The following is a 121,109-nucleotide window of genomic DNA, read 5'->3' as shown; positions in this document are numbered from 1 at the left end:
TAAGGTCCAAACGCTTGACAAAGCCCGACTGGATGCTAAGAGGCGGAATCCCCAGGAAAGTGAAGAGAGGGAAGGGGGGGGTGTTGTGGTGACTGACAGTAAAACACACGAAACACCCCATGCCATAGGACCCCTATGCAGAAGAAAACAAAAACCAGGTGATGACCATCCCAGCCAGCAGGGCAGCCCCCATTCAGGAAACGTTCACGATGAGAGAATAAACGTCCACTGAGATTAGTGATACAGCTGCCGAATTCCAGCAAAAGGCCAGGGAAAGTATCCAAGCATGGTTAGTATGGCTCTGGAACTGGGGGGTGTGGGGATGATTTCCCTGGCTGGGCAGGAGGCAGAGAAAATGAGCAACGTCACCACACAGCCGGCCCTCCTGAAGCATCTGCATAGGACTTGGCGGCTCGAGGTCCTCACTCCCTTATAGATTGGATTATTCTAACCTGCAGGGAGGCTTGTCCCAATATGAGGGGTTTCCCTGGGCATGTGGGACCCTGGAAATCTATAGAGGAGGTGCAACAACTGCTTAGGGAGTTGGGAGTGAGACAGGCCATCTGTGCTCCTATCTTTGAAGGGCCTGATCAGGCCACATTCACTGCAGGAATGAAAGCCAAGATACTCCAGACTGCCCCCATCACCTGGTATGGGACAGTAATATCCACGCTGAGCCCAGTTGTGGGACAAGACATTTGTGATGTTGGGCAATCCATTGCTGATCTAGAGGAAACCAACAAATCCCAGGAACGGTTACATACTGGCCTGCAGGAAAGACCCAAGACAGAGAGGGAGCTCAAAAAGCCAACAGGCTATCCTGAAGGGCTGTAAAGGGTTTGGTAAAAGTAACCCGGAAACAAACGTGGTTTGACTTCATTGCTGCTGGGAACGCAACTGAAAAGATACATCGGCCATCCAGTGCTGTGTTGGTTGGCCTGTGGGAAGCCTTAAAACCTGCATAACATTTCAGAACTGCCCACTCGGCCCTACCATCCCTGACGCCCTGCCCGCTCCAGCAGAGGCCTCAGGGATTCTCCTGTTTGAGGTGGGTGCCTCCCACGTGCCCAGGTTATAGGATGCAGGCCAAGACTGCTTCCAGGTGAGGCCCACTGGAGGCAATCGGAGGCCTCCTGTGGAGCTCACTACTGCTTGATCTTCCAGAAATAAACAGAAGGTGACAGCTCTGGCGACTTCCCTGTGGTCCAGTGATTAAGACTCCACGCTCCCAATGCAGGGGGCCCAGGTTCGATCCCTGGTCAGGGAGCTAGACCCCGCATACCACAACTAAGACCCGGTGCAGCCAAATAAATAAATATTTATTTATTTTTTTAAAAAAGTACAGCTCTGGTGGATACTGGAGCCGGATGTACTCTAATATCTTTTTCTTCCTTCCTTTTTTTTTTTGGCTGTGCCGCACAGCTTGCCGGATATTAGTTCCACGACCAGGGATTGAACCCGGGCCACAGCAGTGAAAGCACCGAGTCCTAACCACTGGACTGCCAGGGAATTTCCCCGGATGTACTGTAATACACGGTCACCCTCAGAAGTTTTCTGGCCCCCTCAGCGCCACTGAATTATAGAGCGCAAATGGTTATAGTCAGGAAAGTCCTTTTCACACAGCAAATTGGGCGTTCTCCTTGCCCCTCCACACCCCTAGAATATGAGATTTGTTTTTTGAATTTTATTTTATTTTTTATACAGCAGGTTCTTACTAGTTATCCATTTTATATATATTAGTGTATATATGTCAATCCTAATCTCCCAATTCATCCCACCACCACCACACCCCCGCCACTTTCCCCCCTTGGTGTCCATATGTTTGTGCTCTACATCTGTGTCTCTATTTCTGCCCTGAAGACCGGTTCATCTGTACCATTTTTCTAGAGAGAATATGAGAGTTTTTATCACTAATACCAGAGAACATAGTGGGCATTGATATCCTACAAGGTCAAGCTCTGCAAACCTATGTCTGCGAATCTGCCTCTGGGTTAGAGCAATCAGACCAGTGATGAGGGGAACACCAACTGGGAACGGTAAGCCTGCCACCCCCCGGGAAGAGTGGAAACTGTCAAACAATATAAATTGCCTGGGTGGGTGGGGCTTAAGGGAATAGAAGAAACTATCCCAGAACTGCATTGAGTGGGAATGGTACGTTCTGCCCATAATACGTTCAACAGCCTGGTATGGCTGGTGAAAAAGCCAGATGGCTCATGGCGGATAACCGTGGACTACGGAGAGCTGAACAAGCCCCATCCATGTGTCTGTGCCCAACAGTGCCACCGCCTTCAGTACCTTGGCCGCCATCCTAGGAACGTACCATGCGCTACCTGACTTAGCGAATGCTTTCTTCAGTCTACACCTGGCCACCGAGTCACAACATCAATTTGCCTTCATGCGAGAGGAGCAACAATGGACCTTTCAAGTGCTTCCTCAAGGCCACCTGCACAGCCCCACCACATGTCATGGGATGGTAGCCCAAGACCTGTCCCTATTCTCCTTCCCCACATCAGTAAAATGGGCTTGTTACATTGATGAGATGATGTTAACATGTGAAGACTTGCCTCTGCTGCAGGACCTCCTGCAGACTTTGCTGGAATATCTGTGAGGACGAGAATGGGTGGTGAGCCCTCAGAAAATTCAAGGCACAGGCACCCCCGTAAAGTTTTTGGGGAGTTGTTTGGTGGGGTAAGACGTGCATTGTCCCAGAAGCTGTGATTGATTAGGTACAAGCCTATCCAACCCCTAAGAATATGAAAGAGGTGCAAGCGGGACTTCCCTGGTGGCGCTGTGGTTAAGAGTCCGCCTGCCAATGCAGGGGACACGGGTTCGAGCCCTGGTCCGGGAAGATCCCACATGCCGCGGAACAACTAAGCCCGTGTGCCACTACTACTGAGCCTGCACTCTAGAGCCCGCGAGCCACAACTGCTGAGCCCACGTGCCACAACTACTGAAGCCTGCGTGCCTAGAGCTCATGCTCCACAACAGGAGAAGCCACCACAATGAGAAGCCCACGCACCACAACGAAGAGTAGCCCCCGCTCACCACAACTAGAGAAAGCCTGCGTGCAGCCACGAAGGCCCAACGCAGCCACAAATAAGTAAATAAATAAATAAATATATATATAAAAGAAAGAGGTGCAAGCCTTTGCAGGGATTTTGGGGTTTGGGGGGACTTTTACTCCCCACCTGGCACAGTGCCTCCATCCCTTATGCCGCCTGATGAAGAGAAGGCGCCCGTGGAACTGGGGATCAGGGCAGCAAGCTGCCTTTGAGATGGAAAAAGTACTAGTGAAGCTGATCGCAGCTCTGGGCACCTCCCCAGCAGGGCAACCGTTTGTTAGATGTGTCTGTGACTTCCGAACACACTGTGGCAGAGACAACAGGAGAAGAGAGCACCCTTAGGATTTTGGTCCCAGCTCTGGGGGGGGCGGGGACAGAAACCCCAATGTACCCCTCATAGAGCAACAGCTCCTTGCAATGTACACAGAACACCCCACCAGCTACAGCCTCTCACGAAAGAACAGCATATCATGGTGAGAACGTCCCTTCCTATCAAGGGCGGGGTTGAGACTATGTTCTATGGACCCACCTCTGCCATGGCTCAACCCCCACGTTGTCTAAGTGGCCCATTTGCAACAGAGGGGCACCCTGCCTGCCAGCCCATTGTCTCTAGAAATTCAAGTGCTACTAGGCCCTGAAGAGTATGTAATCCTCCAAATTCCCCTGCCTCTATACCTGGGGTGTCCCCTGCAGCCTGTAGAGAGGCGGGGCATACAGTTGGTATACAGTTGGGTCTAGTCGGGGCAACCCACCTACATGGACTGCAGTTGCTATTCTGCCCAACACTGACACCATCTGGCTGGAAACAGGAACGAACTGCAGCAGCCAATGGGCTGAACTCAGAACAGTTGGGCTGTTCTAAAGGGATTAACCCTATGGCTTGGACAAAGGGAAGCTGAGAGATGGCTGATCAGAAAACAGCCCTCGGGCTTCCCTGGTGGCGCAGTGGTTAAGAATCCGCCCACCAATGCAAGGGACACAGGTTCAAGCCCTGGTCCGGGAAGATTCCACAGGCTGCGGAGCAACTAAGCCCCGTGCGCCACAACTACTGAGTCTGCGCTCTAGAGCCCGCAAGCCACAACTACTGAGCATGCATGCCACAACTTCCGAAGCCCACGTGCCTAGAGCCTGTGCTCCACAACAAGAGAAGCCACCACGATGAGGAGCCCGTGCACCGCAACGAAGAGTAGCCCCCGCTCACCACAACTAGAGAAAGCCCACGCGCAGCAATGAAGACCCAGTGCAGCCAAAAATAAATAAAATAAATTAAAAAAAAAAAAAGAAATCAGCCCTTGTACAAGATGTGTGAAAAGACATTTGAGTTCATCCGCGAGTCTGAGGCAGTCCTCACTGTCCTCCACATCCTGGCTCATAAGGCACTGACATCCCCTGGCAATCAGAAGCTGATGCCCTAGCCAGGATACAAGCCCTAGCAACTGACCCTTCAGTAGATACAGCAGATTGGGTGCATTGAAAAAACAGCCAATGCAAAGCCTGTATGGGATGGCATATTGCCAAGGATACCTGATTGCCCTTGAAATATGGTGACTTGGTTAATGCAGTAACATCATGACCTATGTGTTCTAAACAATGCCCAGAGCAACTGCCAAAGGAGTCTGGGCCGTGCATCGGAGCTCCCAACCAGTGACGGGTTGGTTGCTGAAACACGCTACACTTGGAATGGAAAAAGAGGGGAGAAGGTGGGAATTCCCTGGTGGTCCAGTGGTTAGGACTGCTGAGGGCATGGGTTCCATCCCTGGTTGAGGAATTACGGTTCCGCAAGCCACGTGGCCAAAAAAAAGAGGGGAGAAGGTGAAGGTCTGGTCTGGCACATCCCGCCACGCGGCCCCCGCCCCCGCCCCCATCCTCACAACTGACAGTGTTGCCTCCCCAGCCAACGTGTATGGTATGCACAACCAGGTCCAGTGCCTAAAGCTGCCACCTCCCTCTCCTCAAGGCCAGGTGGGCACGTTCTGTTTTCCACTGTTGCAGTCATTTGGCCGCTGTCTTGTTTCCCTCCATCGGCCTGGGGGAATGTTACAGCACACACAGGTGCCCTTCCTAACTAACTGCATCCAGCCTTAAATGATAACCAACAAAGCCCATCCTTAGGCCTCTAAGGAGAAAGCTGTCCTCCAAAATAGGATGGCTTCGGACATTATCACTGCCACGCAAGGAGGCACCTGTGCCATTACCCAGAGTGTTGTGAACCTGATGAGTCTGCTATGTTCTTTACTAAGCCCCTCCTGCGGCACCCCTACTGCTTTCCTCTGCCTGCAACCTCCTCCCCTAGTCTCTATCTCCACCCCTCCTCCGGCACCCAACCTCAGAGGAGGTTAGAGGGAGATTGGCTCTGCAACCCTGCAGGCCCTTTAAGTGGCTGCTGCCACGCCAGCTCCTTTTGCTGGCTTCCGGAAGGAGGACGTGGACCACAGGGCAGACCTGGAGCTTCGGCTTGACCTCCTGGTGAGAGGCAGCTTCTGGGCGAGGGGGGATCTCTCCTGCTGAGTGTTGTCTTCTGGGCGAGGGGGGATCTCTCCTGCTGAGTGTTGTCTTCTGGGCGACGGGGGATCTCTCCTGCTGAGTGTTGTCTTAACGGCAGGGGGCAAGGAGAGGGGTAAGTGGGGCTGTCTCCTTTGGGCTCATTTAGCCTTGTTTCTTCCTTACATATCTGGCTTCCACATGGGAACACAATCACAATAGTAATACCACTAGTAGTAATAATAATAGGGCCTGCTATTAAGACTTCTATACCAGCACTTTTGGGCATTATCTCAATTAATTCTTATCACAATCCACGACATAGGTATTATACCCGTTTTGCGGGTACAAGAATGGACTCGGAGAGGGTAGGTCCCAGGACTCGTGGGAGCCAAGTCACAAGCCGACTGTCCCCGCACCCAAGCCCACCTAACTCCTACTGCTGCAGACACCCCTCGGGAATCCAGGGACCACTCTCCCTGCCCTGAGGCGCACTTGAGGCGTGACCTTGGACTAGCTCCTTCCCTTTCTGGACCTCGGTTTCCGTAGGTATAACCTGGGCTAACACCTTCTTTCCGGATCATCCACCCGTCGCGCGCGCCAGTGATCACACAGGTGCGGTGCAGTGAAAAGCCCCTTTTCATCCCCAGACCGCACAACCCGGGGCCGCAAAGGAGAGCGCGGGAGACAGCGGCGAACCAGGCCTTTATTTCGGGGCGGCAAGAGGAGCTCCGAGCTCAGGTGCCCCCGGTTCTCCGGCTCCGGCCTCCGCCCCGGCGCCGTCTGAGCCCTCGGCGGCCTGGTCGCCGAACACTGCTTGGTGCGCAGCAGCGACATAACTGCAGCCGCTGGGGTCGGAGAAGCGCAGCTGTATCAGGGGCAGGAAGCGCTCGGTGGTGAAGTAGCGCAGGGCCGGGCGCGGGGCGCGCAGCGCCTGGAGGAAGACCTGCAGCGGCGGGAGGAGGCGCGCTGGCCGGGGCTGGGCTGGGGAACCGGAGCGCTGCCCCCGCTCCCGCAGTCCGGCCCGGCGCTCACCTCGGTCACGTCCTCCGGGTCCTGCCCCGCCTCAAGAAAGATCTGCTCGGAGTGGCTCAGGTAGCGGGAGAAGAGGTCGCGGGTCTCGGCGTCCGCGCGGTCCAGCACCCCGCCCAGGCCGCCCTCCAGCTTCTCGGGGAAGGCGGTGCGCACCGGGCCGCACTCGATGAGACTCAAGCTGCCGGCGGGAGAGCGGCGGGTGGGCGGGGGCGAATGCGAGTCCGGAAGGGAGGGCCGGAGGGGGGCTGCGCCCGGCTGGCGGGCGCTTAGGGTAACCCGAGCATTTGAAAGAGGTTTACTGCCGGAAAAGAGCCCCCACGTCCCTTGGAGAGTGTGTGAGAGAGGCTCTGGCGTCATTATGCCACCCTGGCTGGGTCCCTTAACAGCTGTGTGACCTTGGGCCAGTCACCGAACCTCTCTGGGCCTGAGCTTCCCACTAACAATACCGACGCCTCACCAGCTACGTCGGCAGGTGGCGTGAGAGGGCAGGTGCCAAACGCCCAGTACTGTGCCTGGCACACAACAAACGGGCGCCGCACTAAGGAGGGGCCAGGGAGAACGCCTGAGAGAGGTTCCAACAAAACAGGGTGCTGGGGTTCCCAAAGTCAGTGTTCAGAGGGTCCCGGGGGCGGGGCGGTGACTCACTGGACCCCGAAGGGCTGCAGCAGAATCGCCAGACTCTCGCACAAACCCTCGATTGCAAACTTGCTGGCGCAGTAAACGGCGTTGAAGGGAAGAGCTTGGAGGCGAGAGGAGGCTGCTGAGGTGCGTCGAGGAGGGGAGCCGCGGGGAGCGGGAGGGGCCCGGGGCAGGTTCACCAGGTCCCACCCCTTTTATTAGACCCCCGACTCTCCCGTTGAGCCCCGCCTCCTGCGCGCCTCTGCTTCTTCCCCGGCTTCCACTCACCCATCAAGCCTCCCACGCTCCCGGTCACCAATATGCGTCCCGAGCGTCGCCGCTTCATGTCCGGCAGGAAGGCCTGCAGCATCCGCACGGTACCGGTCAGGTTCACATCCAGCACGGAGCCCACGGCGCCCTCCTCGTGTGCCTCCAGCGGCCCCACCAGGCCCCGGCCTGCGTTACATACTGCGGGAAGAGAGCCCGAACTCCGCTCGCCTCACGCACGGCCCTCCTCCCCGCCTGTCCCCTCGTGCTCCCTGGGCCTCGGGACGTCTTGGTTTGGACACAGGGTGAGGAAGGCTCCTGCACTAGTTTTGCAGGGAGACTCACCCAGCACGTCCACGCGGCCCTCGGTCACGCGTGCCCGGGCAGCGGCTATGGAATCTGCGTCCGTCACATCCAGCTGCAACATCTCCAGGGAGCCGGGAGGGCACCCTCGGGACCGGGCGGCCTCCCAAAGTGGGCCCTGTGCCATCAGGTCCCTCAGCGTGGCGTACACTGGAGGTTCAGGGAGAGGACGAGGCTCTGAATTTCGGGCTTACAACCCTACCTAGGCCCCCTTGGACCAGGAAGGAGCTGGTCTCTCCACCCCAGTCCCCTCATGTACCTTTGAAGCCCTGGGATGGGTCGGACGCCAGGCGCAGGGCCAGGTGTAGGCCAATGCCGGAGGAACAGCCGGTGATGAGCACCACGGTGCGGTCCATGGCGCTGTGCTGTGTAGGGAGAGGCCCCGGGAATGCTGGGCGCTGGTCTCTGGGATGGATATCACCTGCTTCGCCCCGCCCCTGCCTGCGTGGGTCCCCACCCCTTGTTATGTCTGCAGCACAATCTCAAGGCTGAGACCTACTGTGGATCCCTGGCCTTCTCTCCCCAACCTACTCTAGGTCAAGGCAGAGATGAGGCTACCACTTAGAACACCCCTTCTTTAAGTTGCTAGTCAGAGGGAGGGTGAAGCTTTGCAAACAGGAGGTGTGGGCTCCCATGTGGGCACTGAGCGCCCCAGGCAGATCTTTGCCTGGCAAGCCTCTGTCCCACAGGGACAATTATAGTTGCCAAAGTTTGTTGCTGAGGGTGTGAAAGTAAATGTTTTGGAAGGGCGTTCTCAGTTCAAAGGTCAGGGGTTAGTTTAAAACTGAGGGGGGCTTCCCTGGTAGCGCAGTGGTTAAGAATCCGCCTGCCAATGCAGGGGACACAGGTTCGAGCCCTGGTCCGGGAAGATCCCACGTACCGCGGAGCAACTAAGGCCGTGAGCCACAGCTACTGAGCCTGCGTTCTAGAGCTCGCGTGCCACAACGACTGAGCCCAAGCGCCACAACTACTGAAGCCCGTGCGCCTAGAACCCATGCTCCGCAACAAGGGAAGCCACCGCAATGAGAAGCCCGTGCACTGCAACAAGGAGTAGCCTCCACTTGTGGCGTGCCGCAAACAAATTAATTAATTAATTTAAAAAAAGAATATTGGATAATTGGAGCTGAGCACTCAGGAACTCGACGGCTGCCAGGCTCTTGGTTTTAATGCATGCTACCTGCAAAGTAAGACAAGCTTTTGCTAACTGGACATACTTCTCAGTAACTGAAGGAATGGAGCGAATACTAAATGTTTCCCCTGGGGAGGTGTCCTGTCTCTTCAGGGAAACATGGTCAATATTCTGTAAAGTTACCCTGGCCTAAATGATTACTTGTTCTGACCAAGGTATTTATTAGGCTATTTTAAAGTCACAGCATCCAAAGAATGTCAAATAGTTCAGCTAGCCACAGAGTCTAAGATCCTGTATCTCCTGGCACTGTGGAAACACCACACCACTGAGCTAAGTGATTCCTTTTTTCAGTTTTTCAATATTTTATCAATATAAAACTACTGCCACATCCTTATACTTTCTTTTATGTCTTCTTCAACCTAGGAGAGACCTCAAATCTGAAAGTATTCTCTACTTCTCATCATTAGCAAATGTTTTAGCTTTCTAAGTATTTGTATTTAACTCTTGTTTCTAGGGTTTTGTTTTTGCAGTTTAGAAACGTTTAGGAATATTAGGACTTTATCCCTTCTGCTTGATACAGCAGGGGTGGACTACTAGCCAGTCTAGCCTAAGAGAAAAGTGAAAAGATGCTTCACCGAGCACAGCGATTAACCCAATACAAGTTAGATTTAGAAGGAATGTTGTTTAAATTACCTCTTCTAGCCTGAATACATGAATTCTTTCAGATCAGGAAAGATTAGAAGAAGAAGCCTAAAAACTCTTAACAATGTGACTCTCAGTGGTAAATGACAATGAGAAGCAGCAGCAGATTATAGTTTGGTTTATGGGATGTGATGGACGTGCTATGATAGGAAACCTGAAATGATGGTTGAATTGGTAAAAAACACTGCATAAAATTTGCTGTAAGATATATAGAGACTTATTTTCTGTGCTAAAGTATTCTTTTTAAAAAACTTTTAATTTTATATTGGAGCATAGCTGATTAACAATGTTGTGATAGTTTCAGATGCACAGCAAAGCTACTCAGCCATATATATGCATGTATCCATTCTCCCTCAAACTTCCCTCCCATCCAGGCGGCCACAAAACATTGAGCACAGTTCCCTGTGCTATATGGTAGGTCCTTGTTGGTTATTCATTTTAAATATAGCAGTGTTGTACTAAAGTATTCTTTTTTGTTGTTTTTTTCTTTTTTTGCAGTACGCAGGCCTCTCACTGTTGTGGCCTCTCCCGCTGCGGAGCGCAGGCTCCGGACGCGCAGGCTCAGTGGCCATGACTCACGGGCCCAGCCGCTCCGCAGCATGCGGGATCTTCCCAGACCGGGGCACGAACCCGCGTCCCCTGCATCGGCAGGCGGACTCTCAACCACTGCGCCACCAGGGAAGCCCTAAAGTATTCTTATAAGAAAAATAATTATTTGTAAAAAAGGTTTCCTGTGTCAAGTATTTGCACAATCAGAGCTGAATTGTAGATATTCTTGTAATATCTAGTTATTTTGAAAGATTTATATAATGAATTCTGGATATATGACCAACAAAACTGATGAAATGAAACAAACAAACAAAACACCCGAGGAAGCTGAGGTAAGGGGACAGGGAGGCCTGACCTGACCAGTGTCCATGCTATAGCCCTGAGTCCTCCCCGGCATCATGGCAGTGACATTCTGACACACAGGTCCAGGTGATTCATCAGTTTATTAAGTTGTATTAAAACAGTACTTTGATCCCACATTTGGGATAGTGGAGGAAGGCGGCTCGGCTCCCTCCAAACCTTCCATGCTTGATGCCATCAGCATGAATTCCTTCACCCAGGCCTGGGGAACTCCTGTGCTGCTTGCCTAGCCCCAGGCCCTGGGAACCTGCCCAGGCCTGGAATTTGGGGAAAACATGGCCCAAGGGTGCTTGATCTGTCACAAGGCGCCAGCCACCCACCGGGGGTAATATTTGAGGAAGAGCTTCTTGGCCAGGTCCACTGTGTCTCCTTGGGGCTGGCTAGGATACCTCTTTGTGCTGAGGACGAAGGTCTGTTCCAGCTGGAAGGCATTCTTGTCAAACTGGTGCTGTTGGAAGGGGATGCCTTGGACCAGGCTCTTAGCCAGGGTCTCCGTGAAGAGCCGCCAGCGGGGGGCGTAGTAGTCGGCCACCAGTCCCGCCAGCTGCTTGTTGGCGTAGTCTAGGATGTTGCCCTCTGGCCCCCACAGGGTCAGCTGGTAGCGGCTGTTCTGCTCATAGAAGCGGGCCTCAGTCTCACTGACGGCAGCCACCCGGGCCTGCTCCAGCCAGCTGCCCAGCAGGAAGTGGCTGTCACTAGCCAGCACCTTGTCCAGCGCGGGCAGGAGCTCATAGGCCAGGACGCCTCCTGCCCTCATCAGGGGAACCAGCTCCTTGTTCAGATAGGCGGTCCTCACCTTTTCGTAGTACAAGCTGACCAGCTCCTGGACTGCCTGGCGAGTGACATCCACCAGGTCGTAGCAGAAGGCCGGGCTGGAGGCCAGGGCGGGGGTGGCTGTCAGCAGCAGCCGCCACGCCTCCAGTACATCCGATCGGTTGTACCAGACGTCGGTAACCATCTGTAGGGACGGCCGCCTGACCAGCGGGCTGCGATTGTGTCCACTGCAGCCCTCGCCAGAGCAGTTGTAGACACTCCTGAGAAGCAGCCTCCACGCTGCCTCTGCGTCCCCATGGGAGACGCCGTACCGCCGGGCTGCAAAGCCCGTCACCCAGGCCCCCAGATCTGCCACTGGGCCCTTCCGCCAGCCCAGCTCAGCCATGAGGGCGTAGACCACCTCGTTCTGGCCGATGCCCTCAGGGGTCATGCCCGTGCCTACCATGGTGGAGTTGGGGAAGAGGCGGGCGGCTGCGGGGCCTCGGTTCACAGACTCCAGGGCCCCGAACAAGCCGTGGCTGCCCCCGAAGTTATGCAGCATGCACCAGATAAAGGGCTGGCCCTGGAAGGAGGCTGTGCGGACGTACACGGGCCGGCTCTCAGCAAACAGGTCCAGAACCAGGAGGCGGCCACGCGGCACGGCCCCCAGCACGGCCCCCACCTGGGCGGGCCCCCAGAACTCGGGCTGGTGCTGGAAGAGCCAGCCTTGGAGCAGCCATACGGCGTCAGGGTCCACTGTGGTGGGGCAGTGGGGACAGAAAAGAGGGTGGTAAGAGGAGAGGGGGCAGGAGAGCATTCACCCCATTGTACAGATGAGGAAACAGAGGTCCAGAGAAGTTAAATGACTCTATCACAGGACACTCCTTCCCCTGAAACCCACACCGCCCCGCCCCACCGCGGCCAGAAGGGCAGTCCACAGCACGAGTCCTTCCCATCTCCTCCTCCTCCCACTGGGAGTGCCAGGGTATGCTGTAAAGCTTTACAAAGCATCAGAATTACCCAGAGGGCTGGGCCCCAGCCCCAGGCATTCTGATTCAGGAGGTAGGGGAGGTGCTGAGAATTTGCACATCTGACAGGCCCCAGGGTGATTCTGATGCTGCCGTCCCGGGTCACACCTGGAGCATTGCTGCGCAAAGCCTGAGCCAATATGCTCCTTCCTGGCTGACACAGAGGCCTCCCCAAGCCATTCCTGACCTGGCCCCTCTCTGCCCTTCCCCTGTAAGTGGCAGGAAGGAGAGCTGGGTTCACATTTGTGCATCTAGAAGGGCACCTACCAGCTTGGGGCGCATCCCCTAACCTCTGGCCTGTGTTACCTACTTCAGCATGGAGGTAGAGACCAAATAAAATATGTTCAATAGCTGGCACTTAACGACACTTTACTCTGGGCCAGGCGTTACTCTACTTATGAGGTAGCCCATTTTGCAGATGAAGCAGCTGAGGCACCGGGAGGCACTGGCGGGGAGGTGATTCATTGCAAGTCTCACAGGCAGGAAGAGTGGCAGTGCCTGCGTTGGAGCAGGATATCGGCTCCAGAGCTCACCTCTCAACCACAGTGTCATTAAATAAGATGATGTGTATGTGTAGAAGTGCTTGGTAAACTGTAAAGTGCTGTGTGTCACAGTCAGGTGTTATTATTCCCAGTCCTGCCTCCCACCCCCCACTGACCTCTGCCACCCCCATCTCCCTGAGGGTCTCGGGTGGGGGGGTCTTCCCTTTCTGACCTCCCCTGGCACCGAACCTGCAATCATGGCCTGGTAGACAGCGGCGGTGGCTGCAGCCAGGTAGGAGGGCTCCGAGGACGGTGGCTGCATCTCGTTGAAAGTATCGGCCCCATAGATGTGATCCGTGCCAAACTCTTTGGTCAGCGCCCGCAGGAAGAGGCTCCCCACCATGGGGAATAGGGGGTCTTCCGGAGCCAGGAGGAAGGAGCAGGAGTACGAGCAGTTGAAATGTCCCCACCTGCCCATCTGGGTGATATTGGCCTGAGGGAACACCCTAGTTGGGGGGGGGTGTGTGTGTGTGTGTGTGGCAGTTCAGACATTTACTGGAGGCTGACCAGTCGTCATCTCCAGCCTCACTAACTTCTGCAGTTCCTGGGTCGTTCTTGCCTCTGTGCCTTTGCACATACTGTGCCCTGTGCCTGGAGCCCTTTCCTCCTCCCTCCCCGCTTATGCATCTGGTTTCTCCTCGACATCCTTTAAGTTTCACCTGTCTGGAAAGCTTTTGCTGTCTCTCCCCCTCCCACTGGCTGAAACAAATGACATCACCTCTGCTCTGAGCCCTTGCTGCACCCTCCCTTCCCCAAGCAGAAGTGACCTTGACAGAGAATTGGGCCCACATATATCCCTGCCCTTATCACTGTATTGTATCCCCCTGGCAACGTATCTCCCGCTGGGGGCGGGGCCTCTGTGCACCTTTGTGGCTGCATCCCCAGGCCCCAGCACAGGGCCTGGTTGGGCAGCCTGGATAGCCTGACAAATGCTGGCTGAACGTACGAATGAGGTTCCTACTGTCCAGTTGGGGAGGCCAAGGAGTGGCCAGTGAGGCCGGCCACGCGTGCTGAGCGCTGACAGTGGTGGGAACCAGGTGCTCATGTGCATGAGGGAGGTGGTAACCAATGCTGGGGGCCCCCCCTGCAAGGCTTCCTGAAGGAGGGGAGGTCTCAGCTGGGCCCTGAAGAATTTTGCGAGCCGCAGCAGAGGATGGGTGGGTAGCACAGAGGAACAGAGGGGCAGGAAGGACAGAGGAGACCAGTGCACCCCTACCATCACTAAGAGCTGCCGTTTGCTAAGACTCCATGCCAAGTCATATATACATTTTATAAGTGAGGAAACTAAGGCACAGAGCAGTCACGGCATCCGTCCGAGGTCACGTGGCTAGTCAGTAACAGAGCCAGGAATCAAGCGCAGGCCTACATCTAGAGCTTATTTTTCTTTGACTCGTGCCTGGCAGGGGAATATAAATTCTCTCTCTGAGCTGAATGGAGGGTGAGGGGGGACCTCACCTTGTGAGAGCCTTGGGGACATGCCCTGCGAACGCTGGCAACACGGGGATCATGCCAAACGAGCGCATCCGGTCAAGGATCCGATGCTGCGAGGAACGGGAGGGGCGGCAGTGAGCACGGTCCCCCGAGGCGGGAGGCCCTCACTCTCTCGGGGCACACGGAGTCCCCACCATTCAGTTAAGGGCCCCGGGGTGGGCCAAACACCACCCCCAACCCCAGGCCTGTACCTGTCCAGCACCAATTCTGCTCCTTCCCTTCCCCATCCTTTTACCTGCAGGTAAACCTGTTTGAGGTGCCAGGAGGGGGGCAGGGGGCCACTCCAGGTGTGCAGGTTGCCCATGCGCCCCCAGGCCAGGAAGGCAGGACCAGTGAAGTACTCATCGATCTCTGTCTGGGTCAGGCCCAAGGCCAGATACACCTGAGGAGGAGGGAGAGCCCCACACTTGTAAATCATTTATCTCTATTCATTGATCCATTCACTCAACATACGCACGTTCATCTCTTCTCTGGGCTGCACCCTACGGTTACTAAGACAAAACCCGATCCCTGCCTGCGAGGAGCCCAAAGTCTGGGAGAAACAGATCCGTGACCAGGTGAGTTTGGGAATGTCACCCTTGTTGCATGGGTGAGGTGAGGCACAAAGGGGTTCTCCCCAAGATGTGGAAGGGGCCTTAGAAGGCTTCATGGAGCAAGGAGGGCTAGAAGGATGGGTGAGGGCAGCTCTGCAGGGAGCTTAAGCAGCCCCAGGTGTAGCCAGAGCGCTCAGGGCTCAGGTATGGAAGCTCCCAGGCCGGGCAAAGCCTGAAGGCAATGGGGAGCTCTTGAGTGCGTTAATAGTGGAAGGTCTCCACCAGATTTGCAATTCGGAAAGGACACTCTGGTGGAACTTGGAGAGTGAGGAGTCTTGCTTTGAAAGGAAAATGTTGCTTAGAGAGCTCTCTAAGCTCTCATGGCCGGGAGGCCATTAAGGCAGTGTAACTTTTCACGTCTCAGACTGGATGGAATCTGACCTTTTGATCTGATCAAGTTATCCAAAGAGCCTGCGAGAAATTCAAGATACTTATTGGACTCTTACCCTAAAATAACTCTCAATGCCTTATGAACAAATATTTTCCAGCTTACGTCAGAGTCAGTCACAATTCTCACGAGGCAATTTTTAACAATCTCATGGCTTAAAAAAAAAAAAATTAGCCCCTCTTTTTCTTCCTCAGGACACTCTTTCAGGATTACCCGAGCCCGTGTCTCCCAAATTGCAGTCAGTAAAGACCCCAAATAAACTCTTCTTATTTGCAGCCTCCTGCATTATTTTTTGGTTGATGCTGTTCAGAGGCTCTGGCAGACTGGGGTCCAGGCAGAGGGGATGAGAGCCTGAACTGGGGTCATGGATAAGGATGGAGAAGACAAGGCAGATCAAGAGCTGCTAATGAGACAGAATCCACAGAGGCAGCTGACTGACCCACGTGAGGGTGGTGAGAGAGGGGAGGCCGGCTTCTTAGAGTGTTTACAGTAGGGTGCTGGGGTCCAGCCCTGGGTAAGTGCTCCTGTGTGTTTGTCTCAACCATGGAAGCTGGGAGGCTGGAGCCATCACTCCTGCTACCAACAGTCCTGGAGCCCTATTCTCTGTGTGCCAGATACAGGGGGGGGGGAGGCGGGATGACTGGGGTATGGTGGGCACGCACCTGCTGCCAGATGGCCTCCTGGCCGCTCCAGGCCAGCGCCAGGTTGATGCCGTTCAGCGCCATCCAGTCAATCTCCTGCTCCCAACGGGCCCAGTCCCACCACACGAAGGAGTAGCTTTGTGTGCACACGTTCTGGTAATAGCGGTACCTGCAGGCAGGGGCGTGAGCTGGGGCATGGCCCTGGAGGCAAAGATAATGTCCCTCACCGCTGAGGGTCCACAGCCTGGGGAAGAACTTGGAGGGCATCCCGGGCCTGGAACAGCTCTCCACACCACCCAGATCTAACCCAGAAAGACGTGGCTCCAGACGTGAGCTCTACTGCTTCACTCCAGGATCCACTCCAGGTGGAGTCTGAGCTTCCGAAGGTGCCCACCTACCTGCGCCCAGCACTCAGCTCCCTAGCCTCGCAGATATTTGGGAGAGCATATTCCGTTTTCATTCCTACTCTGTGTACAGCGTTTAAGTGCCATATGGCAAAGTTGGCCCCTGTCCTGAAGAGGGGGGAAATCCCTCTCCCCACAGTCTAATGGGGAGGCAGCTGTGTGAATGCATCGCCTCGGTGTAGTGGGGCAAACGCTAGAACAGAGGCCTGTGACAGGGCTGGGGGTCATTCCTCAGTAAGCATCTTCGAAGAGAGAGGTGGGGGAGGAAAGTAATGGCATTTACCGATCACCGATTATGCACCACAAATTCTACACCCCGCACCGTGCAAATCCTCACAATCAAAGCGGCACCACTGCACGGTAGATGACATAATTTCCATTTTTCAGATGAGCCAGCCGAGGCTCAGAGAGGCTAAGTGACTTGCTCAAAGATACAAGGCTTTTAGAATCAGACCTGGGGTCTGAAGCCAGGTCGTGCGACCCTAAGGCCAGTGCTTCCTAGCAGCCCGGCGCTGAGGGTGGGGAGGGGCGGGGACTTCAGCTTGGGCTGGCGCCCGGGTGGGTGGAAGCGGCGGGGAGCTGCAAGGGAGCCGAGGGGCGCGGTCCGGCCGCGGTACCTGTTGGGCGTGGCCTCGGTCAGTTCCTCCGGCACCACGGGCAGCGGCTGCGGCAAGCGCAGCTGAGAGCCCGACCAGGCCACGTGGCAGCCGCAGAAGTCGCGCAGGTAGTGGTGCAGCCCCGCGGCGGCGGCCACGCCCGTGGAGCCGAGCACCCGCACCCGCGTTCCGACGCCGCCGCCGCTCAGGCGGTAGGTGTCCAGGCCGGACTCGGCCGCCAGGGCGCGCTCCACCGACACAGAGAAGGCGGCCGCCGGCCCGGGTCCCAGAAGCCGGACCAGCAGCTCCCTCACGGCCGCCGCCTCCCGGGCCTCGTCCCCGGTCGAGCCCCCCGCCGCGGTCAGGAGCAGGAACCCCAGAGCCGCGGCCACCGCCACGGTCTCCATGGTCCACCGGTCTCAGCCCGCCGGGCACCAATGGGGACTCGGGACCAGGGGCGTGACGGCCGCGTCCAATCAGCTGAGGGCCTCAGGTCACGCGGAACTGAAGGTAAAGCACCGGCCGGCGGCTGAGAGACCAGCTTCCGGGTTCCACACCAGCTCCTGAGGGTGTTTTCTGATCACACGTGGTGCAAGAGCGCGTGACCCTGGTGACGTCAAAAGTCCGGGGCCGGATGTGACTCGTAGTCCTTCACAAATGCCTTCAGATACAGCGCGCTTTCACATGCAGATCACTTTCCTTCCGTCCATCCTACCACCCAATAAGTATTTGAAGTTGATTTTGTACCAGGCACTGCCACCCCTCTTCCGGGGAGACCTACAAACCAAGTACTTATATAAACAAAGATTTACATTATGCAGTTGACCCTTAAACTTTGCATGTGTGTTAGGAGGGCCGACCCTCTGGCAGCCAAAATATAACTTTACAGTCAGCCCTCCTGTATCCAGGGTACCGCATCCGCGGACCATGTAGTATTGTAGCACGTATTTATGGAAAAAAAATTCCTGTATGAGTGGACCCGGCAGTTCAAACACGTGTTGTTCAGGGGTCCACTGTACTCGTGATGCTGTGCACGGTCCCCAGCCAGAGGCTTCCAAAAGGAAGTGACATTTAATCCGAATTAAGTTGGGATTGTCCAGGAGAAGAGGGAGGGGAATACCATTCTGTGAAGAAAAAAATGCATATATGAAGACCCAGGAAGGGTAAAGAAAGAGCTGAGCAGATCTGAGGAACTAAAAGGTCAGGAAGCTGGAGGAGGGATGCACCGTGTGAGCCTGGACTGGCCATGGGGCGGGGCCTAGTGGGTGTGACAAGGGCTCTCATGTGATCTGTAAGCGGTAGCAGCAGCTGAACAGGATGGGAGTTATCTTCATTTTACATCCTGGGAAACTGAGGGCCAGAGATAGGAAGTGACTCTGCAAAGATCAGTGACCAGTAAGACAGCAGGTCTGGGACTAGAACCAGGAACTCTTAACTCTCAGATAAGTGTTTTTGCCACTATCCCCCAAGAGATGCAACTTTTCAGGCTGCTTACCAGCAGGGAGGGTTTGAGTGGGGCTGTGTGATGGCCAGGAGTGGTGGGCCTTTTATAAAGACTGCACTTTCTAAGGGGATTCTGAGTCCTTTTGGAGGCAGGTGTAGATTTTTCCAGGTTGTCAGGCCTGAGTGCAGCTGCTTAGAGACAGGGAAGGGGTCAGAGAAGGGTTGCCAGAGCCTGGACTGAAAGAGTACATGGGAGTCCACTGAGCTTGCTCTGCCCCTCTGCCCCCTGCCCCCAGCTGCAGACTCAAGCTGCAGTGCCCCCTGCCTTGTTCCCAGCTCAGCAAGCAGCTAGTTCAGGAGGTGCAGCCCTGTTCCACGCAGTTCCTAATATCAGAAGGCTCTCAGCTTTTCCCAGAGAGCAGCTCCTAGACCTGCCCAGAGAGATGGGTCCTCATGGAACTATAGCTTGTAGCCCCCCAGGCCTCTCTACACTCCCTCTAACACCCCCTTCCAAACACCTCTAGCTTCAGGTGAGATTTGTCAGACTCTCCTCCTCCCAGGACCTGTTTAACCAGCAATTTGGATCTTAGGGAACACATTGCTTGGGGGAATTGGGCTGCAGGTCCACCGTCAGGCTCAGGGTGCCTCTCTGTGGGGTCTGGATTCATCCAGAATGGCAGACGGATGCTGGCAGGGGCAGCAGGTTGGGGACACCATCCCGGGGGGTTGGTAGCACATTCACAGCCTGAGCTCATGGGTGCTTGGCAAGAGTGTCACCGATTACTCCAGGTGTGTCACACTGTCTTTCTCGTCTTCCCCACCAAGCTGGGAACTCTTTGAGGACAATAGGGGGGCTGGTTGAAGAAATTAAGTTGCATCAATAGGATGAAATACCAAGCATTTGCTAAAAAAAAATAGAAAAGTGAGGAAGATGTGTTGGTGCTGATTCGGAATGTTCTGCAAAGTGTACTTTTTAAAAAGAGGTCAGGGAATTCCCTGGTGGTCCAGTGGTTAAGACTCAGTGCTTTCTCTGCCGAGGGCCCGGGGTTCAATCCCTGGTCGGGGAACTAAGATCTCACAAGCCCACGGCCAAAAAAAAAAAAAAAATGAAAAAAGATGTCAAATCAGGGGCTTCCCTGGTGGCGCAGTGGTTGAGAATCTGCCTACTAACGCAGGGGACATGGGTTCAAGCCCTGGTCTGGGAGGATCTCACATGACGCGGAGCAACTAGGCCCGTGAGACACAACTACTGAGCCTGCGCATCTGGAGCCTGTGCTCCGCAACAAGAGAGGCCGCGATAGTGAGAGGCCCGCGCACCGCGATGAAGAGTGGCCCCCCCCCCCCCGCTTGCCACAACTAGAGAAAGCCCTCGCACAGAAACGAAGACCCAACACAGCAAAAATAAATTAATTAATAAACTCCTACCCCCAACATCTTCTTTAAAAAAAAAAAAAGAGATGTCAAATCACTGGGTAAAGTATGTCCCATTTGTGTGTGTGTGTGTGTGTGTGTGTTTAAGGCTATGTAAATAGTGCTCGCTTTGGATAAGGTACTGGGACGCTGGAGCCAAAGACTTACTTATATTAGGGCCTTTTGTACTGTTTGATCCTTTTACCACGTGCTACATTTTATTACTTTTTCTCTCCGCTCCTATCTCATCTCTTTCGTTCCTGCCAGCCTCCCCTCTGTCTATGCACCCCAGAATCCCTCCAGATCCCTGTCCATCTGCCCTGCCAATCCAGTTGCCTGCCTGTCACAGCCCTGCTAGGATCCCACCCATCTTACCTGGGGGGAGGAATGAGTCCTTCCCTGTCTGGCCACCAGGGAGCAGCCTACGCCTTGCCTTGGGTAGGCTGGAGAGGGAAGGGCAGGCAAACAGGCTCAGATCTGAGGGGAGCTCCAATGCCCTTTCCACCCAGGGCTCCTGGGTAGAAAGAGACACAATCCTGCCCAGGTCCCCAGTGAGGGACAGGAAAGGAGGGGTGGCGGTTCAGAAGGTGGTGATGGAATTGTCCCTATCTTTATAATACTGAGCAGGCCCAAAGTCACCCTCTCCACATTGGTTCTAGGATGGGAAGCATTCGCTGGTTGGGGGCACAGATTCACTAAGCAGATGCTGGGGTCCAGGGATTCCACAGAAAGGGATCAGGGTAAAGGCCAAGACTCTTAAAAATAGGAGCAATGGAGCCATCCTGTTCCCCACCCCCACCCCAGGGCTCCTGGGAATTCCCACACCCTCCAGGGCTCAGTTCCCAGTTGGTCCCATCTTTAGCTGGCTGGGCTGGAGGCAGCCCAAGGCCCTAGATCCTGGAAGCTCAGCTTAGCCAGTGACCCACTGGCCCAGGTCTTCTCATCCAGGCTAGGGGGGAATTTCTTCCCGGGCAGGTCCTAGTCCTCCCTCCCCTGCCCCATTTTATTGATCTATACCAGAAAGTTTACCAGTTTAAAGTGTACAACTCAACAGTTTTTCAGTATGGCCACAGAGTTGTGCAACTGTCACCATAATCTAATTTTACATTTCATCATCCCCCAGAAGAAACCCTGCCCCCAACCCCATCCGGCAGCTGGTCCTAGGCAACCACCCATCTGCTTTCTGTCTCTACAGATATGCCCCTTCTAGACATTTCACAGAAATGGAATTATACGTTATGTGGCCTTGTGTCTGAGGTCCATTCTTGTTGCGGCGTGTATCAGCACGTCCTTCCTTCTTATTGTAGAATGATACCCATGGTATGGATATACTGCCTTTGTTTACCCATTCATCAGCTGATCAACATTTGGGTTGTTTCCATTTAGGGCTATTATGAATAATGCCACTACGAACACTTGTGCACAAGTTTGTGTGCACATTTTTTCATTTTTCTTGATATCTAGAAGTCAAATTGCTGGGTCCTAAGTTAATCCTACGTTTAACATTTTGAGAAACTGCCAGGCTGCTTTCCAAAGCTGCTGCACCATTTTACATTCCCACCAGCAGTGGACGGGGGTTCCAGTTTCTCCACATCCTTATCAACACTTGTAAGCTTTTTTTTTTTTTTTTAATTTCTCTTTGGCTGCGTTGGGTCTTCGTTGCTGTGCACGGGTTGTGGTGCATGGGCTTCTCATTGTGGTGGCTTCTCTTGTTGCGGAGCACGGGCTCTAGGTGTGCGGGCTTCAGTAGCTGCGGCACACGGGCTCAGTAGTTGTGCCTCGTGGGCTCTAGAGCGCAGGCTCAGTAGTTGTGGTGCATGGGCTTAGTTGCTCTGTGGCATGTGGGATCTTCCCGGACCAGGGCTCAAACCCATGTCCCCTGCATTGGCAGGTGGATTCTTAACCACTGCACCACCAGGGAAGTCCCTACACTTGTAATTGTCTTTTTTAAATTATTGCCTTCTTAGTGGGTGTGATGTGGTGTCTCCTCGTGCTTTTGATTTGCATTTTCCTAATGACTAATGATGCTGCGTACCTTTTCATGGACTTATTGGCTATTCGTGTTTTCTTTGGAGAAATGCCTGTTCAAATCCTTTGTCCTTTTAAAAATTGAGGTATTTGTCTTTATTACTGAGTTGTAAAAGTTCTGTATATATTCCAGATACAAGTTCCTTATTAGATACATGCTTTGAAAATATTTTCTTCCAGTGTGAGGAGTGTCTTGATCCTGTCCTTCGAAGCACAAAAGTTTTTAATTTTGCTAAAACCCAACTTATCTTTTATCTTCTTTTTTATCACTCATGCTTCTGACGTCGTATCTAAAAACCACTGCCTAACCCAGGGTCAGGAAGATGTACTCCTATGATTTCCTCTGAGACTTCTCTTATGTTTAGGTCTACGATCCATTTTGAGTTAATTTTTGTATATAGCGGATAGCAGTCCAAATTTGTTTCCATGTGGGTACCCGGTTGTACTAACACCATCTGTTGAAGACTGTTTTTTCCCCAGTGAATTATCTTGGCCCCTGTGTGGAAAATCAGTCAACTATACATGTTAGGGTTTGTTTCTGAACTCTCAATTCTAGTCCATTGATTCCTAGTTATCTATCTGAGTCAGTAACAGAGAAGAGGTTAAAAGGGCTCATTTACCTGAGTGTCCACCCTCAGCTTTTTGAGGAGTGGATGCTGGGTGTTGTACCCAGGGCTGCTCCAGGGAAGGTGGCCTGTCAGGGAGGAGAGGGTTTGAGGAGCATGGAATGAACAGGGTGTTCCTGCTCCTCCTGGAGCAGCAGTTGGTAGGCTGCTGTTCACATTCCTGGGCAGCCCCTGCCCTGGAGGCCCCAAGAGGGAGGAATGGAGAGGGAGGGCTGAGAAAGAATGTGGTCACCTTACATGGCAGTGAGGAGGGGGAGGCGCCCGCCCTGGCCCACCCCGCCTGCCAGGACAGCCCGTTGAGCTCTTGGGCTGCCTGCCTCAGCACCTCGAATTTTCCAGCTGCCCTCAGGAACCAACCCTACGCTGAGCCTCCGCCTACACCAAGGCCAGAGGCAATCAGGGCTCAAAATAGCCAGGCTGCTGAGCCTTGGAGAGCACGCTCACAGAAGAGGGAGAGGAGGGTGGGCAGGCGTCCAGGTCCCTGCTTGCCCTGGCTGTTTGCGTGTGGTGCAGAAAGCAGGACGGAGATGGGTCCCCAAGTCCCCCCCCCCACACATGGGTAGTGTCTGAAAAGCTGCCTTGGCTCAGGGAGTGGGGCTCAGGGAGTGGGAAAGCCCTTGGGAAACCTGAGATAAGGTGAGAATTTCACAAACTAACTGCCTGGCCAGGGCCACTGCAACTGCGGTCTTTGATCAGAGGAAAAAGCAGAAATGCTGGCAGAGGGAAGTGGCAGGTGTAAGGATACTAGGTGGGCTCAGGAGGGCTGAGCCTTGAGTGACGCAGGGGCTAGGGGCTGTAGGCACGCAGACAAGCAGCCTCCCTGACAGAGTCAAACACACTTTATTCCGCACAGGAATGTCTGAACAGAAGGGCCTTGGGCAGGGTTCGTGATAAAGAACTCTGCTTCAAACCCCCGCCGTAAACAGAGCAAAGATCATCATGTAAACCACAGGGACCACAAGGAAGGGGGCTCTGCACAAGGGCTGGGTCGGGTCACACTGGCTACTGCACGGTGAAGCTGGGGCGGGCGGCCCAGCCTGGGAGAGTCCAGTGAGCAGCGCTAAGCAGCTCCCAGACAAGCAGGGAGTAGGGGTGGGGTGGGAAGGGGCCGGCCAATTGAGGGGGGTCCTCTCGCCCACTGAAGGCACGGGGATCGATTTAGCTGAGGCAGCCAGGGCTGCTGTGCCAACGCATGATTAAAAGGCCCCAAGATCTACGTCCTGGCGTGGGGGCGACAGGGGCGGTGGCCCTTTGGGGGCGCTCCCCACCAGCCCTGACAGGGCAGGGCCACGCAGCTCTCACAACTGCACGCACTGGTGGCCCTGCCAGCTGCCTCCAATCAGCAAATGGTAAATGACATTGACTTTCCCTGCCCAGGACCCACTTGCTCCACTTGGGGTCGGTGTGGAAGTGGGGAGGGGCGCCGGTGGGCAGAGCAAGGCAGGTCTGCAGGCAGAACCAGCCCTGATGACTACAGTTCCGCACTCAAGACTCGTGATTGGGGGTGGGGAAAGGTCTCCGGGTCTGCACCAGGAAAGAGCATGGACTTGGACCCTCTGCCCCGAGGGCGTGCTTGTGGCCCACGCATGGCCTGAGAAGCAGCCACCAGAGGAGCCAGCCAGGACCTCTGCTTTGGGTCCACCCTGCTGTGTATGTTATGCTGGGTGCTAAAGGGGCATTCTGGGAAGGAGGAGGAAAGGGTGTGAGTTTAGGGTGGGGGTCAGGAAGGTGGTGCAGGGTATCCAGGGGCCCTTGGGGCTGCCAGGGAGAAGCCACGCACGCTGGCACAGTTGGGTCCAGCTGAATTCCTGATTAACGAGCACATTGAAGACCAGAGGGGATGGGCAGAGGACAGAAACACCACCTTCCTGGACCCACCCCTGCTAACCCAAGAGTGGGGAGTGTTCAAGAGCACTCCATCCCCAACCAGGAAGGAGAGTGGCAGGAGCAGGGGCTCAAAGTCTGGGTGCGGACAGCGAAGGCGCTCCCTCCAAGCGCTCTGGGCTCCTGTGTAAATGCACAAACGGCTTCACCACCAGGGGGCAGAGGAAGGGCTGGACAGAGGCTGGAAGGGCAAGGAGGGTGCCCAGTGGGAGTGGGTTTGAGTGACCGCTCGGGCCCGCTTCTCTCCAGAAAAATCACTGCACTACAACACACAAAGCTGGAGGTGGCAGGGGACCCAGGAAGGGCTGGGTCTATCTAAATGACTCACAGGTGGCTGGGGGAAGGGTGGCAGGGATGACTCAGATGCCCTGATACCCAGGGATCACAACCAACGGCAAGCGGAGCACAGCTAATCACTGTGGAGGGAGTGGGGAGGGCAGAGGGCGCACAGCCCCCCTGAGGGGCTTATTCGTCAAGCTTCCCTTCTCGGATGTGCTCGAAGGAGAAGGGTAGGAACTTGAAACCCGTCCCGCTGTAGAATTTATTCTGGAATTCCACCCTGGAGAAAGAGAAGAGGAGACTCATCATTCCACAGAAACCTTTTGGGACTCCACAGTTGGGCCAGAAAGATGACCCAACCCCAAGCTCCCCGAGCCTCCTGCCGCCCACAAAGCCCAGACCTTGGCCTGCTCATGGCACACACAACCCTAATCCTAACACAACCTCCTACTCGTGACGCCCAGGGCCTGCCCTCGGCAAGAGTGCACACCAGTGCGCTGGTTTGGCTTCAGTTCCTGCTCCGTCCTGCTCAGCGGAGAGTGTGTTTATGCAAAACTCTCTGCAGAGGGCCATGCGCAAAAAACGTTCAGCTGGCCTGAGCCTCTAAAGATGAAAAAGAGTCCCCCCAACACCCCCTTCCTGGCAGGGCCCACAGCGGACCTCCAAGGGAAGCTTGTGAGTAGCCACCAGCTCAGCGCAAGGAACCCTGGCAGGCGCCACTGTTTTCTTGTTTATTTCTCTTCTTGGGGGAGGAAGGAGAAGGGAGGGTTGCTAGTGAACAGTGGAGGCTTTCGACTTAGGGGAGGAAATTCCCAGGAAAGGGGGAAGTTAGGAGGGGAAGTCTTCTCAAAGCAACGGCAAAAACATCCTCCAACTACAAAAGCATCTAAGAAAGAATTCTTCTCTTGGGGACTGAAAGGAAAAACAGCTCTAGCTCCCTTCCCCGGCAGCCCAGCATCCATCCCCGATGGTCTCCCTGGGCCCTTCAAACTCTGAGGGGGCAGGAAGGAGCACACGCCTGTATGCAGAGCCAGGCTGCGACTTCGCCCTGGATGTCTGCCCAGCAACCAAATCACCACCAAATATGGGCAGAAAAATGCATGATTCAGAGGATAAGAAAGCCAAGGAGAGCTGCCCTGAGGAATAGTTTCCACTCAGTGCTGTGTGACTCTGGGGGCCCCAGATCCCTGGGGCAGGCCGCAGGCAGCAGTTTGACTGTGACTGCACAGCAGGGCGCCAAGACGCTCTCCACCTTCATGCCCCTCACTCAGCCTTCAGCCAGGGCGGCCTCCCTCCGAGATAAGGGAGGAATCAGGGAAAAGGGAGTGGGAAGAGGACTGTCTGCTGGTAGCCCCGAGATGTCCTCAGAGGCCCCTTCAGCCCTGGGGCGCTGGCTGAGGAGCTGACTGCAGAGCGGCCAGCTCCACCCGCTGGGGAGAAGAGGGGAACAGAATTTTCTGTGCGGGCGTAAGAACAGGCAGCCTTCTCCCCGACCCTACATTCTGGGGGCCACACCAAGGCCCCCAAAGCCTCCTCCCGGCCCGTGGAGGATTCCCATCAGTGTCTCGGCCAAGCCTCCCTCAGAGTAAATGCGATCCAGGAGAGGGTATTTCAAACTGCAGTCAGTCACAGGACTCAGCCCTGAGCCCCAACACCTGGAGAAGAGGGCCCAGCTCCTGAGGCCTCCTCTGGGGGAATGCGGTGGGGATGGGGGCAGGTTCCTGCTTCCTGCCCACTGCTGTGACGACTGAATCCTCCACGCTGGGTACGCTGTGTCTGCACACGGCGATGGTATTTCACTCCGCTCAACAGCGTACAGCCAGACGGTGGGCAACTCACCTTGGGGTCTGTGAGGTATCTGGAACTCTGACCTCTGGCTGGCTCATCACACAAACAATTCCAACTCCAGACTGGGTGAATGGAGAAGCTGCAGACGTTCTCAGACGCCTGAGGGACCACCACCCTTCTCTTGGCATCACCCTGCCTGCCTCATCTACATCAGGGGACACACGCCTGGGACGGGGGCACGTAAGTTCTGCTGTGTGAGCAGATGGGCGCTCCCTCGGACACACCACCTGACACCACCTTGCCCACCAGCTGCTGCTTGAGGTGACTTAGGGTGGCCCCCACCAGGGACATCTTGGGTATCTCAGCGTCAGCCTGACTTCGCCTCCCTTCTCAGCCGTGCTCACCTCACCCTCCCGGCGCAAAGTTGGAAGCAGTTTCCCTGTTGGTCTCCCCGCCCTCTCCTCCCTCCCAGCCGGGAGCTGGGTGCTTCCTGAGAAAGGATAAACACGAAGTTCTCTGGGCCGGGGCACAGCGGGGCCCCACTGGCTGCCCTGCAAGTTCTTCCTTCTTGAGGGGCTCTGCTCGGGGCACCTCCATGGACCCCGCCACGCCCCAGGCCACTAAAACGCATCTCAGGATTCAGTAGATGTGAGGAGAGCCTCAGGCAGTCAGAGGGGGTTCTCTGTCACCCCCGCCAGCTCCCGCACCTGGAAAAGGCAACCCAGTGGCCCAGAAGGACTCACTGGGAGTCCAGAGAGAGAGTGCTCCTGCCCCACGACAGAAACCATGTCTTCTCAAGTGAATGAAGGGGAAAGCCTGGGCCTCCTCCCTTGCCTGTGGGGATGTGACCGAGGGGAGGCAGTTCTAGAAAGATGGTTCTGTCCCTCTCCAAGCAGTGCCGAGGCCATGAGGTCACACTTCAGGTGTTCTCGTTCTCCTGGGCAGCCACCCCGCGGGGTCCTGCTGTGGCGCCACTGAATTCCTTACAACAAACTGGTCCCCAAATCTGTCCCTTTAGCCCCCAGTCTGTGAGTGTTCATGTGGAATCCGTTAGCTAGGAAGGGATGAGGTTGCTGTGAAGGCGGGCCATGGGGCGACGGTCTTTCTGCTAATAGCAGTCCGGTGTCCACAGTGAAAACCACAAATCATACCCCTGCCTTTGCCTTTTCTGAGGAAGAAAAGACATCTCATTATGGTAGCCAAGAAGACCAAGCACAATACACACAGCTGGTGGGAGGAAAAGAGACAGACGTAACTCGGGAGGAGACAGAATTAGCAGGCGGGTGCGCAAACCCGCTCACTGCTGTTTCCAGATGTCACCTGCCTCCTCACGACCCTACATGAACCTCAGACCTGTGGTTTATCCTTGCTTTCAAATCACAGGTTTTTCTTCTTGTCCCCACCAAAGAGACCCAGAACTTGTGTAATGGGGCAGCCCTTGCATCAGAATCAAGAAACCCCAGCTGAACACCAGGGGTAAAGTGACAGGTATGAAGATGCCTAGGCTGGACGCCAGGAAAAATTGCAGCAATGTCCCTGCAGCCATCTTCAGTGGGCCCAGCTGTTCCCACCCGCAAGAGGATGGCCTCAACTCGGAATTCCTGCAGTCCTGCTGGACTAAGACCCAGGAATCCTCGAGGCATGTCCACACTAAGCCAGGAGGGGGTGCATGAGCACCAATTTCATTCACTCCTTTCTGGTGGTGGGGGAGATGCTCCAAACAGGCCCCCAGTGATGGGATTCTGAAAGTTGCACAAAGGAGTTTTCACTGTTTTTTCTCTTCTACCCAATATTTCCATTACCAAACAACAGCAACCACCCACCACCCTGCAAGTACAATATGTCTGACCAGACTACTCCTTGCAAACTGCATCTGCGAGGCATTCAAGTGGTATCATGTGCATCCCCCTGGGGTCTCCCTTCTCTCTAACGGACTGGAAGCAGATCTTTACAGGGGCCACAGCCCTCTCCGCAGGGCAGCCGCGTCTGCAACTGAACACAGGTTTACGGTGTGCCAGGGCACCGTGGCAGTCACTTGGTCTGTGCATTATTTCCTACTTAATCACAGCAACCCTGTCACGTGGACATTATCCTCTCTTTTCACATGAGAGCAAGTGAGGTTCAGAGAGGTGAGTGCTTTCCTCAGGGTCACCCAGCCAGCACCGGCAGAGCTGGAATTTAAACTCGGGTCACCCGATTCTGAAGCCTGCTCTCTCGCCACTTGTCACTTCCTTGGGCTCGTGCATGAGGACGTGGGAAGACACCTTCACTCGAAGGCCGCAGGTGAGCCTGAGGAAGAAGTAATCCTGCAGGCAGCAAAGCATGACCTCCCAACTGCCTCAGCTCATTCTGGACAACAGGCCTGAGCCCAGGCGGCCCTCCGTGCTCCGTGGTGCCTGGTTCACTGCTCTCACAGGTTCGTTCCAGCTCCTTGGCTGCTCCCACCCACCCAGGGAGGATGCAACAGGCTCCCCACTTGGACTGGAGTCAAGGTGGCGTGGTAACTGTTCCCTCAAGCCCAGGGCTCAGGAGGCGGGGAAGGGAATAGGAAAGGAAGCCAAGAGGGCAAGAAAAAGTGAGTCACCCCAGGGCGGCAGCACAGACGTCCCCTCGCACTGAGTCGTAGGAAGTGTGCTGGGGCGAGCGTGCGCTGATAAGCTGAGAGCCGGTAGCGGTAGCGTGGCCAGCCTCCTGGCTCCCAGTAAACAACAGCTGGGCGGGGAGGGGACGGGAGGCAGGAGGAGAGGGCCAGGCCTGAGAAAACACCGTGTACTGACGCAGCAGGACGGACTCTTCTAAAGGAGCTTTTGAGGGAAGAGTAAGTCCCGGCCACGGCTCACCCTTACACACCTCATGTTCCCCTCTGTAATTTAGAACAGCAAACGGCGGAATCTTTGAGCAGGCTCAGCTGTAACAAGCCAGGAGAAAAATCAAAGATAAAGGGAGTGGGGAAGAGGTTTCTCAGGTTCAGATTTTGGTTTTCTTCAGGTTTCGAGAAGTGATGGAGAGAGACAGTCATGGCCCTCTTCTCACCTTGAGGTCATTAACACCACAGATCATCTCGTCTAGGGAGTCCTAAGGTAGGGTCAGTGAGTTTGTGAGCCCCTAAACTGGTAAAACTGTGTGTGCACACATTGAGGGGGTGTTTCTCTGAAGAGAGGGTCTAGAGCTTCCAGAGCCACTGGACCACAAAAGAGAGGGAGAATCATAATGTGAAGGGGGAAATGGAGACGCGAAGATGTAGGGTTTGAGGTAGGGTAGCCAGATAAAGTACGGGATGCCCAGTTTTTAGTACAAGTATGTCCCATGGACATTCGGGAAATACAGTAAAAAAATATTCCCTGTTTATCTGAAATCCAAACGTAACTGAGTGCTCTGTAATTTTATTTGCTAAACCTGGCAACCTTACTTTGAGGTCATGGAGTCACAGTCCAGACCAGACCCCAGATCTCCCACTCCCTGGGACGGAGCTATCTCCATGCAGAGCCATTAAGAGCCAAAAACGACATTAAAGAAAACTAACAAGTCCAAAACCTGCCCTTCAGAAGAAGCTGCTTCCGTGTACTGAGCTAGCGTGCTATGGAGTCAAGAATCCCCCTACTCCCACAGAGCTGCCAGGGGTCCTACCCAAAGACACCGGCACGATGACAGAATGAGGGGGACGAAATGAGGGCAGTGTGCTCTAGCACTTTCCTGGACGTAGAATCTGTTCCAGAGCTGCTTTCACTGCTCTGAAGACAGGAGAGAGTTATATGCCAGTGCGAAAACCCCCAAGCAAACAAAAAACCCCAGCAGATCTTTTAAGCCATAATCAAGAGCACTGAAGAAGGCTGAAGACAGGGAGCGCAACTGTGACAACACTCACCAGAGAACCCTCCCTGGCAGCTGTGGAAGTGAGCTGTGCTCTTCTGTGCACATTTCCTGAGGCTCACTACCAAGTACGTCCTTGGGTATGAGGATGTGAAAGATACTTCCTAGTGTCTCTGCATTCTGGACAGGAGTAAAACTGCCCTCGGTGCAGCTAAGGACACGTCCCCACCCTCGGCCCCGCGCTGCCCCTCACCAGTGTAACCGCAGTGCGTGGAGGAAGGCTGAGAGGCCCTCCATGATCAGGAGGATGGCCACAGTCAGGGTGGCGAAGGCGGCGAAGATGAAGAACAGCGCCAAACTTCCCGCCAAGCTCTTCACGCTCAGGCCGATGTGGATCACCATGGTCCAAAGCACCTCAGACAGCTCTGCGGAACGGGGGGAGACATGACATCCGGTTCAGCTGGGCCAGGGGTGCTGCAGGCCTTGCGTTTTGCTCTGCCTCCCTCAATCGCAGTCTTCCTTGCCCCCGGCTTTCTGCGACCTTACCAGCTAACCTGGCAAAAGCACTGATCCTCCCACCTGTACATCATTCTCTGGATTCAGGAGTCAATAATTCCAGAGGCTTTACATAATTTCCACTCTCTTTAAGCCCCCACCTGAGGGAGTGCCCGGAGAAGGGGAGAAACATAGTTTTTGACCTGAGAGAAATACACTCACGTGCATGAGCGAGGCTGAGGGCCCAGAGCCGCAGGTAGGAGGCGGTGTTGGAGATGCAGCCCAGGCAGTACTCAATGGTGTGGATGGCCTGGTGGACCATGGTGTCCCCAAAATCAAACTGTCATGGGAGGAAATCAGAGAGAAGATATAAGGCTGGGAGGGGCGTGTGCAGGGCTCTGAGCGCTGGCACGAACGGCTACATGGGCCTGGAGCCCCCGGTGCTGAACTCCTGGTGGGGATTTCAGCCGTGCCGTCCCCAGAAATCCTGCCTGGCTGAGCCCCCGACTGGGACACCCCATGCCCCTCAACACATCACATTTTAATGAACTACATCTTAATGAGACTCTTCTCAACACATCTGCTTTTTCTCCCCACTAGGCTGTCAGCTCCGGAGTGGCTGCCTGTCGAGGTAAGAGCGGTCTGGGAGCACCTGCTCTGGCTGACTTCCACCTCACGGTGCCTGAGAGCGGAGCACCCTCCTCTGAATGAGCCAGGAGGGCAGGAAGGGCTCTTCCCCGGGTCGTACGTCAGGGGACAGGCCACCAGGCTGGAAACCGCCTGGAGACTAAGCCTCTGCAGCCGCTTCTTATTTTCACAACACGCTGGCGGCAAGATAACCTCCTTTTACTTTTGAGACTTCTGAAAAGATCACACAGGGACGTTTTAGCAAAAGTTTTACAAATTCCTACTTGGACACATGAAGACTAACAGAACGTGTATTGTTGTTTCTGTTTTCCTCACGCTCCCTTTCTTCCAGTTTTTGTCTCAACATCAGAAATTATCTGCAGCATAAAGCAGAGGGGCTGGAGCAAGCTTCCGGGAGCTCCCTGTTAGGGCTGCCCCAAGCCAGGCTGCTAGAGAAGCCGCAGGCACGCTTCCGGGCCTCACTCTCCTGGGTGGGGCCACAGCCACTGAAGGCCAGGAGGTGGGCCATTCCCCTCCCTGGGGCCTCCCCGCCCCTCCCCACGTGGTCCAGACCAGACTCCAGGAGCACAGGGCCACTGCCCAGTGGGCCTCCCCAGCTTGCCCTGCCCACAGGTCAGAGTCTATTTTTCACCAGTTTCTTTGCAGACTCACATGACTTCATCCCCAAAAGATACCAGAAAGAACAGTCTTGAGAAATCACATGGGGCCAGGAGAGGAGGGCTGGCTGGTAAGGCGCTAACGGCCCAGGCCTCACAGGCATGGCCAGTGGGGGGAGGGGCCCGCTCCAACTCGCCATCTCTGGGCTTCTGCCTCATTTTCCCTCACCTTTGACTATCTACACCCAGAGTACTTCTGGGCTTTTCTTCTGAAACAGGCTCTTCCAAGTCTCCTAGTTACCCTGAAAACTAGGATAATCACAGTCACCAGAACCCCAACGTGCCGTTAAGAGCTCTTTGCCACCACTGCTCGCCGTCGCACCAAAGCCCACGTTCTGAGGAAGGACAGGCCCCCAGCTCCAAGGAGCGCAGGGCTTTAACTAAGAGCTCTGAGAAAGAAGCGAGTGCGGGGCTCCCTCAGAACCAGCCCCTTGCAGCATTTTTATTCCACCTTGAGTTTCTCCCATGAACAGCTTCCCTTCCAGGCACTGCTCTAGCTTTTTCCTCTCCTCCATTCCCAACTTCCTGCTTTGCAACCTTGGGTAAGTTTTCTTATCTACGTAGTGGGGGGAGATATTAAGTGGGGCGAGAATTAAGCGAGAAACCCAGGCAAGCGCTTAGAGGTCTGTCACTGCCCCATGTGAGTCCGCTACGACTGACCCGGAACCACTGCAGACGCCCCGTCTAACTCTCTACCACCTCCCCGCTGCTGCACCGTGCCTGCCCCTCACCTCCTGCGCCCTCTCGGCTCCGCGCGCCTCCTTCGCGCACTCCCCTCACCTCCCAGCCGGGAGGTCTCACAGACATCCTGTGACCTGAGCCTCTGCGGTGTCCGCCACTACTGCCCTGTCCTGGCCCCTCTTGAGAAGGCTCACCTCCTCTTGGTTCTCCTCCTACCTCTGGATGCTCCTTCTCAGCCTCCTTCTTGGTTCCTCCTTAAGTGCTGGAGTTCCTGCCTCAGCCCTTAACGTCTCTCCTGTAGCACTGCCACGCGGGCCTTCAGTGGCCACGCCGGGAGGCGCTTACAAATGGACACCTCTTTTTCCGTGTTGCCCGTTTCCAACCAGCTGTGCCACATCTCCTCCTGCTGCAGCACAGGTGCTTCAAACTCGATGCACCCAAACTAAGCTCATCGATTGCTCTCCTCTGACCCACCAAGACCTACTTCTACTCCTCGTCCCATGTCTAACAGGGGGTCACTACTAGTGCCCCAGGCACCCAAACCTGGAAGTCGAGCCTGACGTTTCACTCACTCGCACTGCCTACATTCATGAAGGCGCTGGGGCCTGCAGCTTTTACTTCCTTCAGCTCATACTGGTCCCTTCCTTTCCAACTCCCACTGCAAATGCCTTCAGGCCTCCCAGTTCTTTCCCGACTCCTCTCAGACTGTGCCCCTCCCCCACCCAATACACCCTCTACCCGCCACTAGGGTATTTCAGCAATGGCATGCGCTGTGTCACTTCCAGCTTCACTGCCCTCTGACGCTCCTTCTTACCCAAACACTCTACTACGGCTGGTGTCCTCCAACCTCTAGCCTCACTTCTCACCAGTCCCTCAACTCCTGACTCCGAGCTCCAGCCAAGCTGAATACTTGTTTATCCCCGAAATGCATCTTGATGACGCAGCCTCTGTATCTTTATGATAACTATACATACTGATGCATCCGCGTTCCCTCCCTCTCCCTCCAGAGACGCCGCCTTGACCAAGCTAACCTCAGCAATCATCTCCTTAGGGAGCCCTTTCCAGGCCTCCTCTTCCCTACCCCCACCCCAGTGTTTGTCAGGTGCCCTCTTCCTGTGCTCCCACAGCATCCTGGGCACACCTTGATCACAGACTGTGTCCTAAATCTGGGAGTTCCTTGAAGGCAAGGACTTGTTTTTCTTCTCTCAGTTCCTGCAGCTCTAAACAGAGTGCTTGGCACATGGAGGGTGAATGAATGGATGGGTTGGATGAATGTACCTAGAGAGATGACACAGTGGGGAGAGGTCCCACTGACCCCTGCTGAGTGGTTACGGCCTTCAAAAATTTCCCAGACAACTGACGAGCCTGGCTCTGGTTTGCAGCTGGACTGTTGATGCCCCAGGGAGAGGGACTGCTGCTTCCACCTGTGACGTATTTAGGTAACTGAGACAGCTATCTAAACCTGGCTGTAGAGAACTAGACTGTGTATGTACGTAACGATGATAAAATGTCCTCACTACTTAGGACGCTGTGGGAAACTGAACCTCTGATGGAGCTGGGGGGCCAGAGACTGGGGAGGCTGAATTCCAGTCCATCTTGTTTGGATGTCAACTCCCCTGGGACGTGGCTACACGTGAGGACTGTGCTGACAGGGACCTTCCAGGCGGCTCAGCCTGTGGCTCTGCACAGATGAGTGGTCCAGAGGAACGCAGAAGCTCCTAGATGCCAGCAAAGGAGCCTCTCCGGCCTTCTGGAAGATGGACAACTGTCTGCTTTCACACAGAACAGCAAAGGTTTTTCCCATTCCCATCCCACTGCCCCCTTAGAGAGGACCAGGAAAGCCAGGAAAGGGAAAGGTTCACAGGTCTGGGTATTTTAAGAGAGAAATTTGGGGGGAAGATGCAAACAGTGCAGCAAGGCCTATTTTAAAAACCCAATTCAAAGCTTGTATATTGCTAAATGAACTACTGCTGAGCTAGAAGGCCTTCTTCTCTGGCTGTGGCCAGAATATTTAGCCAACTTTCTTTCTACTCTCTGTTGTCCTCTATGTGTGACTGGTATAACATGAACTCCTTTCACACAGATGGATTGTTTTTTCTGGGATGCATCTGAGAGGCAAAGCCTCCTTTTGAAAACTGTCTACCTCCCAACTGGGTCACGTGGAGGTAAAGCTGACCCCAAGCGAACGTCCAGCATTCTCACTCCAAGCATCATCAAGCCGATGAGGGCAGCAGGAAGAGGTTGGCTGCATCTCAGACAGGGAGGAAGGGCGAGCTTTCCCATAAGCACTCAGAGGAGCAGGGAGGAAACAGTTATTCCCGGGGCAGAGCGACCATACATAACAACACAGGAGAGGAAGGCAGGGGCCAATGGGATTTAACTCCCAAGGGGAGTCACTTCAAGAATGCCAGTGCAGACATTACTTGTAGCTCCTTTAAAGCCATTCTCAAGGCATTAGATCAGCAAAGTCAATGAAACAAAGACAGAGGTGACTGACGTGAGATGCAGTTAATGGAGATGAGCTTTTTCAGAACACGGGTTCACAAACTGGTTAGAAATGGCCAGTGAGATGCAGAATACATGGGTGTCATGTGTGGCCCCAGGATGCAGCAGGGACAGCAGAGTGATCACAAGGACGGGAAGAGAAGCCCCAGATAAACATGAAGCTAAAGCCAGCTTGTTTCTTACCACTTCATCCTCGGTAGGCTTGAAAACACAAATTTACACTTAGTGGGAAGCCATGCCACACACAAGGTCACAAGTCATGAGCACAAGGCTACTGATTGCTTCTTGGGGGCGGGGGCGTGGGGACTGTGAATGTTAAATGGTCTGACATTGGAGGCAAGCCTCCTCAGCACAAACGGAGAGCAAAGTCAGCAGGACCAAGAGTGTTGATACTTAATTTTTAAAAGGCATCTCAAGCCTTGCAATTTATTTTTAAAGTCATACACATAGCAGACGCGGTCAGTCAGACTGCAAAGTCCAGTCCCCTGGGTCCTCAACTCCTTTTCTATTTGTTTTAAAAAGAATATACTGAATAGATGAGGTTCAAAAGTTCAGCTCAGAGGCTTTGTGGTACGAACGGTCAGGCAAGGAGATTGGATTTTAAAAAATCCAATGGTGGTTTAAGGAAAAGTCTAGCTTGGCTAAACTAGACTAAACTTGGCTAAAAAGCAGGCAAGTCACATTTTTAAAAGGCTCAATAAAATGTCTGCAACAAGAGCACATTAGTGGAACAGGAATTCAAAAGTCCCGCTGATTAAAGTTCCAACGGGAACCATTCTGGGCAGGGGCAAGGGATGAAGGAGCCGCCGTAAGTGGCCTGGGTTTCTGGCAGTAAGAGCTGGGGCGCTGGGGCTGGCTCTGCCTCGGCCCCGAGGGGAGCAGTCAATAACTGAGATCTGCGTGCAGGGTACTGTGGGCCGCTTGGAACTCAGGAAGCCGGACAACAGAACACAACTGCTGCGGGCTCTGCAGGCAACACCTGGCGTTCAGAGCAGGGGCCACTGGAAAAAGCTGTAGCGCCCTCAGAGGTCCAGAAAGCAAGCCGATCCTCAGTATTAGTCTTTTCATTGTTTCAAGGAGCGGAGGAGTGAGGCCACTTAGGGACACAAGACTAGGGCTGACCCGAGGTGGGAGGAGAGGAAGCCCGCACCACTGATCTTACCTCCTCTGCGTCCTCTGAATGGGTGGAGAGCTGGTCATGCTGAATAATCTCAGCATCCTCCTCTGTCGGTCCGTTGCCCACCCTGATCCCACCAAAGTTGAGAGTTCCCTACACAGATGAACAGAAAGAGTAGAATTTGCCTGGGCTTTAATGTGACATTCTGTGACGTGGGGAAGGGCGATGGTTAGTACATACAAACCTCAGAAAAGCATATATTCTAACAACAAAAACAAAACCCACTGATCGAACAGCTAAGTAAAACCAAGCCACTGTTCCCATCCCAACTACCACCGCCCAGGCCCAGCCCGAACTACATTTAGCACCTCATCCTGATCAGAGGCAACAGGCAGTTCCTGCTGCACCAAGAGACACCAACCTTGCCTCGGCCAATGCCGACTGAGAGTCCTGCTTGCGTGAAAAGCTTAATACGAACAAAGTCTCCTGACAAGCGCAGCTCTATGTGTAAAGAGTTCAATGGCCTAAGTTTTTCTGGAACTAAAGATTAGACTTTCTAAGAGGGAGGAGAGCCAAATGACATGGTGACTGCAACCGAATCTGTTAAGATTTCAACAGGAGCCCGAGAGCTCCAGCAACCTCTCCCTGAAACGCACCGGGTCTCTGCCCAGGAACAAAGGACTTCCCAGGTCACAGAAGAAAAAAAACCTTAATGTACATTAGCTTGTAGCTAGAGAATACTGACTTAAAACAAAACAAAACAAAACCAAAGCAACCCTGACCCTATCCTTCAATGGAGGACTCTGGAGTGTCAACACAGCTCTCCCACAGGCAGGTGGGCGGAGGCCGACTGGCTGCTTGCTGCCTCTCACTCCCTAGGCAGTTTTCAGCAGGGTCCCTAGGACCAGGATTTCTAAGTCAACCTGACTTGGAAAAGTTTGGGTTTGCTGAGGCAAAAGGACTCTTTGGGTACGAAAACCAGGCAGAACTGGGGTTAAGTATGACAGATACCACTTAGTGCTAACCTGCCATAGAGTGAAAAGGAGCTGAAGAAACAGCTCCAAGACCCACTTCATGTGGTTTCTGTCAGGGGAGTCAAACAAGGCAAGAGTTCAAAGACTGCTCTCCTGCAAAATGGCATCTGAGCAGCAGCACAAAGAATGTGCACGCAGCTTCGGTCAACTGCCCCAAGGTCCCTCCTCGCAGCTTCACCTCTGGCGTGCATCTATGACCACAGCATACAACCATCAACCCTCAGGGTTTGGGCAGATTCTCTCTCTTCTTCTAGCAGTGGTCAGAGAACCAGTTGCATCAGAATCACCTTGAAAGTTGCATTTCATTAAGCAGAGATTCTCAGATACCACCCCCAGAAATTGTAAATTTAGTAGGTCTGGGATGGGGCCTAGAAAATCTGTATTTAAAAAAATATTTCCCCAAGTACAAACTGTATGATCATTTCGAGTGTCTATCAAAATGGAAAAGGCATGCACAGCTCTTTGGTCTCGGCCGCCGACATGCCATCCAGAATAAGGAAGACCCGGAAACTTAGGGGCCACGTGAGCCACAGCCACGGCCGCATCGGCAAACACCGGAAGCACCCGGGAGGCCGCGGTAATGCTGGTGGCATGCATCACCACAGGATCAACTTCGACAAATATCACCCAGGATACTTTGGGAAAGTTGGTATGAGGCATTACCACTTAAAGAGGGACCAGAGCTTCTGCCCAAGCATCAACCTTGATAAATTGTGGACCTTGGTCAGTGAGCAGACACGGGTAAATGCCGCCAAGAGCAAGACTGGAGCTGCTCCTATCACTGATGTGGTGCGATCGGGTTACTACAAAGTTCTGGGGGAGGGAAAGCTCCCAAAGCAGGCTGTCATCCTTAAGGCCAAATTCTTCAGCAGAAGAGCTGAGGAGAAGATTAAGGGTGTGGGTGGGCCTGTGTCCTGGTAGCTTGAAGCCACATGGTGGGAGATTCATTAAATGATGACAAGTGAAAAAAAAAAGAAAAAAAGGCACGCACAAAAAAATGCCTGCACCTTTTGAGACAGCAAGTCCACTGCTGGGAACATCTGTGCCTGGGAAGTTTTATCAAGATACAAGGACAAGGACGTTCCCTGTGTTATTTGGAATAGCAAAGAACTGGGAACAACCAACAGAGCCACCAACAAGAGAATGATTACATGATTTAAGCACATCCAACAGAATGTTCTATGGAATGCTAGGCAACTATAAGAGTATCACTACGAAACAATCTCTAAGGACACTAAATTTTAAAAAACCTAATCAAGGGGCAGCAGAGTGCTACAATTTACAACACAACTGCTAATTTGTGTTTTAAATATATATGTACGTACATATATACATATTTCTATCAATAGATGATAGATATATGCTGATATCTGCAGAAAAAAATTCTAAGGCAAACTTCCCCACCTGTTAACAATACCCTGGAGGAGAAGGTGGGGGAGAAGGGCTGGGGATGCGGAGGCTTTCACAGTCAGTACTATTTGCACCTCTAACAAGTGCACCTATTGCTTTGATTTTAGTTTTTAATGTCAGTAGGGGGTTGTCTGGATCATGGCATTACAGGCAATCTTTATGTTCTCCTCCACTTGTCTGTTCTGTCTTAATGCCCTAAGAAACAAATTTAAAGTTCACCAGGTGATTCTGCTGTGTAGGCAGATCTGGGAGCCACTGAAGCGCCTGGCACCTCCAGGTCATGCAAATATTACACCAGACAACCCACAAAAGGTGGACTAAAGGTGCAACACAGGTGCTCTTTCTGCAGCACTTTCTGCACCACACTGGTGACAGGAGAGGACTCCAGAGTATCTTGGGATGGATCCCAGGGTCGCGGAGGCAGGCTTTAGGCTTTAAGGCCTAAAGCAGAAAGCCATTTCTGAAGCTTCCCCCAATCAGCAGATGAAGTGAGGGGCAGACAGGTTAAACCTCCCAGCCAGACACGAATAAGTGTCGCTTCAGAACAGAGGGGATGTGAGTTACAGGAAGGGGGATGAGACACACAGCAGCAGAAAGAAGAAAAGAAAATATTAAATTGTGATACACTGCTTACAGACAACCAAGAGGACAGAGAACAGAACAAAAACAGATCAGTGTTCATGTCCTCAGCCCTTGGGGTCAGGAATCTAGGACCCCCGTGGTAGAATGATCATCCGGATGCCTTCGGGCTGCCCTCCAGAAACAGATGTTTGGCCGCTAAAGAACCAGTGCGCTAAGAAGTCCCTCTGAATGTGCAGGTTTCCAGACCAGGGACTTTTAACTTGGATATTATCATAAAAGAGGATGCAAGACTAAAAAAAAAAAAAAAAAGTATCAAGACTGATGCAGCAGAAGCACATCTTAAATAAACTAAGACTAGCAGAAAGAAGAGCACATGGAAAGAATGCCAATATGTGGACAGTGTGTGCTTTAAGGGTTTTTTTTTCCTCTCATTAGAAAGAAGAGAGTAAGTCCCCATTTGAAAATAATTTTAAGCAGCAACATTTAAGTATCTTCTGAACCAAAATATCAGCCTTTTTAGACTAGTCCTAGAAGGATAATTATAGCAAGTTTCTGAGTTAAAATGATCGGGAACACCTAATGAAGGAAACGGTCATCATCTAAATATTTCCTTTATCTACAGGAGTATGATGCTACTAGAACACAACAGTATATGAGTAATCACTACTGGTGAGATTTAAAAAATATTATAGATTCATTACCTAGAATAGATTGGGCTAATTTGATCTTAGTGCATTATAAGATTTTGGTCAAGAGATGTTTTAAGGACAAATATTGAAATGCTTAACATTCGAAGTGCTGTTACCGAATCACGAGTTAGTACTGAAAGAAGGGAAGATCAAAACAGAAGATGACTTTGGTTATTACACCAGATGCAGAGTACACACGAGACACATGGCAGGGTGGAGGTCTCAATGAACAGCTGAGGACATGAGGGCTTCTGAGTCTCTCACAAAAAAGTAGACACATATAATCTTCCACTGGAAAGAGAGTAAGTTATAGCTAAAATGGACCAAATGTCCAAGCATCATTCTGAAGCAGAACTTTAAAGTGCAGGGAAATCAATTCAAGAATCACAGAGATGTTCTCACTCCATGCTAAAAAAAACCATCCAATACATGGTCACAAAATGCAGACATGAAAGTGGATGAGTCTAAGAGCTGCCCTCTTGGATTAAGATGATGGGGCTTGGAGAGGGTACAACAACCGCCCTGCTTCCACAGACAGGACTGTACTTACATACTGAATGGAAACTTAGTGGACCAATGGTAAATGATAATCAGAATCTATTCCTAAGAGGTGGAAATCTTTTCTGTCATCCTCTCAATGAGTAACAAGGACATACTTCCCAAGAGCACACATGTCCCATGCTCTGGATATAATTAAAAAGAATTCTGCTGCACTGTTTGCCACCTCTTTAAACAAAACGTGATGGTTTGTTGGTTTTAATTCACTCACTGCTGCAGCCGCTGCTGCCTCTAGTCCCTGTTGGCTTGGGGTTGGGCAGACTGGGGCCTCCACAGGTTGCCCCTTCCTGGTAGTGAATGGAAGAAAAGAGGAAGGGAGAAGGAAACAAAGGAGGGAGGGAGTGAAAGGGGAGACGAATGAGGGCACATGGAAGGATGAAGATGGTCAGAAAAGGGAGAAGGCAGGTCTTGTAACTCAGCTGCTCTCCAACAGGAGTAACAATCTAACAGCTGCATGAGTCATGCAACACGATCTTTTGGTCTTTACCAGGCAATATAATAAGTAAGCATTATCGCATAGCCAGAAATGGACATCTGGCATCTTAAGTGTGTGTGTGTGTATGTGTGTGTAATTCAGGTGCACACATACATACATTAAGTAAACACAAGTATGTATGCTGTTTTCTAAAAATAAAAAAAGTCAATGTGCTTTAAACCACATCTTTCCCCGCCCCGGATGTTTTGGTTGGTGAAAGTATCACGGTCTCATTTTAAAAGAAAATATATCAGTGTCAGCCCTGTGGTTGCCCAGGCAAACCACATGAGTGGGTTCACCTGTCTGCAGCTCTTGCAGCCTTGCTTTGGCTGATGCTGCATCGAGACAGGCCCAGACCTGGATTTTGCTGAGCACAACATGAGCAAAGCGTGAACAGGAGGTAAAAACTTAATGACTTGTTCTCACTACCTGGGCTACTCAAAGCTGAATCTGGATGTCTGAGCAGCAATTACATGCTTGGTTTTGGTTTTTTTCATTTCAGCAGGTCTAGTGTTCATGCTGGGATACAACACAAATGCATTTTAAGAGAATACAGGCTATGCACAACTTATTATATCCAATGAGGAATTGCCTTGATCTTAAAAAAAAGTCTAGTAAACTTTCAGCCATAGAAATACACCCACCAAATGCTTCCTCCTCAAATACTGATGGCGAAGGACCAGTGGTTTAAACAGCAGCATCCAAGGGACACACAGCAGCGCAAGCACTACCAGGAAACACTGAATTCCTTTCTGCAAAGTAAGAAGGACAAGGCACATCACATTAATCAAATGTGCAGTTTCCAACTCCGGCACAAATTCCCTCTAAAATAGTACTTTCCTGCCGATTTACGAATAAATAACCTCAAAATAATTAGCAGATGTTGTAGCAAAGCCCAGGACTGTCCCATAGGATGAGAATTATAAATTCTACCCTTTCTGCATACAGAAGTTACAGTTCACCCTCCCAAAGGAGGAGGATGGCCTGAATTTAGATTTGGATGTGTGGGCTGATGGGGATTTTTTTTAAGGCTTTTTTTTTTTTTTTTTGATGTGGACAATTTTTAAAGTCTTTATTGAATTTGTTACAATATTGCTTCTGTTTTATGTTTTGGTTTTTTGGCCGTGAGGCATGTGAGATCTTAGCTCCCCGACCAGGCATCGAACCCACAACCCCCCTGCGCTGGAAGGCAAAGTCTTAACCACTGGACCACCAGGGAAGTCCCTAAGGCTTTTTCAGGGTCACAGAAACATCTGGCTTCCTGACCTAGGAAAACCACCTAAGACAGTCTACCTCTGGGTTGACGCACCTGTCCAGAATACAGCATCGAATTACCAGAGTCCCCATAGGAAAAGAGGAACATGTTTATGAAATGGATCAGAAGACTTGGTGCTTTCTCAGATGTGTGAGCATCATAGGCTGTCCACTTGTAAAAAATAAGGATAACCAAGTAGCCAAACAAAGAGGTCATGAAGATTATTTCCGGAATAAATCCAAAGTAGATATTCAGTGGCTTCTTGAAATAGCTAAAAAGTAAGAGAGAAAAAAATGTTAAAGGTGAACAGACCCAGGGTCACCCCTATACCAAGTATACTAGATTTTCTACCTAATGCTCCCTCAACTCTATGTATATCATTTGAAGAAGCAAAAGCCAGAAGAACTGGAGGCAACAGAAACAAGCAGGATTAACTATGACTACCAAACTTTTGGACCGTGAACAGCTCCAATACCACCCCTACCAATCTCTCATGAGGAAGAGATAGGAAAATCTAGTACATTCTGAGACCACAGTTCATAAGTTTATGTGAGTTACACATCAAGGGAAAAGAACATAACTCTCATTTTGATGAAAATTACACAAGGCTTTTTAAAAGATCTTGAGTATGACTGTACATTGTTAAGGGACTAATATTAAGCAAGCTTCATTCAAACAAATGAGATTTTTATAAAAGCATTTCTTTAACATAGAACAGTGTTCTGAGTTATTAATCCCTCCTTAGAGCTGTTATGATTTCTTTAGGCAAAAGCACTGTCTGAACTAAGTGCATTCTTATGATGAAACAGAGTGACTCACGTATGGTTGAAAAGGCTCAGGCTGACTCCAAACATCATGTGGATGATACCAAGGATAACAGACATCTTCATCTTAAAGGAGTTGAGGAAGGTCAGTTTATTGGTAGCAATGTTCCAAATCTGTCACAACCCAAGAAAACAAAAAGGCATTACAAAGAGTTTTCAAATATTCACCTATTCTAAAAAATAGTTGTGTTTTTTTTTAATTACGGAAAATGCTAAACATATACATAAGCAGAGAGAATAACATAACAAACTCCCATGTGCCTATGGCCCAGCTTCAACGATTATTTACTGACTCCTTGTCAATCGTGTTCATCATATCCCCAACCCACTCCCCACCTCCATATTATTTAGAGGCAAAGTCCAGACACTATGTCATTTTACCTGTAAATATTTCAGTATGGATCTCTAAAAGGTAAGAACTCATTTTTAAAACATGACCACAATACTGTTATCATACCCCAAAGCATTAACGATGTTTCTGTAATACCCTGGAATCATTAGTATTCAAATTTCCCCAATTGTATCCATACTTTTTAAAATAATTCATTTATTCAAAGTGGGGTCCAGACAAGGTCTATAACAATGATTGCTTGATAAAGCTTTTAAGTCTCTATAGGTTCTCCCTCCAGCTCTCCTTTTTTATTCATTACAAAAGATTTGTTGAAGAAATTGGGACGTTTATCTTGTAGATGCTCCCACAATCTATATTTTGCTGACTGAAACCCAGTGGTGCTGTCCTTCCATCTATTTTTAAACATTAATTGCCTTATGCTTTGTCACCTAAGGCTTGGATGCCTGTAAAATTTTCCTGACAGTTCTGCCTCCACTTGGCCATCAGATTATGTTTCCTAAATCGTGACTCCGAGGCAGTCATTCCCTGTGCTAAAACCTCCCAGAACCCCTACTGTCATCTCTACGATAAAGTGCAAACTCTGTACCCTGATAAGCCAGATCTTCCACCATCTAGCCCAGCATCTTTTTTTCTGAACTGGCCTCCTCATGAAGAGCTCATCCTCGGTGACCTCTAACCTGACAACTTGTGGCTGGTTCTCTCTGCAGCCCCAGTCTTGCAACTCCAACTGCCTGATGGACTTTTATACCCGGGTGTCCCACAGGCACTTTAAACTCAGTATCTACCCTGTAAGCACCAAATGAGATGTCTGAAAAAAAAAAAAACTCTGTAACTACAGAACACTACCTAAATGTGAGATAATATTATTATTAGATTCCAAGTTACTTGAGGGCAGGAGCTGTGTGTTAGAATTACGTGTTTCCCCCAGCAGGCACTATGCCTTGCAGACAATAGGGATTCAGTAAACATCTGTTAAATGCACATATGAAATCTTATTAAATATCTCCAAGTCTTAGTTTCCTTATCTGTATAATACAGATAGCAGTACCTACCTGATAGAATTGTTTGGGCATAAATCAGACATGCTGAGGGCTCAGTACAGTCTCTGAGCTATAGTAAGCATTTCAGTACCATTAATTTCTATAACAATTAAAATAATTAACTTTGTTATCTCCCTACGTCTATGCTTTTGCACACACTTCTCTTCACCTATAACAATCTGAAATATTTTTCAAAGGCCAGATTAATTCCCATTTTTTACAAGAAACTTAATCTTTCTGGTCCATAATGATCTGCTTTTCCTCTGGAATTTTGTAATCCTTACAATCTAACGTTTAGGCTTAAATTCCACACACTCCCCTGCCCCCCCCCTCCCCTGTTTAAGCACATAACACACAAGACTTGATCACACTTTACTTGCCTAAGTATTTGAAAAAAAATAAAATTCTGGAATAAGTTTTTGTCTAAGTATGTAAAGATAAGAATGGAAATCTAAAATCCATAGAAAAGAGCTATTTTTCTTTGTTAAAACATCTGCTAAAAATAAAAACCAAACTAAGTTAAACAAAAATAAACTGGGAAGGAGTCTTGAAAATCAATCTTCCCAGAGTCAGTATTATTAGCCACCTCTAAAATAAGGAGTACAGGAAAAATTCCTTGGCTCCCCAAGGCATCTGGATCTCTTGCAGCTTTAAAGTGCTCTGGACAGATACACTGAATTTTCTAAAAATATGTTAACTAAAACCCAATAACTATTTATCTTCATTTTCATTCTCTCACTTCTGGGTTTCAGTTAAAACATTTGGTGTCAGACATATAGAAAAGAAGTGCTCTTACTGGATCGATGCCAAAAGGATATGGTCCACCGAAAACTCCATGGACAGCTGGGTTCAGCTGGAGGACAGGGTTTCCCCGAACCGTCTCTTCCCTACCATGTTAGGAGAAAAGCTGCATTTATTTTTTATTCAAGAGAGGGAAATTACTGGGGTCCAAAAACTGATCCCCAAAGAAACCATTGATACTATAGCTATTTTGTCTCTTCAATAGAAGAGGAGGGATTAGCATCAGAGAGTGAGAAGGGATCCGAAATAACAAAAAGAAAAATTAAACACACATACAAGACCAGATAGAGAAATTGGGGAACCCGCTTTTAACTTACAAAAAGAATCAATGTTCCTTAACAATGATGAACAAATCACAAAGCACTTCCCAGGCTGCAGCATAAATAAGAGGAGACACTACATTCTTTTGGAATAGAGACAGTGTCAACCGCTTGCTAAAGAAGTGTTAGTTTACCACTTGTCTGGAAAACCAGAGCTGAACACGAAAGGAATAAGCTTTGACTTTCAGCTTCTTTGCAACTTACGTCCAATTGTATAAAGTAAACATTGGCCGCACACTCCAGGATGACCCGAAGATATTAAGAGACTTGGAAAAGCAATCATTGTAGATGAGGCCCGTGTAGATGGAGAACACACCCATCAGCAGAATAATGTACCGTCCGCTGAACACCGTGCTAAACATCTGGGAGCCAGGAGAAAGAGGTCAATGAAATGTACTCATTAGATGCAGCTAATGTCGTGACAGTGTTATTTATAATGTACTAGACGCTTCCTCTCACACCACTCTTACCCCATTCTGAGTCAGAGAGCTTGAAGTAAAGACCAAAATACAACGCTAACAAGAAATTTACTTTCACAGCACGTGACCTCTTTAGTGTTAAAATGAAAATAACTTCTCTATTCTCTAAATAGTCTCTATAACTTCTCTATAAATTCATGGATCAAAGATTTCCAGATAATTTTCATAATGAATGCTTGAGAAATTATAAAGTTTCAGACCGACACAGATGTAACTTAAACATTACCTCGTTCTTGAATTAACTAGTGGTCACCAGTGGGGAGAGGTAAGTGGGGAGGGACACGATAGAGGTAGGGGATTAAGAGGTATAAACTATTATGTATAAAATAAATAAGCTACAAGGATATATTGTACAGCACAGGGAATAGAGCCAATATTTTATAATAATTGTAAGTGGAGTATAATCTATAAAGGTTTTGAATCACTATTTGTACGCCTGAAACTAATATAATATTGCAAATCAACTATATCTCAATAAATAAAAAAATAAAAATATAATAAATACACTTCCATCAATCATACTAGAGGAAAGACTGAATTATCCTTCTGTCTGTACAAAATTATTAAAAATGTGTTGCCCTATGAAGAGACAATGATAGTAAAGCAGCCAAAGATTATATGAGAAAAATATTAGAAATATGTCAAGAAAATAATAAAATTACCTTATGTTTCTGAGTTTCTATCAAAAACAAACAAAACATTACCTCATTCTCATTCTTCTGGGAGAGGATCCGGCTCTCCCTTAACACCATCCATACAGCAAAAAGGGTCATCAAAATGCCGTGGCCAAAGTCCCCAAACATCACAGCAAATAGGAAAGGGAAAGTGATGATGGTATATGGAGCTATAAAGAAACCAAAGAAGGAAAAAGACCAAGTACAGAAAACCGCAGCAATTCCGAGCATATCACATCCCTCTCCATCATCTAAGATCAATATAAGGTGACTTATTCCCAAGCTGTTGGTCAGAGGGACTCGCAGGGGTAACTTTCACGGCAGGATCTGCACAGCCTCACAAAGCAGCTCTGGTGGCATCCCAGCTACTGCCCGCATTTTCAACAAAGAACCTCACGAGAAATCAAAGTTTTGTCTCTAGTGTGCACCAGTGTGATTTGTTCTTTGATTCCTTTCTCTCACCCCTGGGACACTGCTCCTGGGGCAGGCCAGCTTTCCTCCCTTGTATAGTAACCAGCTGAAAAAAGCCACTGGGTGAGTGGGAGAAAGCCCAGAACCTGGAGTAAAGCAGGTCCTGCAGAAGGCTCCCACTGAAAATGAACTCTCAGACTCCGGATTTAATCATTAACTCTCTGAACAGAGGAGAAATCTGCCTTGTGCCTAAAATGGTCAACAATTGCTATATTTTCTCTAACCTGGAACAGGGAAGCTATTTTAAAATATCAATTACCTTGGAGAAAACTTTTTGCTTAAAGCAGTCCCAGCAAATGGTGTGCAAGAGAAAGCCAGGTGCTGTACAGCCGCGAGGGCAGAGAGGAATCCAATCCATGGAGCTCATTCCTACAAAACTCCTATAAGAGCACCTCCCAAAGGGGTGCCACCCAGCGATAAACCTCACTCCCTGCATCCACACAGGCACCTCCTCACAGGAAATACACAACAGCTGAGGCCTTGACAACATCTTTAGTTTTAAGCCAATTGTGTTCAATTGCATTCAGAGTGAGGCACTGAAAGAAATAACAAAGAATAAAACCTCTAAGAGGGAAAAGATTCAAGCTTTTTTACCTGGATTTATCTCTCGGTAAGTTCCAATTCCATAAGCATCCACTATGTTCTGAAAGCCACATGTGAACTTGTTGGTTTTGTTATAGGTTGGGGGAGTCTGGTTTGTCTGCATCCTGTTCAGGATGGAGGGCACGGTGGAGCCACTGTGTTCCTGGGAAACATAAAGCACATATTTCAGAATCAGGTCACCCTCCTAATTGTGATGGTGGTTACACAGGCATATATATTTATCAAAACTCATCGAACAGTACACATAAAATATGTGTATTTTCTTTTATGTAAATTATATCTCAAGCCTTCCGGTCTTCGGGGAAACTGGAACTAGCTATAAAATTTACAATGAAAGATTTAAATGAAGTCTTAGGAAAACTATCCTCACCATGAAAAAAAAATAATTCTAAAATATGTAACCAAAGAAAATGTGGTACCTACTCTGGAGACATCCTTATCTGCCTGTCTACAAGTGTCATTGTTCTCTTCTCCTTTTATGGAGGAAGCAAAGTTATTCTCTGACTTTCTTCCTTCGCCACCTACTCTTAACTCCCTAATCCTTGTAGTCTAGCAGAGCACACTTGGCCAAAGTGGCTGGCTCATCACCGGATCCAAAGGTCTTTTCTCTTATATGCAAGCCCCTGACGCTGGAGAGCTACCTCTTCTGCTTACCAACCATGCCTTTCCTGTCTCTTTGCTGGCTCTTCCTCCCCTGCCTGTAACACTGCAGGGCCCCCAACGTTCTACTATTAGCTCCTTATTTTCTCTCTTGGAGGTCTCACACCCTTCCAACCTCATGCAACCCGTCTCTTTCATGTTGCCCTTTCTTTTGAGAGCCTATCCCATTTTCTGCTTGAGATTTCCATGTGGATTTCTGTCCAACACCTCAATGTGACTGAAACTGAACTTATCATCTTTCTCAGATCAATAAGTTTCTCTTGCTGAACTTTTACTTCCATCAATGAAACTATTGTTCTACCAGCCACCCAGCTTTGATGCCTCAGAAACATTTTTAATTTTTTCTCCTTGTACTTCTCCTGCACATTGCAAAATACCAAATATACCAATTGATACCTCCTTCAGAGTGTCTCACAAATTCATCATTATTTGCTTTTAACTGCAGGGGTCATTATCACTTACTGCTCTGTGTTTACAATTACCTCCTAACTGAACCCCTACTTGTAGACTCTCTCTACTCCCCAATCCAACCCAGATGCTATCAATGGATTACTCATTTTATTCTATTTATTTATTTATTTGGCCACGCCTCGAGGCATGTGGGATATGGGATCTTAGTTTCCTGACCAGGAAGCAAACCCGGGCCCCCTGCTGTGGAAGCACAGAGTCCTACCACTGTACCGCCAGGGAAGTCCCTGGATTACTCTTTTAAAACCGTTTTGATCATGTCCTTTCACTGCTAAATAACTTCCAATGTCTCTCCACTCCCTCTGGGATAAAATTTAAACCCACTAAGCTGGCATTAAAAACCCTTCATGGGACTTCCCTGGTGGCACAGTGGTTAAGAATCCGCCTGCCAATGCAGAGGACACAGGTTTGAGCCCTGGTCCGGGAAGATCCCACATGCCGCAGAGCAACTAAGCCTGTGTGCCACAACTACTGAGCCTGCGCTCTAGAGCCCGTGAGCCACAACTACTGAGCCCGTGTGCCACAAGTACTGAAGACCACGTGCCTAGAGCCCATGCTCTGCAATAAGAGAAGCCACTGCAATGAGAAGCCCGTGCACTGCAACAAAGAGTAGCCCCCGCTCGCCGCAACTAGAGAAAAGCCCGCACACAGCAACGAAGACTCGACAGAGCCAAAAAATAAATGAATAAATAAATAAATTAATTAAAAAAGCAAAACAGAAAAAAACAACCCTTGACAATTAGGTTCCAGTCTCCCTGACCCAGGTTTGCCTCCTGCTCTTCAGCTCACCCATTACCATTCCTGTTCTGGCCCAACCACACATGGTCACACTGTATTTCCTGCCTTTGTCCATACTGTTTTCTTCTCATTGTTGCCAGTCAACATCTTACCAATTCTTCAAAGCCCTGAGTAAATGCCACCTTCTTGAAGCTTTTTCTGATCATCCTAGTTGGAAAAGCTAGTGCCTTCCTTCCCTCCACACACATAAACTACTCTTAGCACAGACTGTGTTGTATGCACATCAGCCTCTTCAAGTAAGTCATAGATACCTGAAGGACTATTTTTTACATCTCTGTACCTCCGGGCTCCTAGATCAGTGCTTTGGATAGGGCAGTAGCTCTAATTAACTACTAAATGGAACTGCGAGGGTTATATTATGGAACTAGTCTAACGGACAGAGAGAGTGGATCAGGAAATTGATGTTCTGATTTTGAGCTACCCTGAAGGATCATGGGTATATGACCAAATCATTTAATCTTCTTTTCAACTGCAATTTCTACATTTGAAAAATAAGCATATACGAAATGTATTGTCAGGATACAAGATGAGTATATTAAAGAACTCTGAGACTAAAAATGCCATAAAAATGTAATTGGTTCATGTTACTATGGATGGGATCCTCTCTTCCTAGCTGTAGGCTGCACTGCTAGCTGTGGGGGACTCACCGTGCCCCTTCTGAGCGCAAACTGGATGGAGTCAAGGTCAGTGACAGGGCACCAGACCTCCGCAATCAGGCACTTCTGGGTCACGTCTATATTGCACAGGTTCAAAGTGTGGTAAATGGCCTTCATCTTCCGCACTTTGATGAACCAGACACGGATGTTCTTAGCAGCTGCCTGCAGAACCCTCTGGCGGTGATCCTCCGTTTGATTCAGAACCTTTTGGGAGAGAAAGGAGCAGACAGGGATCCTTCTAACACCAGTCTTAGAATTCAGGATATGAAGGCAAAGAGGCACAGCTTTCTGAGAAGGGCAGGTGGGGATCTGGGCTTTTTCTTCCTCTGGCTAGAATTTTCTCTTTTTTTTTGGCCAAATTATAAGAAATTAGAGTTCCAATGACTAACATTCATATTCATTTAGTTTCAAGCTGAAGAGAAACCTGAGGAAGTGGTTTTTAGCTTTTCTCTCTAAATTTAATCTGACCACAAAATCCACAGCAGAACAATGTAGGTCACTGGCTTTTATCTGGCTCACTAAAGAGCAATGACTTTCCATGTGGAGCCTGTAACTCAGAGTCAAAGAAGTCAGCATCACAGGCCCAGGAGCTGACCGAGTTGTCAAATCCCTACTTAAGCACAGCAAGCGGCAGCGCACCCTGAACATCAGCCAGCCTCAGGGACCGGGAGACAGAGGTGCCGCTGAACACCAGCATCTGCCTCTGCCAAGAGAGGCTGCCTGACAGGAGGACGAGACACACGGCCTTTAGAGCGGATTTACACCGCCACATACCACGGGCAGCATGGAGCAGATAAGGCTTGATTCTTCTGTCAGGCTTCCTTTCCCCCCAAGAAGGCTGATCCTTTGGAAACCAGTACAGAGTTCCCTCGGAGGAATCACATTGCCAAGAATAGAGTGGGAGGAAGGGCCAGGAACACTTTACATTCTACTACCTTGTTTATCACCAAATAGTTAAGATTTCTACAGCAGAAGAGGGGCTAAGCCAAAATTGGGCAAGCACCCCACCATTCACACTTGTGCATGAGAATCTACCTTAAATCACATTTGTTTGAAGAGGAAAAAACTATACATTAATCATTTTAGCTCAAGTCTCCATCATAGCTAGCTTTTCAAGTCAGTTTGGGAAAAAAGTCGTCACTGCTCCCTGAGAAACTGTCTTGGGCAGTAGAAAGTAACTTCCATGAGAGGTGTTTTTTTTTAAAAAAAAAAAAGCCATGGCATGCTAGGGAAACTCTTGTATCACTTGAAAATAAAGGAACAAAGCTACTTTCTTTCGTGGTTGTTGACAATTTCACAATCACTATTTAAACTTCTGGAAAGATGCTAAATAAACTTGCAAGCAATGTTCTATTTGCTTTTCTCTTTCCCCACCAGCCCACGCCCACACATCTCACCCCTTGGTATTCAATCCCTTTTAAAATTTTACTTCACACAGTTTGGTGTTTTAAAAATCAGATTCTAGTCATTTATAACGACTATTGCACATGCTCTTCAAAATCTACCACAAGCCTACCTCATAAGGAGGGGGTAGAACAGTCCTAGAACCCAGAATGTACTAGCATGGCTTATCACCCACCAGCAGTTCTAAAAAAACTCTTCCTTTGGTTAAACAGGTAAGTGTATCTGAAAGGAGCTGGCAACAGGTCAAGTCGGCGGGTCACGTACAGAGGGGGTTGGAGGGAAAGATGAGAAACGATGCTGAAATGGGAGTTACAACGCATCTCTGACAATTTGCCACTGCTGGAAAGAACTGCCTTTGGGATTAAGTATGTTTATTAACGTTTCAAGGGGGCAATCATCACATCCTTTCAATAGGGAACAAAGCTCCCACTGGGCACCCTTTTCCTTCCATGTGTGCATAAATCACGACCCCCTACTGAGAACCCCGTGACAACCATGGTGTGTGCAAACCACACACACTGCAATTTGGGAAATGTTTCTTCTTGGGTACGAGAGTTACACCAGGACTCACTGGCTAGACTCTGTGGTTCAGATTCAAGGTGACCAGAAGGATCCACACCAAGCTGTTAAGAGTGGCTGCTCTGGAGACAGTGCGTGTGAGGCAGAATTGACTTGATGTGTACTTCTATGTTATTTGATTTTTTTCCCTAACTAAGCACACTTCACTATAAAAGTATCTCAGACTCATGAGGAGGGGGACTGAATACTCTAGGCAACAACGATTTCAGATGCGTAGCATCTGAAGATGATTCATGCCATTTTTAAGTCATTCCCCATGGGAGCTGGGGAAAAGTTTCAAGGAATGAATTAAAAATAGCAAAAAAAAAGAAATGTATCCTGGGCTGCTGCAGGTGCCTAATAAACTAACTGTTCGTGTTTCAAGGAAGAAGAATGGTGTTCTACTGTAGTATTTCACAAAAACAAATTCCCTCCAGGCCTCTGTGTACCATTTGGAGATCGTCAATCCTGGTATTAACCCCAGAAGCCATCTCCTTCCTCTCCTGTGGCGTCTCAGGACAGGGATAGATTGAGGCCCGGAACCTGGAATGTGCAGAAACAGCCTGAGAAACACTGAAATTCCTTAACGTAGCCAATTTAAGTAATCTCAGAAAGTAATGTTAACTTACTAGAAGGACCCAAACAGGATTCGTTCAGACTGATGCACTAATTAATAATAATTATTTATGAGAAGGAGCCTACAGATAGAGCAGCAACATTTGAACTGTTTTAACATTCTGCGTAGCTATTAAATTCCTTTAGATTAAAAAGAAAAAGAAATGGTGATACAAATTACATTATAAATTGCTGGAGAAAAATGGCATGGAAAAAAGATCTCATGGGCAGAATTTCAGAAGAGTTTAAGGGCACAGTGCCTATGGTACACTGCTAGGTATGAAGACCCATTGTCCCAGAACAATGTAGAATTTATAAATCGTGAGTCCTAACTACTTTTTCTAAGAAAAGGAAATTGTGATTTTGACAGTCTAAAAAAATAAACTTAGGCCATTTCTCATTGTTTAAAATAACCTTAACATTATTAAAAGACATATTCACCGTGTCAAGGTGGATGAACAGGCTTTGTGTCTCTCTATTCTCTAGGCTTAATAATAGTTAGGTGGCTTGGATGCACCCTAGGGGGAGGCACCTTCGTCTTACCCTTCACAGATTTTCTTGACTCTGTTTTTCAGCTGATCGCCTTGGAAGAAAATGATGAACACAGACTTGTGCACGTAGTCTCCCTAGGCCCCAAACCAAAAACCAAGAATTCAGACTTATAATCCAGAAGAAAACTTCTTAAGTAACTTACTTTCTTGGTGACAGAGAAACAACTGGAATCTTTTAAGGGTATGGCAACTGTGTGTTTTAACCATTACCCTCAATCCATTTCTTAAGCTCCACTACAAGAACATTTGCCCTGTAATCTCTGATTCACAAAAATCTTTCTGTACTTGTTTTTCAACTCAACCAGGAGATTGACACGGATGCAAAGATGATTCTCTTCTTAGAACAATTTAGCCCTACTTACCAATTCAACTTTAAACTGAACAAATCTTATATTGCCTAAATGACATAAGTACAGAGAAGAGGAAAGAGAAGGAAGCCATTCCTGCTTATTCCCATGCTTAGAAACTCCAGATAAAGGGGAATGAATAACTACAAGGGACTGAGTAGTTGGGAAGAATGTTGATGCAGAATCTCATGATTCATGCCCATTTACACCTTAGGGGGCAGGGCGGAAGGCAATCCATTCCAAATACCAAGTTTATACCTGAAGTATGAGGCAAAGGCTAGAAGGAAAGATCAGGAAAATAAGCTATAGTGGGTGTCAACCAGGATGGTCTCTGGTTGCCTGTATTTTCTCCTATTCCTATAGAGCCTTTATTACAGGAAAACAAACAAAATTATAGAAGGATAAAGAGGGAAAAAGAGTGAAGGAGTGAAGAAAGTAAGGCTCAAGAGTCTGAAATTCCTAAGTTCTCTAGGAATAAACTGGAGCACATTCTTTGTGCAGCTGCTCTGCTGTAGATATCCAGACCCTCCCTTACTCGATTTGTTGATAAAATAATGTTTCTGTTGCCCAGGAACTTGGCTGAATATTCCTGAGAACAGCTCCACACTAGGTGTGATTGCTGACTACAATGTCTCTACAACCCAGGGACAGCCTTCAGTAAGACTATAACACTGCTCCTCAGTGTAAGGAGACACTCACTGTAACCTAAGTGTCACCACACTCCTACTCGGTACCGAGGAGAAGATCCATTTACCAGGATCATTTCTAGTTGTATGACCCACCGACTCTGAGAAGCCTTATAATTCAACCTCTTTTCTTAGGTAGAAAAAAGAATACTAATTTAAGAAACCCAAAAGACACTTGAGAACATAAAAACCAACTCCAGGTTTCCAAATAATACTAATACCAAAATGAAATAAATTTTTTGCAGAACATTTAATCTTCTTTGCTTGTCATCCCTGAAATTAGGACTCACCATTCTAAATGTAGGTTTATGCTAAGAACTCTGTCCCATTATGTCAAATGCCAAGATGCTAAGCTATTCCTACTTTCCAAAGCATTGGGTGGGGAAAATCATCCCATCTTGTACAATATAAATCTTTAAACTAAGTTCCTAAAACTCCCAACAAACAAGTAGACAAAAAACTTTACCAATTAAAGTTTCATCAGCTTATAAAGATCACAGTTTAGGAAATCTCTCCTCTTTTTACATATGGATGTTACCAGACTTGGAACTAGATGTCTTTCTTTAAGTTAATTTTCATAGAAAGTTAATTTTCTTTTGGTCCCAGATAAGTAACAGAAAACATATAAAGCTAAAGTTTAAAATAACTGGAAAAAACACACTTCTAATCAAAGTAATACCTACACGGGTAAAGCTTGAACATATATATGTATACGTCACATATACATTGTATGTACACATGTGATGGAGGTAAAGAGGAAAAGAGCAGTCCTTCAAATTCATAGATCAAAGCAGAGTAAACCTAAGGGCTCCTCCATGGGAGGGTCAGATTCAGGTGGCACCTGCTGAGTTACTGCTCTGAGCTCCCTTTACAAGACCTACTCCATGAGACGCAATTTCCTTGTCTTACAGTCACAGGATCCTCCAGGGGGTTCTCGATTTCAGCCTGCCGCAGGAACACATTCCCCCGGCACACCCGCCAAAGCATGCGCTCAAAAGTAGGGATGCGCTCCCGGTTAATCACACCAGCCACGAAGCTGTGGGGAGAAGAGCCAGATTGGGAACAATTCCACGCCACGGTATGGGAGGAAAGTGAGAGCAGGGGGCAAAGACGCCAAACAGGAGGATATGCATTGTTATGTCAAAAGGGCTGCCAGGGGCTTCCCTGGTGGCACAGTGGTTGAGAGTCCGCCTGCTGATGCAGGGGACGCGGGTTCGTGCCCCAGTCCAGGAAGATCCCACATGCCGTGGAGCGGCTAGGCTCGTGAGCCATGGCCGCTGAGCCTGCGCGTCCGGAGCCTGTGCTCCGCGACGGGAGAGGCCACAACAGTGAGAGGCCCGTGTACCGCCAAAAAAAAAAAAAAAGGGCTGCCAAAGTCTGATTCCTGGACTCAGCAGAGGGTTGACAGAACAACTCAGTAACCGAATGCAAAGCAACTTAGCAACACTTCGCAATGGGCTCAGAAGAGAGGGCATCCTGGAAGCAAGTGAATGCCCAGCAACACCGCTCTTTTGAAAAGCAAAAATGAACATGACCCCACTGAGTACAGAGGGCTGAAGTGGTACATACCCAAGTCTTAAAGGCGTGCCTCTTCCCATCTCACTTGGCTCCAAGAGGGATGAGGATTCTTCCAACAGGTCTGGATCCGCCATCTGCTGATGATGCAATTCAGCCTGAATTCACAAATCAATTAATATCTAATGAAAATAGTTAGTGGCATGCAGGGAACGAGGAACCAGGAGATAAGTTCAGAAAATAAAGATAAAAAAAAAAACAAAAAACACCAAAAGAGAAGACATACCTACAAAAAGAAGACAAAAAGAACAGGGGAAGAAAACAAAGGAAAGAAACAAGAGGTAAAGGAAGCAGAATTACCCCAGTAAAGCATCTGGGGAAATGGTTTTAGAAATAAGGAATAAAGGAAAAAACATTAAATGATGGTATCACCTGTATAAATCTGTTACTTGGTGGAAACCATTTTTTCTCTTATGTTTCCCTGAATGAGCCATGAAAGTACCAAGAAATACCTTTGCATATGGATAGAAGCTGAAGTGTTTCTTCCTTTTGAGCAAAAACAAGGCAACTCTGCAGAAACATTCAACACCAACTTTACAGGCAGCTACAAGCTAGAATTTTCTCTGGGTAAGAATGCAAAAGATGGAGACTCTCTTTCTAAGGAAGAAAGCAAGGCGTTGTCACCGTCTTGAACAGGAGAAAGATAGAAGGGCCATCTCCAGATTTCTAAGTTTTCCATGCTCTTAAAAATTCAGAACATGAGAACTTTCAGCATGACCACTGTAAAAAATGCTCCAAACCATGGGATTTAAAGAGTATTTCTTTGTCCAAAAGGATAAGAAGCACAATAGCTGGGCAGGCATGAGCCTCCATTGCATCAATAAAGGGAAGGAAAAGTGAAAACATATCTGAATGTCCTAGTTTCTGACCAGGAATCTAGGAATATTAAAAAGTTCACGTACGCTTTACAGTTTAAGGATTCTTGAGAACATAGCTTAAGCCAACAATCTAAATCAAGTGAAGTGAAGAAAAAGTAAGAGCTAATAAGCCAATATAGAGCAATGTGGACTAGTTTGATTGTTTAGATTTAAAATGATTTCCACCATGACAGTTTATACAATAAAATGAAGGAGGAGCAGGACCTTCTCCGATGTAGGTCTACATTTCCTAGTCTCTCTCTTCATAATACATCTTACCACCTTTCCTCTCATCAGGAAGGAGAAGCTACCCTAAAAAATGAAGGCCAACTGACTTCTCCACTGACTGACCTCCCCAACTTCAATATCCATGCACTACGTGTTTGACCAAAGACTAGAAGTAAGCCAGAATAATCTTCTTTTTCAAAAGCAAAACTAAACAAAAAATCAGGAGAATTTTTCTCTATCATTTTCACTCTAAATTTCAATTTGATTCTATTTCTGTCAACCCCACTATCGAAAAATGCCACGTGGGAACCCCTCTTGATAAAGTCATAGGACCATAAATGTAAAGTCAAAGGGTGGTGGGTGGGGAACTGAGTATAAACCAGATGATAAGTCTGAAAGTCTAAACAAGTGAAAGCAATTGTTTGGGAAGTAAATTCTAGAAGCAGGATCTACTCTCAACAACCAAAAGGAAAAAAAAAAAAAGGAAGGATAGGCACTGGGTACACCAGAAGTGCAGAGAAATACTGTCATGAGATTTAGAAAACCTTAAGATGAGATAATGGGGGCACAGGTTACCACTTGCCCTCAAATGGAAGCTTAGGGGCTCTTTTTGTTTCTACTTAAAATCAGATCAGCTGACTGCAAGCCACAGGCAACTTGTTTTGAGGATCCAGGTGACTACTGCCTTTCAACTTGCTCTTAGGATGTCCCTTGCCAAAAACCAGTGAAACTGATTACTACCCACAAGCCTCCTGTCTACTTCCCTACATGGTTCACAAGACCTGGTTTACGTAAACCATAAAGATCAGACTCGGTGCAAACATATGTGCTCTAAAGGGGAAAACTGATGGAACAGCAAGTAGTGTGTAGCAACTAGACTACTCCAAAGAGCATATCCAGAATTCTCTGGGAATTAAAAAAACAAAAAAAAAAAACCCAGCAGAATTAAAATTAAATAGAAATTTGCAATAATATTCTAATTAATAATTTCACTATTTCATACTTAAGAATCCTAAGTCTTAGAGAGGAAAGTTAAAATTTGTCAAATGAAATAACTGTGCCTGATGAGAAACTAGATGTCCACAACCACTAACTGATGGCCTTTAAAGCAATATTGAAAACCATGTCATCAAGTATCTAAATACTAATCTGGGTTCTCTAATAAAAGTACTGCCAAGGTTCTTCTAAATTACTTGCTATGCCCTCTGATTTACCCCTTCCCCCAGTCAGAATACTAAAACCATGCCTTGAAAAAAGGAAGTAGCAGAATTTCAGTAGTTCTATTTCTGCACTTCAGTATAAGTGGCACATCCAGTTCAAGCTACATTACCAAGAGCAAACACTTCCGTTTCCATCTACATTGAGAAAGAAATTATATTTCTTCACCTAAGGTATTCACTCAAGCCCCAAAGGAGATGGCAGATGGGAAAGAAAAGTAAAGAAAGCAGATGGATGGAAAACTCAGAAGGAAAGGAAGGCAGGGATCTGCATGCCATTAACCATTACTTTTCCAGTCTTCTTTACGCTCTCATATGTTATGGTGCTTATGGTAAAAGATGCAGAGAAATCTCTCCAGCTCTTACAGTTCTTCATAAGCAAGAAGACTGAGAAAAGGATAATCATTAACAAGTCATTTTAAATGCTCTGGATAAGAAATGGCTAAATCAAATTTTTAATCATTATAAATCATAAGAATATTCAATATATGTTTACTTCTCCCTTTCTACACACTTGGCCAATCATAACCCCTATGCCTGGAGATGCAAAGAATCATCTTCTGATTTAGCCATTTTCTGCTAACTCATTATTGTAAATTACTGATCATATTCACCAAATTATATTAAAAAGAAGGGTTTAAAATTGGTAGTGTTTCAGGCCACTTGCAAACATTATAATCTCAGGCATGGAAGAAAGTCTCATGAAATTCCACATCTCTGAGATTTGAGAGTCCCAAGTTTCCTTATCTCTTGCATTAAGTAAAGCGTGCACTCGCATGTGCAGATGTGCTTAACTCTGTGAGGCCTTGTCTCCTATCATGGCAGTGACGCCTGAGACTGCTGTATGGCCACAGCAGGGCAGGGGCTAGTGAAAGGGACCTGGCTGAGACTAAGAGCTAATGGTAAGAGCGGGCAAGACACTGACTGGGCACTAGTAGAGAAAAGGAGGAGTGGTGCTTGCCAGAAGACTCCTCACAGGGGAGTGACAGGGACTGATGACGAAAGCAACAGAAGAACCGCTCACAGCCAAGGCCTCGTGCTCAAAAGTACTTCCAGAGATTAAAAACAAACGTTTTGCACAAGTAGGAGAGGGGAAACAATGCAAAATGGATAGGGCGTGAAGGTCATGTCTGCCTTCTCAGGATGAGTATTTCATGTTTAGACCTATTAATCACAAAGAAAATTCCTAAACCCATAGCTACAATTTTAAAATCTTATATCATCTTTCCAAGTGGTTCCTCTTATTTTCTAAAAAATTTTTATTGGAGTATAGTTGATTTACAATGTTGTGTTAGTTTCTGCTGTACCAGTGTACCAGTGTTAGTTTCTGCTGTACCAGCAAAGGGTACCAGTTATACACATACATATATCCACTCTTTTTAAGATTCTTTTCCCATATAGGTCATTACAGAGTACTGAGAAGAGTTCCCTGTGCAATACAGTAGGTCCTTATTAGTTATCTATTTTATATCTCCTCTTATTTTGTTTTTACTATTTTTTAACTATAAAATTAACAGTTTAAAAAACTATTTCCATTAAGGGAGTCCATTTGTCAGTCTTTATTCAGAATTTCTACCAAAATGAACTAGACTAGGAAGCCTATCCCAATCCTTAAACTCAGGAGGTTATGAAAAACATTTTCATACATCTCAGCAACATCCCAGCAGTAAACTAAAGGCTATATCAAAAGGGAAAGAAAGAGGGGAGAGGGTAAAAGAATTAAGTCCCAAATAATGATAAAAGTAACTGAGCTTTGACCTGGAGGCCAGATTTACTTTGGATCTGTGGGCAGCAGCTTGGACATGTATAGAAAAGCACACATCTGTGAGCATAGGGAGGCACTGTGTTCAGGGATGTTTCCTGATATGAGTTAAGTGACATATTCCTTGAACATAGGGACCATGTCTTACCCATCTTACGCTTTACAAACAGCAGGTGCTCTTCAAATGCTCTGTGAATTAATGAGTATAAACACAATAATGTTTTCACAGTGAGTACACTGGAATTCCAGATTATTTGTTTATCAAAACCCTTGGGCGTAAGTGGCCGTGCCTGTTGCAAAAGACCTGTAACACCTGGAAAGAGTTAATCACACTGTCCCACACCCTTTAATGTGAGATCGGGGACTGGTGAAAGAAGTTACCATCAGTCTCAAAATTCTCAACTCAGTGAGCAAACTGAATATTCACACCAACGCTCTCCTGGTATGTAGCCAGATCCTGATTCTCAGGAAGACTGGGCAATTAAATTCCTGTGAGCTTTTCTCCTTTCCCTGGCTCCAACAGATCCTTTTAATTAGCATGGCTTCTCTGAGTCACATCCTTAGTTACTAAGGAATGTATCACATCTTCAGCTGACTTTCTCTAGCCCCGTGGTTCTCACACTAGCATGCTTCAGAATAACCTTGTGAAAACAGATTGCTGGGCTGGGCACCACTCTCAGAGTTTCTGATTGAAAAAGTCTCGTGTGGACTGAAAATTTGCATTCTGACAAGTTCTCAGGTGAGGCTGATGTTGCTAGTTGGCAACCCCCTGCTCCAGTCTAGAGAGCTAATGAGACTTATTCTTTCCTCAAAAGACAGAAATTACAAGTAAAACTGAGGACATATAAGATGCTAACTAAAATGGGCCTTCTATTTTTCAAAAGCTTTGCTAATTTTTGTTGTTGTTGAGCAAAGGAAATAAAGAACTTATGGGAAGGTACACTGAAGACTGACTGGGACAATCTCTGAAATGTCTGATGTTGTTAATCTGGTAGCAAAGACACCTATTGAAAAGAGAGTTACCCATATTTTAGGCCATCAGAAAAAGCACGTCCAGGCTGAAAGCTAAGACTTCTTCTCAGGTTTAATTAGGAGGAGGAAGCCTTCTGAAAGCCTTATTCCAATCCTTTCCATGGGATCACCTCAGCAAGCTGTCACCTGGCAACTTAGTCACCTACATTTTTAACCCAGGAATTTATTAACATTTTTTCCCTACAAGGTAATAAAGTTGAGTTTATATGAAAATCCAGGAATTTCAAAAAGGCATCCTACCAATTTTCCAAACAACATAAAGAAAAGCTCTTGAAAAATTAAGTGTGATGTGCAATCTGGAGTACTTAAAAATGTGCTCAAAGGTTGACAAGCAAACATAGAGGATAAAAATTTAAATTTAACGACAAAAGGTTTGGAGATTAAACCTTTGTTATAATTTCATGTATAACTGTTTCCTGTTGCTTCAACTTTAAGCATATACTTACCTTAAAATGTAAAAATTTCATCTAACTATGTTTATACAACTATTTTAGGGTTCCTTTCCCCATCTTGAGATGAAAAATTGCTGAAAATGCAAAATTATACAAAACCATGGCTGGCTGTGTACTGCATGAAAAATGGAACATAATCTGACATTTCTTCAAATAAAACAGGGTGCAGAAATGGTACTGCTTTCAAACTAGCAAATTAAAATAATTATTGGAATAAAAATATGGCCCACTTTGCTGGTGTAATATCAGCTGCTCAAATATTAAAAGAAACAATAGTCTGACCTCATCGAAAAACTGCTGAGTTTTGCGAAGTATAAATTTTAATTCAGTCAGTTCCAAGAAATTTCTCTTCAGAGCTTCCTGGTTTGTGTTGATTTCCTTCAGTTCATTTTCAATCTTCTCAAAATTGGCCTACAGAGACAACAACAACAATAACAAAACCAATTTACTCAAAGGAAGCTCAAAATGCTTGCTCTGAAAGACAGATGAATTCATCCATCCCACAGAACACTCGCCAGCCAGATGGTTCAAAAGTATCTTTGAACAACACAGCAAGTACAGTCAGCCCTCCATACCCTTGGGTTCCATACCTGCAGATTCAACTAACCATGGTTCGAAACTATTTGGGGAAAAACATTTTCCAGAAAGTTCCAAAGAGCAAAACTTGAATCTGCTGCCCACAAGCAACTATTTACCTAGCATCTACATTGTATTTACAACTACTTACATAGCATTTACATTGTATTAGGTATTATAAGTAATCCAGAGATGATTTAAAGTATACGGGAGGATGTACATAGGTTTAATGCAAATACTACAGCTATTTTATATAAGGGACTTGAGCATCAGCAGATTTTGGTATCCGAGGGACGGCCTGGAACCAATCCCCCTCAGATACTGAAGGACAACTGTATTGTGTTTTTACCAGGGCAATTTTCTTCATGAAAACTTTTTGGCTTAAAATGGTCTTTCTTTGTCTATAGATTCTGTTGTACACTTGGTTAAATTCCTCAGGGGACTTGGGATAGATAAAATAATTATTGAAAAGTTAATGAAAGGCTATTCACTTAGTCTATGAGATTAATAAATTACTGGATAAATTAACATTGATCCAATAAAGTTTCAATAAGCCAATAAACATTTATTTAGTCGCATGTGATAGTATTTGAGATACCACAGTGGTTTTTATACCATAAAAAAGCAAATTCATTTAAGTCCCATCCACAAGAAACTTGCAATCAATAGACAATGCTGTTGCAATCAACAGACAAGGACAGCAAGAATTATTCTACTCTCCAACTACTCAGGAAATTACTTTCTGCATTTAAATAGAAAGAAACTTATCTGGCTTCCTCAGAAGAATTGTTTACCTCTAAGTCAATCATGTCCCGGGGGAAGGGCACCTCCGGGTTTTCGCCAGTGTCCATAATTGGGATATTGGCTTTCCTTATCTCTTTCTCAACAAATCCTAGAAAGACAGAATCGAAACATTCATGTCTAGCTGCACATGTCTGGAATTGCCAATACTTGAGGAAAAAAATAATAAGACCCCAAACCTGGCTAAAAAGAGCTTCGTTCTAAGAAAGACACTTTTACATAAAAAAGGCAGATCGTATAAATCCTTTTTTCTCCACATTCCTCTTCCTCCTACCCTACTGTCTCTAAAGCATAGCTACCCCAAACAGGTTTATCATCCCACTACTGTCTTCTTTCCCTCTTCTGATATTAAAACTGGTCCTCATCTGTGTCAGCTCTCTACCCTTTGTGACTTCTACTGTATGATGGTTCTGGGCACAGATACTGTTGGCAGAGAGGAGCTACAGAAGAGTGCGATTCAGTAGAATAGCTGAAACTTAGCACCCTAGTGAGACAACTCCAGCCTACATGGGTTTCATTAAATTTGAAAACAGGTCAGTTTTGACTTAAGAAATACAAAAAAACAAAGCACAGAATAAGGCCCCAAAACACCAGAAGACAAAAGTGTGTCAGGTGATAACTACTGACTTAGTTTTTAGCACAGGGACTAAATTCACCTAACAGCTAACTGAAAGCTGGCATAGTATAGTAGCAAGATCTTGGATTTTGAAGACAGACAACCTGGATTCAAACACCGATCCCATCATGACAGCTTACGTTCTTGGGCAAGTCACTTAACCTCTCTAATCTTTGGTTTCTTCATTTACTAAATATGGGTACTAAATCACCCATCCTGAAGGAATGCTGTGGGGAATGAACAAAATAAAGTATATGAACACCTTAACTCTCAATAGGACCTTAATAAATGTTAGATTCTTCCCTCATAAATAGCTCAAATTAAAAGGCGGCTCTGGGGCTTCCCTGGTGGTGCAGTGGTTGGGAGTCCGCCTGCCGATGCAGGGGACACGGGTTCGTGCCCCGGTCCGGGAGGATCCCACGTGCTGTGGAGTGGCTGGGCCCGTGGGCCATGGCCGCTGGGCCTGCGCATCCGGATCCTGTGCTCCGCAGCAGGAGGGGCCATGACAGTGAGAGGCCCGTGTACCGGAAAAATAAATAAAATAAAATAAAAAATTTAAAAGGGGGCTCTGCTGACATCTAAAATTGATGGTGTTCTGGGTTCTACCTCTCAGAATTCTACAGTGTAGTACTGCCATAAAAGCCTTCCCATAAAGAAAACCCAGTTTCAGCTTGCAGCCTTGTCATCTCAAACCAAGTTTCTATTAAGCACCACCTAGCCCAAACACCACACGTCTACTCGTGCACAAGAAATTCATCTTTACATCCTCTTTTCTTTTCCTCCTGTCGTAGTTTCTTCCTTTATTAAGAGGACTCTAATTTAAGACAAATGGCTCACTAGAGGAACATCAGACAAGGCCAAAATGCACATACGAAGCTTTCGATCCATTTCTTCACATCTTCTAACTTCATTCACAAATTTCCGCTGGAAAACGTTCACATCTGGATTTAACTGCAAAATAAGAACAGAATACCAAATATTCAAATGTTACATTTCCTCTCTTTCATAAGCAACACATCCTGCAAAGCGAAAACCTAATTTAGTGTCAGTGTATGATGCGACACTAATTAAAACTTTCTACTGATCCACACAACCTGCTTTGGGACCAGTCTCACCAATGAAAAGTAAAATCCCCTCCCTCACTGCTGCAACATATCCCTGGAATGGAGGCAGATTAGACAAGCACAGTGGCACAAAATGTTCTTCCCGGGCCAAAAGTCTCAGTGAGCACAACCACCTCCCACATTTGGGCAATGGATATAATAGAAGCTCTGCCTGGTTTTCCTTCTCTCCTTCTTCCCAATCAGAAGAGACAGAAGGCAAACTTCTCTTGTTCTTTTGACCCAGGGTCTTCACCTTCTAGGTGATAGGCTGGTTTATTCAATCATACATCACAAGTAATTTTCAAAGCAATGTGGCAGATATTCTGGGAAATGCAAATAAGAATAAAACAAGTTCCTACTCATTAAGAAGCTTGCAAACTAATAGAGAAGATGAATACAACCAATAAGAGAGCATGTGATAAATTCCATAAAAGCAATACAAAGAAAGAATTAGTTACTCAACATTTGTGGAGCACCATATATGTCCCAGACACTGTATTAGGCACTGGCATAAATATAAAGAATAAGAGATAACCTAGCTTTGAAGAGCTATCAGCCCCACAGAAGAGAGACACAAACCAATCAATACAACTTTTGTGATAAACGTTATTAAAGAGTAAGCAAAATATTGCTGGCAGTTTCCTATACAGTTAAACATATATCTACCTACCTCATGACTGAGCATTCTACTGCTAGGCACCCGCTTAAAGGGAATGAAAACATGTCCACAGAAATTTGTAAAAGAATGTTTACAGCAGCTTTATTCATAATCGACCCAAACTGGCAATGATCCAAATGCCATCAACAGGAGACTGGATAAAGACACTGTGATATGTTCGTACCATAGAATGCTATCCAGTAATAAAAAAGAATCAACTACAGATATATATATATATAAATAAGATTAAATCTCAAAAATACGAGGTTGAGTGAAAGAAGTCAGACATAAGAGTCTGTAATGTATCATTCATTTACATGAAGTTCAAGAACAGGCAAAACTAATCTATGATGGTAGAAATCAAAACAGTGGTTACCTATGATGGGTAGGGGCTGACCAGAAGTGTGCACAAGATAGCTTTCTGGGCTGCTGGAAATATTCTATACCTTGAGTCGGGTGGTGGTTATAAGGGTATATAAATTTACCAAAATCATCAACCTGTACTCCTAAGATCTATGCATTTCACTGAATATAAAGTTTACCTCCATAAAAAAGAAGAGGGGGGCTTCCCTGGTGGCGCAGTGGTTAAAAACCTGCCTGCCAATGCAGGAGACGTGGGTTTGAGCCCTGGTCCGGGAAGATCCCACATGCCGTGGAGCAACTAAGCCCATGAGCCACAACTACTGAGCCTGCGCTCTTGAGCCTGTGCTCTGCAGCAAGAGAAGCCACCACAATGAGAAGCCCATGCACAGCAACGAAGAGTAGCCCCCACTCACCGCAACTAGAGAAAGCCGAGTGCGGCAATGAAGAATTAGAATTAGAGTTACCATATGACTCAGCAATCCCACTACTGGGCATATACCCAGAGAAAACCATAATTCAAAAAGACACATGCACCCCAATGTTCATTGCAGCACTATTTACAATAGCCAGGTCATGGAACAAACTAAATGCCCATCGACAGACAAACGGATAAAGAAGATGTGGTACATATATACAATGGAATATTACCCAGCCATAAAAAGGAACGAAATTGGGTCATTTGTAGAGACGTGGATGAATCTAGAGACTGTCATACAGAGTGAAGTAAGTCAGAAAAAGAAAAACATATCGCATATTAACGCATATATGTGGAACCTAGAAAAATGGTACAGATGAACCGGTTTGCAGGGCAGAAATTGAGACACAGAAGTAGAGAACAAACGTATGGACACCAAGGGGGAAAAGCAGCGGCGGGTGGTGGTGGTGGTGGTGGTATGAATTGGGAGATTGGGATTGACACGTATACACTGATGTGTATAAAATGGATGACTAATAAGAACCTGCTGTATAAAAAAATAAATAGGGCTTCCCTGGTGATGCAGTGGTGGAGAGTCCACCTGCCAATGCAGGGGACACGGGTTCAAGCCCTGGTCCAGGAGGATCCCATGTGCCACGGAGCGGCTGAGCCCATGCTCCACAACTACTGAGCCTGCGCTCTAGAGCCCGTAAGCCACAACTGCTGAGCCCATGTGCTACAACTACTGAGCCCACAAGCCTAGAGCCCATGCTCCACAACAGGAGAGGCCACCACAGTGGGAGGCCTGCGCACCGCGGCGAGGAGTGGCCCCCGCTCGCCGCAGCTGGGGAGAGCCCACGCGCAGCAACGAGGACCCAACACAGCCAAAAATAAATAAATAAAATAAATAAAGTTATAAAAAATAAATAAAATAAAATTCAAAAAAAAGACAATGCAGCCATAAATAAATAAATAAATAAATAAATGTTTTAAAAAAGAATGAACTGTAAGAGAGAGAGAGACAGACTGGTAACAGAGAACCTAGCAAGTAAATTATTGGTATTATGTATTACATTAATATTAGACAGATGGAATCTACGGTAAAAACCATTATTAGAGATTAAGAGAATCACTACATAATGATAATAAGAACAATTCCCAGGAAAAGGAAACAATTCCAAACTTGTGTGTCCCTAATAAAGTGCTTATTTGTTTTTGTTTTGCTTTGGTTTTTTTCACTGAGCAGGCACTACTCAGCCTCTCATTCAGAAATTTCCACTTCAATAAACAAGACATTCTGAAGTGAAAGTAGCCACAAGACTCATGGTAACTTTACTGGTTTCATAATCAAGAGTCAAGGCTCAACTGTAGCCACACCATGGCCTGCTTTGGGTAAGAAGTCCTGAAATATGTGGGCAAGGCATTCTCAAAATATTTCAAACAAACATTAACAGAACTACAAGAAAAAACTGACAAATCTGTCTACGTAGTGAGAAATTTTAATACAATTTTAAAACTATTGATACATCAAGTCCACCAAATATTATAAAAGGACAGAGAAAATTTGAACAACGTAATCAGCTTAATCTAACACACACACACACATTTTCTAACACTGCATCCAATAGTTCTCTCTTCAAGAGTTCTTTTAAAAAAACTGACCACAAAATAGGTCACACAGCAAGTCTCAGTATAGAATTGGTACCATAAAATGTTCTCTATCATGCAATTAAGTTAGAAATCCATATCAAAAATACAACTTAACATATTTGGAAATTCTAAAATAGCTCTAAGTAATTCACAGCACAAAGAAGAAGTCATAACGAAAATCAATCTCTCTTTTTTTTTTCCTGTGGCCATGCCACGTGGCTTGCGGGATCTTAGTTCCCCGGCCAGGGATCAAACCCAGGCCCTCGGCAGTGAGAGCACACAGTCCTAATCACTGGACTGCCAGGGAATTCCCTGAAATATCTTAAAATATTTAGAATGGAATGATAAAGAAAATGCTAGTGATCAAACTTTGTAGGATGCAGTTAAAGTAGTATTTAAAGGGAACTTTATAGACTTAGATGCAAATAGAAAAGACTAAAAAATTAATGTGTCAAGTGTTCAAGAAGTTAAAAAAAACATAACAGGAAGTAGAAAACAACAAAGATCAGAAATTGGGACTTCCCTGGTGGTCCAGTGGTTAAGACTCCACCTTCCAATGCAGGGGGTGCAGATTTGATCCCTGGTTGGGGAGCTAAGATCCCACATGCCTTGGGCCAAAAAACCAAAAAACATAAAACAGAAGCAATATTGTAACAAATTCAATAAAAAGACTTAAAAAAATTTAAAAAAAGAGCAGAAATGAATAAAAGTTCCTGAACAAAACAAAGTCAAAAGCTGACTTTTTTCTTTTATTCCTCTTTATCATTTTATTTGTTATCATTTTTTCTTAAAAGCTGGTTATTTAAAAAGACAAAATGGACCAAATTTTTATAAGACTGAGAGAAGGCATAAATAAACATAAGAATAGAAAAAGTTCACTACAGATAGAAATTTCAATAGTTAAAATATACCCATCTAGAAACACCGGGCCTAGAAGGTTTAAAGATAGGTTCTTTCAAAGACTAGATAAGCCCAAAGCTAAGAAAAACTATTCCAATGAGGAGACAAATGAAAGGAACATTCCTCAACCAATAAGTGAGATTGGCTAGTATAATCTTTATACCAAAATAAGATAGGAATAGTTTGAGAAAGGACAATTACAGACCAATATCATTTATAAATATAAATGAAAAAATCCTAATAAAATTATTAGGAAATTGAACCCTAAAATTCTTTTGAATACACCTCATGACCAAGTTTCCCAGGCTTACAAGGATGATTTTACGTTTAAAAAAAACTATACAAATGGTCTGTAAGCATATGAAAAAGGCTCCACATCATTAGCCATGAGGGAAATGCAAAGCAAAACCACTGTGAGGGCTTCCCTGGTGGCGCAGTGGTTGAGAGTCTGCCTGCCGATGCAGGGGACACGGTTCGTGCCCCGGTCATCTTTGCCCTATTTCCTTATTAACAATAATCCCAATTTTGTTTAGAGCAGCAACTGCTCAGCTGAAAAAAAAAGAAAACCACCACATTTCCCAGACTCTCCTGCAGCTACAGTATGCCATAATTTTGGCCAATGATAAATTAGCAAAGTCTGCTGAGGATTTCTGGGAAAGTTGTTTTCCTCCGTATGTAAGTACTTCCCCCTCCTCCTTGCACTTCTTTCTTCCTGTCTAGAATATGGAAGAAATGCTGGGAGCTGTGGTGGTCATCTATAAGGACAAAGGCCAAATGCTCAAGGATGGCCAAAAAGAAACACAGAATGATCTTAGGACACTGATGACAGCGTGAAGCTGGGCATCATGTTACATGAGAAAAGTACACCCCTAACATTTGGGTCTTCAGTTACATACAGCTAAACACAATCCTAACCAGTATTAGCTTGCTCTTACTCTTCATCCACACGTTATGTTATTGGGACTTCTCTGGTGGTCCAGTGGGTAAGACTCCGAGCTCCCAATGCAGGGGGCCCAGGTTCAATCCCTGGTCGGGGAACTGGATCCTGCATATGGGCCACAACTAAGAGTCTGCATGCTGCAACTAAGAAGGCTGCATGCTGCAACTATGAGCCTACATGTCACAACTAAAAATCCCGCATGCCACAAGGAAGATCCCACCGCATGCCACAACTGAGACTTGGCGCAGACAAAATAAACAAATAAATATTAAAAAATAAATTTAAAAAAAGTTATGTTATTAGAGGTCCCAATGGATACAGTAAAATAAGAGAAAGAAAAGGAAAAGGATTTGAAAGAAACAGTTCACTCTCTGACAGTGCAGTAAAAAAGATTATATCAAAGGTAGCAAAATGTTAACAACTGGTGAGTCTACATTAGAGTATTTAGGCTTGAAATTTTTCAAGATAAACATTTAGGAGGGGGCTTCCCTGGTGACGCAGTGGTTGAAAGTCCGCCTGCTGATGCAGGGGACATGGGTTCGTGCCCCGGTCCGGAAAGATCCCACATGCCGCGGAGCAGCTGGGCCTGTGAGCCATGACCGCTGAGCCTGCGCATCCGGAGCCTGTGCTCCGCGACGGGAAAGGCCACAACAGTGAGAGGCCCGTGTACCGCAAAAAAAAAAAATTTAGGAAGGACTTCCCTGGTGGTGCAGTGGTTAAGAATCCACCTGCTAATGCAGGGGATGTGGGTTCCATCCCTCGTCCAGGAAGATCCCACATGCCACAGAGCAACTAAGCCCATGCGCCCCAACTACTGAGCCTGCGCTCTAGAGCCCGCGAGCCACAACTACTGAGCCCACGTGCCGCAACTACTGAAGCCCATGCGTCTACAGCCTGTGCTCTGCACCAAGAGAAGCCACCACAATGAGAAGCCTGCGTACTGCAACAAAGAGTAGCCCCTGCTCGCCACAACTATAGAAAGCCTGTGCACAGCAACAAAGACTCAACACAGCCAAAAATAAATGAAAAAAGAAAAATTTAGGAAAACAGAAAATACTGATAACAAAAAAAGAAAAATAAACTTTATATATATGACAAAATATACCAAAAACAGAGGGAAAAGACAAGCCACAGCCTGGAAGAAGTTATCAGTAGAGGATTAGAAAAAAGATTAGCTTCCAGAGTACATGAAGAACTTGAAAAAAAAATCCTACAGGTCAATACAGAAGACAAGCAAACCCAATAGAAAAACTTCAGGCAGATAATATAGACAGACATTCATGGAAAATGAAACCCATTATGTCCAATAAACAAACAAGATACTAAATGTACTAATCTAGAAAATGCAAATTAAAACAAGATACCACTTCACAACCATCAGACTGGCAAATTTCTTTCTGCCAGCGATGGGAGCATGAACAGGTACATTCACTCTGAAGTTCACTCTGATAACATCTAACAGTTAGGGATGCATCAGCAGTACGCCTCCTGGTTATAATCCCTGGAGCAGCAGCAGGTCCATGGAATCAATACCCTTTTCTTGTAACACTAGGACATCATCTGCCTTTTTCATTCTCATTCTCTCATGAGTGTTTCAGTGAAGTTTTCCAGAGGCTCATGAGATACATCACAGCAGACTGACTGCAGAAGCAAATGAGAATCCAGCTTTCTGCTAATTCAGACACTAAAAGATTTTCAAAAGTGTAAAAGCAATATCCCTCTTCTCGAAACTATTTTTTTGTTTTGGAAAACATAGCTATTTTTCATAAAAATGTTATGATAACATGTAGTAGGTTTATTATTATAATTTTTAAATGATTTAATAAGTAAATACTTCAAACACTTCTCAGTTTTAATTTCCAGTACAATAACATCGCTAACTGTAACTCTTATAAAAGCCCTCTGGGGTCCTCAATTTTTTAAGAGTCTAAAGAGGTCCTTAGACCAAAAAGTTTGAGAACCACTGCCCTGGAGAAACTATCACACGTGTATACCACAAGACATATATATGAATCTTCCTTGCAGCACTGTTGAGCAAAGAATTGCAATCAACCAAAATGTTCATTAAAAGGAAAAAATGATAAACTGTATATTCTTACAATAACTATATAGCAATTTAAAGGAATGAACTAGCACTATCTGTATCAACGTGGTTAAATCTTACAAACATTAAATTTAAAAAGTACTTGCTGAAGGATACACACAACATGAAACCATATACATAGTTTTAAAACATAAAATTATACTATATATTATTTAGTGATACATACATACATACACAGCAAAAGTGGAAAAAAACAACAAGGAAATGATAAAAGCAAAGATTGTAGAGATTACCTTTGTGAGGGAGGAGAGAGACATGAATGGCAGGGAAGAAGGATACACAGGAGCTTTCAATTATTTGTGGAATGTTTCTCTTAATTAGATAGTAGAAACATAGTTACAGGCATAACTCGTTTTACTGTATTTCTTTGCAGATAGTAGAAACATAGTTACAGGCATAACTCATTTTACTGTATTTCTTTGCAGATATCACTTTGTTTTACAAATTGAAGGTTTGTGGCAACCCTGCATTGAGGAAGGTTGATCAGCACCATTATTCCAACAGCATTTGCTCACTTCGTGTCTCTGTGTCACATTTTGGTAATTCCCTGAGTATTTCAAACTTTTCCAGTATTATATCTGTTATGGTGATCAGTGATCTTTTGATTACAAAAAAATTACGACTTGCTGAAGACTCAGATGATGGTTAGCATTTTTTAGCAACAAACTATTTTTTAATTAATATATGTACATTTTTTTAAGACATAATGCTACTGCACACTTAATACACTACAGTTTAGTCTATAGCCTACAGTATAAACATAACTTGTGGGAATCTTAGTTCCCCGACCAGGGATTGAACCTGTACCCTCGGCAGTGAAAGCGTGGAGTCCTAACCACTGGACCACCAGGGAATTCCCAAAATAACTTTTACATGCACTGGGAAACCAAAAAATTTGTGTGACTAGCTTTACTGAGATACTCACTTTACTGTAGTGGTCTGGAACTAAAATAAATATTCATTGTATTAGTCCCTATAATGTTTTGTATGACTGAAATACAACATAAGTAAAAGTTAAGAACACTGAATAGACACAATGGGTGTTAGGTAGGGAGACACCATAGTACCAGACAAAGGATTGCAAATTAAGGATGACTTAGGTTTGATTCAGGTTTCAAGTCTAGAAAACTGGAAGAATATTGATGCATTAGCTCATCTTTAGAAAGTCAGGATGAAGAAATAGTTTGTTAAAAGGCAAGGTGCTGGGATTTAGACATAACAAGCTTGAGAAGCAGAGATGACAAAAATCTTTTTTGGGGGGAGGTGGGATGGGGGGACAAAGGCCTTCTGAGCTATTTTATTTTATTCTTTTTAATTGAAGTACAGTTAATTTACAATGTAGTGTTAGACAGAAATCTTAGAGAGTTGTTAATTCAGGGATGGTGTTTCGGAGGTCAGGACCAGAGACACAGATTTGGGACTTGCTGAGTAAAGATGGAAGATTTGAGGATAGATGAGATCACCAAAAGAAAAAAAAAAAAAAAGTGATAGGGAAGATGTGGGTACAGAGCTTAGCCAGAGAGAGCAAAGAAAAGAGATTTGGGAACACTGACACCTACGGCAGGAGTAAGGAACATAAGAGAGTGGTTGGTGGAAGATAACAATGAGTTTTCAGAAAGGTAAGAAAAGGAACCAGAGTCAGGGAGGAGAACATTTGAAGAGAGTTGATATAAAAGAGTTCAAAGCGAATAGGGAATAAGACCACATCACTGGATTATATTTGTGCAATTTCGGCTCAGACTGAGAACTTCCTGAAAGCTTGCCAATTCCAGGAAGCCAAAACTGATTAATTCCACCCCTTTCTGACCACTCCTCTTTCATCCATCCATTCATTCCAACAAATATTGATTATCTTTTATGTGGGCACTAAGGATATAATAACGAATGTCTCTGTCTTCCTGGTGTTTAGATCACAGTAGAAGAGAGATCCTTTAATCAGCCAGTCGCACCGATGAATGGAAAATCACGACTATGATGACTGTTATAAATGAGAGGTACATGGAGCTTTGAGACTGCATCACGAGGAACTGTTACCTGCCCCCTCCTTTCAGCAGCGTAGATTGTGCCTTCAGATTGCAAGCCCCATAGGTCATACTTTTTTTATATTCTTAGACTGCCCATTTTCTTCTGATATCTCCTCCAAGTGCCCAGCATAATGCTTCAGAACAATGGGTATTCAGTATACGCTTACTTATAGACTATATATCTGTAACTGGATGCTTCAGATTTTGTAATAAATATGTCCTATTGTATGGAAGAGCTATGACACTTTTTTTAAAATACTGTACTGTGGGTGTTAAGGAGCCCAAAAGCAAAGTGCAAGCCTTGAACAGGTTAGTCTGGTGTCCTCCACCTGCATCCCAAGCAATTACCTTGAGAATGCTTAAGATTATTCTCAAAGCGGTAGCTAGTGAAAGTATGGAAGGATTGGCACAAAACATTCTCATCTCTACAAAGACAACTTGAAATGTACATTCTTCCAATAGAAGCCAGTGCTATAATGTTATTTTTGAAAATAAAAAGCAAAACGTTCGTCTTAAGGCAAATTGGCCATGATATGACAGGAAAAATAGAGTTCAGCGGTAATCAAGAAGCAGCCCCATAACTACTTACATCACGAAACTGAACCTTTCCGAGTTCTCCTAATTCACTGACACAACAATAAGCAGCTTCTGACTGTAGAAAAAGCTGGGCCAGGGTCATCTCCTCACTCCGGAAAAGCTCCCCCATGGCAGCAGAAAGGACCGGTCAACTGAGTACCTGGATTTCTCTCCAACCTAAGGCAAAAAGAGAAAATTATATGACCTTGGAATTATCAAGAGGACTGAGAGCAAACAACACCCCAGGAAGCCTCTTCCGTTTTGCATTTCATTTCTTCCACTCCATGCTGACAGGTCTTTAACAACTGTTTTGACATCCTTCTTAGAAAGACAGAAAGGAGAAATTGCAACGGCTGTTACTGAATCTTCTCCCAAAGAGTGTCTGATGAACAGTCACTTCCTTTGCACTCGAGGTCAGGATTGAATGACAATAATTTGGGACATCTCAATACATAAGAATGTATTAAGATTAAAAACAGAAACTGGGAATCCGAAACAGCTCTTTAAATACCTTGGACACAATATTATGAGGCAGCTGACATTTTTTTTTCCTGTGTCAGGAAACAAACAGAAGAGACCTCGGTTACCCTGTCATAAAGCATGTCTCCGCTGCATCTAGTTTTCTATCCTCTACTGCTAATTTCTAACAGTCAAAGTCCCAGGACTGCCCTAAAGGTACGGCTACCTTAAAGGGTTTAACTTTCCAAACTCCTCGGAAAACACCATTTTCTCCCAAAAGAATCTAAACACATAAGCATTAACTTAAAAAACAAAAACAGAAAAACACAGAAACAGCTTACACATTAAGCTCAATTTCAAGTCAAGCATGACAGGAATACATGGTAATGACAAAGCAATTTTAAGTCACAGAGAATAAGCTTTGGACCTCCGCAGCTTTCTGTTTCTTATCCCCACCTTCAAGATTAACTACATTCTTCCATCTGTTAAAGCTTCGCATGAATAAGCCAATAAAGATTTCCTTTTCAGTCGGTCTTACCGTTACCGGGTAGGAAAGACAATTGGCGCTATCAGTGGTCCTGAAACTGCAATTATTTATTCTCAATCAGCTATTGTAAGGCACAGGCTGTACAGAATCTAAACTCAACAAAATGTAAGGTATTTTTAGTATCATGAGGGCATCCCTAATGATAGGTGAAACTGGCATCAAAGGAAGAGCTATTCTTCCGGAAGCCTGGGAGACATTTTGAGAAATCTGAATGACAAAACCTTTGTGCATTTGACGTTCAAGGCAGCAAAACCACGCATTCAGATATAAGCAAGAATTTCTCAAGAGATCATGTAGCTTGTCTTTAAGACTGCCTACACCTGAATCATCCAGAACAGCTGTTAACAGATCCCACACTATCCTCAACAAGAATAGATTCCACAACCTCTAAACACATAAAATTATGCCAGACCAGCATAGTTCAGAGGCTGCCGATAATGACAGCCTCCAATGAGTTGCCTCCCTGTTTCTGTTCTTTAACGATTACAAGTCTCCCTAGAACATCTCTATCCCACTGGAACCAAAGAGAAAACTAAAAAGGCCACAGCACTTCGGGCGCGTGGGGGTCGCAAAAAAAAATATGAAGAAACAGTAATCCTGCGCAAGAGGAGTCCGAATAAAGTGTTCCCGAGCCCTGCCTCACGACTGTCATCCAGTCCTCGCCTCCTAACGAGCTGTTCAAATTCACCTGCCTCGTTTCCTGTCTACCTAGTGAGAAGGAGAAATTCTCCGAGCCCAGGCACACCTACCTCCCGGAGTGGGGAATAAAAGGTGATAATCCTCAAATGGGGAGCCCCTTTAGGAAGCCCCCCGATTCTTCAGCCTACCCAATAACCTTCAGTTCCTCCACCTTCCACTTAGATGGGGTAAGGGATCGGAGCCTCCAAAAGGGAGTGAACCTCCTGTTTCTCTGCCCAGAGGAGGGGTGCCCGAAGAGGGGTGAACCCCCATTTCCTCTGAGACCTGAAGCCCCTGCTAATTCCTTTGACAACCGAGGGGGCCGTTAGAAGGGTTTGCTGTGCCCCTCGGAGGCCGCTCCCTGCCGCGCTGTACCTACAGCCCCAGCTCACCTCCGGCCGCGGGAAGGCCGCCGCCAAAGCAACCGCCGCAGACCAACGCCGCAGCCTCCTCAGCTCCCGGCAGCGGCACCTCGACGTGCGTGCGTCCGCAAAGCCCCGCCCCCGCGCTGCCGCCGGCCTCCTCCCCCACGATGACCTCATTGCCGTTGGCCAATGGGGTGAGGACTCGGCCGGAGGCCTCATTGCGGAGTCGCGGGGGCGTGGGCGAGACCCTGCGTGCTGACGCCATCTTGTTCCCGCAGCCTCGGCTGCCGGCCCCTGGAGGGCGGGTGTGTGGGGCGGGCGGTGCAGGTGCTCTAGGCCTTAAGTCCTTGAGCCCTTTAGAATCCTTTCTCACTAATATGTATCCTTGAGGCCAGACTGCCTGCTTTCTTTATTTTCATACCCGAGGAATTAATTCACAACTTCTTCCTCCTCGAGGGAAGTAGCAAGAAGGAGAGAAATTATTATGAAATGACTGGAGAGCTCGAGCGGAGCTCGAGCGGAGCAATCTGCTCTGCGCGCGCGCGCACACACACACCCTTTTTCCTTATTATGCAGGGGAGAAAATTTGAGCCCTAGAGTGGAGAACGACTTGCTAAAGGTACTAGATCCTGTAGAGGAGCCTTGATCAGGGGGCTCATTCATTTAAGAATAGAGAACCCCTCTTTAAAAAGGTATTTGCTTCAGTCCTTCCAACAACTGTCCAGGTTCTATTTTTCTCCAGTTAACAGTGGGAGAAACTGTGGTGCTTCAAGGACAATGGTGCTTCAAGGACAAAGAACGACCCTGCGTGAAAAAGTGTCAGCGTTACACCCCTTACTGGACTCCTAATCGCCCTCCTCACCATGTTGCGATGGTTACGAAATTTGTGAGACCACCTGGGCGATGCCTACCTGGGCAACGGGACCTGTCCCAAGTAATGAAAGGCATATGCCCTGTCCCACTCCCACCCTAAGAAGGAAGGTATGTGTGCCTCGACCAATCAGTAAAGGGAATTTTCACCTCGGACTATTTCTTTTGTTTTCTGGCTATAAAAACTGATCAATAGCACATGTTGGGGCTTGACTCTCCCAGGCTATTAGGAAGTTGGCCGCTGTTCTGGCAGTGACCCTTCCCTCTAATAAATTCTATCTTCCTTACATTCTGCCTTGTGTCTGGAAATTCTTTCCCAACCCGCGTTCGGACCTCGTCAGGAACCTTATTAGACCAGGTGTTGTGAAAGTTAATTTCGAATCTTGTTTGATGGCTTCCTGTGCGCCCATTTGACCACTTAAAAGTTTTCTATTCCTCAAAATTTGTAAAAGAATAAGTTTTTAAAAACGCGTTAAGTGACGTCTACCTATTATTTATAAAAACGCCTTTCTCAACTATTGATGTCGATTCCCTTTTCTTGCCCTTCTTTTAAGGAAGAGTGGGGATCCCAAGTTGTTTGTCATAACCAGAACCATATCAGGAAAACTCAGAAAACTGGTTATTCATACTTCATGGGTGGTGGAACCCTACTGAGATTCAAATGTAATGACGGAGATATGTCTACCTGGCAAAAACATCATCAATCTTGCTTTACCAGCCTAAAGGAAATAATAAAGGGCAAATACCGACGTTTAATTTGCATTTTTCATCTCACATTGTGAATGAAGATATAACGACTTCATTACGATTTTGTTGAGAAGTAGCACCTTGGAGAGCCCCAGGCCCTCCCTTTCCCTGTGAGCTTAATTGCTCCCTAGTTCTCTCAACTTTCCCCGCAAGGCTGATAGGGTTCCACATTAGAAAGCCTGCCAAGTTTTATAAACTATTACACAATGACTCATTTCCTTCCTTTGAGACTTAAAAGAAAGTTACTTTTTAACCTCAGGGTCAGCTGCTCGCTAACCACAAATTTTCATACTCTTACCTTTAAGACAGCCTTTCATCTGGACTCATATCGGTGCCCTTGAATTCCCTTTTTTCACGGCTTCCTTGAAAGTATCTTCTCTCGGAGCTCCTTTTCTGTCTCCTTTCATTTCCCACCATCAATCTTTCTCCAGTGTTCTATTTCTTTTCCCTCCATGCTCTCTTCCTTGGAAGTCTTGCCTATTGTCAGGCTTAAATGTCTATGTGTAAGACATACCTATTTTTCTACCCACCTCATTCCTCCAAGGCTCAGAAATGGAATTTCAAGCTGCCTGAATAATGCCATTCAGGCAATAAACGTTTGCTGAGGCAGTCTGCTATATCGGAGAAATGGTGCTAGGTGCTGGAGATAGTAAAATGAAACAGACGCTCTTCCTACCCTAGAGGAGCTCACAGCTCAGTGAGAAATAAAGTTCCAACAATTATGAGAGAGAGAGAGAGAGAGAGAAAGGTGAGATGAGATTAATACTTCCCATGTGCCAGGCACTCTTCTAAGTGCTTTATAAATATGAACTCATTTAATCCTCACAACAGTACTAGGAGGCAGACACTATTATTGTCTTCATTTAACAGATGTTATGGTGAAATTGAGGTACACTAATCTGCCAAAAGTCACTCAGCTAATGAATAGCAGAGCAGGATTCAGACTCAGCCAGTTAGGCCCCATTTCTTGTGCTCTCGAGTACTGCACTGTTCTGACTCTGCTAAGAGTGCTGTCTCTGAGTCCAACCCGAATTCAAATCTTGGTCTGTCATTTAATATCTCTCACTTTACGACTCTCTAAGCCCTAGTTTCTTCTTCTATAAAATAGTTAATAATAGTACTTGCCTTATATGTTTATTGTAAGGAAGAAAAGGAACTTAGTACACGCTTGGCACTCAGTCTGCATTTAAAAACTGTTAGCCATCATCATCATCATTATTATTGTCGAGATACAAAACACTATATCTCAGTATTGGGCCTGAGGACATCAGAAAAGTTTACAGGGAGGTGGTGACACGAGTTTTGAAGACTTAGAGCTCTCACTGAATAAAAACTGTCTCTTCCTCTGAGATCCTTAATCCTGCTAATGGCATCATTGTTTTCCTAGTTACCCAGGCTCCAAGTTTAAGCCATCCTTTTTTTTCTATCTAACATTGTTTACTTTAACACAAGCTAAATTAACACAAGTTGGATATTAAAATATCTCTGAGAACAATTTCTACTATTTATATTGTGAAAAATCAAGCAACCACTCTATAATTTGTAAAAATTTCACTTTCAGTTGAATGTTTTCTTCTAATAATTGTCTAAGAATGTCTAATTGGTCAACATTATGTGTTGAGTTTTCTCTTTTTTTTAAATTTATTTATTTATTTTGGGCTGCGTTGGGTCTTCGTTGCTGCGCGTGGGCTTTCTCTAGCTGCGGCGAGCGGGGGCTACTCTTCATTGCGGTGCACAGGCTTCTCATTGAGGTGGCTTCTCTTGTGGAGCACGGGCTCACTGCAGAGCACAGACTCTAGGCACGCGGGCTCAGAAGTTGTGGCTTGCGACGTCTAGAGCACAGGCTCAGTAGTTGTGGCACACAGGCTTTGTTGCTCCGCGGCACGTGGGATCTTCCCGGACCAGGGCCCAAACCCGTGTCCCCTGCATTGGCAGGTGGATTCTTAAGCACTGTGCCACAGGGAAGCCCTTGAGTTTTCTCTTGAACAAAATTTGTATAGAGAGTATAAAACTTTAAATAAGTAAGAATAGCTATTAAGCTTAAAAATAAATCTGCCCTAAGTCTGTCTTCTGAGGTTTGTACAGAGGCCTAGAAGGTTTGTACAGGGTCAGTAGTGAGGTCCTTGTGGCAGTGTGTTCTCCTTTTTTTTTTAAAATTGGAGTATAGTTGCTTTACACTGCTGTGTCAGTTTCTGCTGTACAGCAAAGTGAATCAGCCATATGTATACATATATCCCCTCTGTTTGGGATTTGCTTCCCTTTAGGTCACTACAGAGCACTGAGTTTTTTTGGTTTTGTTTTGTTTTGGCCGTGCCCTTCAGCATGCAGGATCTTAGTTCCCCATCCAGGGATCGAACCCGTGCCCCCTGCAGTAGAAGAGCGGAGTCCTAACCACTGGACTGCCAGGGGATTCCCCCAAACACAGTAGTTTCTACCTGATTTTTCTCCCCTAGCATTGAGCCTACTCATTCCATGGTAAGTACCATTTCTTGGATGAATAGTGAATGGGTAGATGATCCTGAAAGAAACGGGGACCTCCTAATAGAAATCTACTATCAACAAAAGAACACAGCTATCAGACAAAAAGGAATATGATCACATCCTGCATTTTTTCTGTCCCCTTTGTTTTATGGACTTCATTATCTGTGGGGAACAGAGTTCGTGACAGATGCTTGTATGCTTGTGACAGAGATATGAGGGAAAGTTTCCAAGCAGAAGCTAGAATCAGAAGCTGTGTGTGAAGTCAGTGAAAACTTTTACAGAGTCATCAAGTTCAGTACACTAATACTGCTGATGCTTGTATTCCATGTACAGTTCCCAAAGTTATTCTACATTGGAACATTCCTATAAGGAAAATACTCTAACTTCAATGATGAGCACTTTTTTGGGGGGTGGGGCTCATCCTGTGGCATGCGGGATCTTAGTTCCCCGATCAGGGATCGAACGCAGATCCACGGCAGTGAAAGTGCCAAGGCTTTACCGCTGGACCAGCAGGGAATTCCCCAATGATGGCTACTTTAATAAATAGCTTTCAGTCATCAAAAATCCATCATTCCTTCAGCAAACATCTATTAAGTGCACACTTTATACCAGGCATAATGTTAGAAACTGGAAATGCAAAGAGGAGCAAGGAGCTCACAGTCTATCAGGAGAGACAGACAAACAACTAACTGTGGTATAACATACATGATATAGCAGCAATTGAAGTAGAAGTCTATGTAAGCCCAGAGAAAAGAGTTACTAATCCTGTTTGGCCTTGCAGGAGGCTTTAAGAAGACGTGACATTTGCGATGGGTATTAAGGGATTAATAGAAGTTTGTTCAGAGGAGGAGGCAAAGGCTAACAGAACAGAAATAGTACTAATATCAAACTAAATTCAGATGTTGTCTTCATCACAGTCAGCAAATACATCAACTTAGCCCAAAACTGACTAAAATATTTTGATACAGAATAATCAGGCATTTATGTTGATTTTATCTAGAGTTACCTGTATGCTTCTCTAGGGAAGAAATAACTTGTGCTTACGCTTTTCTGTAATTTGAACAAGTACAGCATATGTCCAACAAGATCCAGTATAAACAGGTTGTTACCACACAGCCCCAGAAGACGTGAGAAATTCCATACGAGGCGTAGCCTCTAATACAATTCTGGGTGTCTAAACTGAGCTATTTCTTAGCATCTGTGAAAATGTCTAAACAATAGTTACAAAAACCAGTTCTACTACCAAGACAAAAGAGAGAACAGAGGCAATGATCTAACCGAGTCTCAAAAAGTTACAAGAATTGTCACTGTAGTGACATGACTAAAACAAATGGTTTTTTCCTCCTTTTTCTTCCTTCCTTTTTTAGTTTGAATGAATGCACAGCAATTGTCTAAATTTCCACCAGTGAAAGGTCACCTCATGTTTGCTCATCCAACTTAGATTCCTAGATGGGAGTGTTAAAGTTAAACCAAGTGTTTTGAAAAACATATTTGCTCATGTCTTTTTCTGCCATACGCTTCCTGTATTAATTTCCTAGAACGGCCATATGCATTACCACAAACCGAGTAGCCTAAAACAACAGAAATGTATTCTCTCATAGTTCTGGAGGACAGCAGTCTGAAATCAAGGTGTCCACAGGGCCATGATATTTCTAAAGGCTCTAGGGAAGAATCCTTCATTCCCTCTACCTAGCTTCTGGTGGTTGTGCAAAATTCTTGGCATTCCTTGGCTTAGGGATACATCACTCCAATGGCCGCCTTCAACTTCACATGGCATTTTTCCTTCTGTGTGTCTGTATCTGCATCCACATTTCCCTCTTCTGATAAGGACACCAGTCATTGGATCAGTGCCCACCTTAATCCAGTACGACTTCATCTTAACTTGCCCATATCTGCAAATATACTGTTTCCAAATAAGGACATATTCACCTATTCCAGGTGGACATAAATTTGGGGGGAGTACTATTTAACCCAGTACACTTCCCTTACCAATTTGGGGAAGGAAATTTTGCTCTGCATAATAGTGCAAGCAGTTAGCAGCTAAAATTTTGATTTAAAAGTTAATTCTGGGCTTCCCTGGTGGCGCAGTGGTTAAGAATCTGCCTGCCAATGCAGGAGACATGGGTTCGACCCCTGGTCCAGGAAGAGCCCACATGCCGAGGAGCAACGAAGCCCATGTGCCACAGCTACTGAGCCTGTGCTCTAGAGCCTGCGAGCCACAACTACTGAAGCCCGCGTGCCTAGAGCCTGTGCTCCACAGCAATGAGAAGCCCGCGCACTGCAACAAAGAGTAGCCCCAATTTGCTGCAACTAGAGAAAGCCCACACGCAACAACGAAGACCCAACACAGCCAAAAATAAATAAATAAAATAAATTTATTTTAAAAATTAAAAATAAATAAATAAAAGTTAATTCTGCTTGTCTACATTCATTGAGGTGACAGCAGTGCAGTGTAATGATCATATGTGTCCCGTCAAATAATTTTTTTGTTTTTCCCTTTTATATCAAAATGAACTCTAATTCTTAAACTATTCTACCAAAGATCTGATTTGAGTGTTGGTTGAGAGATTTCTCCTGCACAACCTTTAGGTGACCCGGCATGACCTTGACCATTGTTCTTGAAATACTGATTAGCAGTTTGTCTCCACAGAAACATGTTAATTACTTTTGCAGTTTCACTCTGAGTTCCTCAACATAACACTGTGGTTTTACTTGCAAAGCCTGTCAATGTTTCAAATAAAAGTCTTTAAGTAAAAATCCATTCATAATAGATCTTGAGGCTCCCTTTGAAGCTCAGGCAATGTCAGCTTCCTTTAGCTCTGGTAATGATTACATCCACGAGGGGATATGAATGAGACTAAGGCATGTGACATTTTATGCAACCCTTAAGACTCTTGTGACCCACACGAGGCAAAAAGCCTCTTAACTTGTGGGAGTTAAGAATGCCATGGATGGCCAGTCCTGGTGTCTGAGTGATTCCCTGGGCCCAGCACAGGGACCAACTTTCCAGAGCCCTGAAGACAACACCCCAAAATATGGACTCATTTTCCACTCTACCTTCATTGGCTGAGCAGCTTCCAAGAACAGAGGCCGCATCTCCCGATACCTGGCAAACAAATGCAGTATTGCCTCACGAACTGATTGCTTCTCAGAGGTACCTACCAGTGTATTTGGGGAGAAGCTTCGACAACAAGTTGAGGAGCGGCTGTCCTTCTATGAGACTGGAGAGATTCCACGAAAGAATCTGGATGTCATGAAGGAGGCAATGGTTCAGGCAGAGGAAGCGGCTGCTGAGATTACTAGGAAGCTGGAGAAACAGGAGAAGAAACGCTTGAAGAAGGAAAAGAAAAGGCTGGCTGCGATTGCCCTGGTGTCTTCAGAAAACAGCAGTAGGACCCCGGAGGAATGTGAGGAGACAAGTGAAAGACCCGAAAAGAAGAAAAAGCAAAAGCCCCAGGAGGCTCCTCCGGAGAATGGAATGGAAGACCCATCTGTCTCCTCCAAACCCCCAAAAAAGAAATCTTTTTCCAAGGAGGAGCTGGTTAGTAGCGATCTTGAAGAGACAGCTGGCAGTGGAAGTCTTACCAAGAGGGAGAAATCTTTCCCCAAAGAGGAACCAGATAGTGACCCTGAAGAGTCAGGAAACAAGAGGGTCCCCAAGAAAAAGAGGAAATTCTATTCCAAGGAGGAGCCTCTCAGCAATGGACCTGAAGAGGCTGCTGCCAGTAAGAGTAGCAGCTCCAAGAAAAAGAAAAAGCTCCGAAAGCTATCCCAGGAAAATCAGAATGGACATTTCCCTAGTAGGGCATAAATTACAGAGATATTTCCCAACCCATCCCCTATAGCCCAATAAAAATAAAAACAAATTCACGAGTCAAAAAAAAAAAAAAAAAAGAATGCCATGGAAAGAGGCTTCTTAAAGAAATCAAATTGAGAAAACTGGAGATGGGAAGGATTGAGTGTCAGAGAGCAGAGACACCTCTCTGTGACATTAGACCTGAAGTATTTGCCCAGGTAAACAAGAAACTAGCTCAAGATTTCTGAAGTGGAGAATCTAGCAAATGCTTCTGTATTGAGTTTCTAGTGACTTGGAGATAGGAGGTGAGATCTGTAGTAAAGAAATACATGGGAAAATTCCAGTAGGTTCATTGAATCCGGTTGATTTAATGGTCAAGGGATAGATTCACCTTGAACTTTTGTATTCTCACTGCTTATCTTGGTGCATGGCTTCGATATACACTTAATATATTTTTTTATAAATGAAATTTTAAAAAATACATAAATTTATTTATTTATTTACTTTTGGCTGCGTTGGGTCTTCGTTGCTGCGCGTGGGCTTTCTCTAGTTGCGGCAAGCGGGGGCTACTGTTCCTTAGGGTGCATGGGCTTCATTGCGGTGGTTCCTCCTGTTGCAGAGCACGGGCTCTAGGCACACGGGCTTCAGTAGTTGTGGCACGCTGGTTCAGTAGTTGTGGCTTGTGGGCTCTAGAGTGCAGGCTCAGTAGCTGTGGCACACGGGCTTAGTTGCTCCATGGCGTGTGGCTTAGTTGCTCCATAGCATGTGGGATCTTCCTGGACCAGGGCTCGAACCCGTGTCCCCTGCATTGGCAGGCGGAGTTTTAACCACTGACCCACCAGGAAGCCCCTACACTTAATATTTTTGAAAGAAAGAAAGCAAAACTGGGAATTTCTTTTCTATTCATTTATTTATATTTTTTTAACATCTTTGCTGGAGTATAATTGCTTTACAATGGTGTGTTAGTTTCTGCTGCATCACAAAGTGAATCAGCTATACGTATACATATATCCCCATATCCCCTACCTCTTGCGTCTCCCTCCCACCCTCTGTATCCCACCCCTCTAGGTGGTCACAAAGCACCAAGCTGGTCTCCTTGTGCTATGTGGCTGCTTCCCACTAGCTATCTATTTTACATTTGGTAGTGTATATATGTCCATGCCACTCTCTCACTTAGTCCCAGTTTACCCTTCCCCCTCTCCATGTCCTCAAGTCCATTCTCTACGTCTGTGTCTTTATTCCTGTCCTGCCCCGAGGTTCTTCAGAACTTTTTTTTTTAGATTCCATATATAAGTGTTAGCATACGGTATTTATTTTTCTCTTTCTGACTTCACTCTGTATGACAGTCTCTAGTTCCATCCACCTCACTACAAATAACTCAATTTCGTTTCTTTTTATGGCTGAGTAATATTCCATTGTATATATGTGCCACATCTTCTTTATCCATTCATCTGTCGATGGACACGGGTTGCTTCCATGTCCTGGCTATTGTAAATAGTACTGCAATGAACACTGTGGTACGTGACTCTTTTTGAATTATGGTTTTCTCAGGGTATATGCCCGGTAGTGGGATTGCTGGGTCGTATGGTAGTTCTATGTTTAGTTTTTTTAAGGAACCTCCATACTGTGGAATATCTTAACTTGTGACAAACTGGTGCAGGTTATTTGCAATCACGTACTTCTTTAAGGCTGGAGATTGCTATGCTTTACACTTCAGTTGTTTTTGTTTTATAAAAGCAGCTTACCAGGCTTTTGTGGTATTTTCAAGGAGGGAGAATGGTGGGGAAGGAAGCCTGCAGGAAATTTGTAGGGAGGATGTATAAGGGAGTCATCTTCAGAGGAGAAATTTTTTTTAGGGGAAGCAGAAAGTTATCCAAGAGGGAACCTTCAGTTGGATATTGCCTTGAGCTGTATTTCCATTACAAGTTTCTTTTTGCTTAGAGTTTTAGAGATTCTGAATACAAGTGAACAATTATTCCTGTTTAAAAAAATATACTTTGGGCCCTTAAAATTTTCTGGCAATATGAATAGCTATTGACAACACTGCATTTGAGTAAAATCTGCGAAGTAAGTGAAGTTTAGGAGCTTTTCAGTCAACTTCTATATGCCTCTCTTCTATTTTTTCATTCAATACAAGGTTTTGTGCTTGATATGACCCAGGCCTAGATATAGGAAATTGGACAAGGCCCTAACCTGAAGGAGCTCATAATCTGTAATACAATACGGATTTTATTAGTAATATATAGATAGTCCTATGGATGCACTGATAAAGGTATCACTAAGTATGCTTTGAAACCTTTACAGAGGAGGGCTTCCCTTCCCTGGTGGCGCAGTGGTTGAGAGTCCGCCTGACGATGCAGGGGACACGGGTTCGTGCCCCGGTCCGGGAAGATCCCACATGCCGCAGAGCGGCTGGGACCGTGAGCCATGGCCGCTGAGCCTGCGCGTCCGGAGACTGTGCTCCGCAACGGGAGAGGCCACAACAGTGAGAGGCCCGCGTACCGCAAAAAAAAAAAAAAAAAACCTTTACAGAGGAGATGAAATTTGAGTTGTCTTAAAGGATGAGCACGTGTTTGCCTGTGAACAGACTATGAACCTGGTCTGTTCTCTGCCTGCATTGGTAGTGATTCCACCACTTCTCTGCAAATTGTTTCCTTCAAGGTCACAAAAAGATCAATCTTTTTTTTTTTTTTTTCATATATAGCATACAGCAGTGTTAACTAAATTCATCCTGTTGTACATTACATCCCTAGCACTTATTTATCCTATAACTGAAAGTTTATACTTTTGACTGCCTTCATCCAGTTCCCCCTCCTTTCACCCCCCCACCTCTGGTAACCACAAATTATTTTTGTGGTTCTATAAGTTTGTTTGTTTTTGAAATATAACTGACCTACAACACTCTGTTAGTTCCTGTTACACAACACAATGGTTCGATAGCTTAGTATATTTCAAAATCATCACCACGATAAGTCTAGTTAGGATCTGTCACCATACAAAGATGTCACATCATTACTGACTATATTCCCCACGCTACATTTCATAGCCGTGACTCATTTATATTGCAACTGAAAGTTTGTTCCTCTTAATCTCCTTCACCGATTTCTTCCCTCCCCATACCGTCCTCCTCTCTGGAAACCACCTGTTTGTGCTCTGTATCTGTGACTCTGCTTCCATTATATTATGTCTGTTCATTTGTTTTGTTTTTCAGATTCCACGTATCAGTGAAATCATACAGTATTTGTCTTTCTCTGTTTGACTTATTTCACTTAGCATAATACCCTCTATGTCCATCCATGCTGTGGCAAATAGGCAAGGTTTCGTTCTTTTTTATGGCTGAGCTATGTATCTATATATATCTATATAGAGATATCAAATATGATTGACATATATATATATATATCTCACATCTTCTTTATCCATTCATCTATTGATGGGCACTTCCATATCTCGGCTATTGTGAATAATGCTCCAATGAACGTAGGGGGTGTGATCTTTGCTAACTAGTGTTTTCATTTTTTTCAGATAAATATCCAGGAGAGGAATTGCTGGATTGTGTGGTAGTCCTTCTCTTTTTTTTTTGGCCGCACTGCGCGGCATGTGGGATCTTATTTCCCTGACCAGAGATTGATCCTGTGCCCCCTGCAGTGGAAGCTTGGAGTCTTAACCACGGGACAGCCAGGGAAGTCCCTATTTTTTAACTTTTTGAGGAATCTCCACACTGTTTTCCATGGTGGCTGCATTTACATTTACATTTCCACCAGCAGTGCACGAGGGTTCTCTTTTCTCCACATTCTCACCAACACTTGTTATCTGTTGCCTTTTGGATAATAGTCATTCTCACAGGTGTGACATGATATTTCATTGTGCTTTTGCTTTGCATTTCCCTGATGATTAGTAAGCTGAGCAAATATGTTCTGACCCTTTCTCTCTCTTCTCCTTCTGGGACCCCTATAATGTGAATGTTAGTAGGCTTGCTATGGTCCCAGAGATCTCTTAATCTGCCCTCATTTATTAAAAATTCTTTTTTCTGTTCAGTTTAAGTGACTTCCAGTACTCTGTCTTCCAGTTTGCTGATTCATTCCTCTGTATCATCTAATCTACTGTTGATTCCTTCTGGCATATTTTTAAAATTTCAGTTATTGTTTTCTTCATCTCTAGTTGGTTCTTCTTTATATTTTCTAACTCTTTGTTAAAAATTTCTAACTTCTCACTCTGTTCATCCTTTCTTCTCCTGAATTCTTTTTGTTTTATTTGGCTGTGCGAGTTCTTAGCTGCAGCACGTGGGATCTTCGTTGCTGAGTGTGGGATCTTTAGTTGTGGCATGTGAACTCTTAGTTACGGCATGCATGTGGGATCTAGTCTCCTGACCCAGGATCAAACCCGTGCCCCCTGCATTGGGAGCTCAGAGTCTTAGCCACTGAACCATCAGGGAAGTCCTCCTCCTGAGTTCTTTGAGCAGCTTTGAGCATCAGCCCGGGGGTACTGGGCTACTGTCAGCCTGCTGGTGTGTGGAGCTGGTCCTGGGGTCTCTGACTGCAGGGCCCTGTGGGTCCCAGAGTTGGTGTTGGCCCACTGGTGGGTGGGGCCAGGGCCCAGGGGTCCTGGGGCTGGTGCCTGCTCATTGGTGGATGAGGCTGGTCCTGGGGCTAGTGCCAGCCCACCGGTGTCAGGGTTGGGTCCTGGGGCATCTGGGGGTCAGAGGGTCTTAAGGAAGCTGGCCTGCTGGTGGGTGGCTGTATGTCTTCTTCTGGCTAGCTGTTTGGTCTGAGTTGTCCCAGTACTGGTGTGGACGCGCTGATGGCTGGGTCGAGGTTCTAGTGCTAATTAGCTAGAGAGAGGATTCCAAAATGTATCTTGCCAGCACTGGGGTCCTCATGGGAGAATGAGTTCCCAAAATGGCTGCCGCCAGTGTCTATGTCCACGGGGTGAGTTACAGATGCCTCCTGCTTCTCTGGGAGGCTCTCCAGGATCAGCAGGTGGTTCCTACCCAAGCTCCTTTCAAATTACTGCTTCTTCCCTGTGTCTTGGAGGGTGTGAGATTTTGTGTGCACCCTTTAAGAGTGGCGACTCTATTTCCTACAGTCCTCTGGCTCTCCCAAAAGTAAGCCCCGTTGGTCTTCAAAGCCGAAAGTTCCAGGGGCTCATCTTCCCAGTGCAGGAACCCTGGACTGGGGAGCCCAATGTGGGGTCTGGACCCCTCGCTCCTTGGAGAGAACCTCTGCAATTGTAACTACCCTCCCATTTGTGGGTCACCCACCCGGGTGTATGGGTCTTGACTATATTGTGTCTCTGCCCCTCCTACCCGTCTCACTGTGATTCTTTCTTTATATCTTTAATTGTAGAAGATCTTTTCTACTAGTCTTCTGGTCTTTCTCATCAATAGTTGTTCTGTAAATCGTTACAATTTTGGTCCACCCATGAGAAGAGGTGAACTCAGGGTCTTCCTACTCTGCCATCTTGGCCACTCCCCTCTCATGTTTTTTAAATTAATTAATTAATTATTTGGCTGTGTTGGGTCTTCATTGCTGCACGCGGGCTTTCTCTAGTTGCGACGAGCGGGGGCTACTCTTTTTTTTTTTTTTTTTTCTTTTTTGGCTGTGTTGGGTCTTCGTTTCTGTGCGAGGGCTTTCTCTAGTTGTGGCAAGCGAGGGCCACTCTTCATCGCGGTGCGCGGGCCTCTCACTATCGCGGCCTCTCTTGCTGCGGAGCACAGGCTCCAGACGCACAGGCTCAGTAGCTGTGGCTCATGGGCCTAGTTGCTCCGCGGCATGCGGGATCTTCCCAGACCAGGGCTCGAACCTGTGTCCCCTGCGTTAGCAGGCAGATTCTCAACCACTGCGCCACCAGGGAAGTCCAGGGGCTACTCTTCATTGTGGAGCGTGGGTTTCTCTCTACTTGTGGCGTGCGGACTTGGCTACCCCACGGCATGTGGGCTCTTAGTTCCCCGACCAGGGATTGAACTCGCGTCCCCTGCATTGGAAGGGGGATTTTTAACCACTGGACCACCAGGGAAGTCCCTGTCTGGTTTTCTATATCAGCGTTATACTGGTCTCATAAAATGGGTTGGGAAGGATTCTCTTCTAATTTCTGGGAAAGATTATGTAGAATTGGTGTTAATTCTTCTTTATATGTTTGGTAGAGTCTCCACCAAAACCATATGGACCTGGATATTACCTTTTTTTCAGACTTTTACAAAATAAATTTCTTTACAGTTATAGAATTATCCGAACTATTTCATATAGAGTGAGTTCTGGTAGTTGGTACTATTTGAGAAATTGGATTATGGAATATTTACTTAATCTCAAAATACCACGCTACAAAATACGCATGACAAAGAAGAAAAGAGTAACTTTATACTGGAAAAGTCTGAAAGACATCACCTTAACTGATCAAAGTTAACGGTACTAGCAAAAGGCAAATCAAAATTTTGTACCACCTGATAGGATACAATGAAAAGAGCACAGCCTCTCTTTCATGCTATTCCTGCCAAAGGTAAAATCCAAAATCCAATCATGAAAAAAAAAAAAAATCAGAAAGCCCAAATTGAATAATCTTGTACAAAATAATTGTCCTGTAATCTTCAAAAACATCAATGTTATGAAAGTCAAAGAGAAAATGAGGAACTATTCTCGTGACTGAAGGAGACAAAAGAGATGTGACAACTAAATTAAAGTGTGATTTTAGATTGGATCATTAAGCTATAAAGGACACCACTGGGACAAATGATGAAATTTGATAGGTTGCTGAAAACCAGATGGTGGTATGTATCAATATCAATTTCCTAATTTTGATGGTTGTACTGTGGTTATGTATCCGAATGTCCTTGTTTGTAGAAAATTCACACTGAAGTATTTGGGGGGTGATGGAACATCAGGATGCCAATTTACTCTCAAATGGTTCAGAAAAAAATAATCTTTTTGTACTTAAAAGAAACTTTTCTGTAAATTTTAAATAATTTAAAAATTTTGTAGGACTTCCCTGGAGGCGCAGTGGTTAAGAATCCGCCTGCCAATGCAGGGTACACGGGTTAGAGCCCTGGTCAGGGAAGATTCCACGTGCCGCGGAGCAACTAAGCTTGTGTGCCACAACTACTGAGCCTGCGCTCTAGAGCCCATGAGCCACAACTGCTGAAGCCTGTGCACCTAGAGCCCGTGCTCCACAACAAGAGAAACCACCACAATGAGAAGCCTGCGCACCGCAACGAAGAGTAGCCCCCGCTCGTCGCAACTAGAGAAAAGCCTGCGTACAGAAATGAATACCCAATGCAGCCAAAAATAAACAAATAAATTAATTAATTAAAAAAAAATTTTTTTTTGTAAATTACAGAAAAAAAGTTTCCAGACAGCCTCTTTCCATTTTGATCACTCTATTATTCTAGGGCTCCTAAACATTGATGGATATATTTTACTTACGCTTGTGCTGGATATCATCTACTCATTTGGAAATCTTTATACTTCTTATGCATCTGTTTCCTTCATGAGATTATTAAACACCCAAAGGACATAATTTTGCCTCTGTTTCCTTTATATTTCCTTGTGGTATCAAGTAGCTGCTCTTAATAACCACTTGTAAACACTAAAGGTTTTGGAGCATGAATTATCTGAATAGTTGAATTGCCTCTTTCAATTTAAGCCCATGCAAAAAAACTAAATCATATCTCTTAAGTCATATGATGGATCCAGGAACCAAGTCTGTGCTGACTGCTCTTTCACACCAATCAATGGCCCCTGGGATTCAAAGAAATATGCATCTTGGTGGAAAAATGAGTCACTCCACCAACGCACAGCTGGACTCTCACACCAGACCACAATGGAAATGTGGAAATCTGAGTGGAGCACAAGGGATCTACATGTAACAGGAGTTCACACTCTTCCTGTTCTGTTACATTGTGAAACGGAAACATTGTTTTCTGGGAAAAGAGCCAGATTCCACAAATGAAATGGTTTTGCCTAACTGTGCACAGCTGCTAAGCACTTACTGTGCTTATTGAGAGTGTCTTGTTTTATAGATTTAGACTTTGTTCCAACTGCAAAGTTTAAAGGAAGAGGGGTCCTATCGTGTGCAACAGAATAGGGGGTTTTTTGTTTCTTTTTTTTTTTAATTTTTTTTTCTTTTTGGCTGCGTTGGGTCTTCGATGCTGCGTGTGGGCTTTCTCTAGTTGCGGCGAGTGGGGGCTACTCCTCGTTGCGGAGCGCGGGCTTCTCATTGCGGTGGCTTCTCTTATTGCGGAGCATGGGCTCTAGGCGAGCAGGCTTCAGTAGCTGTGGCTCGTGGGCTCAGTAGTTGTGGTTTGCAGGCTCTACAGTGCAGGCTCACTAGCTGTGGCCCGCGGCCTTAGTTGCTCCGCGGCATGTGGGATCTTCCCGGACCAGGGCTCGGACCCGTGTCCCCTGCATTGGTAGGCGAATTCTTAACCACTGTGCCACCGGGGAAGTCCTATTATTTATTTTTTTAACATCTTTATTGAAGTATAATTGTTTTACATTGTTGTGTTAGTTTCTGTTGTATAACAAAGTGAATCAGCTATACGTATACATATATCCCCATATCCCCAACCTCTTGCGTCTCCCTCCCACCCTCCGTATCCCACCCCTCTAGGTGGTCACAAAGCACCAAGCTGGTCTCCCTGTGCTATGCGGCTGCTTCCCACTAGCTATCTATTTTACATTTGCTAGTATATATAAGTCCATGCCACTCTCTCACTTCGTCCCAGCTTACCCTTCCCCCTCCCTGTGTCCTCAAGCCCATTCTCTCTGTGTGCGTCTTTATTCCTGTCCTGACCCTAGGTTCTTCCGAAACTTCTTTTTTTTTTTTAGATTCCATATATATGTGTTAGCATATGGTATTTGTTTTTCTGTTTCTGACTTACTTCATTCTGTATGACGGACTCTAGGTCCATCCACCTCACTATAAATAACTCAATTTCGTTTCTTTTTACGGCTGAGTAATATTCTATTGTATATATGTACCACATCTTCTTTATCCATTCCTCTGTCGATGGACATTTAGGTTGCTTCCATGTCCTGGCTATTGTAAACAGTGCTGCAATGAACATTGTGGTACATGACTCTTTTTGAATTATGGTTTTCTCAGGGTATATGCCCAGTAGTGGGATTGCTGGGTCGTATGGTAGTTCTATTTTTAGATTTTTAAGGAACCTCCATACTGTTCTCCATAGAGGCTGTACCAATTTACATTCCCACCAACAGTGCAAGAGGGTTCCCTTTTCTCCACACTCTCTCCAACATTTTAGCCAATGTTTTATAATTACTATACATGGAATATAACCTTTAAAAATTGTGAATCACGGGCTTCCCTGGTGGCGCAGTGGTTGAGAGTCCGCCTGCCGATGCAGGGGACACGGGTTCCTGCCCCGGTCCGGGAAGATCCTACATGCCGTGGAGCGGCTGGGCCCGTGAGCCATGGCCGCTGAGCCTGCGCGTCCGGAGACTGTGCTCCGCAACGGGAGAGGCCACAACAGTAAGAGGCCCGCGTATCGCAAAAAAAAAAGAAAAAGAAAAAGAAAAAAAATTGTGAATCACTATGTTGTATACCTGAAACTTATATAATATTGTACATCAACTATACCTCAATAAAAAAATAAATTTCCACAGAATAGCACAGGCTTAATACATACATAATCCAATCTTCTATAGTTTCTACATCTGTACTCCTAAATAATGAAAATTGTAATATTTTAGACTTCTCCCTTTCCTTCATTCTCTACATGTAATCAGTCACCAAGCCCTATTGATTTTCCCTCCTATAGAGTTCTCCCATCAGACCTCTTCCCTCTATGAACATTGTACTGCTTTAGTTCAAATGATCATCTTCTCTTATTGGGACTATTGCAGTAGCCTCCTGATGGATCTCCCTGCTTCTAGTCTCAGCCCCTTCCAAACTATCATTTACATTTCCTCAAATCAATTTTCTTCCTAAAATGAAAATCAGTTCCTCTCCCTCTTTAGGTTAAAGTCCTTAAATTGTGCCTTATAACCTTGAGGATAAAGTCCAGACCTCTTAGCATGATTTCAGGATGCTCTGTGATTGGACAACATTTCCTGTTCAGCCTCACCTTTAGCCTCTCTGCCTCCAAATACCTCATGCTCCAGCCTCAATAAGCTATTTTCCATAGGCTCAGATGTCCTAATGTCTTTACCAAGATCTTTCCTCTGCTTAGAATCCCAACCCCCAGCTCCCTTTTTCTGCTCAGCAAATGCCTATTCATTCTTCAAGCCACAGCTCAACTCCTCTGAAATGTCTCCTGTGTCCCTGAGGCAAACGTAATCACTCCCCTGACTGGTGCGAGGTGATATCAATGGGAGCTTAATATGAAATTAAGCTTCCATTGCTCCTTGTATATGTTGCCTTTTATGGCAGTTATCCCACTAAATTGTAATTGTTGAGCTACATATCTAGCCCCCATGTTACACTATAAGCTCCTGATGGCGAAGACCATGTCTTTCCATCTTTGAGTCCCCAACTCATAGCACTAGAACTAGCAATTTACAGGTACTTGGTAACTAGTCGCTAAATGTTTGCTTGAATTAATGATGTTCAAAATGAACTTTTTCTAAAGTACTATAAGATCCCAAAGGGCTTTCTGAGTTATCAGAGATTAGAATCATAGAGTCATAGAATATCAGAACTGGAAGGAATCTTAGAACTCCTATACAGATATCCTATATGGTATCCTAATAGATACTCCTATTTTTTTCATTTGTAGATGAAAAAACTAAGAACTAAGAGAGAGGTGAAAAGCTAAGAGAAGGAAAGTCATTCGCTTGAAATCACACCAATTTGGAGACAGATGTGAATAAATATTCTGTTCATCAGATGTGTAGTGTAAAATGGATTTCTCCTAGTCTAATAGATTATGTACAATCTATTCTAATCAGATTATACATTCAATTAACCAATTATTAAATTAACAAGAGCCCTCCTCTTTTTTGGATAAGTGGACTGTTTATTATAATTCAGTTTGAACTGGAATAAAGTTTTGCTGTTATCATGGTCAGGGAGGCTTTTTTTTTTTTTTTGCGGACGCGGGCCTCTCAGTGTTGTGGCCCCTCCCGTTGCGGGGCACAGGCTACGGATGCGCAGGCTCAGCGGCCATGGCTCACGGGCCCAGCCGCTCCGCGGCATGTGGGATCTTCCCGGACCGGGGCACGAACCCGTGTCCCCTGCATCGGCAGGCGGACCCTCAACCACTGCGCCACCAGGGAAGCCCAAGGTTTATTTTCTTTAACGTGCTGGTAGCTCAGATTGAACTGGAGCAAGTCATTATCTCCAGTGTCTAGGAGATACTCATACTGCGTGTTAATTAAATTTGTTAAACCCTCGAAGGATAGCTATATTTCCAAGTTATTTAGGAGAAACTCATTATTACCATCAGTTCTGCCTATAGGTGACACTGGGCGCATTAAAAAAATTAAACCTGGGCAGAAGACCTAAATAGACATTTCTCCAAAGAAGACATACAGATGGCCAAGAGGCACATGAAAAGATGCTCAACAATGCTAATTATTAGAGAAATGCAAATCAGAGATATCACCTCGCACCAGTCAGAATGGCCATCATCAAAAAGTCTACAAACGGGCTTCCCTGGTGGCGCAGTGGTTGGGAGTCCGCCTGCCGATGCAGGGGACACGGGTTCGTGCCCCGGTCCGGGAAGTTCCCACATGCCGCGGAGCGGCTGGGCCCGTGAGCCATGGCTGCTGAGCCTGCGCATCCGGAGCCTGTGCTCCGCAACGGGAGAGGCCACAGAAGTGAGAGGCCTGCGTACTGCAAAAAAATAAAAAAAATAATAACATAAAATTATAAAAGTCTACAAACAATAAATGCTGGAGAGAGTGTGAAGAAAAGGCAACCCTCCTAAACTGTTGGTGGGAATGTAAATTGGTACAGCCACTATGGAGAATAATATGGAGGTTCCTTAAAAAACTAAAAATAGATCTATATAATCCAGCAATCCCACTCCTGGGCATATATCTGGAAAAAAAACATGGTTCGAAAGGATACATGCACCTTGGTGTTCATCTCAGCACTGTTTACAATAGCCAGAACATGGAAGCAGGCTAAATGTCCACCAAGAGACGATGGATAAAGAAGATGTGGTACATATATACAGTGGAATATTACTCAGCCAGTAAAAAGAATGAAATAATGCCATTTGCAACAACATGGATGGACCTGGAGATTATCATACTAAGTGAAGTAAGTCAGACAGAGAAAGACAAATATCATATGATATCACTTACATGCGGAATCTAAAAAAAATGATACAAATGAACTTATTTACAAAACAGAAACAGACTTAGAGAACAAATTTATGGTTACCGGGTAGAAGGGTGAGGGGAGGGATAGCTTGGGAGTTTGAGATTGACCTGTACATACTGCTATATTTAAAATGGATAACCAACAAGGACCTACTGTATAGCACAGGGAACTCTGCTCAATATTGTGTAATAACCTAAATGGAAAAAGAATTTGAAAAAGAACAGATATATGTAAATATTTGTATAACTGAATCACTTCGCTGTACACCTGAAACTAACACAACATTGTCAATCAGTGATACTCCAATATAAAATAAAAATTAAAAAAAAAACTTTTTTATAGAAGGATTTGTGCTAAGTATTGCTGTTACGCAAATAGATAGTTCTAATTTCAAATTCCATCTATTTGTTTATCATAGAAGGGTTAAGCATAATCTCTACTAGGAAAACTTCTGCGATCAGAGTAATTATACACAGCAGGAAATAATAAAGTTGAATTTCTTTTCAAAATTGTGTACTATTCCATAATTTAAACTCTACTAATTCATTTTCTAAAATGATTCACATTGAAGCAAGTTTCCATTTATGTACCCCACCCCTTCAGGCCTTAGTTTCCTCATCTGAAAAACATTTAATCAGATGATCCCTAAGGTAATTCACGATCCTGAAAGAACATTGTACTACTGAGATCCCTTACTGAGCCAACATTCCATAATTCACTGATTTCAAGCCATAATTCTAAACTGAGTGCCTTCTGAATATAACAAAATGTGATAGGTGCTGTATAGATTTCAGAAAAGTCCAAGCCTATAAGAATTTAGTTGAAGAGAGCAAACAGACACAGAAAGAAATACTAATGCAAGAGATGTCTGAGGGGATGTTGCTCATGGCATGTCTTTGGAATAGGGTCTATCAGGCAAACTGGAATAGCAGGAAGTTAATGTAAAGGAATAGAACGAATTAACAATAATAATCCACTTGTATTAAATCGTACAAAATCCGGCAGCCAAAAACGAATAAATCTCCACTATACTGAGTGGAGCCACAGAAGGTGATTGGTTTTTTGCCATGCCACAGGGCTTGCGGGTTCTTAGTTCCCGGCCAGGGATTGAACCTGGCCCCAGCAGTGAAAGGTCCAACTCCTAACCACTGGACTGCCAGGGAATTCCCCATAAGGCTTTTTTTTTTTTGCAGAGGGAAGACAACAATCAAAGTAACTTTTTAGGGAGATTAATAGGCAGCGCTGTGCATGCCGGGTGAATTGGAGGGAAGAGATTAGAGACAAAGAAATGGAAATGACATGGGCTTCGCTGGTGGCGCAGTGGTTAGGAATCTGCCTGTCAATGCAGGGGACACGGGTTCGAGCCCTGGTCTGGGAAGATCCCACATGCCGCGGAGCAGCTAAGCCTATGCACTACAACTACTGAGCCTGCGCTCTAAAGCCCGTGAGCCACAACTACTGAAGCCCGCGCACCTAGAGGCCATGCTCTGCAACAAGAGACACCACCACAATGAGAAGCCTGCATACCGCAACAAAGAGTAGTCCCCACTCTCTGCAACTAGAGAGGGCCCACACGCAGCAACGAAGACCCAACAAAGCCAAAAATAAATAAATAAAATTTAAAAAGAATAAAAAGAGAAGAATCCACCTGCCAATGCAGGGGACACGGTTTGATCCCTGGTCCGGGAAGATCGCATATGCCGTGGAGCGACTAAGCCCGTGAGCCACAACTACTGAGCCCTCATGCCACAACTACTGAAGCCCACATGCCTACAGCCCATGCTCTGCAGCAAGAGAAGCCACTGCAATGAGAAGCCTGTGCACCGCAACGAAGAGTAGTCCATACTCGCCGCAACTAGAGAAAGACTGAACGCAGCAATGAAGACCCAACGCAGCCAAAAAAATAAATAAAATTTAAAAGAAAGAAAATAGCATTATGAATAAAAATAGAAAAGAAAATAGCATGAATGTTCATAGACTTTTTCATAAGAGCCAAAAAAAAAAAAAAAAGGAAACAATCCAACTGTCCATACAGACATGCAGCATAACTATACAATAGGATTTTATGCAACCATTGTGGACTGATAAACACTGCTTGTCCCCACGGATCACTCGGAACAAAATGCTTATTATCAAAACTTTGCTTAAACTTATCTCCTTCCAGGTCCCTGACCTTTGGCCCACTCTTAGCCTGAGCCAACACACAACCCATCCTGAGGATAGGCTGGCTTCAGAGAAAAGCGTTCTCTGCTCTGCTCTCTCATCATGCCACCCTTTCATCCCATTCCCTGATCCTCGTTCTTTCTAGCCTTGTTTACTCCTCTCTATAAAAGAAAACCCTTTTTTGCCTACCCCTTGAGACACCTGCAGATCTTATGGTCACAGTATTCTCTTTATTATATTAGACCCCCTCCCCTGACTGCCATAGTCCCTTTCTTCCCCTGCAATAATCCTTTCTAATAAAGTCTCTCTTTACTAACTCTGGATTTGTTCTTTATTTGACAGGTTGTTTATTTGGGGGGTTATGAAACTGTTCTAAAATCGATTATGATTGCCACCTCTTCGTACTAAAAACCATTGAACTGTACACTTTACATAGGTGAATTGTATGGTATGTGAGCTGTATGTCAGTAAAGCTAGTGGTTGTCGTTTTTATTTTTATTTTTTGAGTGGTTTCAAAAGCTGGGTTTTTTTAAGACTATGAAAGAAAGAAAACAAAATGTTAGCAAGCGGGATGAGAAATACTGTAAATAAAAATAATACAACCTCACAAAGGCCAAGAGGGAGAGTCTCAAGAACAAACTGGTCAGCAGTGCTAAATCCTGTGGAGAGTTCAAGTAACGTTAGAAAAGGAGAGATAATTGGTAGAATGTGGAGTTTATTGGTGATTTTTAAGTGCTCTTTTAGTAGAAAGGAAGCCACCTTTTTGGCTTAACTGCAGAAATTTAAGGACTGAATTGAGGGTAAGGGATATGTAGCAGCAGTTCTAGAAAACAATGAATCTGAACAGGAGAAAATGGACGGACCCAGCCTTGGGAAGGCAGGAAGGTAAAACCAATTAAGACTGTAGTTTTGGTTTATGTTTGTTTTTTATTTTTAGGATAAGAGACCAGTGCATGCTGAAGGCAGAGGAGGAAAAGAGATTTGATGGCATTTCCATTCCCTTATTTTCGTGACTTTTCTGTTTATCAGCCAGACTCACTGCTTCCCTGAGACGAAAATTCTCACCCTGCAGCAAATTCCCTGTGTTCTTTGAATGTTTTCAAGCACCATGCTATGCATAAATTAGCACTTAATAAATAATTCTCATTGCTTTCTGGTTCAGGAAAGCTACCCTATATATTAATGTTTGAAGGAGAAGAAAGGAAGGGATTTTTGAGGAAGAGAAATATATAAATATTATAGGCACTTTTCCTATATGTCAGAGAAGCAAGAATAGTGCTTATAAATCTGGGGAGAAAAACATCTCTGCTGTCTTTGGCAGCTGTAAGCCAGCTGCTGAAGACTGGTTTTCCATTCGGGATGGTTTCTCTGATGTGACAACACATCATTCATCCCAAGCATTTATTGTTAACAAAACACACTGTCTCCCTAGGGTCTCTTCCAGCACGACCCCAAACTGAATGGAATATACTGCACGCTGCACCCCTCACACCTTGTTATGGGCTCCCTCAGTGTAAGCTGGTAAGATTTAAGGCAGAACCTCGATAAGAGATGAGAATGCCTGGCTGCTCTCCCACCCACCCGGCCTGTACTTTCACGCCTCACGTCACTGCAGGAAGGGTAGGGGGTGGGGTGGGGAGGAAGGCTGTACCCTGTGAACCCTTCCCTATTCTCCCGGGAAGTAGTGGGAACCTTCCCAGAGCACCTTCCCCTTTGTATCAGAAACTATTTGTGCATCTGTCTCCTCATGCTACGCTATGAGCTTCTCAACAGGAGGGACTGGGCTTTATTGAAGTCCCCAGCCCAGTAGCTGGCTCCTGGTAAATAGTCACACTTTGCTGAACAAATGGATGGATAGAGGAACACGATAGAGAGCTGTGAGATTCCAGCTGCTGACAGGGTTGCATCCTGGTGTTCTTTTTCTGGGCCAAAGGGTTGTTTGTTTCCATCTCTCTGTCCCTTTTACAGACCCTGCCTCACCAGCTGAAAGCACACAGTGGAACACTGTGCCTTTCAGCAGATAGAGTGAGCAATGGAAAATGCAAAGCATCAACCCTGAATACAAGCTATGGCATGCTGAACACAATTCCAAATGAAGAGAAACTGCTTATTTTCACTGAAATGGAGTGGAGTCCTCTGGGAAGGATTGTTTGGCTCCAGTTCTGGGTGTCGGTGTTGATAAAGCTGGTGCACCAAGGCTCAGCACGCCCCCTGTCGGATTTAGCTGGCATTTAGTAAGAAGAGGAACAGGAGAGAAACTTTGTCTGGTGCGAATACTTCTCTTGGACATAGGCAAACAGGGAGGGTAGGGCTCTTTCTGCGAAATTCTTCTCTGTTAAAGAGGCATCAAATGAGTCAGAGACTCCACAAATACGGACATTCCTTTTTGAAGAATAGAAATACTTTCCTGATGGGAAAATCAGATGGCATGGACTTGATTCCTTTTAGCAAGCATGCAACCACAAAAACAAATCAACCACTAAAACTCCTCTTCAGGACCCCTCCCCCACCAAGTGAGGTTTAAATTGTAATGTGTATATGTCCACTGATAGAGAACTGGTTAAATAAGTATAGTATCAATTCATCCCTACATTGGAAAACAAGGCAGCTCTGCGTGCACTGATATGGAACAATCACCAAGATATATTAGTAACTGACAGAAAGCAAAGTGCTGATATATATATATATATGGTGTGCAGAGACTTTCTATAGAAGATTCCACAAGAAAATATAACAACTGTTGTCTCCTTGGCCAGAAATTAGTTTGCTGCAGGCAGGGATAGAAAGAAAACTTCTTTTCACTATATTTCTTTGTGTGCTATTTGCAATTTGTACCTTACGTGTCACCTATGAAAATAATCTAATCAATTTTAAAAAGAACCTTATGAAGGTCCAGTAAGGTTCTCTACGGTCACTCTTCTTCCTCTCTAGAAGTCTTTTCAATCCTCAGTGGAAGGAACTTAAACTGCTAAAACACATTTTCTCTCAAATTCTAAAATAAATTGGCAATCTGTCAGTTCTAGTATATAAATACATGTGATTTATACACCAGTTCATTCTATTTGAATCTCAGATACGAAAGCCACCTGTTTCTGTGGAAACAGCTATTGAAGTGTCAGGGGAAATATTTTGTTCAATAGCTGTTGGGACTATTCCGGATGATCCCACGCTATCCCAGGCAGTGAGCTCTTCAGCACCTTTCTGGGTTGGTGGCTTCTCTGACTGGATTAATAGGGCCCAGGGTCCCCACCAAGCAGTTTTTCACTCTGCCTAATGATGACGCATGCCAGACTAGAACTGACCTTTTGCCAAGACCATCATCTACCCAGCTGGGGAAACCCAAGGTTGGTTTCCTAACCAGGGAAAAGGTTTGCAGCTTTTCTGGGGGAAAGGGGGCTGGTGCTGCTTCAGGGAACTCACTGCTCCAGTGCTGTGGGAGAGAGCAAAATGGGGGAGAATTGGCACTCTCTCTCCCCCGGACTTCTGAGCTAAGGGCCTTTCTTGATCCTGCTCAGAACTGCCTGCTCCTCGGTACCCATCATGGTTGAAAATATGTTTGTAGTTAAGGCTTAGGCCAACAGGTTGGCGGCACATTCGGGTGAGCGTCTGCTCCTCCCTGACCCAGTGAAAGATACAGCCTGCTAAGGTGGAAAGTGCAAGAGAGGAGTCCTGACACCTGGTTTGAGTGCCAAGCCAACGCTAACCTGCTGGTAACCTCCTGGTAAGTCACCTGCCCTCCGTTTCTGGTCCGTCAAGTGAGCAGGTGGCCTTTGATATCTCAGATTGCTGAGTGCGAGTCTCTGGGCTCCAGAGAGATGGATGACTTCCAATCCTGCTCTCTGAGGTGAGTGTCAGCCAGGGCTCTGGGGCAGGCGGAAACACAGGGAAAGGTGATTTTTAGTGAGTAAAAAGCTTTAGTTTTTACTTTATTGCCCATCTTAATCTTCCTCTGTTAGAATAATTCTAAGAGGAACCTAGAGGAGCTTGGTGGCCCCTTACCACCGCTGTGACTCTAACTTAAGTTCTCCCTTCCCTTCCACAAACGACCCCCAACCTTTTAGAACAGTGGTGGGTAACTTTGTGGGATGGGTAGTTAGAGGCCCCTTCGAAAAGATTGTGGAAGCCATGGGTCCTTTCCCTCTCAAAAACTGGACACAGGCAAATACTGCAATATTTTGCACGTAACTTCAGGATATCCTGTCCCACCTGACGACCTAATCTAGAACTTAAAAAGGGGGGAGGTGGGTTAGCCGGTGAGCGAAAAGAGCGAGAGGGAATAGTAGAGCAACACTCTAGGACCTGTTTTCCTACCGCAGCTCACATTCCTCCGCCCCAGTCCCGCTCCCGCCGCCTCCGCTAACAGCGGAGGCCCTAGTCTCCCGCTCCAACTATTCCAACCATCCTGGGAAGGGTGGGGCGCTCGGCTCTTGGGTCCCCCTGGGTCGCCCCCCCTTCCCTAGCATCGGTCTCCCCTTCTGCCCCGGTCCCTCCCTTTCTGGGGCCGAGCCAACCAATGGGGGACGAGACTCCGGGATTTGGCCTGGGAGCCGGGCAACTCACCGATCCCCCGCCCCACAGTTCTGGCCGCCATCCCGGTGCGCACGGACGCGGCTCGAATTTCCTCCGCTATCCGCTCTCTCTCGCTCTGCCCCCTCCCGCTCTTCCTCTTCTCCGGGTCTCCCGCTTCAGCTCCAGATCCACCCGGCCGGCCCCGCACGGCTCCGGGCAGCCATGGAGGACACCCAGCTCCACATCATCGAGCAGCCGCTTCCCGGGTACCCCGACGCCGGGGACCAGGGGTCCTCCACCATGGGGGCTCCGGCGGCGGAGGAGCCGTCGGGGGCCGGCTCTGAGGAGCTGATCAAATCCGACCAGGTGAACGGCGTGATGGTACTGAGCCTTCTGGACAAAATCATTGGCGCCGTCGACCAGATCCAGCTGACCCAAGCCCAGCTGGAGGAGCGGCAAGCGGAGATGGAGGGCGCCGTGCAGAGCATACAGGGGGAGTTAAGCAAGCTGGGCAAGGCACACGCTACCACCAGCAACACCGTGAGCAAGTTGCTAGAGAAGGTGCGCAAGGTCAGCGTCAACGTGAAGACCGTGCGCGGCAGCCTGGAACGCCAGGCCGGCCAGATCAAGAAGCTGGAGGTCAACGAGGCCGAGCTGCTGCGGCGCCGCAACTTTAAAGTCATGATCTACCAGGTGAGCTGGCGGGCGGACCCCGCCCAGAGGCCCGCCGTCCCCCGCCCGGGGCTTGGGGTGGGGGGACCTACCCGAGGCGCGGCTCTCCCGCCAGCCTGGCCCGGCTCGGGGGACCCGCCCTCCTTCCAGCGAGCGTTCCTGGGGTGGAGTGGGATGGGCGGCGGGCTCCTGGAGCGCAGAGGGGCGCGCTCTGCATCCTGCGCTCCCTCACCCAGCCCCTCCCTCTGGTGTCAAACGCGTAGCGGAACCGAGTTAGGGGGCTGGACTCGGGGACACTGCCCCTCGCAGATCGCTCCCGACACGGCTCTGTCAAAAGTCTTCCTACTTGGAGGAAGTTTTGGGGAGAGCCGCGGTGCCTGGCGGCCGTTGGGGCCCCCTGTAAACGGACACTGGCGGCGCGGCCCGTGTTTGGGGCCTCCGGCGCTGCCCGCCCGATATAGCGGGTGATTCAGGGCTCAGGCACGCACCGCGGGGGCTGCGCCAGGCGAGGGACGCGACTGCCAGCACGCCCCCGCGGACCCCGCATCAGCCTAGGCCGCCCACGCCGCCCCCTCGCTGCGATCTGCTCCCGCCTCGCGGCACTTTCGGCCCTTGTGGACACCCTAGCCCGCGGCGTGCATGTACCCTCAGTCTGTTGGAAGCAGCCGGCGGGAGGGTGGCCCGCGGCCTGAGGAGTGCTAGAGGGTCTGGTGGAGGGGAGGGGACAGCTCCCCACACCCGGGGCCCCGCGATCTGGGCGCGGTGAGTCACCCCGCATGCCTGCGGGGGCGGCCGAGGAGCTGGAGGACAGGCGGCTGGAGGCTGGCGCGCCCCAGGCTCCGCCCAGACAGCTTGTTGCTTCCTTTGCACCTCTCCCCATTCCTCCCGCCTGGATGAAAATGGAGTTTTTGTATCCTAACCCCATGTAAACCTGGGAATCTCAGCATTGCTGTTCCTCTCCACTCTGCCTCTCCAATCCCATTAGGGGTGGGTCTGAGCCGAGCGCTCTGTGATCTTTGATGGTGTGGGAATGTGCCCAGCCTTGCCTCCTCTCTGCTTCCCGCGGGCCTGGTTGATATTCCCACCCAAGGAGGTGAGATCGTGGGGGTGGAAGGGTTAGTCTATGTCCCCTCTTCCCCTTCCTGCCCCTACCGAAGGGAATGGAAAGAAAAGAAGGCCAGATTTCCCACATCCCCCCAGGGAGAGGACTTCTGTCAGGAAGCTGTGGTTTCACTGACTGCCCAGAGGCCCTGGTACGCTGGGTTCTGAGTGACCATCAGGGATGTGGTGAGGTCCTTGGCTTGCTCAGTGTGGTGGAGCTAAGAGAAATGCAGACTGGGACAAGTTTGGGGGCAGTAGACATACGTGAGCTGACACTTATCTGAGGAGGTGGTGGTGGGACAGAGGCTGAAGTGGCGCTCCCCCAACCCACCAGCGCCCAGGGACTCCTCCTGAGAGGTACTTGGCCTTTACGCAGTTTGCTTCCCCCATATAGCACTATCTGATAGAAAATATTTGCCCAGAATTGTTTCTACTTAATTTAACTGCTCCGAGGAAGTAGGATGGGGTGTGTATGTGTGTGTGTGTGTATGTGTGTGTGTGTGTGTGTGTGTGTGTGTGTGTGTGTGTGTGTGTGTGTGTGTGTGTGTGGTGTGTGACTTTTAAAGAGAACTGCCTAGTGCTGGGGTACATCAAAGCAAGGAGAACAGGGCAGGGGTGTGGGGCAGCAAGCCAGCTCTGTCTTTTCTCCAGAGCCTGGTGTGGTAGAGAGGAGCCATGTAGGGCTTGGATGGGTGACCCTTCTCACTTGAAATGTCCCAGACCGCAGAACCTGGGAAAATTCTCAGCCTGGAGGTAAACCTCCTTATGTCAAAGATGGAGATTCTGAGAGGACAGGTATGGAGAGAGACTTCTGTGCAGAGGCCAATGGCGTGTCTCTGTTACTGCCTCTCGGCAGTTGGCACGGACTGTGTGTCTGTATATTGTGTATGTGCCGTGGGGAGGGGGTCTAATCACAGGGTGGCTTTGACTGCATCAAGGTCAGTGGGGGACAGAGAGTTGAGGGAGAAGGAATAGTTCAAGCTGGGGACCCTGAGCCCCCAAACCACAGGAGAAATAACTAATACCTAAAGTGGTCCCGACCCACAGAGGAGCTCAGAGGTAAGGAAAAGATTCCAGCAACAGGGAATCTTCCCTGAGTTGCAGAGCAGATGTTCCAGGTGGGGGCGAGGGGGTGGAGTACTCAGCTTCTGGAGGAAGTTGGAGGCTGCTCCTCCCTGAGATCTGCAGGCCTGGGAAGAGAATGAGGTAAAAATAGCTCTGGGCCTTGGCAGACCTAATAGGGAAGATTGGGGGCAGCAACATTTACGATAAACTCAGGCTGAGGGGGTAGGATGTTTGGGTGGCCAGGCAGAGAGATTTGGAAAAAGGCCTCCTGGGATGATGTGAGTTTTCCAGTGTGGGAGCAGGGGAAGTGGTATGGTATTCCCCACTGCAGATGTGGGAGGTGGTGATGTGGCAAGGAGGGGTAAGGTGGAGGGAGCATGAAAGGGTGGGAAGGCCTCAGCTGTGGGATCAAGCCACCTGGCCTCCCACACCTTCTTCCTGGGGAATAAAGGAGGGAATCCCTTGTGTGACCCCACCCAGATTCAGGGAACTGCTAGACATAATGATTTCACGGGTTATGTTTGCATTTGACACCTCCCTACACAGACACAGACACACACGAAATTCAGCCCTTCCCATCACAGGATATCAGGGCCCTCACCTTGAACCCACTTCTGAGTCATTACTGTCCTTCTTTGGCATTTCCCTTCCTGTCTCCCAAACAAAAACTAGCAGTTGGCATCCCATCCTGTCGGGTGACACCTCATTAGGCAACAGCTAGTGAATGAGAGAAGTGAATTCTACTAGTAGCTAGGGGTAGTGGACTGAGAACCGCTGGGAAGATCAGGCCGACTGTGGGCACCATGCAATAGGAGGAGCTGTGGTCATTAAGAAGCCAATTCTCCCAGACGACGACTAATTTGGATATTGTTAGAGTTCTTCTAGAATCCAGAAAGGGAGGCTAAACATTTTCCGAAGTAGTTTTGATGAGGCATGGGTCCTACCCATGGACCCATCAGACCTGCTCCAAGTGCTTGAGGACAGGACCAGGAAGCATTTAAGGGCTTAGGTGGCTCATGGGCATTAAAGGGGAGGATACCAGGACTGGAATGAGGGCCTGCTGGCTTCTCCTCCTCAAATCCTAACCCAACCTATAGCTCCTTCCTGGACTCAAAGCAAATCAGGGCTATCTGGTTCCAGAAGAACCCCACACTTTTGTCCAAAATTCTTCCCAACTTGGGGCTCTGGTCCCTCTCACCCCGTACCCCGGTGGCCTTCCTCCAAAGAGCTAGCTTTGGTTTGTTTTTCCTGGTCACTGGATCCAAAGCAGGGAGCATGGGAGCATATTCTTAGACGTATTCCTAAGACCAAAGGAAATCATATTCTTCTCTCTGATTTTTTTTTTTAAAGCAAGTAAAGTCTGACTATTGTAAAGGTCAAAATCAAAAAGGGAGGAGATAGCACAGAGTGCGCAACTGATAGGGAAAGGGAATATTGTTGCTAGGCAACCAACTGCAGAGATGAGTGGTGGTTTGTGCTATTATTTTGAACCATACCATTGTGAATATTTCATCATTCTGTCACTGTAGACTTTTTGAGCTGGAAGATGCCTTGGAGATAATCAACTTCAGCTCTTTTATTTTGTAGTGGAGGAAGCTGAGGCCCAGAGAGGGGAAGTCACTTGCCTACTGTCATTCAAGTGATTGGGGGTCAAAGCTGGGGCAAGAGCCCAGGTGTACCCCTTCTTCTGCTACACTTTCTGCTCCCGGCCTCCCCCTTCTGTTCCCGGGCTGTGCAGAAGAAATCAGGGAGGAGGCTAGCCCTAAGCTAGTTCTGGCTCCTTCATTCTCTGAGGGAGATAGTTGCACAGTCCTGGCACCGGGGCTGCTGTGTGTGCGTGCGTGCGTGCGTGCGCGCGCGCGCACGTGCAGTGTGAGCTGAGTGGCTACGGTTGGTGGTCATTAGCTGCTCAGCCTCATGGTGCTGAAGCAGAGGCAATGTGTGGTCACCAATGGCAGTGGAGGAGAGGGGTGCTGGGTATAAGGAGTGGAGCTCCCTGGCCAGCAGGGGTGTCCCCTGGCTAAGAGAGGACCACATTGGCTCCTTTCTCCTCAGCCTCCCTGCCACTCACGCCTTCTCCCTGTATCCTACAGGGAAGGTAGGCACCTGCTTCTTTGGGTATTTGTGGCTGCACGCCTTACTCAACACTGTTGTCGCTGGAGTCTGGTAGTGCCCCTAAATATCCCTCTCCCCTGACTTCTCCTGATTGTCCAAAGCAAGAGTGGCACCTCAGCCACTCAGGAGGGAGAGTTGGGAGCTGCTGCTGGGTGCCTCAGGACATAGGCCCACTGGTTGTAAAAATAGCTTGGTTTGGGGGGGGTTTTTTTGGCCGTACCGCGCAGCATGCAGGATCTTAATTCCCCAACCAGGGATCGAACCCATGCCCCCTGCAATGGAAGTGCAGAGCCCTAATCACTGGACTGCCAGGGAATTCCCCAAAATATCAATAGCTTTGTTTTTGATCCTGATTTCTCTGTGCATCTGGGTGTCTGATGGCCCATAAGTGGGTGGGGGGGATGGGTGGCAAGGGAGGCAGGAGGTGGGGATGTGGCCAAAGGGAAATAGCCAGGATGTCCCTCGTCCATGCCTCTCCCTCTCCTTATCCGGGGCGGCACCCGCGCCCACCCTGCCCTGGGGAATAACTGGGATCAGCAGCATCTGACTCAAGACAGTGAAGTTGTTTGCCTTCTCTTTTACTCCTTGGAGACTCCCCAGTTGGAGTCTAGCAAGTGGCCTCTTAGAAAACTCCTTCCCCGCCCCCAGCAGCTTCTTTCCCCCATCACTGCAACCTCCAACAGCATCATCCCACGACCACAGCAGGGTCGGGGTAGAAGGTAGGAGGCCAAGGATGGGACTGGGGAAGATCCTAGAGGGAGGCAGGGAGGTGGTTCTGATTAAACTGTGGTTATTAATTCATGGGCCTGGGTTTGTCCCTCCCCTTTCGGCCCTGGGGCCCTCTTGTTGAAGCATTTAAACTGTGGTGTCTTTCCATCCTAATCCTTGTGTGCTCCCCTCCCCTCTACTCACCAGCCCCAACTCTGCATGCCAACCAAGGCTTCCTTCCCCCAACTCTGTCCACACCCATCCCAAGCGCCACTTAAACCCCTTTTCCTCATCTTAGCCCAAGAAGAAGCTGAATGTACCCTCAGACCTGGCCACATCCAAGATCGTGCCTTTTGACCTTCTGCCTGAGACTGAGCCTTTTGACCTGAAGCCTGAGACAGTGCCTGAGCTCCCACCCTTTGACCAGACACCTAGGACCCTGCCCTATTACCCAGAGCCTGGGCCTCTGCCCACCCCAGAGGAGCCAACAGCCGGTGGGGGTACTTAGGGTCTCCTGGGTCACATGGGGCCGTGGGCATGGGGTGTCACACACCCAGTCCACCCCCAGCTCACTGCTTAGCAGTGGCCAGTCCAGGGTGGCTGGTCTCTTCCAAGCCACTGCCCCTTGTGACTGGGTGATGGGTATTGTGAAAACACTCTCTCATTATGGGGAGTTCAGGCAATGGGGTGGGAGGTGATGGGAAGGGCCATCCCCTACGTCTTGGTTTCTGTCTTAACGGTCGATGCTCCAGACACCACACCTGAGCTGCACCCATGGCTGCCTGCATGAGATAGCCTGCAACTGCCCACACTTCTGATGCCCCCTCCCCTCCCCTCCCCCTCTGCCTCCTCCTCAGGGACAGACCAGTTTGGCTCAAAGCCTCTTTGGAGAGGGCCCTCATGAAGCCCAGGCCTGGGGTCTGTTCTGTGCCCTCTCTAGCCGCTCTCTACAGTTCGGGAAAACACTGACGCTTATTTTTTTCCAGTTTTTTTTAGCAAGTGTTTTGCAAAGCGATCCCTTATGTTTGCCAGATCCTGCCTTGGGTGGGGCACCCAAAAGCTGCCAATCAGGAGGCCAGAAGGGGGCACATTTTCATTGGCTCTGGCCTCCCTATGGCACAGTGTTTCTCAACCTTTTTGTTTGTTTGTTTAATAGCATTCTCCTAAGGAGTCCTTTTAGACATTTTTTTCCCCTAATTGTCCTCTCCCCCATGAAATTTTTTTTTATTTGAATTTTCTTTTACTTTATTTATTTTATACAACAGGTTCTCATTACTTATCTATTTCCCATGAAATTTTAACACTACAGATATACTATATATCAGGACTCTTTGGAGCCCCACAAACTATTGCAATATCTAAGATTTGTGCCCTCCCCCGCAAGAACCAATTTCCACCCACTTGGGGGCAACATGCCCCCTGTTGAGAATCATGCTATAGCAGAAAAGAAGGACCCTTCTACCTTTAGTGTCTTTCACCCCCTTGTCCTGGCAACCTAAAGTGGAGGTCCTGAGTTTTTAAGACTGCCCTCTCTTTCACCTCTCCCCATCTGCACCCTCCTCTAACATGGTCTCTGAGCAGATCCAGATCCTGGGTCTCTGAATGACCTCTGCAATGTCTTCTCTGGCCATTCACAGGCAGTGGCTGGGTACAGAACTAAGTCAAGAGAGGCTCTACCCAGAGCCATATGACACCTGTCCCTTCTCCCTGACAAATGTGAAGTGCCTGGCCAAGGACCAGGCAAATAGTAGGTGCTCAATTAAATTATAATAATATAAAAATCTTCCTAAGTCAGAGGATCTTAAGTTCATATAGCAGGGTTAGGGAGTGGAGAGGAAGGGGCTGGAAGCCATCCTGGGGCTCCTCTAAAATTCATCCTGGACTGGCACTTTCCTGGGTTGGGGAGCTGTGTGTGCTTGGTGGGGGGCAGGGGAAGCTGTGCATGCTTTTGTTCAGACCTGGTCATTAAAGGTAACTCTGGAAACTAAGCCTGTGGGACTGGTGGTTTTGTTTAATAAAAATGTAGAAACAGAACAAACAGAGCTCTCTCTCCTTGCCACCCTGAGGCCCCTCCTTTAGCTTAGGAGCTCTGCCAGGGAAATAGGGGTGGCACAGGGGTGCCCAGCCTCTGTGCCCAGGGTTGGGGGAGGTGTTTTGGGATTGTGTTGCTGGTTGTTGTAGCAACAGGCCAACTGGGTGGGCCCAAGACAGCACTCCAAAGCTGTGAGTCATAGGGAAAACCTGGCTTGGAAACGGGGAGAAAAGACAAAATCCATTAATGGAGGCAAAAAGCCAAAGTCATGGTGGTATATCCTCTCCAGCGCCAATCCACTGGATATTATCCGGGACTTATGTCAAACAGTTTCTTCCCCTATCCCCTGACCTTCCACCAAGAAGGCAGCTCCTCTGGTGTAAGCCATCACTCTGGAGGAAGCCTACAATGAATGGCTTCCAAGTACCTTTCTGGACTGGGGGGAGACAACCCCAGATCCAGGAATAAACCTCCCCTCACTGGGATTGCTCCCTGATGTTGTATTTGAGACCTTTCATCAGGCACTAGGAAGACACGATTGGCTACAAGAAGTCTGGAACTCTCTCCCCAGCCTTGTTCACGTTCAAACTCAGCTGGCAAAGACCTTTATCTAGGAAGCCAGAGGCCAGGAAAACCAGCCAGCTCAGCCTTTATGGGTTGGAGTGGAGCAGAGGGGAGAATCAGGGGTGCTGGTGTGGGGCAGGGAGACAATGTGGATCTGTTTTCCAGCAGCAGGGACTGTTTCCTGACTACTTCCCACCCATCAAGCTTAATCCTTCCCTTAATTCATCCACATAGTCTGAGCTTAGTGAAAGGAGGCATTCTCCTTCAAACGTCGGGGAGCGTGGGTGGGTTTTTAGACTAGGAGGCTGTGAAGGAGAGATCAGAGCTGACATTTTTTGATACTAGGGCTGCCGGTAAATTCTGGGTGGAGATGGATGAAGAAGTAGCCGGGAGTTTAGATGATAGAGAGTCCTAACATGGTGTGTAAGAGAGAGCACTCGGGTAGCAGGCAGGGAGAAGTGATTGCAAAAGGGAGACCCAAAGGGTACAACTGGGAATCAGAGGGACTGCTAAGAGAGATTGGGACCCTCCTACACTCAGAGCAAGGAAAACACCCCTTCAATGCCTCCATGAGTGATAAGAAACAGAGGATGGACGGACTGCCACAGGATGCCCATGATAGTACCCAGCCAGCTGTGGCAGGTGGAGACTACAAGTCCCAGCATGCCCTGAGCCCTGGTCACCTTGCCTGCTGGGAGATGTAGTTGAGTAACGAGAGGTTGAGGTGGCTTGGTGCCCAGCAGAGCCGGTGCCCAGTTTGGGAGAAGAGGTAGAGCCAGCATTCCCTCTTTGTCCCTGCTAATAATATTGACAGGGAGGGAAGGAAGTTGGGAGGAGGTGTTCCTAGTTTTCAATGTAAACCAGGAAACTCTGTGGGGATGTGGATGGGAGGGAAGAGGAAAGAGGTTGGGGGCTGGGGAAGGAATTTCTGTAGCAGGTGGTACAGAGATACCAAGCAGTCAACGTATACGTGTATGTGCGTGCGTGTGTGTGTGTGTGTGTTCATGGGACGGGTCAGCTCGTGTTGCCTCATTTTTCTCAGATGGGGTTTTCTTACAATTCTGCGAAACAATCTTTAGAAAACCCTTTAGAAAAAGTACTGCCTATCATTCCTTTGTAGGAAGTCCCTAAAGAGAGTCTGGGCCAAAGAGGAGAGCCTGTTTACATTCTGGGTTATGTCCCCTTTTCCTGTCTGTGCTCAATCTCCCCTACCTTCTGGTGAGAGGTGATCCTGAGATTCTGAAATGTTGGTCCAGAGTCAGGATCTTGGAAAATCTTCCCGGAATGGAAAGCAGTGCTGGTGCTAGGTGTTCCCAGGGCAAGAGGGAAGAACTGGCTCTGAGCTCCAGGATCTCTTGCCCTCCTACTCCTGGTCCCTTGAGCTCCTGTTTGGGGGGAAAAAAGCAAGAATGGAAAAGCAATCTCTCCCTTCCATTCCAAGGCAGGGACGTCAGAACCAGAAGAAACGTCCAGGTTGGGAAGAAAACATGTCCTTGGCTCCCAGCCAGCTTCCTCCTCTTTCCTCAATTTCTTCATGAGGGTGGAGAATGTCCACTGGTGGAGCCAAACAGTATGAGGCGGGGGAGGGAGATAGGGCCACAGCTCTGCTTCCCTAATACTGGTTCTTCTGAAATGATACGAAGTCTGGGACACGCACTCCCTTTATGGTAAACTTGCCTTCAAGTTACCCTACTTGGGGGCCGCCTGAGATTGACTGTGAGCTCGTCCCCCTACCCGCACCCCTCAACCTAAACCGACTCTGCCCTTTGGTTTTGGGCCTGGCTTGGGCAGTGTGGGGCTCAGTGCACCAGAGGGCGCTCTGCCCATTTCCAAAGTTAAGTTGTGGTCCCTGGGACGCAAAGGGTAAGGACTGGTTTAAAATGGGCAGTCGCAGGGCTCAAGGAGACGGTTGGAGGGCCGCAGAGATACTTAACTGAAGTGCGAAAACATAGGCCAGACTCCGATCCGAAGCTCGGTTCCCTCCTCGCCCTGTCTGTATAGTTACTATTCATTCAATACATATTTCTTGAGCGCCCACGAGGTGTCCAGCTCTGTGCCAGGCGCTGGGGATACAACGGCGAGCAAGTCCAGACCGATTTCACGGGTACCACGCACTCCGCAGGATCACGGGTGCCACCGCCCAGCCCCGGGTTCGCCCGGCGTCCCCCCAAGTCCCCGCCCAGTTCTCCGGCTCTGCCCCCTCATCTGTTCGCTCTGATCTCCCTTTAGGATGAAGTGAAACTGCCGGCCAAAGTGAGCATCGGCAAGTCGCTGAAAGAGTCGGAGGCGCTGCCCGAGAAGGAAGGCGACGAGCTGGCCGAGGGCGAGCGGCCCGAGGACGACGCGGCGGTGCTCGAGCTGTCCTCGGACGAAGCGGTGGAGGTGGAGGAGGTCATCGAGGAGTCGCGCGCCGAGCGCATCAAGCGCAGCGGCCTGCGGCGCGTGGATGACTTCAAGAAGGCCTTCTCCAAGGAGAAGATGGAGAAGACCAAGGTGCGCACCCGCGAGAACCTGGAGAGGACCCGCCTCAAGACCAAGGAGAACCTGGAGAAGACGCGGCACACTCTGGAGAAGCGCATGAACAAGCTGGGCACGCGCCTCGTCCCCGCCGAACGGCGGGAGAAGCTCAAGACCTCGCGAGACAAGCTGCGGAAGTCCTTCACGCCCGATCACGTGGTCTACGCGCGCTCCAAGACGGCGGTCTACAGGGTGCCGCCATTTACCTTCCACGTCAAGAAGATCCGCGAGGGCGAGGTAGAGGTGCTGAAGGCCACCGAGATGGTGGAGGTAGGCGCCGACGAAGAGGAGGGCGGCGCGGAGCGCGGCGAGGCGGCCAACCTGCTGCGCGGGAGCAGCCCCGACGTGCACACGCTGCTGGAGATCACCGAGGAGTCGGACGCCGTGCTGGTGGACAAGAGCGACAGCGACTGAGCGGGGCGCGGGGTTGTGCCCGGGAGGCCGCGCCGCCCCGCCTCTCCCCGCCCCCGCCCCCGATTCCTTTCTCTCTCCGAACTTTCTCTTTCGCATTCTCTCTCTGCCCCAAACGGGCTGGGATATTTCTAAATTGAGAACACCTCCCCTCAAGTAGCACCCCTCCGAGTCTTACGGCTGTTAACACGGGAGGGGGAGGCAGCCTGCCCCATGGACAGCCCCAGTTTAGGCATATGCTGGGTGGAAATGCAGAGGGCGGTGATGCACGTCCTGGGGATCCAAGTCGGGGATTCTAGAGGAACTTGCTGTCGTTTCCATGATTGGGCCCCCCTTGGGCAGGCTGCCTTCCCCGCACTTCTCCGTAACACTCACACCCAGCTGCTGTCATTCCTGCTCACTGAGCTCTTCTTTCTCATCCTGATCCCTGGCGGCTTCAAAGCCAAAATTACCGTGAAAGGGAAGAGTGAATCTTGAAGAGGCCCCTTGCTCACATGGGAGACCCCATACTGGAAGGATGTGAAAGCAGCTTTGGGGAGCATCTGGGGCAGTGTCGGGGGAGAGAGGGCAGAGTGAGCCGTGACCCAGGAGGACGGTCTAGCACAGGCTGTATCTGCAAAAGGTGCCAATAAGGAAGGCTGGAGCCAGGCAGAGCCCTTGGGGAGCGGGGGCGGGGGGCACTTACTGTTTATGCATCTGCACCCAGGAGCACGTGGCTCTGGCTTTGAAAGAGAACAGGAAATAGTAGAAGGTGGAAATGGGTGAAAGGAGAATGTCCATTAGCAGCGTGAGAAACACAGCACAAGAATCCCATCTTACTGGGGTTCTCCGAGGACAGCAGGACCATTTTCAGGATAAGAAGGGAGGGCAATGTGAGAAATCCGCGATCCAAAGAAGAGAGAGGTAAGCCCCACCCCATGCCTCCACTGGGTATGGTGCTCCAGGGGCAGCCCGTTTCTCAAAGCCTAGAAAATTAGGGTCCCAGAAGAGGGCAGCACCAGGCTGCGGAGAGCTGCTAGGTAGGAGGGAGACGGATGGGGAAAAGAACGAGGTGCTAAAGGCCAGGCCACCAAGCTGAGAGCTGGAGGGGAGGGGAGGAGAGTATAGAATTCCTGTGTGTAGAGCAGCCCAGACTTGGCCCACTCCTGGCAGCTTCTTCTCAAGATCCTTCCCTAGAGCTAGTTATAATAAAGCTGCAGAACTTGCCAGGACTTCCTTGTGGGTTCCTCTCCTGACTCTTTGGGTTGAGAGGGGTGCTGCTTCCAGTCCAAAAGCCTGACTTCTGATCAGGTTCTCCTCAGGACACTTTAGTCCCCCTGTTCCTCCCCAGTAACGGTGGCTTGTCAGAAGCAAGGACAGACCCCCCTCACCCCCAACTCACAGTCGGAAGAGGAGGGCTGAAGGCTCCCTCGTTCGCCCCCTACCTCCTGTGCTTTATCTTCTCTGCTCTGCATTATAGAATTGCAGCAAATTGTTTTTAAGGGGTGGAGGGAGGGAGCCTGGGGACACATCTTTTTTACAATACAAAGCTTTGCTTTTTTTTTTTTTTTTTTTTCCTGTTGGTTCCCTTCTTTCTTCTGGATGGTTGGAGACACATTGGCTGAGGGAGGATGGGGATTGTGGGACGAGGTCCCTTGGTGCTGATGGGCTGAAGGGGCCTGAGTTGTGGGCAGATAGAGTTTCCTGTGGGCTCTGGGGAGCCTCTCGTGTTGCTGTGTCCTGGTGAGCAGCCCGACCAATAAACCTGCTTTTCTAAAAGGATCTGTGTTGGATTGTATTCTCCGAAGGCAGTCACATAGGATGAGTTCCAGGAGGACAGGAGGGAACCAGGGAGGGAAAGAGAGAGAGAGGACCTTGGGTTTAAACGGGCCTCACTTACCTGGGTGGGGAGTGGGGGTGGGGTATTGTTATCATCCCCATTTAGAAATGGAAAAACACACACACACACAGTGACTGGTCTAAGGCCACGTAGCTGGTAAGTTGTGAAGCTGGGATTCTAAGGCAGCCTGGCTCTAGTCTGTTTAACTGTGTCTGTAATCTTGTACTGTCTAGATGCGCTTCTCACTGTCAGAGCTTTAGTCCTCCAGACCCACCCAGTTAACTCTACTCAGCCTGAGCTTCCCTCAGATTCACGCTGCCAAATCAGACCTAGAGGAGGCAGTCTAGGGGAGAGGAAAAGTCAGAGGCCCTGACTCAGAGACCTGAATGTCATAGAGAAGGGATTCCAGTGCATGGTATAGATGCCAGTCATAACCACACAGCATATTTAATTCTCCCCACAGCCCTGGGATGGGCACCACTTTTTTTTTTTTTAAAGATTTATTTTATTATTTATTTTTGGCTGTGTTGGGTCTTAGTTGCGGCACACAGGATCTTTGTCAAGGCATGCAGGATCTTTTTCGTTGTGGCGCACGGGCTCGTTGTTGTGGTGCGTGGGCTTCTCTCTAGTTGTGGCGTGCGGGTTTTTTGTCTTCTCTAGTTGTAGCGTGTAGGCTCCAGGGCGCGTGGGCTCAGTAGTTGTGGCGTGCGGGCTTAGTTGCCCTGCGACATGTGGGATCTTAATTCCCTGAGCAGCGATCAAAGCTGCGTCGCCTGCATTGTAAGGCGGATTCTTTACCACTGGACCACCCCAGAAGTCCCTGGGCACCTCTTTCATTGTCTGTACAGCCTGTCTTCCCCATGAGCAGCCTGCCCTACCTGCCCACAAGTTATGGATTTCCTAGAGCAATGGACACAAATCATCATGTGGGATCTGCCAGCATCAGAGTCACCTGGGGGAGTGGTGTCCCTAATAAAAACAATGTCATTTCTGGGGCTGTATCCCCGCCTCCTGCTGCTACCTCAAACAAGCTGAGTCCTTCCTCAGGGGCCATACGTTTCCTTTGGACTCCCCTGCCTCCACCCCCAGCAGCAGGCACAGCAGTCTCGAGTTCTAAATCCCCCAGAAAGAGTCGGCTTTCCTCCAAAAAACATGGCCACTAACACAACATCGTAAAGCAGCTATACTCTGATAAAAATTAATTTAAAAAAAGAAATGAAATTATACTCTACTCTGATAAAAATTAATTAAAGAAATGAAAATTGAGGCTGAAAATTCAGAGCCTGGGAGCCAGGAAAGCCAGGAGAAACCCACTAAGGATCCTCCTTCCTCTGGGATGTAGAGGTGCAGCTGTGAGAAGCAGGGAATGACGTCAGCACCCCAGCAGCGGAGAGATAAGCCTGAGGGAAACGAGGAAGGGCCCTGGGATAGCAAGCCGTTGTTTACTTCTCTTACCCACAGCAACAAGGTTCCTGGCCCCTCCCGCTTTGTTTCTACAAGCTACCCCCCTCACTGGTCCACCACACTTTCAATACCAGCCAAGTTACTTTGCTGTAACTTCCCTACGCAGTTCTATGTCACAGCGTGGGGCCGCAGCCCCAGAAGCTCTCCCCACATCAGAAATTATTCCTTTTCTTCTCTTGCGACTGAAGGGAGTTAGGAGGCTTTAAAGAAACAGCTGCCCACCGATGAACGTTACAAGGTCGCACTCCCACGAAGCATCTTTTTTACCAACCGGTCATGAGCTTGCCCATCCATCATTAACACTATTTCCATGGGTTAGAATCAGACAATAAACTAGGGGTATTTTCTCTCAAAGGATCCCATCAAATGTTACCTGTGTTGACCAAAAAAAAAAAAAAAAAAAAAAAAGCACAACCTAAAAGTTGAGTTATGTTTTATTCGGCAGACATGAGGGCTTCAAGCCTGGGACACAGCATCTCAGATAACACTGAGAGACTGTTCCGAAGAGGCGAGAGGGAGAGCCAAGATATATAGGAGTTTTGCAAAAAGGCCAGGTAGTTGGAACATCAAAAGATTATTGTTAATTAAAGAAATCCAGGCATCTCAAGTTAATGAAATTAGAGCTGTTTTGCCTATGGGAAGATGCAAAATCTGGGCTCATTAAAATCATTCCTTTGATATGCACCTCAGCTATTGGGGCCAGTATCCTGAGTTTTCTCATCCTGAGTCTCCTCAGGGTGCACCATTGGGGGTGGCTGCAGCAGTTGACTGCGGGATGGCGGGCATTCTTTGTTTCTATCCTGAGTTCCCTCAGGGCTCACTGTTGGAGCAGTTGTAATATGGTGGCTAGATGGCTGCAACATCCTTTGTTTACTGATAATGGCAGGCAGCATTCTTAGGTCACGCCTGGGATCTAAGGACGTTCCTCTGCAGCCTCAGATTGAGTTATCAGGTCTCTAAATGGTGCCTCCAAAGTCCTTATCCCTAAGAGGTAATTTTCCATTGGGGTCAGGAGAAGACAGCTGCAGCCAATCTTGGACTGGTCCAGACCTCATTTGCTCTCACCTGGAGTATTTGAAATGACTTTAGATGCTCTTTCCAATCCATTCCCCACATTACTGCTAGTTAGAGATGGAGATAGAGATAGATACAGATATAAATATAGACATAGATATTTATATAGATTTTTTTAAATGAAAACATACTTTACGGTTTAAATGTCTTCCTTTGACCAAAGGGTTAAACTCCTTGGCATGGCTCACAGGATCCCTTGAGAGTTTGGTCCCTGCCTTACTGTTTGTTCTTCAATATACTCGTTAGGAGTCTGCTGGTCAGAAACGGACCACAGGGACTTACTTCCCTGGCCCTCCAGTGGTTAGGACTCCACACTTTCACTGCCGAGGGCCTGGGTTCAATCCCTGGTTGGGGAACTAAGATCCCATAAGCCGCGTGGCACGGGCAAAAAAAAAGAAAAAGAAAAGAAGGAAATGGACCACACGCTTTGAGGCCCGTGGGCCTTGGCTCAGGTTGTTACCGCTCTCTGGAATGGCCTCCCTCTTTCCATGTCCCTGCGTAAACCAACCTCTTCCCCAGCTCCACGCAAGCCAAACTCCACCCAAGCCAAACTCCACCAAGCTCCACCGTTCCCTTCTCAGGGCTTCCATAGAACTCTATGTCAATAAACATTTGTTGAATGAATTATAAGACTTTATTGCAAGTGTCATAAACTCACCTCAAACTGGCTTCAGCAGAAAAAACAAAATGAAACAAAACAAACAGTACATATGGTCACCTTATTTTTTTATTTTTTAAATTTTTTTGCAGTACGCGGGCCTCTCACTGTTGCGGCTTCTCCCGTTGCAAAGCACAGGCTCCGGACGCGCAGGTTCAGTGGCCATGGCTCACGGGCCCAGCCGCTCCATGGCATGTGGGATCTTCCCGGACCAGGGCACGAACCCGCGTCCCCTACATTGGCAGGCGGACTCTCAACCACTGCGCCACCAGGGAAGCCCTGGTCACCTTATTTTTGATAAAGGAGGCAAGAATATACAATGGAGAAAAGATAGCCTCTTCAATAAGTGGTGCTGGGAAAATCGGACAGCTACATGTAAGAGAATGAAATTAGAACACTCCCTAACACCATACACAAAAATAAACTCAAAATGGATTAAAGACCTAAATGTAAGGCCAGACACTATAAAACTCTTAGAGGAAAACATAAGCAGAACACTCTATGACATAAATCACAGCAAGATCCTTTTTGACCCACCTCTTAGAGAAATGGAAATAAAAACAAAAATAAACAAATGGGACCTAATGAAACTTAAAAGCTTTTGCACAGCAAAGGAAAACATAAACAAGACAAAAATACAACCCTCAGAATGGGAGAAAATATTTGCAAATGAAGCAACTGACAATGGATTAATCTCCAAAATTTACATATAGCTCAATATCAAAAAAACAAACCCAATCCAAAAATGGGCAGAAGACCTAAATAGACATTTCTCCAAAGAAGATATACACATTGCCAACAAACACATGAAAGGACGCTCAACATCACTAATCATTAGAGAAATGCAAATCAAAACTACAATGAGGTATCACCCCACACCAGTCAGAATGGCCATCGTCAAAAAATTTACAAACAATGCTGGAGAGGGTGTGGAGAAAAGAGAACCCTCTTGCACTGTTGGTGGGAATGTAAATTGATACAGCCACTATGGAGAACAGTATGGAGGTTCAAAAAACTAAAAATAGAATTACCATATGACCCAGCAAGCCCACTACTGGGCATATACCCTGAGAAAACCATAATTCATAAAGAGTTATGTACCACAATGCTCATTGCAGCTCTATTTACAATAGCCAGGACATGGAAGCAACCTAAGTGTCCATCGACAGATGAATAGATAAAGAATACGTGGCACATATATACAATGGAATATTACTCAGCCGTAAAAAGAAACAAAATTGAGTTATTTGTAGTGAGGTGGATGGACCTAGAGTCTGTCATACAGAGTGAAGGAAGTCGGAAAGAGAAAAACAAATACCGTATGCTAACACATATATATGGAATCTAAAAAGAAAAAATGGTTCTGAAGAACCTAGGGGCAGGAAAGGAATAAAGACGCAGATGTAGAGAATGGGCTTGAGGACACGGGGAGGGGGAAGGGTAAGCTGGGACGAAGTGAGAGAGTGGCATGGACATATATA

At 47.2% G+C, this 121,109-nt stretch overlaps 5 protein-coding genes across 14 annotated transcripts; 2 read left to right on the top strand and 3 right to left on the bottom strand.

Annotated features, from left to right (window-relative positions):
• Positions 1-6,239: 6,239 nt before the first annotated feature.
• HSD17B1 (hydroxysteroid 17-beta dehydrogenase 1) lies at positions 6,240-8,391 on the bottom strand. Its single transcript, XM_079903576.1, has 6 exons — positions 8,086-8,391; positions 7,809-7,976; positions 7,485-7,664; positions 7,224-7,317; positions 6,579-6,756; positions 6,240-6,489 (listed from the first exon to the last, which is right to left on the bottom strand). Exons 1-6 carry the CDS (start codon positions 8,180-8,182, stop codon positions 6,250-6,252), a joined length of 957 nt encoding a protein of 318 aa, XP_079759702.1. The 5' UTR covers positions 8,183-8,391; the 3' UTR covers positions 6,240-6,249.
• Positions 8,392-10,013: 1,622 nt separating this feature from the next.
• On the bottom strand, positions 10,014-17,456 carry NAGLU (N-acetyl-alpha-glucosaminidase). 2 transcript variants are annotated; one of them, XM_079903574.1, is made up of 6 exons: positions 17,024-17,456; positions 16,024-16,171; positions 14,616-14,762; positions 14,345-14,430; positions 13,079-13,335; positions 10,014-12,075 (listed from the first exon to the last, which is right to left on the bottom strand). In XM_079903574.1, the coding sequence occupies exons 1-6, from the start codon at positions 17,407-17,409 to the stop codon at positions 10,865-10,867; spliced, it is 2,235 nt and encodes a 744-aa protein (XP_079759700.1). In that variant the 5' UTR covers positions 17,410-17,456; the 3' UTR covers positions 10,014-10,864. The 2 variants fall into 2 exon arrangements, with proteins under 2 accessions (XP_079759700.1, XP_079759701.1); XM_079903575.1 differs by lacking the exons at positions 14,616-14,762; positions 16,024-16,171; positions 17,024-17,456 and having other exon boundaries at positions 13,079-13,322; positions 14,345-14,385.
• A 5,965-nt stretch (positions 17,457-23,421) lies between these two features.
• ATP6V0A1 (ATPase H+ transporting V0 subunit a1) lies at positions 23,422-102,839 on the bottom strand. Of its 9 annotated transcripts, none has more exons than XM_079906187.1 (21): positions 102,624-102,839; positions 74,545-74,708; positions 64,671-64,749; positions 63,176-63,273; positions 62,088-62,216; positions 56,252-56,355; positions 55,592-55,718; positions 53,642-53,724; positions 52,933-53,026; positions 50,513-50,725; positions 47,931-48,081; positions 46,896-47,035; positions 45,917-46,074; positions 45,388-45,478; positions 43,195-43,313; positions 42,430-42,646; positions 41,765-41,872; positions 36,418-36,525; positions 30,988-31,105; positions 30,524-30,695; positions 23,422-24,952 (listed from the first exon to the last, which is right to left on the bottom strand). In XM_079906187.1, exons 2-21 carry the CDS (start codon positions 74,659-74,661, stop codon positions 24,859-24,861), a joined length of 2,520 nt encoding a protein of 839 aa, XP_079762313.1. In that variant the 5' UTR covers positions 74,662-74,708; positions 102,624-102,839; the 3' UTR covers positions 23,422-24,858. The 9 variants fall into 9 exon arrangements, with proteins under 9 accessions (XP_079762313.1, XP_079762314.1, XP_079762312.1 ...); XM_079906188.1 differs by lacking the exon at positions 102,624-102,839 and adding an exon at positions 83,841-84,502; XM_079906186.1 differs by lacking the exon at positions 102,624-102,839 and adding an exon at positions 78,496-78,944.
• LOC307178237 (large ribosomal subunit protein uL15-like) lies at positions 37,855-38,342 on the top strand. Its single transcript, XM_079906195.1, has one exon. It carries the CDS (start codon positions 37,857-37,859, stop codon positions 38,325-38,327), a length of 471 nt encoding a protein of 156 aa, XP_079762321.1. The 5' UTR covers positions 37,855-37,856; the 3' UTR covers positions 38,328-38,342.
• A 658-nt stretch (positions 102,840-103,497) lies between the features above and the next one.
• On the top strand, positions 103,498-116,399 carry CAVIN1 (caveolae associated protein 1). Its single transcript, XM_079906194.1, has 2 exons — positions 103,498-104,121; positions 113,915-116,399. Exons 1-2 carry the CDS (start codon positions 103,651-103,653, stop codon positions 114,614-114,616), a joined length of 1,173 nt encoding a protein of 390 aa, XP_079762320.1. The 5' UTR covers positions 103,498-103,650; the 3' UTR covers positions 114,617-116,399.
• Positions 116,400-121,109: the final 4,710 nt, after the last annotated feature.

The sequence above is a fragment of the Stenella coeruleoalba genome (genome assembly GCF_951394435.1).
Source record: "Stenella coeruleoalba genome assembly, chromosome: 19".
Classification (NCBI taxonomy): domain Eukaryota; kingdom Metazoa; phylum Chordata; class Mammalia; order Artiodactyla; family Delphinidae; genus Stenella; species Stenella coeruleoalba.
Note: the sequence above shows the minus strand (reverse complement) of the source record. Positions and strands in the feature narration are given on the sequence as shown.

Coding starts and splice junctions, on each gene's coding strand:
- HSD17B1 (XM_079903576.1), bottom strand. CDS start 8,182: ATGGACCGCACCGTGGTGCTCATCACCGGCTGTTCCTCCGGCATTGGC. Junction 7,977..8,085: donor CCCATCCCAGGGCTTCAAAG/GTACATGAGGGG, acceptor CTGAACCTCCAG/TGTACGCCACGCTGAGGGAC. Junction 6,490..6,578: donor ACCCGGAGGACGTGACCGAG/GTGAGCGCCGGG, acceptor CCGCCGCTGCAG/GTCTTCCTCCAGGCGCTGCG.
- NAGLU (XM_079903574.1), bottom strand. CDS start 17,409: ATGGAGACCGTGGCGGTGGCCGCGGCTCTGGGGTTCCTGCTCCTGACC. Junction 16,172..17,023: donor ACCGAGGCCACGCCCAACAG/GTACCGCGGCCG, acceptor CCCTGCCTGCAG/GTACCGCTATTACCAGAACG. Junction 12,076..13,078: donor CTACCAGGCCATGATTGCAG/GTTCGGTGCCAG, acceptor GCCCCACCACAG/TGGACCCTGACGCCGTATGG.
- LOC307178237 (XM_079906195.1), top strand. CDS start 37,857: ATGCACAGCTCTTTGGTCTCGGCCGCCGACATGCCATCCAGAATAAGG.
- ATP6V0A1 (XM_079906187.1), bottom strand. CDS start 74,661: ATGGGGGAGCTTTTCCGGAGTGAGGAGATGACCCTGGCCCAGCTTTTT. Junction 62,217..63,175: donor GGGACATGATTGACTTAGAG/GTAAACAATTCT, acceptor TTGTCTCTGTAG/GCCAATTTTGAGAAGATTGA. Junction 43,314..45,387: donor ATCCTTTTGGCATCGATCCA/GTAAGAGCACTT, acceptor GGGTTGTGACAG/ATTTGGAACATTGCTACCAA.
- CAVIN1 (XM_079906194.1), top strand. CDS start 103,651: ATGGAGGACACCCAGCTCCACATCATCGAGCAGCCGCTTCCCGGGTAC. Junction 104,122..113,914: donor TTAAAGTCATGATCTACCAG/GTGAGCTGGCGG, acceptor ATCTCCCTTTAG/GATGAAGTGAAACTGCCGGC.